Source organism: Scyliorhinus canicula, chromosome 14 (genome assembly GCF_902713615.1).
Source record: "Scyliorhinus canicula chromosome 14, sScyCan1.1, whole genome shotgun sequence".
Taxonomy (NCBI): Eukaryota; Metazoa; Chordata; class Chondrichthyes; order Carcharhiniformes; family Scyliorhinidae; genus Scyliorhinus; species Scyliorhinus canicula.
In genome coordinates, this window is record NC_052159.1 from 18,034,850 (window position 1) to 18,179,028 (window position 144,179).

At 49.4% G+C, this 144,179-nt stretch overlaps 2 protein-coding genes across 6 annotated transcripts; one reads left to right on the forward strand and one right to left on the reverse strand.

The window, feature by feature from the left end:
* Positions 1–25,253: 25,253 nt before the first annotated feature.
* On the forward strand, positions 25,254–66,303 carry LOC119977656 (interleukin-5 receptor subunit alpha-like). 2 transcript variants are annotated; one of them, XM_038818822.1, is made up of 11 exons: positions 25,254–25,428; positions 36,733–36,868; positions 38,181–38,331; positions 38,678–38,813; positions 43,591–43,708; positions 45,992–46,173; positions 47,513–47,652; positions 53,253–53,391; positions 54,475–54,571; positions 62,238–62,328; positions 65,632–66,303. In XM_038818822.1, the coding sequence occupies exons 3-11, from the start codon at positions 38,182–38,184 to the stop codon at positions 65,725–65,727; spliced, it is 1,149 nt and encodes a 382-aa protein (XP_038674750.1). In that variant the 5' UTR covers positions 25,254–25,428; positions 36,733–36,868; position 38,181; the 3' UTR covers positions 65,728–66,303. The 2 variants fall into 2 exon arrangements, with proteins under 2 accessions (XP_038674750.1, XP_038674749.1); XM_038818821.1 differs by having other exon boundaries at positions 25,256–25,428; positions 38,177–38,331.
* A 17,418-nt stretch (positions 66,304–83,721) lies between these two features.
* Positions 83,722–124,796, reverse strand: LOC119977801 (interleukin-5 receptor subunit alpha-like). 4 transcript variants are annotated; one of them, XM_038819026.1, is made up of 10 exons: positions 124,490–124,796; positions 123,217–123,298; positions 108,120–108,257; positions 95,604–95,724; positions 94,881–95,047; positions 94,518–94,651; positions 91,875–92,007; positions 88,829–88,922; positions 86,550–86,640; positions 83,722–84,053 (listed from the first exon to the last, which is right to left on the reverse strand). In XM_038819026.1, exons 3-10 carry the CDS (start codon positions 108,205–108,207, stop codon positions 83,967–83,969), a joined length of 915 nt encoding a protein of 304 aa, XP_038674954.1. In that variant the 5' UTR covers positions 108,208–108,257; positions 123,217–123,298; positions 124,490–124,796; the 3' UTR covers positions 83,722–83,966. The 4 variants fall into 4 exon arrangements, with proteins under 4 accessions (XP_038674954.1, XP_038674952.1, XP_038674953.1 ...); XM_038819024.1 differs by lacking the exon at positions 123,217–123,298; XM_038819025.1 differs by lacking the exon at positions 123,217–123,298 and having other exon boundaries at positions 108,120–108,267.
* Positions 124,797–144,179: the final 19,383 nt, after the last annotated feature.

Below are 144,179 nucleotides of genomic sequence, written 5' to 3' on the forward strand. Positions count from 1 at the left end.
AGGGGCAGCACGGCAGCATTGTGGATAGCACAATCGCTTCACAGCTCCAGGGTCCCAGGTTCGATTCCGGCTTGGGTCACTGTCTGTGCGGAGTCTGCACATCCTCCCCGTGTGTGCATGAGTTTCCTCCGGGTGCTCCGGTTTCCTCCCACAGTCCAAAGATGTGCAGGTTAGGTGGATTGGCCATGATAAATTGCCCTTAATGTCCAAAATTGTCCTTAGTGTTGGGTGGGGTTACTGGGTTATGGGGATAGGGTGGAGGTGTTAACCTTGGGTGGGGTGCTCTTTCCAGGAGCCGGTGCAGACTCGATGGGCCGAATGGCCTCCTTCTGCACTGTAAATTCTATGTGACAGAGGTGGAATCAGGCGGTCTTCGTGGTGGTGTGGCTATGTGGCCGGGATCTGATCTTGGGGTCAAAATAATACCAAGTTTGTAAATGGGCTGCTTCAATCACAGACTGTTATCCAGATGTTAGGATGGAGCGGTAGTAGTTCGGGAACACAATTTCTCACAACTGCATCCACCTATAACCTGAAACCATGGACCTGTGCACATGATTTAACTGCTGTGAAGATTCTAAGTCGGCTCAAACATGGCCTCAGATTATCTTCATTTCGTTAGCAGTGGTCCCTGGACAGGAATTAGTAACCTGAACCCCAGCCATTCATTTTCCTGAAATCTTGCAGTTCTCCAATGGCTTTTCTCTCATATCTTTCCCCTTTCTCATTCAGCCAAGGCATTTCCATTACATCCCATTATATTCTTCCCAGGGGGCTCGCTGAATCTCCGTGGTCTTCTATTGAAGCTTGTTTTGTTTCTAATACATGTGTGGTTGGCCGCCTTACTCACTATCTCTCTTCCTTTCTCTCCCCATTTCCTTTATCATTCCCAAACAGTATCGTTTCCTTCCTTTTCTGCGGTTTCAATTGACGAGTTGGTCTCAACTTTTTCTTTTTACAAATTGACGGGAACCATAGAATGACACACCAGAGAGGGAGGCCGTTTAGTCCATTCTGTCTGTACTAGCCTGAGAACGTGAAGCAAGGGCTAATAGCTAGAAAGAGCCAGCATGAATGAGATACATTAGTGGAAAATCACCAGTGGAGGAGTTTGTTATTGAAGGTATTAAGGGAGGATGAACTTGTTGAGATAAGGGAGTTGATAACTGAATTCGTGAGCCGATTCATGAATGACTGTAAGCCGAATAGCCTTGCGAAACAAGGCAGATGGCCGGATGACGGAATATGAAATGTGGAAGCCGCTTGTAATTATGGCTAACACCTGCTGATTAAGATATACTCATGTGCCAATAGATAACCTCAAAGTCTGTGAAATCATGTATTAGATCTATGGCAAAAACAAGCTTATGTTTGTAATGGGGGTGAGCTCATGTGAATGTAAGGGACACCCCCCCCCCTATTGATATCTATAAAAGAAGGATGTTTTGAGCAATATTTTGGCACTCTCAGAGGTGGTTCTTTGGAATACCTAGAGGGCTGCCCCGATCGCAATAAAGAATATTCTGAAGTACGAACGTGTTCGAGACTGTTTCCTCTGGACTGAGAGACAAGTGAATTAGAGGCACATGCACAAGCCCTTTGATAGAGCTATCTAATTAGCTCCATTCCCATGCTCCTTCACCACAAATTTCTCTTCCTTTTACGTATTAATCCAATTCTCATTTAAAAGCCACCATTGAATCTGCTTCCACCGATATTTCAGGTAGCATAGTCCACAGTATAACCATTTGATACATTTGAAAAAAAGGTTTCCTCATGTTCGCCTCTGGTTTTGCTGCCAATTACCTCAAAACCGTGCCCTCTGGCAACTGAAGTTAGGATTGTTTCCTTGGGAAAAAGAAGGCTGACAGGAGATTCGATAGAGGTGCTCAAAATCATGATGGGTCTGAACAGGGTAGATAGGGAGAAGCTACTCCCGCTCGGGAAAGGAGCAAGAATGAGGAGGCACAGATTTAAAGTAATTAGTAATCGTAGCAAAAGTGAGATGAGGAGAAACCTTTCTCGCAGAGCGAGTGATGATGGTCTGGAATGCACTGCCTGAGAATGGGGTGAATCATTCAAAAGGGAATTAGATTGTTATCTGCCACTTGGAAAATTTCTCTTTATTTACCTTGTCAAACTAGTTCATGGCTCTTTTCCTCGATGGGAAGTTTGCGACTTTGGAGGAGTTGGAAGGGAAGTGGGGCCTCCCCCCTGGGAATGCTTTCAGGTATATGCAGATTAGGGCATTTGTTAAGCGGCAGGTGGCGGAGTTGCCGGCTAGGGGGGTGCAGGATAGGGTGCTCTCGGGGGCATGGGTCGGTGAGGGGAGGATCTCGGCGATTTATCAGATGATGCAGGAAGAGGAGGAGGCTTCGGTGGAGGAGCTGAAAGCGAAGTGGGAGGAGGAGCTAGGGGAAGAGATTGACGATGGGACGTGGGCGGACGCCCTGGGGAGGGTGAACTCGTCCTCTTCTTGCGCACGGCTCAGCTTAATTCAGCTGAAGATGTTGCATAGGGCGCACATGACTGGGGCCAGGATTAGCCGGTTCTTTGGGGGGAGGACTGGTGCGGAGGTGTTCGGGAGGCCCGGCGAACCACACCCACATGTTCTGGGCATGTCCGGCGTTGGAGGGGTTTTGGAAGGGGGTGGCGGGAACTTTGTCCAAGGTGCTCGGTTCCAGGGTGGAGCTGGGCTGGGGGCTCGCGATCTTTGGGGTAGCATCGGAGCCGGGAGTGCAGGAGGCGAGAGAGGCCGGTACCCTGGCCTTTGCATCTCTAGTAGCCCGGCGTAGGATTCCCTTAGAGTGGAGGGACGCGAAGCCCCCGAGCCCGGAGGCCTGGATCAATGACATGGCCGGGTTCATCAGGCTGGAAAAGATTAAGTTTGCCCTGAGGGGATCGGTACAAGGGTTCTTCCGGCGGTGGCAGCCTTTTCTTGATTTCCTGGCGGAGAGGTAGAGGGTGGTCAGTTTCAGCAGCAACCCGGGGTGGGGAGGGTGGGGAGGGAGGGGTTCGGGATTTGTTAAGGGGCTTTGTTTTTGCGACGGTGCGTTTGCTATTTTTTTTTCTTTCTTGTGTTGTTATTAGTTATTAATTTATTACATTGTATTGGGGGGGATTTCTGTTTCTGTTTAGTTTTACACCTTGTTTGCTTTAACTGTTGGGAGAAAATTTGTTGTTGAAAAATTTGAATAAAAATTATTTTAAAAAAAAAATAGTTCATGGCTGCGTACGGCCCTATTAAATCCCATAGATGTCGTCTCTTCTCAAAGCAGAACAGCCCCGGTTGCTCCAGCCAATCCGCATCCCCCATCCCTGGAACAATTTCAATAAGTTGTTTCTGAACCCTCTCCAAAACGTTGACATTCTTCCGATCGCGCGAGTGTCCGGAAGCTGACACGATACTCCAACATGGGTGGGTCTATTGGTTCATTTAGATTTGGCATAACCTCCTAGTTTTTGTAACGCTACTCCTCTATGTACAAATGCTCAGGATCCTACAAACTTCAAAGATCAGTATCAAAGATTTGTTACCTTCCTGGTGTTAAGCTGCTGAACATTTTGAGGAGGGAAGAGGCACATCCAGAAATCATGGTCCATGGTGATCATTGGTGCCAGAGAGCTGGAAGATTGCTAACAAAGCACCTTTGTTCAAAAAAAAGGTTCAAAGCAACTAGAGGCTAGTAAGTTGAAGTTCGCTGGTGGGGAAACATTTAGAAACAATAATTCGGGTAACAATACACCATACGTCTTCTTAACAACCCGATCAACCTGGGTGGCAACTTTGAGGGATCTATGTACGTGGACCCCAAGATCCCTCTGTTCCTCCACATTCCAAGAATCTTGCCTTTAACCCTGTATTCAGCATTCAAATTCGACCTTCCAAAATGAATCACTTCACATTTATCTAGGCTGAACTCCATCCGAACTCCATCTGCCACTTCTCAGCCCAGCTCTGCATCCTGTCAATGTCCTGTTGTAACCTGCAACAACCCTCAACACTATCTAGAACTCCCCCAACCCTCATGTCATCGGCAAACTTACTAACCCACCCTTCCACTTCCACGTCCAAGTCATTTATAAAAACCACAAAGAGCCGAGGTCCCAGAACAGATCCTTGCGGGACACCACTGGTCACCGACCTCCAGGCGGAATACTTTAAATCCACTACCACTTGCTGTCTTCTTTTGGCCATCCAATTCTGTATCCAGACAGCCAAATATTCCTGTATCCCATGCACCCTAAATTTTTGAATGAGCCGACCGTGGGGAACCTTATCAAATGCCTTACTGAAATCCATATACACCACATCCACTGCCCGACCTTCATCAATGTGTCTCGTCACAGCCTCAAAGAATTCAATGAGGCTTGTGAGGCATGACCTGCCCCTCACAAAGCCATGCTGACTATCTTTAATCAAACTATGTTTATCTAAATAATCATAAATCCTATCTCTCAGAATCCTTTCCAATATTTTGCTCACCAGAGACGTAAGACTGACTGGTCTGTAATTCTCAGGGATTTCCCTATTCCCTTTCTTGAACAGGGGAACAACATTTGCCTCCCTCCAATCATCCGGTACTACTCCAGTGGAGAGTGAGGACGCAAAGATCATCACCAACTGCGCAGCAATTTCCTCCCTCGCTTCCCGTCATAACCTTGGGTATATCCCGTCAGGCCCAGGGGACTTATCTATCCTGATGCTTTTCTAAATTTCCAACACATCCTCCTTCTTAATATCAACCTGTTTAAGTCTATTAACCTGGTTCACGCTGTTCTCATGAGCAACAAGGTCCCTCTCTCTCTGAATACTGAAGCAAAATATTCATTTAGGGCCTCCCCCATCTCCTCAGACTCTAGGCAGACGTTCCCTCCACTATCCCTGAGTGGCCCTACTCTCACTCTGATCATCCTCTTATTTCTCACATAACTGTAGAATGCCTTGGGGTTTTCCCTAATCCATCCTGCCAGGGCTTTTTCATGCCCCTTTCTAGCTCTCCTCAGTCCATTTCTGAGTTCCTTCCTGGCTACCTTGTAACCCTCTAGAGCCGTGCCAGATCCTTGCTTCCTCAACCTTACATAAGCTTCCTTCTTCCTCTTGACTAGAAGCTCCACTTCTCTTGTCATCCAAGGCTCCTTCACCTAACCATTCCTTCCTCGTCTCAATGGGACAAAACTATCCAGCACTCGCAGCAAGTGCTCCTCATACAACCCCACATTACTGTTGTGCGTTTCCCCGAGAACAATTGTTCCCACTTTATGTTCCCCAGCTCCTGTCTAATAGCAGTATAATTTCCCCTCCCCCAATTAAATACCTTCCCATACTGTGTGTTTCTATCCCTCTCCATGACTATGGTAAAGGTCAAGGAGTTGTGGTCACTGTCACTAATTATGATTTAAGATGATCAGTATTCAATATTTATTTCTTGATTTTAAAAAATATTTTTTATTGAGACTTTTCACTATAACACTGTAAAACCATACTACATAACAAATACAACCACCCTCTCACTCCCTCCACTGCCACAGACCTAAAAAAACAAATCAGAGAAAACGCGAAACAAAACTAGAAACAGCCCCCCTTCCCTGACATCTGACGCGATCAGGTCACTGAAATAGGAAATGAAAGGCTGCCATCTCGAGTAGAGCCCTTCTGCCGACCTCCTCATGATATACCTGACCTTTTCTAAGTTCACAAATTCCAAAGGTCACTCAACCAAGACGTTGAGTGACCTTGGGTTGAGAACCGGGGCAGCACGGTAGCATTGTGGAAAGCACAATTGCTTCACAGCTCCAGGGTCCCAGGTTCGATTCCGGCTTGGGTCACTGTCTGTGCGGAGTCTGCACGTCCTCCCCGTGTGTGCATGGGTTTCCTCCCACAGTCCAAAGATGTGCGGGTTAGGTGGATTGGCCATGATAAATTGCCATTAGTGTCCAAAATTTCCCTTAGTGTTGGGTGGGGTTACTGAGTTATGGGGATAGGGTGGAGGTGTTGACCTTGGGTAGGGTGCTCTTTCCAAGAGCCGGTGCAGACTTGATGGGCCGAATGGCCTCCTTCTGCACTGTAAATTCTATCATAAAACCGGGGTCCTCCACCCAAACAGAATTCGCCCCAGGGCTATTAGCAAGGTGAAGGCAAGGACATCCACCTTCGCCCCCTGCAGCTCCGGCAAGTCTGAGACCCCAAAGATAACCGCCAATGGGCAGAGCACCAACTCAATCCCAAGAATCCCTGATATGACGATGAAGAACAAACCCAAAAGCTCACAAGTTTAGGATGTCCATGTTTGCGGGGGGGGGGGGGGGGGGGGGGGGGGGGTTGCGTGGGATGCCCATGATGGGCGAGGAATCCATAAAGTGCAGGGCCGCTATGACTTCGCTGGCCAAAATAGGCGTCAGCCACCTGGTCGGGAGGGGGAGGCGACTCAAAGCGTCCGCGTAATGCTTCGGTCAATTTCACACTCAACGTGATTCAGGGGTGTGGAACACACGCTTTTCTCAGCAAAGACGAATCCTGGTGGCCTGAAAACGCTGGAAAACCTCGGCTAGGTCCTGTAAATGTTCCTGATCCTAGGCCCCGGTAATCAAGGCATCATCGAGGTAGACCGCAATGCGAGGTAGGCCCTGCAGTAGGTCTTCCATGACCGGCTGGAAAATAGTGCAAGCCGACGAGATCCCAAAGGGTAAACGAGTGTAATTATACAGCCTGCGATGTGTGTTCACCGTAACAAACGTCCTGGATCCTGGATCCAAGACCAGTTGGAGGTAAGCATGGCTGATATCCAGCTTTGTGAAAGTACGTCTGCCGCTAAGCTTCACACAGAGGTCCTCTATATGCGGGGCAGGGTAATGGTCCAAATGATACCATCATTTTATAGTCCCCACAAAGGTGAATGGAGGCAATGAGCTTTAATACGGGTACGACCGGGGCTGCCCAATCCGCGAATTGCACAAGGCGGATGATGCCCAGTTGCTGCAATCAGCTAAGCCCTGCGTCCACCTTCGGTCAAAAAGCATAGGAACTGGCCGGGCACGGAAATTATGTGACTGTGCTGTCAGGTCAACGCAAATTTAGCCGTGGCTCCTTTGATAGTGCCCAAGCCATCCTGGAAAAAACTTTGGGAATTTTGCCAACATGCCTCTGGTCCATCTGGGCACTTGCCGCATACCCGCTGCCCGTTGAGGCGGAGGTATTTCGACCAATCACACCCAGCAAGCTCGGGCCAGCTCTGCGTACCACCAGGGGCAAACTGGCTGACTGCTGGCCGTATTCGATGGATACCACCGAGGTACCGGTGAAGGCCAACGGCTCCCCTGTGCACTGTGGTCTGTCGAGCATCAGTATCGGGTAATGCCAGCGTCTGGATCTCTGAGCCGACATGGTCAAAAGTATGGCACCTGATTACGGAAGCTGCAGCCCTGGGGGCCCGCATCCTTGGGTCTCAGAAATGGTGGGTGGCACATGGTCGGGTATTCCAAAATTGGCATCGCCATCCTGTGTAGTTCCTGTTCCTTGTTCCGCACTTTCGTGGAATATGGCAATTTTCACCGCTCTCTGAAGGTCCAAATTCATTTCAGCCAGGAGCCTCCATTAGGTTGCCACATCGTGGATCCCGCAAACCAATCTGTCTCGTAATGCTTCAGTCAATTTCGCACCCAACATGATTCAGTGACCGTTGAGGGGCTAGCACTGGCGCCACATGGAACATGATCGATTCCAATGGAAAACTGTGGCGGATTCGCCGGGGTCACGATTGACCCTTGAGAGGCTGACAAGCTGCAACCGCATATTGGTACTCCACTCCCCACACATCCCAACCAACAAGATGGCACTGGTTGAGCTGGTGTGCGCCCATCTCATTTATGGGCCAGCTAGGGTGACCCATACGACCCATGGCACTAGTCTCACAGTGGGCCATCAGCCGCATGGACAGCCGAATGGCTGCCTGGCAGGCTGCGGCAATGGTGTTCCATGCCCGTCCATCCCGATACCACAGCCCACTTCCTAGATGTCCCTCGCTACTTCCCAAGGCCCTGGCAGAGGCCCCCCCGGCCAGCAGTACAACTGTTAGTACACCATGGCGATGTTGGACTGTGTTCATACCCCGTCTCTCTCGCTCTACAGAAACAGCACCTGTTTCAAGATTTTTGAAAGCACAAGTGAACCTCGCCGTCGGGAACTCCCCCTGGTGGAGGCGGACGATCGTGGAGGCCCCGGAGAATACCGGGTTAGGCACGCTAATGAGATGCCAACAGTGTTTACTGTACATGCGGAGTGGAACGCATTGACACCGCTATCGAGGCACCAGAGATTTGCGATTTGGTGTGAACCCAGTGCCGGCCATGATTTCAGCGTCAAAACCGATTCTCCACCCAATCGGGTTTCGCGATTCCGGTGTCAGCTGACAGAGAGTCCTGCCCTATGTATCTGGCACGCCGGGGTAAGTGAGGCTTTTGATAATGCTGTATGTGGCGCATCCACAATCTGCGAGGATGGTGACCGTCTATCGTTCGTCTCCAATAACGCCATTTGTTCGAAGAAAATACTGCATCCACTCCACATGCAGGGGCTGGTTTAGCTCACTTGGCTAAATCGCTGGCTTTTAAAGCAGACCAAGCAGGCCAGCAGCACGGTTCGATTCCCATACCAGCCTCCCTGGACAGGCGCCGGAATGTGGCGACTAGGGGCTTTTCACAGTAACTTCATTGAAGCCTACTCGTGACAATAAGCGATTTTCATTTCATTTCATATTGGCACCATTTGTCCGTACCTGCATCAAAATGGTCCAGTCTCCCAATATGTGACATGTAGGCCGGCTGTAAAGAGGCCTCTTGGGGCCTTTGAAAAGTGGTTCGAGTTCATTGAAATCAGCGCCGCCGGCAGCTCAACTTTATCCTTGTCGCCAATGCTGGATCCGAACAGAGTGACAAAGGAAAGGGACGTTTGGAGGCAAGAAACGAGGTTTTTTTTAATATAAATTTAGATTACCCAATTATTTTTTCCAATTAAGGGGCAATTTAGCGTGGCCAATCCACCTACTCTGCACATTTTTGGGTTGTGGGGGTGAAACTCACGCAGACACGGGGAGAATGTGCAAACTCCACACGGACATAGAAACGAGGTTTGATGAAATTCATAACTACTCTTCTCCACTCCCCAAAGGGTTCACCCGCCCTGATCTACATTTAGGCCGGGTTTTGTAACCCCACCAGGCTTCCACTGTGAAGGGGAAACACCGCCCCTTTAACGGGGAGGTTCGGACTCTGCTGAGGTCACGTGGAACCTGATAGTCCGTAACCCCGTGACCTCCGTGAAGGCTGTAAAAAGTCGTTCAACTTATTTCTTCACCACGTCAGCTGACTGGTGTTTATTTTATACTCCCGGCCCGGAGCAATCTTGGGAACTTTGGCTGCTTGCAATATTAAACACCTTAAAAGTTGTCAAGTCATCTGTTTATTGGCTCGGTGCCCATTTGTGCCTGGCAATGGTTCGGAGAGTTTTTCTATGTTAAAGGTGTTAGGTCAGCGTAAGTCACTTGTTGCCTGTGCCAATCAGATACCACCATGCTAATCTTTTTTTTTATAAATTTGGATTACCCAATTATTTTTTCCAATTAAGGGGCAATTTAGCGTGGCCAATCCACCTACTCTGCACATTTTTGGGTTGTGGGGGTGAAACCCACGCAGACACGGGGAGAATGTGCAAACTCCACACGGACAGTGACCCAGAGCCGGGATCGAACCTGGGACCTCAGCGCCGTGAGGCGGTTGTGCTAACCACTAGGCCACCGTGCTGCCCTCACCATGCTAATCTTAAACAGACCTCCAATTGTCGTAAAGAAAAAGCTTAATTGAGCCAACATTCCAATGTGTTGATAGGCCATTAGCAAGAACTGTCTTGCAGAAAAATAACACCCACCTGGTTGTCGGTGTGTATTTTGTTCCCTGAAATTAAAAAAAAAGGTTGTGGGTAATTCTCTCCCAGAATCAAAAAAAAAAGGTGAAGAAATGGTTGCTTGATAATAGCCCTGAGTTCACACATGGCTTTGTTCACATCTCTGAAACTTTATTTGATCGGGGTGAGGAACTTTGGTTTACAAGGGTAGATTGGAGAGGCTGTTCCCCTGGGAGGACAGAAAGTTGAGAGGAAGTTTAACAGAGGTTGTTAGAAATCAGGAGAGGGGGGCCTGTGACAGATGGAGAGATAGCGCTGCCATTGTGGGAGGGGTCACAAACCAATTTAAAGCGAATGGCAAAAAGAAGCCACTGAGGAAAATCTCTTTCGCTTTTTTGCGATCTGGAATGAAATGGAGGCGTGGCTCAATCCTGGCTTTTTTTTTTCATTTTTTTTATAAATGTTTTTTATTGAGTTTTCATGTTTTATATATGACAAGTTACAAATTATTAGAGAGAAAAAAAGAAAACACAAAAATTTAACATGTATATTTACAGGTAAGCATCTTTATAACAACAATTGTGGCCACCCCCTTTAGCCAGCATACATATTTTACATTCCCCAATATGGCCGAGGCACATGTTTATAGGCATTTATTTATAGTTTGGTTTTGGGCCTTAGCTTGCCATCAGACCCCCATAACGAACCCGTAACCCCCCCCCCCCCCCCCCCCCCCCGGCTACCTTCCCCCGATTCCCGTCCATTTTCCCCCGATTCTTGGCCACCCGGCTATTCTTCCTTTTGTACGTTGGCCACAAACAGGTCCCGGAACAGTTGCATGAATGGCTCCCACGTTCTGTGGAAGCCGTCGTCCCACCCTCGGATGGCGAATTTGATTTTCTCTATTTGGAGAGATTCCGAGAGGTCGGACAGCCAGTCTGCAGCTCTGGGCGGTGCTGCTGACCGCCAGCCAAACAGGATTCTACGGCGGGCGATCAGGGAGGCAAAGGCAAGGGCGTCCGCCCTCCTTCCCAGGAACAGATCTGGCTGGTCTGAAACCCCGAAGACCGCCACTATCGGGCATGGCTCCACCCTCACCCCCACCACTTTGGACATAGCCTCGAAGAAGGCTGTCCAGTAATCCACAAGTCTGGGGCAAGACCAGAACATGTGGGCGTGGTTGGCCGGGCCTCTTTGGCACCGTTCACATTTGTCCTCCACCTCCGGGAAGAACCTACTCATACGGTTTCTTGTTAAGTGGGCTCTATGTACCACTTCTACTTGCATCAGGCTGAGCCTTGCGCACGTGGAGGTGGAGTTGACCCTATGCAGTGCTTCGCTCCAGAGTCCCCACCCTATCTCCATCCCCAGGTCGTCCTCCCATTTCCTTCTTGTTGCGTCCAGTACGGTGTCGTCCCTTTCTACCAGTCGGTCATACATGTTGCTACAGTTCCCTTTCTCTAGGGTACTTGCGTCCAGTAGGTCTTCCAGTAGTGTCTGTCGTGGGTACGTCCTTGTCTCCTTTCTTCGGAAGTTTTTGAGCTGCAGGTACCGTAGCTCGTTCCCCCGGCTAGCTGAAATTTCTCTGTCAGTTCGTCCAGTGTTGCGATCCTGTCGTCCGTGTACAGGTCCCTGACTGTCAGTGTCCCCCCTTCCTGCCTCCACCTTTTGAAGGTGGCGTCAGTCAGTGCTGGTGTGAACCTATGGTTGTTGCAGATGGGAGCCTTGTCCGACATTTTGGTCAGGTCAAATTGCTGCCGCAGTTGGTTCCAGGATTGGAGGGTGGCTGTCACCACTGGGCTGCTGGAGTGTTTTTTGGGTGGGGATGGGAGTGCTGCCGTGGCGAGGGCCCGGAGGGAGGTCCCCATGCAGGAGGCCTCCTCCGCACGCACCCACTCAGCTTCTGGCTCCTGGATCCATCCCCTTACTCGCTCGGCTGTTGAATGAAATGATTGTCACGAGTAGGCTTCAATGAAGTTACTGTGAAAAGCCCCTAGTCGCCACATTCCGGCGCCTGTCCGGGGAGGCTGGTACGGGAATTGAACCGTGCTGCTGGCCTGCTTGGTCTGCTTTAAAAGCCAGCGTTTAGCCTGGTGAGCTAAACCAGCCCCTGTGTTGCCGCCCAGTGGTAGAATTGTAGATTCGGGAGGGCTAGCCCCCCCCAGGATTTTGTTTTTTGTAGGACCTTCTTTGGGATCCTAGCATTCAATCCTGGCTTTTAAAAGGGAGGCGTATTATTATGGGACTACATCAGGGAAAATGTGGAGGAGTGGGCTAGGCCGAGTTGCTGTGGTAGAGAGACGGCCCAGACACGAAGGGCCGAACGCTCTCCTCCATCCTACGATTCTGAATGATATTCCGGGAAAAAATGGGTCGTGAAAATTTCCCTGCTGGGCCACGATATCTTTGAAGGAAGCCAGATGTCTGTGGGAAAATTTGATTTCTCTCAGGTCTCCGCTGAAGGACCTCCCACATTTTCTCAGCCCATTCTCCGAATTTGGGCACGGCGAGTGAATCCAAAACGCAACGTGTGGTATTTCAGCGGGCAGTCACACGGAGCGAGTCGGAGCCGGAGACAGGCGCCGAGGAAGGAGACGTGGGTGTGAAAGTGGGATTACATAGATATCTGTTCAAACACGAGAAGATTAACTGAGGAGCAACACTTTTCAAGGAGGTGGAGGAGACGAACGCACACACTGCTGGAGGGAAGAGCAAAACCTGTTCACGGTGGGTATTGTGAGTGCGAAGTGTCAGTGAATGAAATGATAATACACACGCAAAATACTGCAGGTGCTGGAAATCTGAAATAAAAGCAGAAAATGCTGGATCAGCTCAGCAGGTCTGGCAGCATCTGTGGAGAGAGAAACGGAGTTAAAGTTTCAGCTCAGTGACCTGTCACTAGAGCATCGATTCGGCGGACTCAGGTTAAAGTCCACTGTACAGCGTGTTTCCCAGAGCCTGCGGAGACATCGCACTATTCAACAGCACTTTGCCATTTTGTTCAGCCTTGGCAAGGAACTCTGTACCAAGGCCACAGCAGCCCCCTGCAGGATGGCACCGGATGGGAGCCACAGAGTATAGCGCTGGCATCGGTAGCACCTGCCACTGGTACCCTTGGCAGTGGGTATAGGAGCCAGCGCCAATGACCCCCCACTTGGTTTCTGGGGACCGATGGGGCCAGGGGTGCAGCGGGCAGGGCGCCGGGTGAACACCCAGTGGTGGGTGTGGGGATGAGGGAGGGGGAGGGTAGGAGGGCATGTGGAGACAGAGGCTGCAATGCAGACTGGGAACAGGACACAGCCAGTGAGGATGGAGGGCCGGCCACCCAACAGGCAGAGGAGGGGGAGGTGGGAAGGAGGCACCGCTTTAGCCCTCGTGTGTACCGGCAGCGCCTGTCATTCGAGGACTGCCAGACTGAGCATGCCGCCGGAGACTCCGGCTGAGCAGGGTGACTGTGCCACATCTCTGCCAGATCATGGCACACCTGGCACCACCGGGGTATGGGGGAGGACACCCGCTCCCATTGACCGTCAAGGCGACGGTCGTCCTGAACTTCTACGCGACGGAGTCCTTCCATAGCCGAGTGGGGACCTGTCCGGGATCTCCAGACCTCAGCGCACAGGTGCATCCGCGCCATCATGGAGGCCCTATATGTCCAGTCTCCACAGTGCATCATATTCAGTGTCGACCAAGCCCACCAAGATGCCCGGGCAGCGGGGTTCGCTGTCATCACTGAGATGCCCCAGGTCCAGGGAGTGATTGACAGGATGCAGGTCGCCCGATGAGCACCGGCCAATGACAAGCTGGTCTTCACAAACTGAAAAGGGTTCCACTCGATGACCGTGCAGCTGGTGTGATCATCAGCTGCGCATCATGTACGTCCGTGCCCGATACCTGGGCAGTGCCACGACACCTTCACCCTGGCACATTCGGCAGTTCCTGACTTCACCCTGGCACATTCGGCAGTTCCTGACTTCACCCTGGCACATTCGGCAGTTCCTGACTTCACCCTGGCACATTCGGCAGTTCCTGACTTCACCTTGGCACATTCGACAGTTCCTGACTTCACCCTGGCACATTCGACAGTTCCTGACTTCACCCTGGCACATTCGACAGTTCCTGACTTCACCCTGGCACATTCGGCAGTTCCTGACTTCACCCTGGCACATTCGACAGTTCCTGACTTCACCCTGGCACATTCGGCAGTTCCTGACTTCACCCTGGCACATTCGGCAGTTCCTGACTTCACCCTGGCACATTCGGCAGTTCCTGACTTCACCCTGGCACATTCGGCAGTTCCTGACTTCACCCTGGCTGACATGTTGGCTCCTGGGAGACAGGAGTTATCCGCTGCGGTCGTGGATGATGATGCAGAACCGGAGGCACTCACCTCGGTTGGGCATGTTAGTGAAGAGGCTCCTGGACATTATCTAGTGAGCACCACACAGCTGATCCGGTACAGCAGCTGGAGGTAGGAACATCCGAGGCCCATACAGACCAAGGGTGTTATCGAGCGGTGCTTCGGCATCCTGAAGATGCGGTTCAGATGTCTGGACCACTCTGGAGGGGTCCTCCAGTACAGCGCTCGGAGAGTGTCCCACATCATGGCAGCCTGCTGCTCCCTCCACAGCATCGCACAGCTGGAGGAGGGGGATGAATGACGAGAAGGATGCAGGGTAGTGCAAGGATGGGCAGGACATGGGGGGTGGGAGGCCGTTCAATGTGTGCGCCAGGGCCAACGCGCACTAGATGCTCTAATAACCTTCAGGTTCAACGACAAGGGGGATGGCCAACAGCACGGACATCCCATCCTGGAGCCAAGCCCCCCCGCCCCTAACATCTGTCCATCCCCGCCCCACCGCTCCCTGTGGCCAGCCTCGACCAGCCCACCTCTCACACCGAGGCAGGTTGTAACATTGTGCACAGGTGCTAAATGTGAATAAATATATACAGATCTGTGCCGTAGCCCCTATCACTGTACTTTGCCCTGCACCCCTGCCAAATTGACTGGTGTCTGTCTTTCTGACCTTACGGGGCCTAACACTACATCCAGGTGGCTTGCCAGGTGTTATACCAGGAGTGGAGGCAGCCTGCGACTGGGCCTCGATGGGCCTGGCTGCTGCTCCGGTATCCCAGAAGGTGTGGTACGGTTCTGATCTGTCCACTGCCCACCAGGACAGGATGGGGGGAGACCGAGGCTCTGTACCATTCAGACACGTGCCCTGCTGGAGTCACCGGCACGGGCCTCTCCTGCCTCGGGGTGCCCGAAGGCTCAGGGCTACTGTTTGGGACGGGTGTGTGAGCGGAGCTATCCCCTCATGCTCCCTTCTACCTGGCACTGCCAGTCCTGGAGGCCCACTCTGATCCCGACCAGGGTCCGCACGCTCGCGTCCATGGACCACAGGGAGTGGATCACCACTGTTTGGGACTGTGGCACATCACCCTGTGACTGTGCCACAACCTTCTGGGTTTGTGTCACATCACCCAGTGATTGCGCCATCTCCTTCTGGGACTGGGCCGCCTCGGGTATTTACTGTGAAAGCACGAATACAGATTCGTGCCCTGGCCCCAGTTGTTAACTACTGTATACCCTGCACCCGTGCCAACTTAACTGGTGTTGAATATTAAAGCATGCCACTGTGCAGAGAGACTTGGGCGTGCTAGTGCATGAGTCACAGAAGGTTGGTTTACAGGTGCAACAGGTGATGAAGAAGGCAAATGGAATTTTGTCCTTCATTGCTAGAGGGATGGAGTTTAAGACTAGGGAGGTTATGTTGCAATTGTATAAGGTGTTAGTGAGGCCACAGCTGGAGTATTGTGTTCAGTTTTGGTCTCCTTAATTGAGAAAGGACATACTAGCACTGGAGGGTGTGCAGAGGAGATTCACTAGGTTAATCCCAGAGCTGAAGGGGTTGGATTATGAGGAGAGGTTGAGTAGACTGGGACTGTACGCATTGGAATTTAGAAGAATGAGGAGGGATCTTATAGAAACATTTAAAATTATGAAGGGAATAGATAGGATAGATGCGGGCAGGTTGTTTCCACTGGCGGGTGAAAGCAGAACTAGAGGACATAGCCTCAAAATAAGGGGAAGTAGATTTAGGACTGAGTTTAGGAGGAACTTCTTCACCCAAAGGGTTGTGAATCTATGGAATTCCTTGCCCAGTGAAGCAGTTGAGGCTCCTTCATTACATGTTTTTAAGGTAAAGATAGATAGTTTTTTGAAGAATAAAGGGATTAAGGGTTATGGTGTTCGGGCCGGAAAGTGGAGCTGAGTCCACAAAAGATCAGCCATGATCTCATTGAATGGCGGAGCAGGCTCGAGGGGCCAGATGGTCTACTCCTGCTCCTAGTTCTTCTGTTCTTATGAACGCCAAGGTGGATCCCCAGACGGTACAGCAGGAGTGGAGGTGGCCTGCTGTGATTCCCGCCCTGCGACCTTTCTCCCCTCTGGCGGCCGTCTTCTGGGTAGCCGGACCTAGGTGGGCCCGGCTGCTGCTTGGGTGTACCAGGTGGCATGGTGCCATCCTGTTAGAACATAGAACATAGAACAGTACAGCACAGAACAGGCCCTTCGGCCCTCGATGTTGTGCCGAGCAATGATCACCCTACTCAAACCTACATATCCACCCATACCGTAACCCAACAACCCCCCCCTTAACCTTACTTTTTAGGACACTACGGGCAATTTAGCATGGCTAATCCACCTAACCCGCACATCTTTGGACTGTGGGAGGAAACCGGAGCACCCGGAGGAAACCCACGCACACACGGGGAGGACGTGCAGACTCCACACAGACAGTGACCCAGCCAGGAATCGAACCTGGGACCCTGGAGCTGTGAAGCATTTATGCTAACCACCATGCTACCGTTCTGCCCGCTGCCCACATAATACGCCAGGGACAGGAGTGGGGGGAGGGGGGAGTCCGAGGTACTGTGGTGTTCTGGTATCTCCCCTGCAGGAGTCACCGGCACGGCCCCCATCACCTTCTCCTTCCTCGGGGTGCCCGATGGCCCCCGGGCTACTCCATGGGATGTGGATGCGAGCCTAGCTAACCCCTGAGGCTCCACGGCCACCTGGCACTGCCAGTGCTGGAGGCCAGCTGCCGTGACTGTGCTATCTCCCTTTGGGACTGGGCCACCTCCCACTCGGTCTGTGCCACATCCGTCTGTGCCTGGGCAATGCCCCCAACGTTCCCAGCCATGGCCTGCTGTGACTGGGCCATGATGAGGAGCGCTGCTGCGATTCCCAGGTGACTCTGGCACATAGCTGCCTGTGAGGCGGCAATCCAGTCCCTGGGCCTCGGCTAGCGCTTGCACAGAATGCCCCAGGCCTTGGACATGCTGATCCATAGCCAAAACCATCGCCCCCAATGCCTCCACCGTTGATGCCACCCGTGTGGTGTTGGCCTGGGTGGCATGCATAACCGGCACCAACTCCTGCTCCTGCATGCGATTGGACTCCTCCAACAGCACTGCAGGGTGCTGGATGCTCGCCGACATCCTCTCATGTCGTCCCTGGCTCTCTGACTGCATCTCCACTAAAAATATCACTATCCGTCCAAGAGCACGAAACCTTTCTGGACGGCAGCTGGTCCCTGGGGCCGGACTGCCCTCCGACTGTCCGCCCCCTCGGAAGTTCCTACCTCCAGCTACTGTACCGGATCAGCTGTGTGGTGCTCACTAAATAATGTCCAGGAGCCTCTTCACTAACATGCCCAACCAAGGTGAGTGTCTCTGAGATGGTGCAGGGTGTTGGAGACAGCTGTGATGGGAAATCCGTGTCATCCTCCGACCCGAGCTCCGGGGGTCTCCTGAGTCTCGGGCGGAGGGCTGGTGTCCAAACTGCTCTGCTCGTCGCTGCTCAGCTCACAGGCGGGGGGGGAGGGGGGGGGGGCTACGGCTGTGGCACTGGCTGGGGACGTGGACACGGGATAGACCCACTCCATCACCAGCAGGACCTACAAGACACAAGAAAAGATGCATGATTAGACCGTGGGTGGGGGGGGGGGGGGGGGGAGGGGCTGGTGGGGGTGAGCGTGCGGTTAGAAGTGGGGGGTGGTGGGGTAGTGTAGGATGAGGGGCTTAGGGTGGTGTAGCGTGAGGTTGGTGGGGGGGGTGGTGTGGGGGTGAGGGGCAATAGTGATGTGGGTGTGAGGGTGGTTTAGGGGTGAGAGTGGTGTGAGGCCCAGGGTGGTGGGCGTGAGGGTGATGTGGGGGAGAGAGTGGTGTGGGGCGGTATTGGTGGGGTGTTGTTACACGTGTCACGGGGAACCGCAACTAAGCGGGGTCTCACTTTCTCGCCCGTGGCCGAACTCCACCCCGGCGACTTCAGTGCCCTCTGCTCTGCATGGTTAGGGGTCACAGGTCCGGTGGTCCTCCGCCTGTCTTCTCCCAATCCTGGCGGTTGTGTGGGGCCTTCACCCGGGTGGGAAAACAGAAGATGACAATGTTTGACAGTCTGACGCAGCCCAGGGGGTGGGCAACTGATGGCCTCAGTGGCCGGGGCAGATGGCCATTGCGACCGATATGGGTGCCAGCATCTGGGACAGGATGAGGGTTCTGACGCCCTCTGGGTTAGGGGGAGTGTCGGTTACGGGTGTGTGGGACGGGGGTTAGTGGCAGGGGCACAGTGCTGCCTACTCACCCTCGCTGCCCTGAGGAGGTTGTGCAGCTTTCTTCAGCACTGCTGGCCGGTCTGGATGGTGTTGCCCACGGCGCTGACGGACTCTGCCACCTGCGCCCAGGCATGGTGAATGGCGGTGGCTGGGAGAGTCATCTGCCTCACCTCCTCCATGTCCAGGAGGGTCTCCATTTCAGCACAGGTGAATCCTGGGGCTAGGCGTCTTGTTGGCTGGGATGGTGTGTGTGGGGAGTGAAGTGTGTATATGTGGCTGCAGCTTGCCCGCCTCCTGAGTTTCAATCGCGAAACCGGCGAATCTCTCACCATTTCTCTTTGGAATCGATTGAGTTCCACATGATGCCGGTGTTAGCCCCCTAATGGCGACAGAATCGGTCCCGGTGCAGCGCCAGTTTGCTGGTGGAACCACAAATTCTGCGTTGGCGTCGACACTTAGTCTCAGAAACTTGCGAATCCCGCCCTACATCTAATGGCCTCCTGAGGTCTAACCGGCTGCCCTATTTAAAAGCATGGAAGCCAGCACAATGGCTGCTAAGGGGGCAGAGGAGGTGAGTAGCCGTCTTCGAGATCAGGCATCCAGTCCAGGGGCTCTGGAGCTGCTGTCCCAGTGTTCAGGGGTGGGGGGGGGGGGGGGGGACTCGACTCCCGACCCCGGGAGGCGTCAGGCATGGTCAGGGGGATCGGGTGCCATCAGTGGAGTGAGGGGACCAGCACCCATGGGTCCTCTAGACGACTCCCTGATTGTATATACCCACTTACCACTTAGTAGCATCGACCCTGGGTCCCACATTGCTCGGTAAGTAAAGTAGGCTTTGTAATAACCACAGTTTCAGGTTAAAACTTTTAAGTTATTTTATTATTATAATTTTTCTTTTAAAAGATGCAATCACTGTCTTTACAGAAAAGTAAAAAGATTTTGCTTCTGGATCCTTCTGGTTGGTCGAACGGACCTTCAGGCCCACCTTGACAATCACTCTTCTTTTGCTTTTGGTCTTCTTCAGATGTATTAGCTGTTCTGCTCGGTTGCTATGCTCTATCTTTCCCATGTACCGAGCTGTGAGAGCTGGCTCTGCTGGCTGTCCCCTTTCTTAGGGTTTATATTTCTTTCTAACAGTTATTACGTTTTTATGACTTCATTGTAAAGTATCTTTTATTTCACATGAATTGTAAAAGGTACCTTTAATCTGAATTTTTCTGGCACAACTAAGTATTCATTTTGAGCATGACCTCATCTCATAGATCTCTGATTACATTGTATCCTTTGTGATGTTCAAAAATGCTTTGTTTTCAAAGTGGTGTGACTTTTGATTCCTGTCATTTCTATAGTTTTATTATTATCAAATTGTGTCCCCAGCTCATAATTTTGACTTTGATTTGGGTCTAATTTGTGTTCTCGTAGACACGTTGTCTCCAGCTTTCTTTGATTTACCTGATGTCAGCAGAACTTCACATCTATACATTTGTCACCTAATTCAACTCAACCTCATCCATTCTTTTCCATCTGCTTACTTAACTTCAATGAAGGTGTGAAATATTGCTTTTAGCTTTATACTAAAAATTCAATTGGTGGTGAGTTAAAGGACTTGCCTCACATTTAAACATTTGTCACCTAATTCAGCTGAAAACCTTTTCCATTCTTTTCCATCTGCTTACCTAACTTCAAAAGGAGGTGCGAAACATTGCTTTTAGCTGTATACTAAAATTCACTCGATTGTGACTTGAAAAACCTGCTTCTTTTGTTTGCCTGTTTGACAAAGGCTATCTGCATTTCACAGCTCTCTCCTGCAGCTGCTGTTAACCCTTCGGTGGGTTTTTCCCTACATTCTCTTAATTTCTTAGATCAGCTATTGCCAGACTTCCATGTTTCAAATTACATATCTTTGCATATTTTCAATTACAGTTGTCATGTGAAGGTACCTTTAAGAAATGGGTGTTTATTACTGCTGTGATGTCAGAGAGTGGGTGGAGCTGGGCTCTCTGTCAGCTTTTTACTTTTATTTTAGGCTTTTTGCTGCAGGGTGTGTTTTAGTTTCGTTTTCAGAGCTGTATAGCTGCAGTCACAGCCAGAAGGTGTATGAATCTCCCTCTGTAATTTGAAGACTGTAAATCGATCCTGGTGATTTAAAAGTAATAACAGTAAGGACATGAACCTGATGTGCTTCTGGTAAAAGGTGTTTTCAGTCTTATGGATGTTAAAAGGAAAGCTTAAAGGATTACTTGGTGTTGTATTCTTCGGGGGTTGTATTTGAATTAATGATTGCTAAGATGTTCACTGTATGTTTTAAACATTGTTTTGCTTTTAAAAAATACTTTTCCATTTCTGCTGTACCACACCTGTAGAGTGGGCCGTGTGCTCCCCATACCACAATCCATTAAAGGTTGTGGGTCAGGTGAATCCTATGATACACTTTGGGGTTCTCTAAACACTGGCCCATAACAATGTGGTCAATGAAAGGGAAAGATCATCTTTCCTGATATGAACGATACACTTGGAATAGGTAATCTGGGTGGGGTCTGGTGGATCCTCACCTCAGCGGCATAGGTCAACCTCGATGTCAGTGAGCTCTCTGTCCTCGGTCTCGATTCCGAACAATCTCCAGGGCTCGTTCCTCATGGGAGGTGAGGACTCTGATGTCCGGCACCCAGCTGCCAATCTGGGCCCCACCTATTTTGTGCCAATTTCTCCTGGGGGGACAAAGAGAGAGCATTGCGAGCCGCACGGAGCATGCCTTGGTGGTGGGGGGGGGGGGGGGGGGGGGGGGGAATATGGCAGAAAACAGGTGTGGTCAGAGCTGCTGGGCATGGGTGGGTTGTGCTGTTGGGTGCTAGGGTGTGCTGGGCACAGGCCGGTATTGTAATGGGTGGGAGGTGGGGGGTGGGGGGAGTGTGCGGTGCCAATTGCCAATACATTGAGGGGTTTTTGGGTGGCAGGCAGGACCGGTGCCAGGGGGTCAATGCCAATTCATCCTTGCGACCCGCTGGACGTCATTGAGCTTCTTACGACACTGGTCTGAGGTCCTACCTGAGCTGATGGCTGCTACCACTACCTCTCAGGTGGGCACCCGTGGCTGACCCTTCCACCCCCACGGGGGAACAGGGTGTCCCATCTCAACTCCACCGCGCCCAACAGCCTGGCCAGGTTGGCATCTCCGAAACGTGGAGCAGGTCTGCGCGGTGGCATGGCTGCGTACCCACTGGCGTATGTGCAGACGGAGCACTGTTAGCGGGGAGCAGGTGAATCAGCGAGCCGGGCAGCCATTCCCACCCTGGGGCATCATTGCCAGCCCTAATTGAGATTAGATGCCAGTGGCGGTCTGGCCAGGTCGGTTGTGGTGAAGCACCCGTCAAGTCTTGCTCGCTACCTCGCTTCGTGCTTCTCCCGTTAGATCGAACCCATTAACCCTTTGTCCCTCTCTATTGAGTCAGATGAGAATCTGCAGCATTCTCTTTTCTTATTTCCAACTTCCAGCCCTCAGGGCATTTTGGTTCAGTTTTCCAATGCAGTTCTCTGGAGCTGTACTATTAGAATATAGAACATAGAACATAGAACAGTACAGCACAGAACAGGCCCTTCGGCCCTCGATGTTGTGCCGAGCAATGATCACCCTACTCAAGTCAACGTATCCACCCTATACCAGTAACCCAACAACCCCCCCTATTAACCTTATTTTTTTAGGACACTAAGGGCAATTTAGCATAGCCAATCCACCTAACCCGCACATCTTTGGACTGTGGGAGGAAACCGGAGCACCCGGAGGAAACCCACGCACACACGGGGAGGACGTGCAGACTCCGCACAGACAGTATCTGTCAATTTGTATTGTATTGTATTGTATTGTATCTGCCAATTTCCAGTCTTCCCACCGGAAACATTCACTGTAAAAAACACGTGTGTCCCTTTAAAATCGCTGGCTGTGTAATATTAGACTGTAGGTGCATTAGTCCTGACACATTGATGGGTAATCCTGACTCATTGATGGAGTAGACATCATTGTTGGATCCTTTCCTTGCAACTTCAGCCAGACCAGCAAGTCAGTGGCTTACTGACACATTGTTGTTTGCTGGAGGGCTCCTACTCCTGGCTGGCTGCACCGTTTGCGTCAATCACAGAAGGACTGAGCCTTCCCCTCTGGGCTTTCCGCAGCTCTCGTCCAAAGGTGTTGAAATTCTGTGGAGTTTGGCTGTGCCTAGAAAAAGCCACGGATTTCTCTGGAACAGCTGCCAAAATTCTGCCAATCTTGACGCCTCTGCCCCCTGTCGAGATATTGGGAGGTAAGTGTCTTTCCAGCCACTCCTCCCATTTGCCAGCCTCGAAGTGTGGTGCCAGCAGGCTGTTCGACTCTGGAAGCCATTCCATGGTCCACCTGCACCCCCCCCCCCCACTCCATTCCCCCCCCCCCCCCCCCCCCCCCACTGCCCTTCACACACATCAGGAGGAATAATAATAATCTTTTATTGTCACAAGTACTGGGACTGGTTTAGCACACTGGGCTAAATAGCTGGCTTTTAATGTAGACCAAGGCAGGCCAGCAGCACAGCTCAATTCCTGTACCAGCCTCCCCGAACAGGCGCCGGAATGTTGGGACTAGGGGCTTTTCACAGTAACTTCATGTGACAATAAGCGATTTTCATTTCAAGTATGAAGTCACTGTGAAAGGCCCGTAGTTGCCAAATTCCGGTGCCTGTTCTGGTAACCCACGCTGCTGGCTTGTGCTCTGCATTACAAACCATCTGTCTAGCCCACTGAGCTAAACCAGCCCTCACTAACCCCGAATCAGGGTGGGGTAGGGGCAGTGGCGGACTGGCCAGGGTGTCAGCTTGCCCGATGGCAAGTGGGCCCCTGATGAAGTGGGCCCCCTATATCAAATAAAAATGCAATAAAGAGACAAACACAGACAACTGTTTTAGTAATAAAAAGGAATAAGAAAAAAAAGAGAACAGGACACAAATAAGCAGTGCATGAAAAGGAACAAAGCAGGGGAGGTAGTGGAAGGATGTGGAATAGGGGGGCCCGGGTCGGGCATAATTAAGGAAATTCCATGTTTTCAGCTAGAGTGTGTGAATTTAAAGATAAAGTTACAATTCGTGATTTCAGATGGTCGGCAACTTCAAAGGATATCAAGCAGTAGTCTTGGTTCAGCCGGCACATCGGTCCGGGGCCCGGAGAGCCAAGAAGGGGCCTGTGAAACAGACAAGAACATTTGATAATGTTCACAGCAAGGTTTTGGAATTTGTAAATACATGTAATGACAGAATTTCACAGATGAATATGGATGAAAATCAAACATTGGAAATTGATGCGTTGGAAACAGCATTGCCAGTTAAGAGGCAGAGGAAGAAGAAAAGAATGGCAGATGAGCTTATTGATGATGAAAGAAATTCCTCAGATTCTCTAGCTGATTTTTGAGTAAATGTGTTTAACCTAATAATGGATCGCATTGTCCAGTCACTAGAATCACGCCTTGTACAACACAAACAGTTGTATAAAGATTTGTCCTGCTTGGACCCAGCAAAGTTTAAAACTATTGCAGAGAAGGGCCTTGAAGATGAAGCATTGGAAGGTATTATTAAGCTGTTTGCACAAATCAGCAAAGATCAAGTAATATTGGAATTGTTTTCTTTTGCTTCAAACTTTGATGTATTAAAGCTATTGCTCAATGATGGTGAGAATATGGATTCCAGTTGCAACAATTGTAAAATTTGCAGCACTTGCCCATCGTGTGTACTAAAAATTCTGGCATCCAACAGACTTCATGACAAGGCATATGATAACCTTTATGAACTTTATAAAGTCATCTGCACACTATCAGTTACTCAAGTCCAATGTGAGAGGACATTTTCAAAGCTAAAGATCATAAAGACAAGGTTAAGAAATTCGCTGTCTGAGGAGAATTTGGAATCAACATGTTGCTATCCATTGAAAAGGAATTGTTAGATGAATTGGATGCAGAAGCAATTATTGGCAGATTCGCACAATCATCTAGCGAACACAAACGATTGCTCTTAATATAGTGGACTACATGCAATGCTCTATTGTGCTTTTGAACTATCTGTTAATGTGTAAATTGTGCAGTAAACTATTTAAAAATATCAACCAATTACTTAAAATTGAAAAAAATAAATAAAAAATTCAATTATAACATTCTGTATTTACATTTGGTATCTACTGCCAGTAATATGTACAGTACATGTACACTGTAATTACTAAGAAATACACATTTTTTCCACAAAAATTTTAATTGTACCCTTTTTTCCATATGTATTTTTTGAAAATGCTATTTATTCGTTATGAAAATTAAATTATAGCATTGTAGTTGTGGGTGCCCCGCCCCCCCCCCCTCTGTCTCCTGGCAACCGATATTTTTAGACCCAGTCCGCCACTGTGTAGGGGTGCCTTGTTCTTCCCCCTCCCCTTAACAACCCATCCCATTTGCCCCAGGTGAGGGGCAAGTAAGGTCAACACCAACCAGGAGAGCTGTGGGGGGTGGGGGCATTACTGGGCTGTATAGACACCCTGGGCTCCGTCCCCCAGCACCTTTGTTTGAAGGGGTTGTTTCCCTGTGTTTAGTTAGTGGGCTGGTGGAGCCGGACGCTGCAGAGTCAACCTGCCAGAGGCATGTTTATTGCGGCAACATGTGCAGCCTGGCGGACAAGCTTTACTGATTCAGCGTCAGATTGAGCTGATAAACGGAGGGCAGGGGAGGTCTCTGAGTGAGTCACTGAAAAAGGGGAAATGGGCTTTGAGAGCGGGGTGGAGTCGAGAGATCCGAAAATGCCTCTTAAATAGACGGAGTGCAGGGGAGGGAGCGGGGCAGTGGCTGTGAGCCGGGACCAACACTGAACACCCAGCAGAGCGAGTTCCACATGTGTGCCTGAGCTGCCCCCCTGGGTGAGTCCACTCTCTGTGATCTGCTCCTGTGTGTGTTTCAATGAGAAGCTCCTCACTGCCCTCTAATTAACAATAGAGGAGGAAAGGGGGGGTTAAATGAGCCCCCACCTCGGTACACAGCTGGATCTCTGTCTGATTCAGCCCCCCCATCCCAGTTGACAGTGTGGTCTCCGGGAGCCAGCAGACTGTGCAGCTCCGGGAGCCTCCAGCACTGGGAGACCCAGGCTGGCACTGGGAGACCCAGGCTGGCACTGGGAGACCCAGGTTGGCACTGCAGTACCTGGGAGGGAGGTGCCGCTTGTCTCCAGCGCGCCCAGCTGTGACTGCCCCTTGAAACTACTTGTGTTTGCCTCTCAACCACTTTCTGCATGTCCCCGGGGCGGTGAACTGTTCTCAATACGGGGTCCCTCTCTGGCTCTTTGCTGCTAGCAAGGTGGCCATTCATTAGCTACCCCCCCCCCCCCCCCTCCTTACTGTCAAAAAGGTGGTAAGAAGTCTTACAACACCAGGTTAAAGTCCAACAGGTTTATTTCAAACACAAGCTTTCGGAGCACTGCTCCTTCCTCACGCCGGCATCTCCACAAAAAGGTGGTGACAGCCCCTTCACATAGATTACATAGAACATACAGTGCAGAAGGAGGCCATTCGGCCCATCGAGTCTGCACCGACCCACCTAAGCCCTCACTTCCACCCTATCCCCGTAACCCAATTCACCTTGAAGTCCCTGCCGTGTAAGTGCCCCTCTTAAAAAAATAGTGTTCAGCATCAAGTTCCAGGATTATAACCCCAGCCGCCGTGAAAGAGCCAGGGTCAGGACAGTGTGTGATTTACAGGCAGCATTACTCTAGCCACAACCTCGGATTTTCCACCCAAACAAATTTTATCTCCGGTGTTCAGTCACTAGCTTGAAAAAATCATACAAGAGAACAGCAAGAAGGTTTTCCTCCCCATGCAGTCCCTTTCTGCACCCTTACCATGCTTGCCCTGACTCCAGCTGTTCATTCAGTTATTGAAATGAGCACACAGTGAAGTTTTAGTCAGGGCAGCAAGTGTCCAGGTGGGGACAGGGCTGGCTAGTCCCCAGCAGTTATACTGTCACTGATGCTGCACCAGCAGCAACACATGGCCGTGTAACTCCGGGAACCATCCAGCATACCATCTCCAACCATACAGTCATTGGGGATAAGCAAGTCCTACCAGTTTCAGTGTGCAGAAGGTGAAGTGTTTTCTCAGCTGTGGTGTAACGGTTGTAATATGTTAATATGTGGGCAGCACGGTAGCACAGTGGTTAGCACTGTTGCCTCACAGCTCCAGGGCCCCAGGTTCAATTCCCGGCTTGGGTCACTGCCTGTGCGGAATCTGCACGTTCTCCCCGTGTCTGTGTGGGTTTCCTCCAGGTGCTCCGGTTTCCTCCCACAAGTCCCGAAAGACGTGCTGTGAGGTAATTTTGGGCATTCTGAATTCCGTGTACCCGAACAGATCCCGGAATGTGGCGACTAGGGGCTTTTCACAGTAACGTCATTGCAGTGTTAATGTAAGCCTACCTGTGACAATAAAGATTATTATTATTCTAATAGGCCCGTATAAGTAACTCTGTCCCTGAGGTCGGCGATGCCCCCTTCTCATTGACACCTTCTCCCGCGGGATAACTTGGGCGGCAGGTCTCCTGGCCTGGAAGCGGGCAGGCAGACTGACAGCTCCTCCAAGGGTGGAGCTCACATCTCCCGGCTTTGCAAAGGGCTTGCTGCCTGAATCTGAAATGCGGGTCAATGTTGGGGCCGCTGAAATGTTTATTTTAATTTAGCCTCTGCGAATGCTCACAGTCTGGCATCTTTTGTTAAACAACAGCAGACATGAGAATGCAAATGCTGAGAAGCCATGTTTGCACACTCATGTGCCACAAAGTTTATTATGGCTCTGACAGATACTATTTGTGGCAATCTGCCAGTTATGAAGTGTTTTCTCAGAAATGCATCAGTTATAATGTTTTTCTGTACAATGACTGCTATTATTATATTACATTATATTACAATAATATTATTATATTACATCATGATACAGCATAGGTACTTTATGTATATGCAGGTACTTTGAAAGAGCTATCCAATTACTGTAGTCTCACCCTCATTCATTTTCCCCGTAGCCCTGTTGTACGGACCCAACTTTCTTTTAGAGGTTATTACTGCATCTGCTTCCGCCATTATTTTTGACAGTGCATTCCCCATGGCCCAACAGCATACTGCCAAAACAAAAACCCTCATAGAATCATAGAATCCATACAGTGCAGAAGGAGGCCATTTGGCCCATCGGATCCGCACCAACCCTCTGGAAGAGGACCCTGCCGAAGCCCACTCCCCCCACCCCATAATCCCACCTAACCTTTGGACATTAAGGGGAAATTTAGCACGGCCAAACCACCTAACCGGCAGATCTTTGGACAGTGGGAGGAAACTGGAGCACCCGGAGGAAACCCACGCAGACACGGGGGAGAACGTGCAAACTTCACACAGTCACCCAAGGTCAGAATCTCCCCTCTATCTTTTCTTTAACCAGTTACCTTAAACCTCTGACCCTCCTGCAAACAGAGATATTTTCTCCCTATCCACTCCAACAAACCCTCTCAGATATTGAACTCTTCCACTGAACCTTCCATTAACCTTCTATATTCGATACACTCTTTTTAGTGCACTCAAATTTTTTAACACACATTTAAACTTGTTTAAGCTAAATTGGGTTAACATTCATAAGCATCAGTAGTTACACAGCCCTGGTTAATACAGTATACTGAAGTGTTGCAGAATGAAAGCACAGAGGAATTCATTGTCCTAATGGGTGCCTGGGCTTCCTCAAGAGATCATTTCAGCAAACCCATTGCTCATCGAAGTGATTGCACCAGAAATGCCTGGACACTAGGCTCTTCATCAAACTGCGCCATCTGCCTGGTAGGGCAGACAAGGTCGAGGTTTTATGCCCCATCCAAAAGATGGCATTTCCCACAGTGCAGCCCTTCTATATCTCAGCATCATAGAATCATTGAATCCCTACAGTGCAGAAGGAGGCCATTCAGTCCATCGAGTCTGCACCAACCCTCTGAACGAGCACCTAATCGGAGCAAAGACCCCTGTCCTATCCCTGTAACCCCATAACCCCATCTGGCCTTTTAGACACTGATGGGCAATTTGTCATGGCCAACCCACCTAACCTGCACCTCTTTGGACTGTGGGAGGAAACCGGAGCACCCGGAGGAAACCCACGCAGACACTGGGAGGACGTGCAGACTCCACACAGACAGTAACCCAAGGTTGGAATTGGAGCCGGGTCCCTGGCGCTGTGAGTCCGCAGTGCTAACCAGTGTGCTATTGTGCCACCTGGCAGTCCTGGTTTATGCACTCAAGTCTCTGGAGCAGGTCATGAAGCCACTAGCGTTTGGCACAGAGGCGAAAGTGCTACCAGTTTGAGCCATGGCTGACATTTAGATTGCAGCTGTATATCCAGTATGCACATTTGTGTAGTTTTAAAATCTCCTGGGGTAATTGAGTTATCTGTCGCAGACGGGGGTTTGCCTTGCCCGATACTCAGAGCTCACTCCTGTTTGCTGAGCTTTGTCTTCCAGCTGCAGTTGATGCCCAATGGAGCAACTTTGCACTGGAACAAAGCTCTGCTGTGGGCAGCTGGTGGAGTTTTCTTTCTCCCTGAATGGTAGTCAAGGTACCGAGAGTATACTCCTGCTATACCCCTCCCTGAGGAATTCCCTCACCACACACCACTCACCACATCCACCCTCAAGGCAACTGCAAGGTCCAGGCTCAACACCTCTGTCTAAAAAAACCACTTCTGGCATTACGAAACCTCCTCCCGCTGTGTGCCCAAGTGTTATCGTGGACTTATTTCCCAAGTGTCTGGACTGTGGCCTGTGCCCACAACCATTATGAAGTGAAAATGCCACCAATGAACCACCACCAAGCACACGAGTGGACCCTTTGCCATTGCGATAGCTCAGGGAAACCCCCACCCTTTGCATCTTACTTGTGAAGTAACACAGTAACCTCAGGTTATGGCTTCATCTAGGATTGGTGAGAAGCCAAGTGGGTGCTGCCAAGTTTGGGTTTAAAAAGCCTGTTGATTTTTATTTATTCGAGAAATGGGAGTTTCGCAGGCAAGGTCAGAAATTATTGCTCATTCCAAATTCCCCCATCCCTAATTGCCCTTGAGATGGTGGTGGTGAGCCGCCTTCTTGAACCACTGCGGTCCATGTGGTGTACGTACACCCACAGTGCTGTTAGGGAGGGAATTCCGGCATTTTGACCCAGCGACAGTGAAGGGGCGGCCGGTATATTTCCAAGTCAGGGTGGTGAGTGGTTTAGAGGGAAACCTCCAGGTGGTGGTGTTCCCAAGTGTATACTGCCCTTGCTCTAGGTACTAGAGACCACAGGTTTGGAAGGCGCTGTCGAAGGAGGTTTGGTGAGTTGTTGCAATGCAGCACGGTAGCATTGTGGATAGCACAATTGCTTCACAGCTCCAGGGTCCCAGGTTCGATTCCGGCTTGGCTCACTGTCTGTGCGAAGTCTGCATATCCTCCCTGTGTGTGCGTGGTTGTCCTCCGGGTGCTCCGTTTCCTCCCACAGTCCAAAGTAGTGCAGGTTAGGTGGATTGGCCATGCTAAATTGCCCTTAGTGTCCAAAATTGCCCTTAGTGTTGGGTGGGTTATGGGGATAGGGTGGAGGTGTTGACCTTGGGTAGGGTGCTCTTTCCAAGCGCCGGTGCAGACTCGATGGGCCGAATGGCCTCCTTCTGCACTGTAAATTCTATGATAATCTTGTCGATGGTACACACGGCTGCCACTGTGCATCGATGGTGGTGGGAGTGAATATATAAGTGGATAGATGGGGTGCCAATCAAGCAGGCTGCTTTCTCCTGGGTGCCATGGAGCTTCATGAGTGTTGTCGAAGCTGCACTTAATGCAGGAAATTGGAGAGTATTCCATTACTACCCTAATTTGTACCTTTTAGATGGTGGACAGGCTGAACAAAGACGGGTAGCAGGTGCATAGGAATACTACCACTTGTGGACATAGACTGCTCACACCTGTTGTCACAAATGGTCCCTACTTCTGATTTTATGTTGGAGGAAACATCATTGATGGAGATGGTTTGGCCTCCGACATCGACTTTAGGAATGCCTGCGATGATGTCTTGAGGCGAGATGATTGGCCTCTAACAACCACAACCATCTTCCTTTGTGCCGGTATGACTCAAACCAGCAGAGAGTTTTCCTCCTCAATTGACTTCAGTCTTGCTAGGGATCCTTGATGCCACACTCGGTCGAATGCTGTCTTGATGTCATTGGCAGTCACTCTCATCTTACCTCTGGATTTCAGTTCTTTGGTCCATTTTTGGACCAAGGCTGTCATGAGGTCAGGAGCTGAGTGACCCTGGCGGAACCCAAACTGAGCGTCACTGAACAGGTTATTTGCGGTGTAAGTGCCACTTGATATCACTGTCAATTACATCTTCCACAACTTTGTTAAACATTGAGAGTAGGCTGATGCAGCAGTAATTGGCCATATCATAGACAGGGCATATCTAAGCAATTTTCCACATTGCAGGGGAGATGCCAGTGTTGTTGCTGCACTGGATCAGCTTGGCGAGGACTCAAATAGTTCTGAAACACAGGTCTTCAGTATCACGGTCTTGTCAGGGTTCATAGCCTTTGCAGTCCCCACCATCTTCAGCTGTTTCCTGTTGGAGTCAATCCAGTTGACTGAGGCAGCCTCTGTGACAGTGGAGTCTTTAGAAGGAGGCTGAGATGGATTATTCACGGCACTTCTGGCTCAGGATACAACTTGACAGTGGGGCAAGGACAGGGCAACCATTGGTGGGGTGAAGGAAGTGGGGGAGTGCACAAGAGGTCAGAGTTGATGAAACACAGAATTCTCAGAAAGTGGTAAGGCTGAATGACTTTACAGGGATAGAGCGGGGCGAAGCCATGGAGAGATTTGAACACAAGTACAATATGGATTATGGAAACTGGTGGAAACCACACAAATAGAAAGAGCAGAAATTGTCTATCACAGTGAAAAGAAAGAGTTAACAGTGTAGTCCTGATGTCGTTGTGCTTCTGGTGCAGAGCAACATAGAACAATGGCTGATATTAAAGTTGCATCTTTGACCTGGAACCCCGAATGAATGTAAAGCTCAGGAGGAGCGCAGGGCAGCAAACAAAATTAACAGCCTTCCTGACAGGAGCTCTCAGTGACTGTCACTTAATGTCAATCAATCTTCAAAGGAAGACTTGCATTTATATGGCGCCTTTTGTGATCTTGCAACGTCCCAAAGTGCTCTGCAGCTAATTAGGTATCGTGCAGTGTTGGAAAGAGGAGTGTTTCAGCAAACAACAGTCATGCTATGATGGCCAGATAATCAATGTTTGGTGATGTTGTTAGCCAGAGGGCTGTCAGCCAGCTCACCAGGAGAAAGCCCATGCACTGGGATAATTCCATGGATATTTTACATCCAACCAGAAGAGAAGAGGAGAACCCCAATTTAATGTTTTACGTGAAAGACAGCACCTCTAACAGTGCAGCACTCACACTCCTGCCCCTGAGTGTCAGCATGGAGTAACACCGAAACCCATGGGTGTTTGATTCAGGGTGCCACCGACAGCCACAGCTGACAGGTTATACTGTTGAATGAAAACAGACACACAACACTGGCAATTTGAATTGCAAATAAGAGGAATTGAAATCCGTGTGAAATGCAGTGCAGTTTGTTGACTGTGGTGGGTTGAAACACATATGTAAGTTGTTTATATTTCCATGTGGAAAACCATCTTTTTTTTGGGATGTAGTGGATGAATTTTGATTTTAACTCAATTTCCAGTTCCCAGTCAGATGCAGTGTGTACTTTGCAGCACAAAAGATCTAGAAGGTAATTGAGGAAAAGACTGCAGAAGGAGCAAACAGAAGTTGCCAGCTCGTACAATGCAGAATGAGGAACAAGTCAATATTGGACATAGAACAAACGTCTGTAATGTCCTCGCCATGTCGGTGCCGCGCTGGGACTCAGTTGGTAGTGCTCTTGCCCTGACCTTTGAGCGAAGGGTCCATGGGTTCAAGTCCCACTCCAAGGGGCGGGGCTGTCACCTCAGGGGCAGCGATTTTGGATGAGATGTTGAATTGAGACCTGTCGGCTCTCTCAGGTGTGGCTCCATTTCAGAGAACGTGGTGGGGACCCGATGTGCCAAATGGCCTTCTTCTGTACCATTTTTGACCGGGACACTTACTCCGGTCAACTGAAAGACACAACTTAATCTTTAAATTAAATCACGTCTTTATTAGAAGAAACATAAAACAAACTGAAATACTTATGGCTGCTCCAAGACTGATTTTCTTACACTGTATCACACATGTGAATGCTTCTAATCCCCGCTGCGTCTACCACTATAAGTTTCCAAGCATACATTTCAACTGCTAATACTTATCTAGTGGACCTGTAGGGACGTCACTATCCACTCGCACTGGTGAGACGCAGAGAGGGCTCGAACTTCGTCAAGCTCCGAGCATGAGGTCTTCTGCGATGTTGTTCCTTGACGTTCTGCTGTTGAAATCTCTTTGTCTCTCCTTATACAGATCTTGCTGGCACTGATCTCAAGCTTCTAGTCACATTTTCACAGGGCAACATCAACCAGTCACTGCCCTTAAGCAACAAATGTTTAAAAAGTCATGGCTCACTCAAGGGCCGTATTTCTTCTCACGTCTCTGTGTTCAAATTAGTTTATTGCAGGATGCCTGACCTTCAGGTCAGTTGTCTTGATCATGTAAATATTTTCGTCTCCCCCTTCTGTCCATTTGATCGATCAGGATAAGTTTATTATCAGGGATATAGTATGCTCTCCATCCTGCTAATTCGTCATAGTTAGTCTATCCCTTGAAGACATTTATTGTCCTGAATCCTGCTGACTGTTTATGGCCGGTCGTAAAACCAAGATCATTTGTGGTAAATGACATAGGCCACTTCATCCTGTTTCAGGTTGTGTAAATCACATGCTCATAGCCGTTCATTCATTCTGCTGTTCATATTCCTAAAGTTAAAGACTCTCAGATAGCCATGTTTCCCATCAGGCCATAGTTGTGTCTTTTCTTTGCTTGGCCATTTTGTGTCATAGAAGCCTTAAAGATGCCTCAGAATGGTAGCACTCTTGGACAAATACTTGAAGGATAAAGTTTAGGGGTCAGAATGGTCTAGTGGACAGAGGGATCATTGCGGCAATTGGGGCTGCCTTTCCTACCTGTGGCCCTCTGTTTTAGCAATGAAATCTCTTGCTCCGTTAGACCCCCTGGAGGACATGGGACACTGCACGCTGTTATAACCTGCCTGGATCATATTGGCTAGGGACAATTGGTTACCCCATGTGCTTCTTGGGGAAGATGAGCTCCTCCAATGAGGGAGGCAAGGCAATCACTCGTAGTTGCTGCTGTATAAGTAGAGCTGGCCAGTGTGGTACCGGCTAGAGAAGGAAGCAGTGGTGAACTACTGCTGCAATGTACATATTGTTGTCAATAAATTTACTTTCTCCTTGGCTCTGCAAACCCGTGATGGATTCTTCGAGGCCCTCACAAAAACTGCCTTCGGTAAAATGCTAACGGCCCCGTTATATGGCTAATAGTTGGGCCCTAAATTATGTAAATTGGCCATTCCGCCTTGCAGTCCTACTCCTGCCCACCGCTGGGATACCTGCGTGGCTGGGGAGGGGAAGAGATGGAGAGCTGTCCAAGTTCGGCTCCCTGCTATTTTACCAGCACACCACCACACCCTTCTTGCTTCCTGCCATCCAGCAGGGGCTAAAATACAGCCCAATCACCCTGTAAAAGTGGAAGGTTCCTGGCAAATGTTGACAATTAAAAGAAGTCATCTGGTCATTGTCAAACTGTTTGCACGGCTGCTGCGTTTCCTAAATTTAAGACGAGGGTTGCCAACTGTGAGTAAGTGTCTTCCTGGAGGTTGACCCCACCCTCCAGCCCTCAGTCTGGTGACACATCCATCCTTCTGACGCACTGCCTTCCTACACCAGTTGGAAGGCAAAAGGACTGTCAGTCAAAGATCCTTTTCCTTTCGCCAATCCCAATGTTCAAAGAAAATGACCGAATAAAAAGTAGTGTTTTTTACCGTGCGGAAGATTTTTCTCCACGGTTGCACAAGATCGATCCTGGAGATCGATCTTCCATTCCTAGAGGGTCCAGATCAATCCTGGGGGTTTGGCAACCCTAATGAAGACAAATGCTTCAGAAAGTACTGCAAAGCCGTTTGGACATCCTCAGGTAGTGAAAGATGCCCAACATCCTCTCACTATTGGTGTCAAAACTAGCTCTTCCTGGAAGTGACAGCCTTTCCGTTTTGCCTTTCATCCTTTCAAGGCCAAGCTGTTGGTGGTGCTGCTTAATTTCTAATTTCTCTCTCACTTCATCTTTCCTCCGTTTCTTTCTCGGCATCGGTGGCCTTCTGCATCAAGGCAAGTGGCACATTTTACCTCACTTTCTACAACACAAAAGAAAGTACATCACACTTGCAGCTCACCGTCTTAAAGGATTCCTTCATGCAACATCGACAAGGAGTATCTAAACTTGGATTTTAATCCCCGGTGGAAGTTGGCAGGTGGGCATGGGGTTGAGGTGGGTGGGAAAGCTTCCAGCTACCTCCAACTTGACGCCTGGGTTTCATTTATTTTCTTTATTTATAAAATTTGTGAAAGTACATCACATAACAGTTAAAATGTGAGATTGCAGACAGACCAATACAGTTCATTTTCTTTCAATACAGAATGCAGGGCAATGATGTGCCTAACTACACTGAAACAGGTTTATTTACAGTATTCATTTCATGTCAAACTCCGCTGGTGTATGCAACCCCATGGGGTTCTTACACAATTTACAGCCCTCCATGGCAAATGGCCTGACTGGACTGTGGCCTTTCCGCACTGAGCCTTTGTGGTAGCTACTATCCACCCACCCCCGCCCGCAAACTTTAGTATACCCCTCAGCACGTGTCCATGGACCTTTGAATGTGTTGGTCTTCGTCCCTCAATCGTGAATGAGTGTATCCGTCTGGCCAGCCTACCCTGAATCCCAGGTGATTTTAGTTTTTGACCAGTCTGTCATGTGGGACCTTGTCAAACGCCTTACTAAAGTCAATATAAACTACATCCCCAGCTCTTCCCTCATCAATTTTCTTTGTCACCTCCTCAAAAAACTCAGTCAAGTTTGTGCGATATCCTTTCCTGTACAAGACCGGTGAACCTGACATCAGTGATGGGGAAGCTTTTGAAAAAGATACTGAGGGACAGGATATATGGACATTTGAAGGAAAATGGACTAGTTAGTGACAGATAGTTAGTGCGGAATCATGGCGGCCATTCCGCGCATGCGCGAGATCACGCTGGCCCTTTGGTGCTGGCTGGAGCGGCATCAACTCCTCCGACGTCCACCTAGCCCCCGAAAATGCGGAGAATTCTGCATTTTTGGGGGCTGTTGACGCCGGAGTGGTTGGTGCCGGTTTTCCCGCCAGTGTAGGGACTTAGTCCCCAGAAGGGAGAATCCCGGCCAATAAAGGCTATGAAACCAAGATGGGTGGATGTAGTTAGGATATAGATCAACCAAGATCTAATTGCATAGCGCAACAGGCTTGAGTGGCAGAATGGTGTACTCCCATTCCAGCAATTGTAGTGGCATGACTGCCTTGCTCATTTAATTCAGGTGACAGAACTTCATCCATATCCATGTCATAGGCTCAGAATTAGCAACATAGCTTCCCAGTGAGCCTACTCCAGCACTTAGCACCCAAATCAAAGGACTGTCGTTTGTTGGAGTTTGGTAGTAAGCTAAGGTGTATTGCTTATAAGTTGAAGCTATACATGCCTCTTAACTTGACCCCCTGTTGGGACTCCCAAAAAGTGGTAAAAGCATGCTGGTTTCAACACTGGAAGCCAGACAGCATTTAAAATGGGAAGCCCATTGCAATTCTCCTTAATGGTCCTCCGTCATGCCCCATCCATCCTCATGCCTGGAACTCGCCATTAAAATAGCAGATGAGGAACTTTATAAAAGTCTGTCAAGCGGTCATGGGTCAACTTTAATTTCATAACCGTCCTTTTAGAATTGTTTTTGTGTGAGAATTATTTCATTATCAGCAAAGTTATTTTGCACATGGACAAAATGGAAATAAAGTATTAAATGGCTGTAAAACTAACTATAAATTATTGAGTATGAAATGCACATTAAGTACCCTAATCCGTATTTGCTCTATTCCTCAGCTAGTACATTGAATACGAGTGATTATACTTGTCCTGTGACCCACCATCATGCCTCTTGCCCCATCTTCCCTGACAATGACCATTGTTTGGGCAATTATGGCAAATGGAGTCGCTCTCATGTCCTTGGAAGAAATGAGTGAGTAATTTCAACATCTCAGTGTTTAACTATCTGGAAGCAAATAATTGTAATCTAGAACTCTACTGGAACCAGCACTTCATTTTTTAATCTCTACGGGCGTTGTACATGTGCCGGCCATGATAGCTGAAGTACTTCTCTCCCAGTACAATAAATGCCAGGCATGTGGGGAACTCTGAATGAAAAAGTACAAAATAGCCTTAGGGATCATTCAAATAACCAAAAAAAATAGTAATGTTACTCTTGTTCTCCCAATTTGACATAAGATCGATTTCTTCCATTTAACTGAGAGTTCAGGTTTTGTAATTAAATCTTCGGGGAAGTTAAGATGGGAAATTCTTCTGTTCTCACGTTTTCTTGTTGCTTGCTGTGTGCGTTCCAATTTAAGTGGAAGAAGCTTTTTTAATTCAGGCATTTCCAGCATTCTGCTGGCTGTGAATCAACTCTAGTCGTGTTTTTTTTTTATCATCAGCGGACATGCACTTTGACAATAGCCTTGCGAACACATTTTCCACATTATGGCAAACAGATGTTCAAGGCTTTCTGATTCATCAGTGACAAAGGATTTGGATTTCTGCATTTGTTAAGGCGAAGATTCAAGGGAGTCATTCCAATTTTCAGTTGCTCGGTGTATTGTCAGTTCAACATTGCTAAAAAGATGCTGTCAAAGTTTTTCATCTTGCACTCAGCACAACAAATGCACGAATGCCAAATTTCAAAAAAATCACAGCAATTTATTTATTTATTTAAAAAAAATAAAAAATTTAGAGTGCCCAATTCATTTATTCCAATTAAGGGGCAATTTAGTGTGGCCAATCCACCTAACCTGCGCATCTTTGGGTTGTGGGGGCGAAACCCATGCAAACACGGGGAGAATGTGCAAACTCCACACGAACAGTGACCCAGAGCCGGGATCGAACGTGAGACCTCGGTGCCGTGAGACAGCAGTGCTAACCACTGCACCGCCGTGCTGCCCTACTCACAGCAATTTATGCTGCAGGAGACCAAAGGCACTGATTGGTTGACAGGTCAATTCTGATTGGCCAAGGCATTGCTACGGAGAAAGCCATAGGGAGACTATAGGTTCCACCTGCTCTGTGGTAATGTTAACTTTCATAATAAATAAATGGGCTACAGCAAATGGGATTCCCATTTTAAATGGTGCCTGACTTTCAGTGTTAAAATCAGCTTGCTTTTACTGTTTTTTGGGAGTTCCAATAGTAGGTCAAGTTAAAGGCATGTATATATTCAGTTTATGAGCAATACACCTCAACTTATTAACTCTGCTTACATTATTATTTCTCAAAGTTAGGATGAATCCACCCACCGATATTAAGATCGCCCCTGGGCGCTTAGGTGAATACATTGTCTCCTGGAGTGGAAACTGCACATGCACAAATGGTATCTCCTACCACTTCAACCACAGATACCTGGGTTCAAAGGATGCTGAAAAGCATGATGAGGTGAATTTATCCAATCTCTGAGTCTTTAAAATAAGGTTATTCGACTTTAGAATTTTGCCACAGTCAAATGGTTGGACTTTTGGATATTTGCATCTTTCTCATGATTTGTTTTATACTCCATTTTCGTAATTCGAAAAGTAGCCAGTTTTGCATTGAGTCTACGCACAGAATCAGGCCATTTGACCCAACTGATAAATGCTGGCATTTATGTCACACGCAAGCCTCCTCTCTCACCTGTCTTTATCTGACCCCCATCAGCATCTTTCTCACTTGTCTTTATTGTCACAAATTAAATATTCACATTGTTGTGTCGAAGTTTCAAGACGTTTTGTTTTTGTCAATTTAGAACGCAAGGCTTAGTAAAGCTCATGAAGTGAAGCTAGACGTGGAACTCGATAGAGGGATATTTGTTCAAGTTCAACTTTATGAAGCGAATGAGGAGATATCGAGCAATTGGACCGAAAAGATTTTTCATCCACCACGTATGTTGCTCCTTTAATGGCTCATTGAATTAAGATACTTTGCACACTGGCAGCGAAAATGGTCAAAAACGGGTATCTCATCTCAACTGTGCAAACGATTATCTATTGCCCTGGACATCCGATCATAGCCCATAACTGCAGAAGGACAGGGCATGGACCCCTCTAAGTGTTGGCTCAGGCAGCGCACAAGATCCATCCTGCTTAATCAACACAAGTGTCAGCCTGCATCCCTTAAACTAACACTGTGCCTACTTGACACAAGTTCCAGCTCAGAAACCGGCAATAACCAATAGATCTTCCCTCAGGTCCAGTGCCCAAATGTGGAAGAAAGAAAGACTTCCATTCATACAGCACTTTTCACAACTACCGCCATCTCAAAGTGCTTTTCAGCCAATGAAGCGCTTTTTGATGTGCAGGTCACTGTAGGAAACACGGCAATCGATTTGTACACAGGCAACTCTCACAAACTAAATGTGACGGTGACCAGATAAATCTTCTTTATGACATTGATTGAGGGTTGAAAATTGGCCAGGACACCAGGGATATCTTCTTTGGAATAGTGCTACTGAGGGGGCATACGGGGTCTTGGTTTAATGCTCCCTGAAAGACTACGGCTCAGATTTCACCTCGACGGAGAGCCTCTCCGTCATGGCAGAAAGTGGCAGAAAGAAACAAAAACCGTAAGTCCCGCCCGAACATGACATTTCCCATTTTTGTGGGAATGGAGGCAAGTTTGTGTTTTGTGCATGCGGGGTTTACGGAGTCAGCTGGCCAGTCAAATCATCTGCTGCCTCCATTGAAGTCAGATTTTGGTCGCCCAGCAATGATACCCAGTGTGTGGAATGGACCTGGTAGGACCAGGTCTGAACTTTGTGCATTTGTTTACAGAGAAACTGGTAACCTTTTGGTCTGGGACACCTTTGGGGGAGGTCAGGTGCCCTTTGGAGGCGGGGGGGGGGGGGGGGGTCAGGTGTCCTTTGGAAGTGTTAAAAGTGGACATGATTATGTATAAAAAGTGAAAACACTCATTAACTCTCAAGCTCATTAAAACTCAACAGACCTGTAAAAATCAACTGTCAAAACTGTCAAGGACCTGTCAAAAGCCAGTTGTCGGGGAATTTAAAATCCCTACTCTTTAAATCTTTGAAAAAAATGCCTGCAGTGTTTAGAACAAATCTGTGCTTGCTGTTTCACATAGTCAGTTCACATGAGCCTGAGGCTGGATTACTGGACTAGTGCTACATGACTGAATTCACGACCATTGGTTGAGGACCTGCCAGTTTGATTGACAGCTACAAGTGATTATAGACACTTTAAAGAGGCATATGAATTCCAATGCATGTTGCTATAAGAAAGATATTGTCCACTTGAATGAAATGCTTATTGCTATAAGGCTTTATGTAGTTGAAGGAATATAAATGTAGTAAGTGGGTTTTCAGGAATGAGAACATTTAAACAAAAATAAAGTCTGCATAAACTTGGAACTTTGTTGTACCTCATCTGTGCATGGGTCCTGAGGTCTGCCCAGACAGGTACTGAGTGAGTTTGCATGGTAAGTGTAAGGGTAAAGGATGGTAGACAGAGGGCATGTGTTGGCACAAAGTTGGCATTTGGCGACTGAGGGACATGAAGGATGGGTACAGAAGCATAGCTTAACACGGAGGGAATGCGGGTCCATGGGGTTGTTTAGTGGGCATAATGTGGCATGGGTTGGCATTTATAGGAGTATTTGGGACTTGACAGGGTGTGAGGGGTGAGAGGGCTGAAGGGATGCTTTATATTTTATTGGTTTTTTTAAACAATATTTGGTCACAGCTCCGTGTACCGAGGAAAGCATTCACCCCAGCCTTCTCCACACTCGGAAGCTTCCTCATTTCTTCTGGGGTCGCCCTCTCTAGTCTGCCATATCTTTTTTTTTAAATTTAGATTACCCAATTATTTTTTCCAATTAAGGGGCAATTAAGTGTGTGGCCAATCCACCTACTCTGCACATCTTTGGGTTGTGGGGGCGAAACCCACGCAGACACGGGGAGAATGTGCAAACTCCACACGGACAGTGACGCAGAGCCGGGATCGAACCTGGGACCTCAGGGCCGTGAGGCAGTTGTGCTAACCACTAGGCCACCGTGCTGCCCTCAGTCTGCCATATCTGAGTAGCAAAAAACAAGAAGGCAGATTATTATCTGAATGGCTATAGATTGAGCGAGGGCAGCTCAGATTGTCCTTGGAGCCTCTGGGGAAGGGGAATCTGCTGGAGAATGACCTGACATTTGGTAATATGTGGCAGGACTTTCAGGTCTGAGTCAGACGCTTGAAGGATTTAAATCCTATTTCAAAACTTGAGCATAATAATCAAGGTTGACTCTCTTAACTGCAATGCAGGAATGTTTGCTGCCACGTTAGGTGTGCACAGACAGGAAAGTTCCTGGCTCCGCGAACATGGCCATTAAAAATGGCTCCCCGGACGTGTCTGTCAGATCCCCCCTCAGTCTTTGAAACTCCAGCAAATATAATCCGAAACAATTCAATCGGTCCTCATACATCAATCCCGCCATCCCAGGAATCAGTCTGGCAAGACTTCCCACTCTAGCAAGAACATCTTTTCTCAGATAAGGAGACCAAAACTGCACACAGTATTCCAGGTGTGGCCTCACCAAGACCTGCATACTTGCCGCAAGCCACCTCTGCTCCTGTACTCGAATCCTCGCGTTAGGAAGGCCAACATACGACTTGCCTTCTTTACCGCCTGTTGCACCTGCATGCTTGCCTTCAGTGAGTGGTGTATGAGGACACGCAGGTCTCCTCGCATATTCCACTCTCTCAATCGATAGCCATCCTTCTATAATCTGCCTTCCTGTTTTTGCTACTCAGGTATGGCAAACTGGAGAGGGCGACCCAATTAATTATAGAATACTTATTAGGGCACCAGTGGCGTTTAATTTCACGTTAAACAAAAACGAGACAGGATTGTCCATGTGGAAGACCATGCGCATGGTTCTCCAGGTCTCCGACGTCGAAATCGCGATCGCTGATTGGCTGGAGAATCCTCTTGGTGCCGAAATTGGGGGTGGCAGCGCTTTTGCAATGCTCTGCCCCCTCCAAAATGGCGTACCTTCAGGACGGCCTCAGGACTGTCACCTGAGGCCCTCCACCGATGCTTCACCCCCGTTGGGCCATGTCCCCGATGGCGTGGGTCACTCATGCTATTTTCCAGTGCCACCACAGTTGGGGGAAAGCCGATCCGCGGGCAGGGGGGGGCTTGGCTAGGGCTGGGGGCACAGGTGGAGGGGTGATCTGAAGATGGCGAGCCTGGCCAAAGGGTGGGCACTATTTGGCGGGCCGGGTCCACACGCGGCTGGCGCCATGTTGCACGGTGCGGCTGCTGCAGGCCGCCGCTATGCGTATGCGCGTCCATGGACCTGGCAATTCTTCGGTCATATCCTCAGCTGGAGCCGGGGGCTTTACGCTCCGTGACTGCTGGCCCCCTACCAGACGGAGAATCGGTGGAGGTTTTGCGCCATTTTTTTCAGGCGTAAAACGCCACTGTTCCCACGCCGGCATCAGCACTTAGTCTCCCAAACAGAGAATCCAGCCCTATGGTCTCCGCCGGAGATGAATTGCACCTCATTTGCGCTCACACTGGGAACGCAAATCAAGAAGCCATCCCCAATCCATAGACATGCAGATTTCTGCACGCTGAGGATTACAAGGGATGCCCTGGGGATTCTATTTTGACTGGGCGGCCGGATAGCAAGGTCCGGCGGCTTGGCCCCCCCTCCATCCTGCAAAGCAATTCAGCACCCACCCCAATCGCAGCGCAATTTAGCTCCCCCGTGGGATTTTCTGGGTCGCACCCCCTTCTCCCAACACCCTCCCCAGAGGGCGTTGAAATGGCAGGTGCCAACCATTCCTGGCTGCACTCCGAAGTACATTGTCTACAGGGGGTAATGGGCAATATGTTAGCATGGTGCATATACCCGTACCTACCCAGGCCCAACAGGCTGCATGTTGGCCCTGGCTTGTACTGCAGCCCCTGCCCAATCATGTCTCCCTCCTCCCTCCAAATCTGACCCCCAGCCGTACCTTCGTTGTCTTCTGCAACACACCCCTGATCCCACCAATGCCTGGCACTGGGGGCTCCTCTAACCCTGCCACCCATCCCTGCTGGCAGGGGTACCAGTGGTCGTTGGCACTACCCATGCCAGCAATATGCGCTACGGCCACTGTCGTGCGCTCTCCTGTGGGGTCTACTGTGGGTATCCTCCTTGGAAGGGCCGTGTGATACCCCACCAGCAGGGTGACACATTGTTTAGGGGTGGGGGTGGCCACTGTTTGCCACTGACCAGTGCCCTGCTTGATGGCAAGCGTACAGGCAGGGACCATGGATGGGGCTGCATGAGAAGGGTGGACAGCTGTTGGGTCTGTAGCTGTAATGTGCCATGGGTCCCATATGTGAGGCATGATTCATGCCTACCTATCCAGGTGGATGGGGCAGGGACGCAGTGGGCAGGCAGGGCTTGGGGTTGCGTTACGCCACGCTGCACCGCACTGCTTTTCAGGTGCAATGCCACCAGTAGATCCAGCCCAAAATCTGAAATCTAGGTCAATGTACAATATTGTATTTCCTTAACTCAGCGAGAATGACACGTGTGTGACCGCTGGTAATTTGCCAACCCCAAATTATTGTGGTGGCCAATAAATATGATTTTGCATAAAAATTTGCATTTATTCACAGAATTATTTTCATATTAAGTTTCTATTCATTTTATGCACACAGGTGATTCATTTGCCCCAGTAGACAATCTCACGTGTATTTTTGATGACAATTACATGAACTGCACTTGGAATATTACTGAAAATGCTCCACAGGATGCGGAATACTTTTTGTCTTACAGGTGAGTGTATACTTCCATCCGGCTTCAGCTGTTGTTTCTTTGTCCGTAAATCCGCAGGATTGCGTGGGCTCTCCGGCACAGAAACACGCTGTTCTTCCCAAACAGTGCTTTTTGCTCCACTCAAATCTCCTCCCAATTTTCCTCATCTCTATCTCCGTTGTAACCCTCTATTCTCTTCTCCCATATTTACTTGTCCAGCTTCCCCTTAAATCCATCCATAAAATTCACTTCACCCGCGGGGGGGTGAGCTCTACATTCTCACCACTCTCTGGGTGAAGACGTTTCTTCTCAATCCCCTATTGGATTTCTTGGTGACCAAGTTACATTGCTGCCCTCTAGTCCTGCCTATCGCGGGAGCTGTCGCAAGGGGGAGACAAAAGCTTTGACAGACCAGCAAGATGTCCGTTGACTGCAGGTGGGAACTTTCAGTCCCGCTGTGTGCAGGAGCGGCAAATATCCCGCCCATTCTCGCTGCATCCTGTCAACATTTCATCAAATTCTTAACTTTTAGTTCTGACCTTCAATTCGATATAAGTGTTCCAATCTCAGGACAAGGGCTTGCGGAACAATGATGTGGGTCCTTTGTTTGAACATAGGACGACATACAAATGTTGTTAGCGAGGAGACTGCGACCATCTGCTGCTGTAAATTGAACACAGGTCATGGGGGTCATGCATCACATCCTGTCGAGGTGGTAGTGATTGACAGTGGATGCTCCCTTAAAGGGACAGATACATCGGGCGGGACTCTTCGTTAGCAAACGGTGAAGCTGGGAAATGTGATTGGGTGGAGAATAGCTTCCGACACCAAAATTGTGGCAGGTGCCAATTTGACGCCAAATCGCGATTCTCCGTCACCTCGAAAACGGCGTCAGTGTATTTCACTCCGTACGTACAGTAGACACCGTTTGCATATCACTAGCGGACCCAACCCAGTGTTCTCCGGGGTTTGCGCGATTCTCCGCCTCTGATGGGCCACGTTCCTGATGGTGTGGTTCACTTGTGCTTTTAAGAATCGTGAAACCGGTGTAGCGGTTGCTGGGGGAGAGAGAGGGAGTACGGAAGGTGTCCAGCATCGCCGTAGTTTGCTGACAGTTGTTCCACTGGCTGGGTGGGGGGGGGGCTTCTTCCAGGGCGGTGAGGGGGGTGGGGAGGCGGTAATAGTTGGGGATGGCCAGGAAGTGGGCTGTGGGGTCAGGGTGGATGGGCATGGATCCCCATTACCGCAGCCGGTAAGGCAGCCATGCAGCTGCGCACACCGCTAACAGCCCACCTTTAACCTAGTGCCGCGGGTGCCTTCTGGCCCTAGATGACCGATCAGCTGTCTGGGCACGCTCCAGCACAATCAGTGTCATCTTTTTGGCTGGGATAAGTGTAATGTGTAGGTGCGGCCGCAGCTTGTCAGCCTCCTGAGTGTCAATCACGGACCCAGCGAATCCCGCACCTTTTTTCATTGGAATCAATTGTGTTCCACACGACACCGTTTGCAAGCCCCTCACCAGTAGCAGTATCGGCCCAGGCGCGGTGCCGGGTTTTCTGTCGTAAACGTTGGTGTCAACACGTACTCAGAAACGGAGAATCCCGCCCATCACATCACAATGACGCCCAGGTGGATCTTCAAATCTTCACCCTATTAAAGGCCAGGGAAAGGGGTTGCCATCCAATCAGGGATGACCACCGGTCGGCCCTCCAGCACTTTGTGCCGGCCAAGGCGGAAGAATATGAGGGACAAGCGGAGGAAGTTCTCTTTTAATTTTGAGAAGGTCACAAATGCCTGGTTCCAATCCTGGAGCAGCAACTCACCATAATGTGGCCTGATGACCATTATGGATCTGGGAGGGGGGTGGGCGGTTTGTCACTCATGGAATCCATCATGAAACCCTCTCCACCCAGTTCCTATTCTGAACTGACCGTGTTGAACGAAATACGTGAGCTGCCCGCAGCGCAAGCTCCAGTCAGTGTGGCAACGGGACCACAACATAATTAGACTCTATAATTAACAATAATGGGTCTTAATTGGCTCTCCATCATTTCCCAGCTGGCAGCTGATCCGACTATGAGCCCCCCTCATTGAAAATGGCCCAGGGTCGTTGGCGGAGAACTGGCACACGGGCCAATGGCACCAAAAGTCATCCTCGCCTCCAATTTGGGCCCTGAAACTGGTTTTAAGATCAAGCCCCAATTCTTGTTCATCCATTTAACTTCTTGTTCATTTGTCTGTCCGCATCTCCATCAATCAGTTATTGTTCGTAAGAATTTACTACTCAAATGCTTTTTTTTCAAGGATGGAAAATTCAAATGATGTAAACAACTGTACAAATTATCAGCGGGATGAGCAGAGGAACGTTGCCTGTCGTGGCCACAAATATGAAAAGAACTTAGTTTCAAAGCTCAACATTTGTGTCAGTGAATCAAGCAACAGGTCAAAGTTACCGTACTGCAGAAATATTATTCCAGCTTTATATTGTAAGTCACAAAGTCAGTCTTCCTTCCTTCCTTCCTTCCTTCCTCCCTCCCTCCCTCCCTCCCTCCCTCCCTCCCTCCCTCTCTCCCTCCCTCCCTCTTTCATTCTTTTTCTCCCTTTCTTTTTATTTTTTTCTTTCTTTCTCTTATTTTGTCTTTCATTCTTTTTCTCTCTTTCTCTTTAAATTTTCTTTATTTTTCTCTCTTTCTCTTTAAATTTTCTTTATTTTTCTCTCTTTCTCTTTAAATTTTCTTTATTTTTCTCTCTTTCTCTTTAAATTTTCTTTATTTTTCTCTCTTTCTCTTTAAATTTTCTTTATTTTTCTCTCTCTCATTTTCTCTCTTTCTTTCTCTCTCTCTTTCTTTACATTCAGCACTTTTGAAACGTGGTTGAATCCTGTTAATCAAGGTGTAAACAATATCATCCGACTTATTATCCCCATTTTCCCATTAAGCAAAGCCTATAAATATTGATTAATATCCGTAATTGGTTCCCTGGTTACCTTACACAGGAGAAGGGTGCAAGAGGTCTCAATATGCATGTGGTCTCTGAGGTTAAACCCCAAAGTCGATCAGATGCTGGAATTTCCGTGGTGTAGGTAAACACACAAAATATGCCTGCAGTGATGTGGGCACCACAATGTAAATTGTGGTGATGAAAAGTTGCTCAAGCGGATCGATGATATTGCTGTCATCGGTGGTTCAGCTGGCAGCACTTTTATCTCTAAACACAAACCCGTGTGTTCAAATCTGACACTCAGTATTGAGCGCAAGCGTCACTGAGGGAGTGTCGCACTGCTGCCTCGCAGAAGCGATGTTAAACCAGGGCTCTGGAAGCCTCCGCAGGTGGATGTATAAAAAACCCCAGCAGGATTTCAAAGACGAGCAGGAAATATACCCCTGGTGTCTTGCTTACTGTTTATCCATCAAGCAACATCACAAATAGTGCCATATCCAAAAGGGTGCGCTACCTCTCTGGAAGGGCGTCCTATCTTTTCAATGAATTCTGCTAACTTTAGACTTCCTCCTCCCAGGTTTAAATTGCACAAGTGGCGCTTTGGACATCCCATTAGCCAACAAGATGAGGCTCGCGCAGTTGCCCCCATGAACCGCAATTGTGCACAGTGTATCCCTCCCCCTCTGGGGGGCAGCGTTCTGGGGCAGGACTTCTAGATCCTGCCTTCCACAGCCATTTCCAGAAAGACAGACAGCTGCTTTGTCTGGACAGAACTTCAGGCCGCAAACACGAATGAATCTCCTAAGCACTTACAACTTCAGAACTGAATTCACTCTCTTTCAGCCATCTCAATCTCAACACGTGTGCTGAATTCTCTTGTTCCAGATAAACTTGACACACCGATAAATATTACAATAAATAAAGACACCAACGAAGTGGAATGGAAACTTCCAAAAATGCATTATTCGGACAGTTGTTACAACTATCAAATAAACATCACAGACTGGAGTGACCCCACCCCAAAGGTAAGAGTACAATATGCATCTTTGGGGCGGCACTGTGGCACAGTTAGCACTGCTGCCTCAGAGCGCCAGGGACCCGGTTCGATTCCGGCCTCAGGTAACGGTCCGTGTGGAGGTTGCACGTTCTCCCCGTGTCCACGTGGGTTTCCTCCGGGTGCTCCGGTTTCCTCCCACATTCCAAAGATGTGCAGCTTAGGTGGATTCACCATGTCCAAAAGGTTAGGTGGGGTTTCAGGGTTTGGGTGTGGGCCTAGTTAGGGTGCTCCTTCGGACGTTGGTGCAGACCCGATGGTCCAAATGGCCTCCTTCTACGCTGGAGGGATTCTACGATTCTTTTCAGCAGACCCAATGTTAGACCAAATAGGTCTGAATGACTAATTTTCATCTGCGTAGCGGCAGGGCAATATATCCCTCAGGCCCACATGATTCTCTAGTCCGCTGTCCGGACAGCGACCTCCTAAATAAAGAGACCCCCCATAGAGACCCCCTAAATAAAGAGATCCCCCACAATCCTCCAGAAAAGAGACCCATGTCTGGAAGCTAGAGAACAGTCCAGACAGAGGCAGTGCAAATAATTATTTGATTTGATTTGATTTATTGTCACATGTACTGAAGCGCAGTGAAAAGTATTTTTCTGCGGCCAAGGGAACGTACACAGTACGCATATAATAGACAAAAAGAATAATCAACAGAGCAGGAAATCAAAGGTCAGCACTCTGTGAAAGCAAAACGTAAGAACAAGTGATAGTTGGCCCTGTGGAGTAGGGGGTTGTGTGGGTTACGTTGGGGCAAAATAATTTCAAAGAACGTTGCGTTTAACGGCAATAGTTGTGGCTTAGATGAGGGTAATGAATTTTCATGAAGAATCAGCCCTGTCACTTCAGTGACACACAAGTACGTTTTCATCTGCTAGAACATTTTAACAGGTGCCTTCCATCTTCTGTAATAGACCCATGGGTCGAGATGTTTGCTTGCTACTGCCCTGTTTTCCAGCACGAATGGGGCGGCAGCAACAGGGGAAAAAGTTAAATCACGAGTGAGAACGGTCTAGAACTTGCTTCCTCTGCATTTGATAGAAGCAGAGATGAAGAATGATTTAAAAAGAAATTGGATGAGTCTTTGAGGGAAATAAGCTAACAGGGCTCTGGGAATACAGCCAGAACTGCTCAAACTCTTCCCAAAAGAAAGGGATCAACCGAGAACATATATAAAGTAGGAGTAAAATTAGGCCATTCGGCCCTTGGAGCCAAATGAGTCATTCAGACCTATTTGGTCTAACATTGGAGCCTGCTCCTAGCTAATCTGTTTGTGTTTCAAATTCCACATTACCATTTTCCCCGATAACCTTAGATCCCTTTGCCTAACAAGAATCTATCCACCTTGATCTTAAAAACATTCAATGACCCCGCCTCCTCCCCCCTTCTGAGGCCGGGAGTTCCAATGTTGCCCAACCCTCTGAGAGAAAAACATTCTCCTCATTTCTATCCCACAAGGGCAACCCCTAATTTTAAAACAGTTCCCCCTAGCTCGGGGCTCATCCACAGCAGGAAGCATCTTTTACATGCCCACATTGGCAATACCATTCAGCATCTTATTTACTTCAATCATGTCGCCCCTCACTCTTTTAAACCTCAGTGGAAACAAGCCCAGACTGTCTAACATTTACTCAACCCACCCATTCCAGATATCAACCTAGTGAACCTCCTCTGAACCACCTCCAACTCATTGACACCCTTCCTTAATTAAGGAGACCAAAACTACACACAGTATTCAAGATGTGGGCCTGGATTCATCCTTATGGGGACTAAGCCCCCCATGCCGGCAGGAGAACCGGGGCCAACAACTCCGGCATCAACAGCCCCCGAAAGTGCAGAATTCGCCACATTTTTGGGGGCTAGGTGGATGGCGGAGGGATTGGCGCCGTTCCAGCTGCCTCGCGAAGGGACGGCGCGAGTTTGCGCATGGGCCGAAGGGCCGACGTGAACTCGCGCATGCACGGAACGGACGGCGTGATTCCGCGCATGTGCAGGCCGGCCAGTATATTTTGGCGCATGTGCGGGGGGTTATCTTCTCCGCGCCGGCTATGGCGGAGCCTTACGGGGGCCCGGCGCAGAAGGAAGAAGTACCCCCACGGAGCAAGCTGTGGGACTGCAGGTGAAGGGGACGCTCAAACTTTACTGACCACGTAAATGGATGAGAATGCACTCCCTCAAGCCAACCCGCTGATCGCTGGGCCCCGGTTGTGGGCCAGGCCACCGTTGGGGCTCCCCCGGGGTCGGATCTCCCCGCGCCCCCCCTGAGGACCGCCCACGCATACTCACCTGCCAGGTCCTGCCGTGTGGGACCTGAGTAACCTACGCCGACGGGACTGGCCAAAAATGGACGACTGCTCGGCCTATCGGGGCCCGGAGAATTGGCAGGGGGCTGCTGTCAACGGCCCCCGACCGATGTGGCGGGGATCCTGCTGCCGCCCGAAAAACAACGGCAGAGAATATGGCAGTCGGGGTGGCGGGATGGGATTCGCGCCGCCCCCCCGGGGATTCTCCTACCCGGCGGGGGGGGTCGGAGAATCCCGCCCATTGTCTCACCAATGCCCTGTATAACTGAAGCATAACACACTTACTTTTATATTCAATTCCTCTCATAATAAAGGATAGCATTCCATTAGCCTTCCTAATTACACGCTGTACCTGCATAGAAATTCATGCACTGAAACACCCAGATCCTTCTACACCTCAGAATCTTGTAGTCGTTCTCCATTTAAGCAATGCTCTGCTTTTTCATTCTTCCTGCCAGTGTCAACTGCTTCACATTTTCCACATTATACTCTCATGTGCCAGATATTTGCCCACTCAATGAACCTATATATATCCATCGGCAACCTCATTATGTCCACTTCACAACATATTTTCCTACTTACCTTTGTGTCATCTGCAAATGTAGCTGTCATGCCTTTGCTCTCCTCATCTCAGTCATTGATATAAGTTGTAAAAAGTTGAGTCCTCAGTACAGACCCCTGCAGGACTCCACTTGTCCCATGCCGCCAATCAAAAGAATACCCATTTATGCATACTCTCTGATTTCTGCCAGCCAGTCAACCTTCTATCCAGGGTAATATGTACCCCTTGCACCATGAACTTTTATTTTCTGCAATGACCTTTGATGCGGCACCTTTTCAAATGTCTTTTGGAAATCCAAGTACAGCATGTCGACAGACTACCCTTTACCCACAGTGGTTGTTACTCCTTCCAAGAACTCCAATAAATTGGCTAAACATGATTTCTCTTTCATGACTCTTCCCATTACTGGGAGCTTTTGCCCAGCTATGCCTCCTTTTAAAAAAAATAAATTTAGAGTACCCAATTCATTTTTTCCAATTAAGGGACAATTTATTGTGGCCAATCCACCTACTCTGCACATCTTTGGGTTGTGGGGGCGAAACCCACGCAAACACGGGGAGAATGTGCAAACTCCACACGGACAGTGCCCCAGAGCACCTGGGACCTCGGCGCCGTGAGGCTGCAGGGCTAACCCACTGCGCCACCGTGCTGCCTAGCTATGCCTCCGTAATGATTAATTCTAGCGACAGACGTCAAGCTCACTGGCCTATAGTTCCGTTTTCTACCTTCTTAAATAGAGGGGTTGTATTTGCTGCCTTGAAATCTGCTGAAACTTGCCCAGAATCTAGTGAGTTTTGGAAAAATAACATCAACATATTTACGACCTCATTTGCTACCTCTTTTAAGACCCTCGGATGAAGTCCATCAGAACCCGAAGACTTATCGGCCCACAGCTCCATCAGTTTACTCAATGCCGCTTGCCTTGTGATTATAATTTCATCAAGTTCCACTCTCCCTTCCACCACCCAATTGACAGCCTCCCGCCCTGCAGGATATGGAATTCAGAATAAGAATGCCATAGCCTAGCCTTCAGTGGTCTCATCACTGTGCATGATCTTTCTTCAGCAGTCTTCCGCAGAAAGGATTGGGAAATAGAATTACTCTTTGAAGTTAAATTTATAATTCTCACAATAAAGGTGGAAACTTTAATCACATGCAACCTCCTTCAGGCTTCTCTGGCGCCAGCAGCCTGTATCTTGTCCAGGAGGCTGGGCTGGGTTGGGTTGAGGTGTCACCAGGTCTGAGCACATCCCCACCCGTTGCACATTGCCCGCTCGAAACCTTCCATCTGTCAGCCGGATTACACTGCGTATTCCCTGGGATGCATGTAACCCCCCCCCCCCACCCCCCCCACCCCCCCACCCCCTGCAAGTGGCACTCAACCCTGTTGGCATGCTGACCTGTTGGACATCATAGGGAGTTAAGAGTTAATAACCCAACTACGTGTGTCTTGGAGCAATAAACTTTCCAAGATGATCAAAATGGCTTTTAACTTTAATGAGAAGTAAGCTTGGCTTGTCCTTGGCTTTACTTATCTAACGTTGGATTATTATCTACGAGAAGAGCTACTAGAAAAGAGAGTGACAGGAATAGTTTGATTAATTAAAATATGACTTTGGTCCCTCACGTAATAGCCAAAGACAGCAGCTTCTTTGTAGGCTAGAAATGGTAACAGTCGTCTTTGAAGCATTCAAAATCAGGAAGGTCTGCATGCAAAACGTATCTTTGAAGCAAGCAACCACAACTATTTACGTATATAGACTGTTTTCAATGGATTTAGGAACAGATATATCATGAGGTCTTACGTGTGACTTGTAGCTCGATAAAAGGTTGTGGTTTTTCAATAAAAGTTCTTCATTTTTAATATTCTTCCATTGGATGTTGATGTCACTGGCTAGGCCAGCATTTGTTGTCCATCCCTAATTGTCCTTGAGAGCAGTCAGGAGTGAGCTACATTACTGTGGGTCTGGGGGGTCACATGTAGGCCAGACCAGGTAAGGACAGCAGATTTCCTTCCTGAAGGGGCATTAGCAAACCAGATGGGTTTCTACAACAATCAATGATAGTTTTGTCGTCACCATTACTGAGACTAACTTTCAATTCCAGTTTTTTTATTAACTTGAATTCTACCAGCTGCCACATTTGCAGAGCAATAAGCCTTAGCCTCTGGATTACTCGTACATTGAAAATACCACAATACAACTTTCTCCCCGGAACCATTCTTGGGAAACTTTCCTGCTCTCTCTAATGCCTTCACATCCATTCTGAAGTGTGGTGCCCGGAACTGGACACAATGCTCCATTTGAGGCTGAACTTGTGCTTTACCTTTATGGTTTTGCCATGGGGTTGCCTTGGCCTGACCATTCAGCACCAAATGAGGTGGCTGCACCCAATGAAGGCTTTCCCTGCTCCCAAGCCACTGGGATGTACGGTGGCCTAAGCCTCCCCACACGCTGCCCTCCCCTACTGCCCTTGGAAACAGAAAGATACAAAAGTCCCCCGTCGAGATCCGAAACTGTAACCAGTGCTTCATTGCATTGCAGTTTTTCAATGTGTTGCAGCAAACACGAGAGTGGAGGCTGGAACTCCCCTAGTTAAAGTGTCCAAGTCTGTCTTGTTTCTTTGAAATATTTTAAGGTGATCAATGCCCGTGTTTGGAATCCCATCTGTTAATCTAATGCATTTGTAACCAATCTGTTTTAGGTTAAAAATGTGAGCAGTACAAAATATGTTATTAGCAGAGATCACGAGAAAAGATATTCAGTGAAAGTCAGAGGAACAGTGAATCGTGACTGCCATGAAAGCTTGTTCTGGAGTGAGTGGAGCAAGCCTTTCCATATTGGTAAGAACATTACTTTAGATGAACCCTATTAGACAACATTAATATATTGGGCCGGATTATCCGGTCCACCAGCCGTGTGTTTCTCAGCTGTGTGCCATTGGCTGGCAGCGGGATTCTATCTTCCCGCCGCTTGTCAAATGGGATTTTCCATTGAAACCGCACTACGCCGCTGGGAAACGCACTGGCCGGGGGGGGGATGCCGGCGGGAAAAGTGAATCGCAACAGCTGGAGAATTCTAGCCATTGTGTTTATCTAGCACTTTCAACGGAGTCTGAATGTACCAATGGTACAGTTGAGGACCCCAGCAGCAGGTGGGCCGAGACAGCAGAGGATAGGCGGTGGCATAGTGGTATTGTCACAAGACTAGTAATCCAGAGACCCAGGCTACTGGGTTCGAATCCCACCACGGTAGGTGATGGAATTTAAACTCAATAAAAATATCTGGAATTAAAAGTCTTAATGATGACCATGAAACCATTGTCGATTGTCGTGAAAACCCATTGCGTTCGCTAATGTCCTTCAGGGAAGGAAATCTGCCATCCTTACCCAGTCTGGCCTACATGTGGCTCCAGATCCAGACCTCCAGGGGGCAGTTGAGTCTTAACTTCCCCTTCAATTAGGGATGGGCAATAAATGCTGGCCAGCCTTCAATGCCCATGTTCCATGAACAAATTTTAAAAAAACCAAGTGGTTCTCACTACAAACAAAAGTGCACACTTGGTTGTAATATGATTCCAACATGATTGGAGCATCGATCAAACCTACAAAGTGAAACTTGCCAACTCATAAGTGAGAGTGCGACCCACTGACATCCAATTGTCGGTGTGTGAGGAAGTGTTAATGAGGTCATCCGACCCTCAGGCCGTGCTCATCAGCACACTTCTCTTATGCCGAAGCTCAACTTTAATCGTTTGGTAGATATTTCAGCCATTGTTTGTATTCATTTTGTGCTTCTCTCATTGTGCCCGTGTTCTTCTGAACCCACGGGGGCCAAGTAAAGAAAGAGGAAGACAAATGCAGAAGGATATCTGTTCTTGATACATGGAATACAACAGGGGGAAACCAAATATTGTTTCTTTTTAGAGCCTGATGCAGAGGATTTCGCCCTTTTGACAATTTTAGCAGCCGTTGGGGTTATTTTTGTTGGAACAGTGTTGGTGCCGATTTTCCTCTGTACAAGGTAAGCTGCTCGTCCACTTCTATTTATTAATCGCAGGTCAGCACAGAGTAGATGGAGGGCCGTTCAGCCCATTGAGTCTGTACTGGCACTTTCAAGGAGCGAGCCACTCTGTCCCATTCCCTAACCTTTCTCCTTCATCCGTCCAAGTCTTTCGCTATCAGGTATTTATCCAATTCCCGTTGGAAGGTTACTATTGAATTTTCTTCCACCGCAATTTCAGGGAATACCTCCCAAATCTTTAACAACAAGAGACTTCACAGGCATGTTATCAAACATAATTTAACTTCAAAACAGAGGGGCAGATATTAGGGCAGTTGACCCAAAGTTTGGTCAGATAATTAGGCCTTAAGGAGCATCTTAAAGAAGGTTCAAGTGATCGGGAAACTGAATGGTTAAGGGAGGGCATTCCAGAACTAAGAATCTCAGCAACTAAGGCACGGTCAGCAATAGCGGAGTGATTAAAATCAGGGCTGCTCAATAAGCCAGATTTAGAGGACAGAGAATATTTTGGGGGATTGTAGTATTGTGGGAGGTTACAGAGATAAGGAGGGACGAGGCCATGGAGGGATTAGAAAACAAAAGTGGGAACTATTAAAGTTAGAACCAGGAACCCAGTTTATGGTGACCTAAGCAGGCGCCAATGTAAGTAAGGGAACACATAGAAATTTGAGAGAACAGGATTTGGTATGGGTTATCACATGGGCAGGAGAGCTTTGTAGGATGGCGAGATTACAGAGGGTAGAAGATAGACAATAGAGTTGATTTTAAGGCATGTTTAAGGCAGGTGCAAATCCCGTGATGGACAGAAACTCTCACAAAAGGACCAGAATGGGACTTAAGCCGGGGAGATCTCAGAATGAGATCTTCACCGCCCACTGCTGGTGATGAAATCAGGTTCAAAGGGCGTGAATCTTATTACCATTCGTTTAAATGCATTTAAATATTTAAAACCGGCTTAACGCCGTATCTTTCGGGAACAAGTAGCACCGGTGGGAATCATTGCTGGTCTCCAAAAACGGAGACCAGACGTGAGGACCATGCTGGGGGATCGGAGGTCAGTATAGCCCCTGGGTAGTCAGCGACATGGCGTGCACACTGGCAGCACCAACCTGGCAGTGCCAACGACGGGCCCATAGCGGGGGCTCACTTCATTTGGCAGTGGTGGGGGAGTGTGGGTGGAATGATGGAGGGGGCCTAATACCAGTGAATGGTCCTTAATGTTGATTTCAGATCGGTCTCCTTTTAAAGGTGACACACTTTTAGATCCCGTCCTTCACACTGATGGCACAAAACATGGCTCCCCCTGCTTCAACATGGCCAAGTGTGGGAAGATCTGGATGGGACACCTGCCTGCTTCTCTGGGGATTTTCAATCAGAACCTTTAACTTTGCAATTTCTTTGGAAATTTCTGGCCAATATCATGGAAGTGGAACTAGAAGCCTTAGCGATATGCAGGGATATGTGGTCAGAAGCTCATCCTGGGGTCAAAGACATAACAGCAGGGGCGGGATTCTCCCCTACCCGGCGTGACGGGGGGTCCCGGCGTAGGGGAGTGGTGCCAACCACTCCGCGGTCGGGCCTCCCCAAAGGTGGGGAATTCTCCACACCTTTGAGGGCTAGCCCCGCGCCAGAGCGGTTGGCACCAGACGACTGGCGCAAAAAACCGGCGCCAGCGGCCTTTCAGGCCCGCCGCCCGGCAGCGGGGCTGGCCGAAAGGCTTTCGCCAGTCGGCGCGTGCGCCGGCGGTGACGTCAACGGCCAGCTGCCGCTGACGTCACCACCGGCGCTTGCGCGATGTGGGTTTCTCTTCCGCTTCCGCCATGGCGGAGGCCGTGGCGGCGGCGGAAGAGAAAGAGTGCCCCCAGGGCACTGGCCCGGAGTCTGAGCGGGGGACCCGGATCGCGGGCCTGGCCACCGTGCCCCCCCCCCCCCCCAGGACTCCGGGGGCCCGGTCGCGGCGCGGATCCCGCCGCCACCAGAGGTGGTTCAAACCTCGGCGGCGGGAGAGGCCTCCATGGGACTTTGGCCCATCGCGGTCCGGAGAATCGCCACAGGGGCCTCGCTGATCGGAGTGGAGTGATTCCCACCCCCGCCAATTCCTGGGTGGTAGAGAATCTCTGCCACGGTGGGGGCGGGATTTTCGGCGGCCCCAGACAATTCTCCAACCCTGCTGGGGGTTGGAGAATTTCGCCCCAGGTTTGTGAGGCATCTGGGTCACCCTCCAACAGTTGCCAAGGAGAAGGATGGAGTTGGTGGACAGGAAACGGAATTTGTGACTGAGCCCAAAAGCAGCGGCTTCAGTCTTGCCGATGTGAATTAAGCCGGAGGAAATGTCTGCTCATGCAGGCAGACAACTTAGAGACAGTGAAGGAGCAGTGAGTGGTTGTGGTGACGGGATTTTGAATGAGGTAGCAGAGGAACAACATGCAAATGAGAAATAGTAAAGGCTCAAATGTGGCACATTGGGGAACTTCAAAGGTAATTGTACGAGTGTGGGAAGAGAGATCATTTCAGTCTGAGAATGTGGAAATAAAAATGAAACCAGACTAATGCAGTCCCACCAAAATGGACACCGGTGGGTAGGTGTTGGAGAAGGTTAACTGTGTCAAAGGTTACTGACAGGATGAATGAAACAAGTAGCGATGATATACCGCTGCCCCATACACTGCCATTTATGACTTTGCAAAAGCCATTTTGATACTGTAGCTGGGAAAATTAACGATTCAAGCATGGAACGCTGAGAAAAGTGGGCAGGGATTTGTGAGGAGATTTGGGAGCCATGTTTGAAGAGGAAAGGGAAGTGGTAGTTTGTAAGAATGCAGGGTCAAAGCTGCAACGCCAAGGGTTGAACCTTTGAGGAGGGAGGTGATGACCACAGGACCAGGGAGCAGGATCATGGGCCCTCGCACTTCTCCTGTTTCCAAGATGTTTATTCCCGAATCCTCCTAAGCACCTGCCCCCTTCAATCATGAATGATCATGTTTCCCTTTCAAGATTCACCTATCAATTCACCAAACGATCACAGGAAGGTTCGAGTAAAATGATAACATGGTTGTCACCTGATTACAAATCATGTCTGCCAACCTTGGGTTATTAATATTAAGAGCAGCAACAATATAATGCAATGTTAGTTTACGGTGCCCCCACCACAACAATTAAACCAACAAATACTTGGGAAAAACTGTCAGTCAAGTGAACCTGCCCATACCAAAAGAACAACAAAGATAAACCATTGAATCAGTCAAATGTCACTTGTTAGTTCACGTTGAGTGTCCCTTATTCGAAAGTCCGAAATTCGAAAAGCTCTGAAATCTGCACACTTTCAGTCTCAGCTGTTCCTAGCACCGTGTCCCATTCCTGTGGCTGACCACACGTGTGGGTGTGTTCGAACTGTCAGCAGCACAAGTTAATTGCATCGAAAGAGTTGGACCTGGTACCTGATTCCCTGTCGGGAGGGAAGCCACGTGACCCCCCCCCCCCCCCCCCCCCCCCCCCCCGCCAGACACGGCACGACGACTGGCGACTCCGAGCAGGTCCGAGGGTCTTTCAGCTTGGTATTCCAAAGTTCAAAAGATTCAGAGCATTTTGAAAAAGGGATACTCGACCTGTAACTGAAGTTCCTAAGATCCAGAATAAGGGGGAAGATTTTCCTCTTGGAAAATTTCAACTTGGGTCACTGTCTGTGTGGAGTCTGCACATCCTCCCCGTGTGTCCGTGGGTTTCCTCCGGGTGCTCCGGTTTCCTCCCACAGTCCAAAGATGTGCAGGTTGGGTGGATTGGCCATGATAAATTGCTTTAGTGTCCAAAATTCTATGATTAACCTAGGACAAAAGTTCGGCCAACATCGTGGGCCGAAGGGCCTGTTCTGTGCTGTATTTCTCTATCTATCTCTATCTATTTATCTATCCCGCCTAAGGTTCTGAACAGATAAAAATATTTGAAATGACATATTTAGAGCACAATTAGGGCATTTGGCCAATCACGTTTGCTCCACCATTTGATCATAGCTCATATTCTTCTCATCCCCATTCAATAATAATCTTTATTGCCTTCTCCCCATAACACCTGATCCCCTTATTAATCAAGAACCGATCTATTTCAGTCTGAAAGACCCTCAGAGATTTAGCCTTCACAGCCTTCTGTGGCAAAGATTTCCATAGATTCCCCACACTCTGGCTGAAGAAATCCCTCGTCATCTCAGTTTCAAAGAATCATCCCTACAATCTGAGGCTGTGCCCTCGGGTTCCAGTTTTTCCAACAAGTGGAAACATCGGGCTGGATTCTCCCGTACCCGGCGGGGCGGGGTGTCCCGCCGGGACGCAGTGGCATGAGCAACTCCGGCGTCGGCCCGCCCCAAAGGTGCGGAATCCTCTGCACCTTCAGGGGCTAGGCTGGCGCCAGAGTGGTTTGCGCCCCGCCGGCCAGCGTGAAAGACCTTTGCCGAAGGGACTCCGCCGGCGGCACAAGTCTGCGCATGCGCAGGAGCGTCAGCGGCTGCTGATGACATCTCCGTGCATGTGCGGGCGGGGGGGGGGGGGGTCACCAACGCGTCGGCCATCGCAGAGACTGACACGGTCGACGCGTAGGAAAAGAGTGCTCCCACGGCACAGGCCCGCCCACGGATCGGTGGGCCCTGATCGCGGGCCAGGCCACCGTGGGGGCACCCCCCGGGGCCAGATCGCCCCGCGCACCCCCCCCCCCCCAGGACCCCGGAGCTCGCCCGCGCCGCCAGGTCGCGCCGGACCAGCGGGACTTTGCCCATCACGGGCCTGAGAATTCAGGCAGCCTCGGGGCCCATTCTCCGGCCCTCCAAAAGTCAGTGAGGCGTAAGTCACGCCGCCCGCCTCGATGAATGGTGGGGATCTGGCGCGACTCACGCCTCGCCGACTTTTGGAGGGCCGGAGACTTGGTGGGGGTTCGGAGAATCCCGCCAATCTTCTCCACATTCACTCTATCCAGGCCTCAGTATTCTGTAATTTTCAATAAGATCTCCCCTCATCCTTCATCGAGTACAGACCCAGAGTCCTCAACCACTCCCCATATGACGAGCCCTTCATCCCCGTGATCATTCTTGTAAACCTCCTCTGTATTCTTTCCAAGACCAGCGCATCCTTCCTTAGAAAATAGTCTATGCCTCTATCCTTCCACCAAGGCAAGTAATTCAAACTTTTCCACATTGTATTCCATCTGCCACTTTTTTACCCACTCTCTTAGCCTGTTCAAGTCCTTCTGCAGCCTCCCCTCTTCCTCAATACAACCTGTCCCTCTACATATTGTTGTATAATCTGCAAACCTAGCAACAATGCCCTCAGTTCCTTCTTACAGATCGTTAATGTATATCACGAATAGTTGTTGTCCCAACCCTGATCCCTGGCAAATACCACTAGGCTGCCATCTTGAAAAAGACCCTTTTATCCCCACTCTCTGCCTTCTGCCAGTCAGCCAATCCTCTATCCATGCCAGTACCTTAGCTCTAACTCATGGGCTCTTATCTTATTTAGCAGCCTCCTGTCGGCCTTCTGAAAATCCAAATAAATCACATCTGCCGGCTCTCCTGTGTCTACCTTCCTTGTTATCTCCTCAAAGAATTCTTACAGATTTGTCAGACATGACCTCCCCTTGAAAAAGCCGTGCTGATTCAGTCCTATTTTATCATGCATTTCCAAGTACTTCACAATCTCATCCTTAATAATAGACTCTAAAATCTTACCAACGAGTGAAGTCAGGCTAACCGGCCTATAATTTCCTGCCTTCTGCCTCCCTCCCTTCTTAAACAGGGGTGTTCTATTAGCCATTTTCCAATCCTCTGGGACCTTCCATGACTCCAGTGATTCCTGAAAGATCACCACCAATGCGTCCACAATCTCCTCAGCTATCTCCTTCAGAACCTTGGGGTGTAGTCCATCCAGTCTGGGTGATTTATCCACCTTCAGATCTTTTCAGCATCCCCAGCACTTTCCCCTTAGTGATGGCCACTGCACTCACCTCTCCCCCTGACTCTCTTGAAGTTCTGTTATGCCACTGGTGTCCCCCACCGTGAAGACTGATCATTTCTTTGTTCCCCATTACTACTTCTCCAGCCTCATTTTCCAGTGGTCCAATGTCCATTCTTGCCTCTTTCTTACCTTTTATATATTGGGAAAAAAAACTCTTGCAATCTTCTTTTATATTATGATGTGGAGATGCCGGCGTTGGACTGGGGTGAGCAAAGTAAGACGTCTTACAACACGAGGTTAAAGTCCAACACGTTTGTTTCAAACACTAGCTTTCGGAGCACTGCTCCTTCCTCAGGTGAGGAATTCACCTGAGGAAGGAGCAGTGCTCCGAAAGCTAGTGTTTCAAACAAACCTGTTGGACTTTAACCTGGTGTTGTAAGACTTCTTACTCTGCTCACCCCAGTCCAACGCCGGCAGCTCCACATCATCTTCTTTTATATTACTAGCTAGCTTACACTCATGTTTTCCCTTCTCCCCCCTTGTTGCTTTTTTAGTTGACCTCTGCTTGCTTTTAAAGGCATCTCAACTCTCTGGCTTTCCACTAATCCTCACCACACTGTATGCTTTTTCTTTAGCTTTTATGCTGTCCCAGACTTCCCTTGTCAGCCATGTTGTCTCGACCTCCCCTTAGCATGTTTCCTCCTGCTTGGGATGAATTTCTGTAGTGCCTCCCGAATATCCCCCAAAAACTCCTGCCATTGCTGTTTAACTGTCTTTCCTGCTCGGATCCCCTTCCAATCAACTCCTCCCTCATGTCTTTGTAGTTACCTTTACTCCATTGTAATATTGTTACGTCTAATTCCAGCTTCTCCCTCTCAAACTGCAGTGTGAATTCTATCACATTGTGGTCACTGCTCCCTCAGATTTCCTTCACCTTAAGTTCCCTAATCAAGTCTGCCTTGTTACACATCACCAAATCCAGAATTGCCTGTTCCCTCGTGGACTCTACCACAAGCTGCTCCAAAAAACCATCACACAAACATTCCACAAATTGTTTTTCTTTGGATCCACTACCAACCTGATTTTCCCAGTCCACCCGCATATTGAAGTTCCCCGTGATTATTGTAATATTGCCTTCCTTATATGCATTTTCTATCTCTTGATTTATTTTCTGCCCCACATCCTGACTACTGCTAGGGGGCCTGTACATAACTCCCATCGGGTCTTTTTAACTTTGATTCCTTAACTCTACCCACACAGATTCTTCACCATCTGACTCTATTGTGCTTCTTGCTATCGATTTAACTTCATTCCTTACTAACAATGCAACACGCCCCCTTTGCCCATCTGCCTGTCCTTTCTATAGGACACATATTCTTGGATATTTAGATCCCAGCCCTGATCCCCTTGCAGCAACGTCTCTGTGATGCCCACAACATTGTACCCACTAATTTCAATGTGCACAACAAGCTCATTTACCTTGTTTCATATACTGCGCACATTTAGGTACAACACCCTCAGTACAGTGTTGACCACTCCATTTTTATTATTGTCCCCTAATCTGATGTGCCTTAAGTTAGATTCCTGCCACTTTCCATACTCTCTGTTGTATTACTTGTTCTGAAAACGTTATTAACCTCTCCTGAGCCCTCCCCCCTCCCCCCTTTAACTAGTTTAAAGTTCACATCATTGACCTGCACTCATACCTTCTCCTTTTGTACTCTTACCAGGTTTAAGTTATGGACAAAAGTATGTCAACCGATCCCAGACCCTAAGGAGAAGTTTAATGGCCTCTTTGAAGATTACGATGGTGATTTCCAGGTAACAGGCCACAATAATGATTGAAAGCAAAATATACCACAGGACATGCATTACTGTCTGCTGTTAAAAATGTTTTAAAGTAAGGTTTAAGTTAATAGAGAATAAATATGAAAGGGGGGGGGGGTGGACATGGGAGAGAGTCATTTATGACTCCCTTGACTTTGAGCCAGAAATTATGAGTGGGAGTTTCTGCTCGAGGTCAACACACCTTTCTCTGGTCCGTCAAATGATCTGTCACATGGCAGGCGGGACTCGATGATTTAGGCCTAAATTTAGGATGAATTCAAGTCTTATGCCAGAGTACAACATTGTGTAGAGAGGGAATGCTGCACTGCTGGAGGTACTCTGTTAGGTGGGTGCAAAAGACCCCAGGGTGTTAATTTAAGAAAGGACAGAGGCGTTCCATTTGGTGCCATGGACAAATAGCCAAAACATTCATTATCGTTCTGTGGTGTGTCAACTGGCTGCCGTGTTTCCTACATCGTAATAAAGACAAACTTTAAATGTATTTCATTAGCTGTAAACCGTGTTGGAGGCAATGCTGATGGTGCTCTATCAATGCAAGCTCTTCCTTCTTTTTGTTCACCCACCTCAGGCCAAGGAGATGTTTTTCTCATTTTCCCCTCTGACAACAGGAACAAAATATTGAGGTGGAAATAAATTTGAGGAAAGCACATAAGAGAACTGAAAAAAGATTGAAGTGTTGTTCACTTCTTTTGCCTCACCCGCATTTTCCCATCCACCCCTTGATTCATTGAGATCAAACATCTGTCTGCCTAGACCTTGAGTTTACACTGAAATGGAGCATCTCAATTTCTGAGGTACAGAATTCCAAAGATTCACAATCTCCTGAGTGAAAAATGGCCAACCTCTTATCTTCAAAGTGTGCCTCCATGTTCTCGATTCCCTAACCAGGGTTAAACAACCTCTCAGTATATGAGACCCTGGCAAACCCTTTGGAATGCTGTACTTCCCAATGAGATCGCTTCTCATTCTTCAGGGCTCTGGTGAGGCCACATCTGGAGGACTGTGCACAGGTTTGGTCTGGAAGGAGGTATTTTCCTTTGAGATGATACAGCAAAGGTAACCCAGATTGATACCAGGAATGTGACGGTTGCCCCACAATGAGAAACTGAATAATTGGGCCTACAATTGAGGGAAAACAGATATTCTCTGGCTTGGATGGAAGGATGCTTCACCTTTCCTCTTCACAGCTCTTTTCCCAGTACAGCCTGGCACCCCAGGAGGTCTCGTGCAGTCAGCCCCAGCACAACTCTCAACATCTCTCCTTAAGGATACGTTTGCCTCTTTCATCTTTGATTCGTCCTTGGCCTCTCTTTGAAACTTTACTTTCCCAGACAATCAAAAATAATTCATGTGCCTCCTATTGTTCCCACTTTAGGGTCAAATAAAATTTAATAACCTTGTCATGCTTATTTATGAATCATAGGGGGCAGCACGGTGGCACAGTGGTTAGCATTGCTGCCTACGGCGCTGAGGACCCGGGTTTGAATCCCGGCCCTGGGTCACTGTCCGTGTGGAGTTTGCACATTCTCCCCGTGTCTGCGTGGGTTTCACCCCCACAACCCAAAAGATGTGCAGGATAGGTAGATTGGCCACTCTAAATTGCCCCTTAATTGGAAAAAATAATTGGGTACTCTAAATTTATTTAAAAAAAGAAAAAAAATTATGAATCATATGCAAACTATAACAGCCTTTTTATTGATCTTTGAAATATAACAACTGAAAACAACATACCCTTACTTATCTCCGAATGCAAATTTCCATCCACTGCTTGCTTACTTACAGAGCATTCACTTTTTATAGAATTTACAGTGCAGAAGGAGGCCATTCGGCCCATTGAGTCTGCACCGGCTCTTGGAAAGAGCACCCTACCCAAGGTCAACACCTCCACCCTATCCCCATAACCCAGTAACCCCACCCATCACTAAGGGCAATTTACCATGGCCAATCCACCTAACCTGCACATCTTTGGACTGTGGGAGGAAACCGGAGCACCCGGAGGAAAGCCACGCACACACGGGGAGGATGTGCAGACTCCGAACAGACAGTGACCCAAGCCGGAATCGAACCTAGGACCCTGGAGCTGTGAAGCAATTATGCTATCCACAATGCTACCATGCCTACTTTGCATACTTTGCATACAATGCATACTTTTAATACCTTTGATGTTCTAAACCTTGTAATTTGCCTTCAAATTAAATTATTTTTACACACAGTCCCATAAACCTGCTTCACAGTTTACCTCCAAAAATATTAGACATAATGCCGCCTTTCGGAACAATAGTTTGCTGGGTCATTTCGAAAGGGAGCTACAAATCAACAACATTGCTGTGGGTCTGGAGACTTACGTCGGCTAGACCAGGTAATCAATGGTAGTTTCATGGTCACCGAGTCTGGTTTTCAATTCCAGATCTATCAATGAATTCATTTTAAATTGGACCAGTTGCCATGGTAAGACATGAGCCTCTGTCTGCAAGGCATTAATGTAGGCTTCTGGATGACAAGTCCAGTGACACACCTTCTCCTCTTGCGAAGGCAGGGCAAAAGGAGGCTCGGCTATTGATGCCCGCCATAGTAGACTAGCACTAACTGTGACACTCAGTTGTGAAGGCCACTTTGTGCCGGGAAGAATGAGAGAAGAATGAACTTGCATTTATGTAGTGCCTTTCACAACCTCAGGATGCCCCACAATGCTTTACGACCAATACCTTAGCTATATTGGCACAGCTCCAATGTAGGAAATGCAGCAGGCAATTTGCACATGGAATACCCCAAGGAACAACAACAGTATAATCAGCAGATAAGCTGTTTTAGTGATTGAGGGATAAATATTGCTGCCCTACTCTTCTTCAAGAAAGTAATACAGGAACTATTGCATCTGCCCGAGGGTGGACCAGGCCTTGTTTAATGTCTCCTCTGAAAGACCGTGATTTCCGACGGTGCGGCGCTCCCTCATGGCTGCATTGGAGCAGCATCCCAGACAGTGCGTTCTTGTCACTGAACCGGGATTTGAACCCACCATCTTCTGAGTCAGATGTGTGGGTGCTCAAGAATGCCTCAGCACTGTGAGGCTGCCAGCAGTGAATGCCAATCGCTTGTGTTACTCCGGGGCAATAATGGGTGACGAGGTGGGGTGGTTGCAAAGCCTGTTATTTCTGGCGGTATCTCGCTGGAAGCATGGGGCTGCAGAGTCAACATGTCCGAATCACGGAGAATCGGAAATCTGGAGCAGGAAGTGTGCCTTTCAGCGTAATAATGCCACTTTTCTTTCTCCAACAGAAATGGATTCATAAGAACCCGATACTGATGACCAAAACAGAGGAATGCATTCCAGTAATTGTGAAAGAAGTCTCAAAGCCTACCTCTGAAGACTGATATGGAGTGCAGCTTTATTCCAGAATACCACAAGTGACTGAGGGGTTTTATTATCAACTGTATGCTTGTCTCACTTTAGGGAGACGATACATTAGAAACAAAAACAGAAAATGTAATGTCTACTGTTATTTACACACATTTTTACCCGCTCACTGCAGCGTGTGATTTCTTTTTGTTGGATGCGTATATACCTTGACCCCTACCAGATTTTACAGCAACGGTGGGAACAGTCCAGAGTTCAGTAAAAGCTTCAAGAGACCAGGGGAGAGGGAAGGACAGATAGGGAGCAGAGTGAAGACCGAGGGATTGAAAAGATGAGGAAGAGAAGAGATGGAGAGAACTGAGAGAGAGAAGAGACGAGAATGACGAGGAGACAGAGGGAAGTGAAAGCCTGAAGGGAGAAGGTGGAGAGGAGGGACAGGAGCAATTGAGAGAGGCTAGCTGGAGAATGGCCTTTGTAAGGGTCACTGGAAATTGCATCTTCAAACTTATTTAAAACAAAAGCAATGCTTTGAATTTGTTCAGAAGACCCACCTTTGTCCATTGTTTGAATAAAAAAATATTTAATTATCTGTGTAATCTATGCATTCCAGCAGTGAAAGCGTTCCTCATGTGTCAAGGTAGGCAGCAGAGCTGTGCAAATGTAATAGGCCTCAAACCGAAACCTGAAGCCTTTCTCATCCAGCATTCCCCTCACGTCATTTTCCAAGAGGTTTTTGAGAATATCTGTACACACACAGGACCGTGTGAATTATGGACAGAGGCCATTTGGTCCCGCGAACCAATCGCCACTTGATCAGGTGATGGCTGATCCAATTGTGGCCTTAACTCTACTTTCTTGCCGAGCAACACGGTGATGCGGTGGTTAGCATTGCTGCCTCACGGCGCCGAGGACCCGGGTTCGATCCCAGCTCTGGGTCACTATCTGTGTCGAGTTTGTACATCCTCCCCGTGGTTGCATGGGTTTCGCCCCACAACTCAAAGATGTAGGTGGATTGGCCACACTAAATTGCCCCTTAATTGTGGATGGGGTTCCAATCCAGCGGGTTGCTTTGTCCTGGATGGTGTCAAACCTCTCGAGTGGTTGCTACAGCTTCACTCATCTGAGCAGGTGGAGAGTATTCCATCAGACTCCTGACTTGTGCCTTGCACATTGTGGACAGGCTTTGAGGAGTCAGGAGGTGAATTACTCTGTGCAGTATTCCCAGCTTGACCTGCTCTCGTTGCTGCAGAGCAGGGTTCTCCATTCTGCCAGAGTCGGCGCGCTGTGCACCCACTGGCAACGGGATCCTCCATCCTGGCAGTTGGCCAATGGGATTTCCCGTTGGGAAACCCATGAGCGTGGGTGAGCTACCGGCAGAGCAGAGGATCATGCGGGTGGAAAATGCCACCCACAGTATTTGTTTGGGCTGTGCAGTTTATTTTCTGGCCAATGGTAACCCACAAGATGTAGATAATGACGAATTCAGTAATGGTAATGCCATTGAATGTCAAAGGAGATAGTTGGATTCTCTCTTGTTGCATATGGTCATTGCCCGACACTTGTGTCGCGCGGATGTTACCACTTACTAGCCTAAGCCCGGATATTGTCCAGATATTTTTGCATTTGGACATGGGCTGCTTCAGTATATGAAAATCATAAATGGTGTTGAACATTGTCCAATCATCAGCGAACATCTCTACTTCTGATCTTATGATGGAGGGAAGGTCATTGATGAAGCTGCTGAAGATGGTTGGGCCTAGGACACGAAACAAAAGAGCTCCTGTAATTAATTCTTGGACTGAAGTGATTGACCTCCAACAATCACAACCATCTTCCTTTGTGCCAGGTATGACTCCAACCAGCAGAGAGTTTTTCCCCTGATTTCTATTGGCTCTTGTTTCACGAGGGCACCAAACTCGGTCAAATGGTGCCTTGATGTCAAGGACGGTTAATCTCACCTCACCTCATGCTGTCAGCTTTTTCTGCCCATGCTTGGAATAATGCTGCCAATCAACAGCCTGACATAGTAATGCTGACAGAATTATACCTTCCAGACAATGTCCCAGACACCACCATCACCACCCGGGGTATGTCCTGTCCCACCGACAAATCAGACCCACCAGAGGTGGTGGCACAACATAAGAACATTAGAATTAGGAGCAGGAGTAGACCATCTGGCCCCTCGAGCCTGCTCCGCCAATCAATGAGATCATGGCTGATCTTTTGTGGACTCAGCTCCACTTTCCGGCCCGAACACCATAACCAAAAATCCCTTTTGTTCTTCAAAAAACTATCTATTTTTACCTTAAAAACATTCAATGAAGGAACCTCAACTGCTTCACTGGGCAAGGAATTCCATAGATTCACAACCCTTTGGGTGAAGAAGTTCCTCCTAAACTCAGTCCTAAATCTACTTCCCCTTATTTTGAGGCTATGTCCCCTAGTTCTGCTGTCACCCGCCAGTGGGAACAACCTGTCCGCATCTATCCTATCTATTCCCTTCATACTTTTATATGTTTCTATAAGATCCCCCCTCTCCTTCTAAATTCCAACGAGTAAGTCCCAGTCTACTCAACCTTTCCTCATAATCCAACCCCTTCAGCTCTGGGATTAACCTAGTGAATCTCCTCTGCACACCCTCCAGCGCCAGTACGTCCTTTCTCAGGTAAGGAGACCAAAACTGAACACAATACTCCAGGTGTGGCCTCACTAACACCTTATACAATTGCAGCATAACCTCCCTAGTCTTAAACTCCATCCCTCTAGCAATGAAGGACAAAACTCCATTTGCCTTCGGGATGCATTCGGGAGTTGTTTCTGGAAGGTTCTGATTTAGTCCTGGACAATGCAAGAAAGGGCAGCAATGGAAAGTGCACCAGAGATCATAGGGACACTTCTCCAAGCGCGTTGCATCCGGTCTCCACTACTGGAGACCAGGCAGGATGACCACACTGGGGGGGGCTCTTGGTGACCGGCGGCATGGCAAGGCAGTGCCATGGGGCGGGGTCTGAAAGGGTTGGGACCTTAAAGGGCGCAGTTAATTTGGCGACCCCATAGGAACATAAGAACATAGGAATTAGGAGCAGAAGTAGACAACTCAGCCCTTCGAGCCTGCTCCGCCGTTCAATCAGATCATGGCATATCTCGTCCTGGTCTCAAATCCACCTCTCCACCTGTTGCCCACATCCCTTTAACCAGTTTTTTGTCAGAAATATTTTTATTTTTTTATTTTTTTTATTTTAGATTACCCAATTATTTTTTTCCAATTAAGGGGCAATTTAGCGTGACCAATCCACCTACTCTGCACATTTTTGGGTTGTCGGGGTGAAACCCACGCAGACACGGGGAGAATGTGCAAACTCCACATGGACAGTGACCCAGAGCCGGGATCGAACCTGGGACCTCAGTGCCGTGAGGCGGTTGTGCTAATCACTAGGCCACTGTGCTGCCCTGTCAGAAATATATTGATCTCCTTCTTGAAACCATTTGATGACGGATTCCACCACACTATAGGGCAGCGAGTTCCAGAAATTCACCACCCTCTGGAAGAAGTAGTGCCTCCTCATCTCAAGTTTTAAACCTACCACCTCTCAACCTACATCCGCGACCTCTCATTCTAGATTGCCCTACAAGAGGGAACATTGGTCTACATTTACTTTAGCAATCCCTCTTAGTATTTTATATACCTCAATCAGATCCCCTCTTATCCTTCTAAACTCCAGCGAGTATAAGCACAAACTGTTTTGATCTCTCCTCACACGTCAACCCTTTCATCCCCAGAATCAATCTGGTGAATCTCCTCTGAACTGCCTCCAATGCCACCACATCCTTCCTCAAATAAGGAGATCAAAACTCACCTGGGGGTGGGGAGGTGGGTGCAGGGTGCTGGTGCCAGTGATGAGGGAGAGCTCCAATGCTAATGATGCTTGGGTTGGGGGACGGGAGATGGTTTATGCCAGCGAGGAAGGTGGGTTCACCTGATGCCGGTGATGTTGGGGGGGGAGGGGAGGGGGGGAGAGAACCTTTATCTCACTTTGAGATCGCATGCCATTTAAAAATGGCGCCCCGATCGCAGTGACGCCGGGCTTGCCGAAACATTAGGGTCCACACCTCTCAGTGCCAGTGCAAAGCTCACCCCTCCCCTCCAGAAAAATTGCAAGTTTGGGTGGATTGCGATCTGAAGACCACACTTCGAAATATTTTGGGAGAATTCTGCGCCATGTGATTTCCTGGGGATGGTGCGAAAATAGCCAAGAGGCTAGGCCAATTTGAGCATGAAAAGAAATCCAGCAAATTCCTTTCTGACCAGTCCAGGTGACCGAAACTTGCCCAGGACAGAATTCTGGCCTAATGATTCATCGCAGCAGCAGACCTTTGTATGAGGAGATCCCCTTTGCAGAGAGAATCAGGTCTCGATTTCCCATGAAGGAACTCGAATTGGAGTCCACCACAAACATGGACAACAATTTTCACAGTTCTACTTTCCACCTGGAGTCATGGAAAATTCAATTGCTTTACAAACACCTTCAATCAGCATTCAAACAATGGCTGAAGGAACTTTATGCCAACAAGCATTCATTAATTAGACCACAGGATTTCCAGGTCATTGACATTTAACCCTATAGTCATTGGGCGCGATTCTCCGCACCCGCGGAAAATCGCAAAGTCGGCCGTGAAAACGGCCGACTTTTGCGACGGCCCGACACGGCCCCGTTCCCGACGTATTCACGTCCGGGAAATGGGCTAGGAACGGGGCCGCGTAAATCACGTGCGCGATGACGCCGGAACGCGACGACGACACGAACACGCCCACGTGAGGCCGCCCGACGCCGTAAAAAGGCGCGGGCGAGCACAGAAACTGTAGGCCAGGATGTCGGAGCTGAGGAGAGCAGCCCCGCGATTCTTGGAGGCTGACGTTGAGACGCTGCTCGAATCAATCGAGCAGAGGAGGGGCATCATCTGCCCGCGTAGAGGGCATCGCCACCCTGCCAGCGAGGTGCGCCAGGCCTGGTGTGAGGTGGCTGCTGCCATCAGTGCTGTGGGGCAGACCCCTCGCTCTGCAGAGCAATGTCGGAAGAAGATGCACGACCTCACCAGGGCTGCCAGGGTAAGTGCCAAGAGGGTGCCCCTGGGTCACAACCATCCCTCCCCCCTTTACTTAATCACCCACCTCCCACCCCCGAGCCCGGGGGGTGGAGGGGGATTGGGGCAGAGTGAGTTGAGGGTGGTTCACAAAGATGTCACAGACCCAGCGCTCTGGCCCCCGTGGAGAGATGCAATGGTCTTATTACAACTTGACCCCCAAACTGTGCCAGTATCTGAACGGACTGCTGATACCTGCCATATTGTAATGATCTACCTATGCCCCCTCCCCCAACAGGACAAGACCGCTCACAACACCCGTGAGCGGAACAAGACGGGAGGGGGTTCGCCCATCCTGCACCCCCTCACCACGTTTGAGCAGAGGGCAATGGACCTTGTTGGGGGATCTGCCACCTGGGAGATCGTGCAATGCGAGGTTGGTGGAGCTGCAACAAGTGAGACAACCCTGCATGACAAACACCCCCCCTCCCCCATCCTCTGTCCCTTCCACACTCTGCCCACTGGAACACCTCCCCCATCCTTTGTTCCTTCACACCCCTGCCCACTTGGACACCTCCCCCATCCTCTGTCCCTTCACACCCTGCCCACTGGGACACCTCCCCCATCCTCTGTCCCTTCACACCCTGCCCACTTGGACACCTCCCCCATCCTCTGTCCCTTCACACACCCTGCCCATTGGGACACCTCCCCCATCCTCTGTCCCTTCACACACCCTGCCCATTGGGACACCTCCCCCACCCTCTGTCCCTTCACACCCTGCCCACTGGAACACCTCCCCCATCCTCTGTCCCTTCACACCCTGTACACTTGGACACCTCCCCCATCCTCTGTCCCTTCACACCCTGCCCACTGGAACACCTCCCCCATCCTCTGTCCCTTCACACCCTGCCCATTCGGACACCTCCCCCACCCTCTGTCCCTTCACACCCTGCCCACTGGAACACCTCCCCCATCCTCTGTCCCTTCACACCCTGCCCACTTGGACACCTCCCCCATCCTCTGTCCCTTCACACCCTGCCCACTGGAACACCTCCCCCATCCTCTGTCCCTTCACACCCTGCCCACTGGGACCGTCCAGCGCCCGGCCGAGCGTCTCTAAATAACCCGTTCCATTCTCTTCCCTAGGACGTGATGCCGAACGATCAGGGCCGTCTGCCTCCAGGCGGACACAGGCATCTGCCCCCACCTCACCCAGGGCCGCACGACAGAGGGTGCCCGATCAGCGGGGAGTCCCATCCTCCCCAACCCAATCTGTGGAGCAGGACGCCCAGAGGGCGGCGAGAGAGCAAGAGAGAGAAATGGCCCGCGAACGCCCTGCGGCCTCTCAGCGGGCCGATGACATAGAGGAGGCGTCAACCCAAGACGACCTCGAGCTTGCGGCACTGCTATCTCCCACACCATCCACCATCCCAGAGACACTCACCCCGGTTGGGCTATTTAGTGATGAGGCTCCTGGGTCACAGTCTGGGTCGCACATCACAGCTGAGCAGGTACAGCAGGTGGAGGTCGGAGCAGCCGAGGGCCCGGACTGGCGGAGGGCAGGCCAGGCCCAGCATCCAGCTGGCTCCCAGACGTTTTCCCGAGTTCCTGGAGTTTCTCAACCCACCCGCACAGCCGATGCCTCAGGAAACGCAGGGAAACAATGACGGGATGAGGGCTGTCTTCCAGACTCTGCAGACGCTGTTAGAGGAGTCGAACCGTGTCCAGGAGCAGGGAGTGGTGCCGCTCATGGCAGCAACCCAGGCCGACACCGCACGGGTGGCATCCGCAGTGGAGGCAATAGATCAGGTTATGCAAGGCGTTGGGCTTAATGTGCACACGTCATCCTCGGCCCTGGACAGGCTTGCCCTCTCACAGGCAGCAATGCGTAAGAGCCAACACGACATTGCCGGCGCGCTGCGGGCCTTGGCCGAGTCTCAGCAGGTCATGGCCCAGTCGCAGCACGCCATGGCCCAGTCGCAGCACGCCATGGCACAGTCACAGCAGTCAATGGCACAGTCCCAGCAGTCAGTCGCGGAGAGCATCAACCGCCTGACACATGTGCTGGATGGCGTCGTGCACTCACAGGTTGAGATCGCACAGTCCCTGGCGGGAATGTCTAACTCCCTGGACTCCATCTCTGCAAACCTTCGGATCCTGGTGGATACCGTTGCAGGCCTCCAGGACTGGCAGCGCCAGGTGTCGGTGGCGCGACGGGGCACCTCCCCGCTCGCACCTCTGTCCCAAAGTGAGGCCCAGGGGTCACCGGGCTCCCCGAGGGAGGAGGAGGTTTCGGGGCCCGTCCCATTAACTCCATTACGGGACGTCCCGGAATTCTCGGCCTCCCCCCGTCCCATCCCTGGTGCATCGGGTGGGCAGCAGGCAGAGCAGGGTGGCACAACGTCACCCGAGATGCCCGCAGAGCAGCCTGGCCCATCAGGGCCGGGTCGCCCCAGGAATCACTTGCCGAAGGAGAAACAAGTCGAAGGGGGCGTTTTGCAGCAGTCCTCCTCCACTCCTGCTGTATCATCTGGGGAATCACTTAGACGTAGTGGTAGGGCCCGTAAGGCAACTAAGAGAGACACACAGTAAGTTGGCACGGGTGAAGGACACAGTTTAGTTGTAGGGGCTAGGGCACCTGTAAATTATTGTTAACATTAAACGCACTGTTCCACCTTACTTGTAATACCATGTGATTGTTCCACAGCCACAGGAATCGTGATGGTGACCGAGTGTCGCTGGGGTTGACGAGCGGTGAAACTTCGGTGCCGGGTGTGCAGTACCTGCCCCTCCCCCCACCCCCTCCCACAGCTAGCCCACGCGGGCACGTGATGGAGTGTCTGTGACGAACTCAGCGGCCACCAAGGTGGATGGTTCAGCTATTGCCATGGGTCAGACTCTCTCTAATGATTCTGAGCTCACAGCTCATCGCAGAGCGAGCTGTCATCATTCCACATGGCACTGATCACACCCGCTGACACAGCCATCAATGTTGTGTCATACCGTCTGGACCCAGTGGTAAGGGTGATGTCGAAGTGGAGCAGTGTACACTGAGAGGGGGTGTGGGAGGGGGAGGGCTGTTGTGGTGGCAGTTGTGTGTTGACCCTCTGCACGACTAGCGATGCAGGCGGTGGTTTGGTGTTCAGCGGGGACGTCGCATGCGACGCGTGAACCGTGCTGCCACCAAGGCGTTGCGTGCCCACCGTCCTCGCCGGGTCCGTCGTGCCGCCTCCTGGACATCACCAGCACCTGGGTCGTGTCTGCGTGCTGCGCCCGCCACTCTGCCAGCCTCCTCCTCCCTCTCCTCCTCCTCCTCCTCTCTCTCCTCCTCCTCCTCCTCCTCCTCCTCCCTCTCCTCCTCCTCCTCCTCCTCCTCCTCTTCCTCCTCTGTGCTGGCACCACTGCCACTGGCTTCTCCCTCCACCTCCTGCAGCAGGTCATCTCCCCTCTGCATCGCGATGTTGTGCAGCGCACAGCAGACCACAACAATGCGAGCGACCTTGTCGGGCTGGTACTGCAGGGCCCCTCCGGAGCGGTCCAGGCACCTGAATCTCATCTTCAGGAGGCCAAGGCAGCGCTCCACCACACCCCTGGTTGCTGCATGGGCCCCGTTGTATCGGGTTTCCGCATTGGTCTGAGGCCTCCGTATAGGCGTCATCAGCCAAGACCTCAGCGGATAACCCCTGTCGCCTAGCAACCAGCCCCTCAGCTGGGCGGGACGTCCCTCAAACATCGCAGGGATGTACGACTGCGCCAGTATGTAGGAGACATGCATACTCCCTGGGAACCTTGCACAGACGTTCATTAACATCATGTGGGGGTCGCATACCACCTGGATATTCATGGAGTAGGTCCCCCTCCTGTTTGTGAACACGTCCCTGTCCCCTGCAGGCGGGCGCATGGGGACATGAACACAATCGATTGCCCCCTGCACCATCGGTATCCCGGCCACGCTGGCAAATCCACGAGCTCGTGAGTCTTGACTTGCTCGGTCCTCGGGAAAGGTGATGTAGATGTCCGCGATGGCATAGAGGGCGTCGGTCACATCCCGGATGCACCTGTGGACCGATGACTGGGAGATCCCGGAGAGGTCCCCGCTCGGAGACTGGAAGGAGCCGGTCGCATAGAAGTTAAGAGCGACCGTCACCTTGATGGCAACCGGGATCGCGTGTCCTCCCCCCGTTCCACGTGGGGCGAGGTGCGCCACGAGTTGACAGATGTGTATCACTGTCCCCCTACTCAGCCGGAGTCTCCTCCTGCAGGTGATGTCCATCATTGTCTGGAAAGAGACCCGGACACGGTACACCCTCGGCCTTGGTCGTCGCCTCTGGCGCCGTGGCTGTCCCCTCACTCTCTCCTCTTCCTCTTCCTCCTCCTCCTCCCCCCCCCATGCTGCTCGACGACTGGCAACTCCTCGGCCCTTCCCTCTGCTGCTGCAGCTGGCCCTGCATCCACTGCGGGTTGTGGCTGTGGATGCTGCTGCATCGCCAAATGCAGTGCTGCGGCCCCAACCACTGCGCAGAACATAGCCGTTCTGTTCACAGACATTGTGCTAACCTACAGAAGGGTGGTGGGGGGCAGAGAAACAGGACATGTTAGACAGAGGTTAGTTGACACCTCGGCAGCCGCCTGCCACGGGATACCTGTGTGTCCCGGTGGCCTGGTCGTGCTGCTGACACGCGGGCAGCCTAACCCCTGGTCACTTTCTGCATCCAACGGGCAGTTAACTACGTCCTCTTCACCGGTGCATCAGTGGCCTGTGGCCGTAAGCCACAGGACAACCAGCGGCCGTGTCCTCGTGACTGGCACGCCATGGCATGGTGGCAGACACTTTGTAACCGGGGTTGGATGACTCACTCGCTCACTCTCTCCCTACCCCCCCCCACTCCCACTCCCCCCTCCGTCTCCCACATTCCCCCCTTCAGTCTCCCCCACTCCCCCCCTCAGTCACCCCCACTCCCCCCCCTCTGTCTCCCACACTCCCCATCCGTCTCCCACACTCCCCACTCCGTCTCCCCCACTCCCCCCGTCTCCCACACTCCCCCCTCAGTCTCCCCCACTCCCCCCTCAGTCTCCCACACTCCCCCCCTCCGTCTCCACCACTCTGCCCTCCGTCTCCCACACTCCCCCTTCCGTCTCCCCCTCCGTCTCCCACACTTCCCCCCCTCCGTCTCCCACACTCCCCCTTCCGTCTCCCACTCTCCCCCCTCCGTCTCCCACACTCCCCTCCTCAATCTCCCCCACTCCCCCTCCGTCTCCCACACTCCCCCCTCAGTCTCCCCCACTCCCCCCTCCGTCTCCCCCACTCCCCCCTCAGTCTCCCCCACTGCCCCCTCCGTCTCCCCCACTCCCCCTTCCATATCCCCCACTCCCCCCTCCATCTCCCACACTCCCCCCCTCAGTCTCCCCCACTCCCCCCTCTGTCTCCCACACTCCCCCCCCCTGTCTCCCACACTCCCCATCCGTCTCCCACACTCCCCACTCCGTCTCCCCCACTCCCCCCCCGTCTCCCACACTACCCCCCTCAGTCTCCCCCACTCCCCCCTCAGTCTCCCACACTCCCCCCCTCCGTCTCCACAACTCTGCCCTCCGTCTCCCACACTCCCCCTTCCGTCTCCCCCTCCGTCTCCCACACTCCCCCCCTCCGTCTCCCACACTCCCCCCTCCGTCTCCCACACTGCCCCCCTCAGTCTCCCCCACTCCCCCCTCCGTCTCCCCCACTCCCCCCTCAGTCTCCCCACTCCCCCCTCCATCTCCCCCACTCCCCCTTCCGTATCCCCCACTCCCCCCTCCATCTCCCACACTCCCCCCTCAGTCTCCCCCACTCCCCCCTCCGTCTCCCCCACTCCCCCTTCCGTCTCCCCCACTCCCCCCTCCGTCTCCCCCACTCCCCCCCTCCGTCTCCCCCACTCCCCCCCTCCGTCTCCCACACTCCCCCCCCCCTCAGTCTCCCCCACTCCCCCCTCCGTCTCCCCCACTCCCCCCCTCAGTCTCTCACACTCCCCCCCTCCGTCTCCCACATCCCCCCCTCAATCTCTCCCACTCCCCCCCACCCCGCTCTGGACCCCCCTCCCGTTCTCGGGGATGCCTTCCCCCCATTGTGGCCAGACTCCAGCAGTGCGCTGAGTTGTGCGCTGAGCGGTGCGCTCACCTCCTCGAAGCTCTCGTCATCCAGCACGACTGGTTGACGAACTTCAAAAGCAGGTGTGTTGGCCAGCGTGAAAACATGGCGTGATGACGTCGGGACTTCGGCCCATCCGGGCCGGAGAATAGCGGGGGGCCAATAAGTCGGGCTTCTGGTCGTGTCAGGGGGTCTTTCAAGGCCTTTGCCGGGAATGCTGACGTGTAGTTTGTGCGGGGTTCGGAGAATAGCGGGATGGCGTCGGACCGGTGTCGCCGTGAAAATCTGCGCAGCCCGCTATTCTCCGAACCGGTGTGAGAGCGGAGAATCGCCCCCATTATATTTTTTGACTGAGCCTGTTCTTTGTCTGGTTTCATTTTCTTTTTCACAGCAGAAACCACTTAGCTCCTTTTGATGTGGTGAGGAGGTGTCAATCATCACAAGAGTGTTTATAAACATTGTGGCTCGCGTCAAAACAGGGTAATGGAGATGAAGGGAAAGATCAATGAACAATCCACCAAGCAGCTGTCCGTGATCACTAAAACTTGATCACAGTCGAGTGAAAGTTTTCTCTCATCGAAATTGAAAGGGAGTTTTGCATTTCAAAGTTGTTAAGGGATTTGAAGCCCTTTCAAGTGTTCCGGGCTTCTGGGGAAGCCTTTGACACTTGTAACAGCTGCTGCTGCTGCTATTGACTTTTGTCTGGGGCAGAAGATGTTCGGAACGGGTAAGTGAAAATGCAACTGTACTGCCTGGATTGTTCTTTAGTTTTTAGGCCGGGGTAACTAATGGGGAAGTTCTGATGCAGGGGAGTCTGATAGGAATGACTGATGGGAATGACGAATGGGAATGACTGATGGGGATCTCTTATGGGGGTCTCTGATGTGGGGGGGGGGGGTGGTGACGTCGGGTCACCCTCATGCATGGGTACAGTAGGGTGAGTGACCCGTTATTCCCATAGTGGGGTGTGGGGGTGATGGATTAATGTTGCCTTCTGCTGGACCTCAGATTGGACCGCCCACTCGGTACCAGGATTCTCCTGGACTAATTCTGTCGGCAACAGCCTGACATAGTCACACTCACGGAATCACACCATACAGACAATGTCCCAGACACCGCCATCACCCTGGGTATGTCCAGTCCCACCGACAAGTCACACCTGGGCCACGCTCCCAGTGCCAGCAGAGACCAGTCCTAATTCTCCGCAGGGGGGAGCACGTAGGCTCCAGAACAGAGAATCCAGGCTGTTATATTTCTTTGCTGCCGCAAGGTGATAAGGTAAGGAGGTGTCCACACTCTGGATTCATGATGAGAGGTTTATCGGGAGATGTTGCTCCAATCAAAGATGGTGATCTGTCCAAAGCCCGCGCAAACGTTCGGCTGACTCATGTGGTGCATAACCAGCAGGAACGTATCCCCAGATCCTTAACAAAACACGCACATAGAATTCTCAATCAGATTGCAATTTATTATTTTATATCTTGTAATACAGCAGCAAATTTCCGTCTGGGTTCAGGAAAAGGGAAAAGATGATTATTACCGCGACGCTCCATTCAAGTGCTACTTGAATATTTCAACACTTTTCATCTCGGCTACAATGAAAATTAATGAACATCCCTCAGGTATCAACATGTGGACCTCAGCCATTGAAACATCCCCAATCTCAGTGACACAATTGAGTTGCGTCTTTTCCTGCTTCACAGTGTAAGAAGCTTTCCACACTCGCAAGCAGTGCCTGTCGAGGCTGCTGGTAATCCAGGCAAAGGTTTCTAACTTCAGCAAGGTGAGGAAAACACAGGTTCAAGCAAGCACTAAGCCTTTCAAAATGTGCTCCCAGAAACATGTACTGACAAAACACAATTTCTGAAAGAAAGACTGACACTTTTCTCAACCTCAGGGTTCCTCAAAGTTCCAGTCAGCCAAATTCAGTTATTCCAGTCAGGCAGGAAACATGTCCAGGTATCTGAATACAGCAAGATTCCCCTATGCTGTAACGGCACCATTAACATAATTCTCTGGTGCCCTAGTCGCGTAGGGCCGCTGTAGGCTTTCTGAGGGGTCATCCCAGATCACGGCCAGGGAGCAATTTTGCAAGATCTCCATAACGGACACCTGAGGGTCACTAAAATGAAGATGTTGACCCAAATCTACGTGTGGCGGCCCGGCATAGACGCGGATATCGAGACGTTGGCAAGATGCCAAGAGCAACAAGTGCTCCCCCTGGCAGCTCCACTTCACCCGTGGGAATGGGCCGGCCGGCCATGGGCCCACCTACATGTAGATTTTGTGGGGCCTTTGACAGGGGTCAATGTCCTTAATTATAGAGATGCGCTTTCCAAATGGATGGATGGGCAGCGGGTGGCAATGACTCCATTGTGTACTACCATGGAGCTGCTCAGGCAAACATTCAGTGTTCACGGACTCCTGGAGGTACTTGTATCAGACAATGGCACCGCGTTTACAAGTTCTGTGTTTGCAGATTTTCTGAAACAAAATGGGGTCCATCATGTCGGCAGGGCAGTACGGTGGTTGGCACTGTAGCTTCACAGCACCAGGGTCCCCGGTTCGATTCCCGACTTGGGCCACTGTCTGTGCAGAGTCTGCACATTCTCCCCGTGTTTGCGTGGGTTTCCTCCGGGTGCTCCGGTTTCCTCCCACAGTCCAAAGATGGGCAGGTTAGGTGGATTGGCGATGATAAATTGTCCTAATAGTCCAAAATGGTTAGGTGGGGTTGCTGGGTTACAGGGATAGGATGTGTGGGTTTAAGTAGAGTGCTCTTTCTAAGGGCCGGTGCAGACACGATGGGCCGATTGGCCACCTTCTGCACTGTAAATTCTATGACATCCATACCGCACCTTATCACCCGTCCTCAGATGGGTAGGTGGAACGTGCCGTAAAGACTTTCAAACTTGGGAAACTGGCCTTGGGTTCCCCAGAAATCCACCTCGCCCAGTTCCTGTTGTACTATAGAACCACGCCGCACTCTCCACCGCGTTGACGTCCGCGGATACTTTGATGGGACGTCGCTTGCGCACACGATTGAGCCTCATTTCGCTGGACGTCGGGGATATGATCTGTGACCAGCAGGAACAAGCCAGCCCCATTGGGAAATTTGTTGCAGGCGACGCTGTTTACATCCAGAATTTTGCAGGCGGGGCGTTATGGATTCTGGGAATGATAATAAAACGGTCCGGGCCGGTCTCCTACGCGGTGCGATACGCAGTGAAGACACCAACCGCCATGTGGACCATCTCCAAAGCCGTGTGGAACAGGTGCCCGAGGACCAACCAAGGCTACCAAGACCCGTGGTGCCCTTATCTCCGTAACAGCTGCCGGTAATGCCCTGTGGGGAGGCTGAACATTGTGACTCTGAAATGCAGGAAGTTGACCAGTCCAACCAGGAATCGGACATGGAGATTTTGCCCGTGGAAGTCGACGCAGGTCCAGGGATGACTGCCGAGTAAGGGGCGGCGGAACCGGCCAGACATTCGACCAGGAAGCAACACTCCACGGTCCATTACGCAGCTCCGGGCCTGGAATGGTGGGCGTTGGCTAGGCAATCCCAGGTGAAGAGGACAAAGGATTTCCCCCCTCCCATCAAAACGTATCGGACTAGGGGAGTAGCAGAGGGGTGTTATAACCCTACGGGAGGCCCCGCGATCTGCAACCTCAGAGTCCCTGTGGTATCACCTAAGTACGATCTACCCAGATGAGGGTGGGGTGCCAGGGCAACCCCCTGTTTTCCGAGGACTGCTGGGGCATAAATATCCCGGCCCAGGTGTGGGCTGGTCGTGGGAGACCCTTCAGGGAGCAGGAGGTGCAAATGGTAAATCAAAGAAATCAAAACGTTTCTGCAGTCATCGCTTCCGAGTGGTTGCTTGCCTGAGACTTTACACTTTTATTAGCAAATTTGACGAAAATATACATCCAAGTCTCCAATATAGATTGTAACAATTTGAGGAGCCAGCATTAATCACTGTGACAACTCACCAGTTATAGTTTGCCAACATAAAAATGATACATTTATCCTGACTCTCTGTTGTCTATTAGTTAGCTAATCCTCTATCTTTGCTGCTATTTCATCCCCAATATCATGAGTATTAATTTTGTGCAGAAACTTTTCTGGTTTTTTTTCTCTATTCATGCATGGGATGTGGGCATCTCTGGCTGCGACAGCATTTATTGCTCATCCCCGAGGGTATTTAAGAACCGTACACATTGCTGTGGGTCTGGAGTCATACGTACGGGGAGGTGGTGGCTTGGTGGTATTGCCACTGGACTAGTAATCCAGAGACCCGGAGTAATGTTCGAGGGGTCCCAGGTTAATCACGCCACTTCAGATGGTGAAATTTGAATTCAATAAAAAACTGGAATTAAAAAAGTCAAATGATGACCATGAAACCATTGTTGATTGTCTTAAAAACCCAACTGGTTCACTAATGTCCTTTGGGGAAGGAAATTTGCCATACTTACCCAGTCTGGCCTCTGTCTGACTCCAGATCCACAGCAATTTGGTTGAATTTAAATTGCCCCCTCAAGGGCAATTAGGGATGGGCAATAAATGCTGTCCAACCTGCGATGCCCATGTCCTATGAACGGCAATACCACTTCGCCCAATGTGGCACCTTATCAGATGCCTTTTGAAAATCCAAATACATTATATCTACTGGTTCCTCTTTATCCATCATGCTTAGTGCATGCTCACAGAATCCTGATAAATTTCTCAAACACACCCTCCTATCTGGCTCACTCAGCTAAATCGCTGGCTTTTAATGCAGACCAAGCAGGCTAGCAACACGGTTCGATTTCCGTACTAGCCTCCCCGGACAGGCGCCGGAATGTGGCGACTAGGGGCTTTTCACAGTAACTTCATTGAAGCCTACTCGTGACAATAAGTGATTTTCATTTCATCTCTGATCACAGGCCAGATCCTGCCTCCTGGGATTCATTGACGGAAGCTCATTATTGCAGCATTAATTTAACCCTAATTGTTTTCTACCTCTTTTGTATCAAGCAGTACCGGTTGCCGCCAGCTCTGTGAACTCCTGCACTCACCAAAATCTCTTGTGCTCAGATGAAGTCATTCATTCATTCTTTGTTTTGCTTACCCTGATTGGAAATTTTAATTTCTCAACTCTTAATTTAAACCAATGACCTCACTTGGAAAAGAAAATGCTCACCGACCGATTACTTCCTTACTTTCCTTTGACATCATGGGCTGGATTCACCCCCTGCAGCGCCGGCCCTAGGGTTGCTGGCGCCCCGGGCAAGCTGAACTTCGGCGCCCTTCGGGGGGGGGCCCGGAGTGACCACCGGCGAGCCTGGATCCATCTGCCATGTTTGTGCGGGGCGGCCTGAGGGAGGGCGACCACCGCGCATGCGCTGGTTGGCACCGGCCCAACTGCGCATGCGCGGGACCCGCACCCCTTGATGGCGCCCCCTAGCACATGGCGCCCCGGGCGACTGCCCGAGTTGCCGGTACCTTGAGCCGGCCCTGCCCCCTGCCGTGTGTTTCGCAGCTGCGTGCCATTGGCTGGCAGTGGGATTCTACACTCCTCCCGCTTGCCAATGGGATTTCCCATTGAAGCCACCAAATGCCGCTGGGAAAACCGTGGGGTGGGGGTGCGCTGCCGGCGGGAAAGGCCGGAGAATTCTGGCCCAGATTTGAATTTAAACTCTTTCTTCCAAGTGTCTCCTCTTGAAGGAACTGCCTTGCCGTTCTTCAAATGGCACAATGGAATCCTTAACATCTGGCTAACAGTTTGAAAGATGGCGCCTGCAACAGCGCTGCGCTCACTCAGCGCAGCGCTGTTGCAGGCGCTAAGGCGCTAAGATTACTAAGGTATCTCACGCTCGTCGGACACGGAATGTTGCCACTGGGCCAGGCAAACAGCGATGCATTCCACCCTGGTGTCTCAAAGTACAATGTTTGCTCCAGATACAAGCCTGCTGAACCACACACATTTGGGTGATCACCCAAAAGGGGCAAATTGTGCCTTTTAGCCTCTGGGTTATGCAGCACAGAAAGCAAAAGGCAACTCACTATCTGTGCATTGATAGCAGAGAGGAATTTCTAATCAGGGAAATCAAATTTTAAAAGCATTCAATACAGCCTAATTAATTCACACTTACAAATAAAGTAAACACACCTCTATTATAATTATACTTAAAAGTTCTGATAGATATTCTGTTATAGAAAAAGCCTTCTTATGATGAACTTAGGAATTTCAGGTGTATTGTATTACAGATATTTGGTGCAGTAAGGGTTAAAAGCCTGGGTTAAAGTGTGTGTGACTGCTGCAGTCACGTTTTAAAACAAATCCTTGTCCGGAAGGTTGGGAACCAGGGGTGCGATTAAAGCATTGTAAAAAGCTTGGGCTAACGGAATGCTAGTTTGATTAAGGGGATTCCCCGTGGAGTTAATTAGATTTCAGCGCGGTAATTGCTGGGTGGAACTAAGGTATCAGGCGTTCAGTTCTGATCTGAATGAAGCTGTGTCCAGAAGTGAAGCAGTTGTGCTCTCATTGCAGTTCAGTTAAAAGAGATTAACAGCCTTCAAAGCAGTGAAGACTTGTCTGAGAATAAGGGAAGCTGAAACCAGCTGAGAAGCATCTTCTGAAGAAATGCAACCAAAATTTCTGCATGGGTCTGACAGGATTCAGGTCTTTTCTTTAAAGCAGTGGCACAAGATCTTTCTTTCTCAAAGAACGCCTCTGTAAAGCAAGTATTCCTCTATGCCAGTGGTAGTTAAAGTGGATGGAGAGCTGAAATGGGTTTCTTTCTTCTTATTCAAGTGGGAACAAAGAGAGCATGTTAAAGATTTTAATTCTGTGCGAGTAAATAAAGTTTGCTTTAAAATAGCATATCCCTGTCTCTTCATGCAATCACTTCCTGGAGCGATGTATCCTTCCCGCACAGTCTTACAAAATTACAATAATATATTGAGGTTTTGCTCCAGTGTCCTAGTCATTGTTGGGGGTCTGGTCTGAGAGCGCAATATTCTGGATTCTGGCTGGGGTTAACGATTCAATGATCTGAAATTTCTTGTCTGCTTTAAGATGTAAAAATCTCGTCGTCAACAGCAACTGCAATGCATTCCTCAGGCACTTTGGTCTTGAATTGCTTGGCATTGATCCATTCCTATTCAAAGCAAAAACAACATTGTTACTTATTTGTGCTGAGGCACATGCTCGATCCAAATAGTTAGCAGTTATCCGTTACAGTGGATCAACCCATATAGTTGCAACTTGACAGTTTTGATGCAACTGGTAATTTTGTCACGCCTGAAATCAGGGGACCCTTCACCCACTCCCCAATTTCCTAACTAGTAAAACGTTACGGAGAGGCTGATGGGCGAGGGGGAAGTTGTCTTGGGTCCCATGTAAACCTCATTGCTGCTTTATCCACTACTCAAAACTTCTCTTTGAGTGGGGGCCTGGGGGTGGGAGGGGGGGGGGGGGGGGGGGGCAGTGTGCCAGAGAATTAATATGCGTGCCATGATGGGCGTACAGCAGCACCTTCAGAAATCGAGCTGGCATGTAACTAATTTACCATCAGGGACGGCACGGTAGCACAGTGCAATTTTTAATTCATGGTTTTTAAAGCAACACAACAGCTTGCAGTGTAGCTGGGTGTGCAGACCAGTGGACAGAAGGGTGGAAACACATTGCTGTGGAAATGATGGCACCCAAAATTCTCGTTAGTAAATGCAAAGGAAAATGGCCCAGTTTGAATGTTGCTTGTTTGCTGACTGAACCATTTGGTGTCGCAATGCATGGCCATGGGTGAACCAGCCATTGATGTTTAACCTCCCTCAAACTCCTACTATGGAACAGAGAAATAGGCGGCATGGTAGCACAGTGGTTAGCACTGTTTCTTCACAGTGCCAAGAACCCGGTTTGGGTCACTGTCTGTGCGGAGCCTGCACGTTCTCCCCGTGTCTGCGAGGGTTTCCTCTGGGTGCTCCGGTTTCCTCCCACAAGTCCCGAAAGACGTGCTGTTAGGTGAATTGGACTTTCTGAATTCTCCCTCTGTGGAGCCGGAATGTGGCGACTAGGGGCTTTTCGCAGTAACTTCATTGCAGTGTTAATGTAAGCCTACTTCTGACACTAATAAAAATTCATCTTCTTCTTATTATTATTATTATTATTATTTGTGGGAGGCATGAGGCACAGTGGTTAGCACTGCAGGCTACGGGGCTGAGGACCTGGGTTCAAATCCCGGCTCTGGGTCACAGTCCGTGTGGAGTTTGCACACTTTCCCAGTGTCTGCGTGGGTTTCACCCCCACAAACCGAAGATGTGTAGGTTAGGTGGATTGGCCACGCTAAATTGCCTGAGCAATGTTAGATTCAAGAGACGGGTTAAGCGCTGCTGTACAAGCATTGTTCCATAGTAGGAGTTTGAGTGAGGTTAAACGGGCAGCACGGTAGCATTGTGGATAGCACAATCGCTTCACAGCTCCAGGGTCCCAGGTTCGATTCCGGCTTGGGTCACTGTCTGTGTGGAGTCTGCACATCCTCCCCGTGTGTGCGTGGGTTTCCTCCGGGTGCTCCGGTTTCCTCCCACAGTCCAAAGATGTACAGGTTAGGTGGATTGGCCATGAGAAATTGCCCTTAGTGTCCAAAATTGCCCTTAGTGTTGGGTGGGGTTACTGAGTTATGGGGATAGGGTGGAGGTGTTGACCTTGGGTAGGGAGTAGGGTGCTCTTTCCCAGAGCCGGTGCAGACTCGATGGGCCAAATGGCCTCCTTCTGCACTGTAAATTCTATGTATCTATGTATCTATGTAAACACCAATGGCTGGTTCATCCATTTTCAAAATACTTGAATGAATAGAGTTTGAGTCAGAGGTGATAATAACTGGCAAAGGAGCCAACTAACAAGGATCCGCCCCATTACAAAGCAGAGGAAACACAGGGCCTGACTATAATAAGCATTGGTAGACTTTAACCTAACGTCATCACCCACAGTCAACAATGGGTCACTTTCTTAATAATTCATTTGCAATATAACGCTGAGAATAAGCCACGGCTCCAACAGAAACATTGCTAAGCCGAGTGGCCCAGCAGCTAAAAATGACAGGCCAGCAACTTCATCTGGGGGGAGTCCTTGGGTAACCATGGCCTGCGGGCATGGTGGTCAACTTTCCCAGCTGCTATTGCCAGGGCCTGCGTCGTCTCCATCGCTGCCCTGTGTTATCAGAATGCCCATCCAACATCTGCCAATGCATGGGCCACAGTTCCAAGCCATTGTCCTCACTGCAACTTCCAACTTCCACACCAAGGGGATCTATCCTCCTCAGAATCAAACCAAAAACAGAAAATGCTCAGCACGTCTCGCAGTGTCGATCTGAGATGTTAACTCAGTTCGTCTCGCCGCAGGTGCTGCCTTACCGGCATCGCTGTTTTTATTTCAGATTTCCAACCTCTGTGGAATTCTGCTTCTGCCTGAAGCCTGCAAGCCCAGCATCCGACCTGACCTTGAGCTGACCTGCTGTCCGCGCACAGGGGTCGGCTTATTTCCAACTCGGTAACATTGCCCGCGTGAAAGAACCTCTTTCTACATTTAAGACACTATGTAAATGCATGTCGCTCCGCATTCAATCTGCAATCTTCAATCCATTATTGCAAATAGTTACCTGAAAATCTCCATTGTGATTGTCAATTAGACCTTTGAACCTATTTTTGGGATCAGGGATTGGTTGACACAAGTTTTCCAATAAAATGTACCTAGGAAGAATAAATATATTCAATGAGAAGAATTTAGTCAAAAGATTGTTTGCATCAATTCTCCATCTCGAGAGATGTATAGCTGAGACACACCACTCTCAGAGATCATTACTAATTTGGTAAAGGTGTAAAAATTGGAGAACAACACAGCTGTCCTGAGGGAAAATTAAAGAATTTTAGTTTCTCGGCAGCTCTCGGAGTGTCACCAGGAGGGCTGGCCTCCAGTGCTGTAAGAAGGTCAACGTTGGCACAGACCCCTGGCACCGGCCCTACCCTCCCCCCACATCCACGAGCATGCACCTGGCACTGCCCCCACCTATCTGTGGGGGGTCACCCCCCCCCCCCCCCCTCCCTTGCCTCTCATGAGCACAACTCGAAGGGGAGGTCCAGGGAGACCATCATATTTGCAGCACAGCTGTCATCCCCACTCTCCACCAGTGCAGAGATGCACACCTCAGTGGTGGTCAGGCTTCCGGGGCACAATCTGGGTGAGCACCACACAGTTGCAGATGCACATCTGGTCGAGGCAGGAATGCCCAGGTGAGACAGCAGTCGCAGGGCTGTTGGATCCCAGGACCCAGCTGAGTCCCAGCCAGAGGCTGAGCCTCTGGACCAGGCTATCCCGGAGCTGATGCAGACCATTGAGATTCAGAGGGGGATGTCAGCAACACTCCAGCAGGCCCATAACAGATTGGAAGAGTCCCAGAAGCTACAGGCGCAAGAGATGGCGCTGGCAATGCGTGGTACCGAGGCCAACACAGCTAGGGTGGCGACCGCAGTGGAGTGCCTGGTGCACCACATCGGCAGCATGAATGGTGGTGTCCAAGGTGTGGTTCAGTCAGGGAAAGCCATGGTTGAGCGCCTTGACAGCATGTCCCAGTCACCGGGAGACGTGTCCCAGTCCCAGGTGGACCTTGACGCGGTGCTGCAGAGCATGTCCCAGTCTCAGGTTGGGCATACCCGAGGCCCTCCAGAGCATGTCACGGCTGCTGGGGTAGTTGTGCATAGCATGTCCTGGTCGCTGAGGGGCGTGGCCCAGTCGCAGATAGGCATTGCTGGGGAGCTCCAGTGCATGTTCCGGTCACTGAGGAGCGGACACACCTCACCACAACGGCACAGCATAGAATGCTAAGCAGGTAGAGGATCGCTGAGAGGGCATGGGGGAAAGGAGCTGGGGATAAAGGAGAGGGTGCAATGAGGGATGGGAGGATTTGGGAGAGGGGTTTGGAGAGTGGGGCGGAGTGGGGGGGAATGTCAGATGAGGTTACGTCCTATGTGAAGGAGGCAAGGATGAGGGCCTCCCTGGCCCTCTGGGCTTGCTGGAGCCTCACCTTTGCCACCTATCCTTCATCCTCCTGGTCCTGCAGGCTCTCCTCAGGCTCATCCTCCAGCCCCTCCTGGTCCGGCACCTCCTCGTCCTCCACCTCCAGTGATCTTCCGGGGGGTGTACAGCAGTTGCCACCAGGTCGGTCAAGGCACCGTAACCGAATTTTGAGGAGTCCGATGCTCCACTCAAGACCGGGTGGCCGCATGGGCCTCATTGTATCGGATCTCCGCATCGGACACCGGCCTCCATACTGGCATCATTAGCCAGGCCCTCAGCGGGTACCCCTTATCAACGAAGAACCAGCCGGCCATCCGAGGATGATTATTGGTTTCTCATCACGCTACGGCAGGGTCCTGATTTTGTGCTGGTTAGATTGCAAACCAATCAGCGCCCGGCCCGGTTGTCGTTTTTGACCTTTCCCGCGATCTAACGGCCTCGTCGTACTCTCGCTAAAGAGCAACACGGGCATTAAATCACGCCCAACATTTCAGGTCGATGGCCTGTCGTCAGAACATTTAGAAAGTCCTGTCCATTTAGCTCTCAACATCTGAGTTGTGGGCAGCACGGTGGCCTAGTGGTTAGCACAACCGCCTCACGGCGCTGAGGTCCCAGGTTCGATCCCGGCTCTGGGTCACTGTCCGTGTGGAGTTTGCACATTCTCCCCGTGTCTGCGTGGGTTTCGCCCCCACAACCCAAAAATGTGCAGAGTAGGTGGATTGGCCACGCTAAATTGCCCATTAATAGAAAAAATAATTGGCTAATCTAAATTTTTTAAAAAACATCTGAGTTGTTAGTCCTGTGCCATAAGCATCACAATGCAGTCCCCTCATGAGTGTAACAAACCAGTCAGGATACTCTTACCTTCTGCAGATGAATAGGAAGAGCACCACCAGCACACCAGAAATGATCAGTGTAATCACGATTGGCAAAGTCCAATCCTTAAATACAGCAGGCTCTGCAAGCAACAAGACAAAACCAGATTACAGATTGGCACAAGATACTGGCATGTTTACTCACAAAGTGCAGACAACTGGAGGCAGGGCGGACTCGAATACCTCGGACGGATTTATGACAGGATAACAAATCAAACCTTGCAAGTATTTCTTACTATTTCTCACAATAATTGTGAGAAATAATTGGTAATTATTTACCAATTATGTCGGGCAATAATTTTGTACAGTGGGATTTGGCTCTAAAACAGAAACCGCCGGATAAACTCAGGTTGGGCAGCATCTGTGGAGAGATAAACAGAGTTGCCGTTTCGGGTCCATGTGACCCTTTGACAGAACTGGTACAGGAAGCCGAGAGTAGGCATAAATGGGTCTTTTTGAGGTTGGCAGCATGAGTGTTGCAGGGAATGATGCAGGGACCTCGACTGTTTACAATTTATAAAATGTCTTGATAACTGATCACGGGACTGAAGAGGTGATTTTAAAAATACTTTTGTGGGGAAATGTGGCAGTCGCGAGCAAGGACACCATTTGTTGCCCATCCCTTATTTCCCAGACTAGAAATAATGGAATGGTTGGGATGTATTCTGAGGAAGAAGTGGACAGTCCAGGATTGTATCCACTGGAGTTTGGAAGAGTGAGAAGTGCTTCGATTGAAAGATGAAGGGTGGAATTTAACGGTTGGCATGCACGATCGACGGGCAGAATCGGAAGCGGCCGATAATCCTGTTCCTGCCGCGACATTAGGCTCACTCAGCGTGAGTCGCGGCCACATTTGGTGAGCGGGATGGGCTCATGTGTCCAATGGTGAACTTTAAAAGCGGAGTCCACAGGGCACGGAATATTCCCTGTCAGCATTGTCCCCGAACTCTGGTGGAAGCGGGAATGGAAATGGGGGACATTCCGATGCTGATGGATGGGACAAGGATGTCATCCCGCTTCGCCAAGAAGGCATGAAGTGAGGTGGCAGCCGAGGTCAGCGGCGATGACCTTGTCCAGGGGAGCCTGTATTCAGTGGCGGAAAAGGTTCAATGATATTCTGCACTGGCCCATGGGTAAGTACTGAGTGGGCATTCTGCTGAATGGGGCACCGAGAAGGGTGGCCATCAGTGGTTGCGTGGGTTTCAGGTGGTCTCAGAGCACACGTGTACCACTGCGTCCCAAGGCTGGAGAGATGAAACAACAGCCTTTAGTCCATCAAGGTTCGGGTGTCCAAAGGAGTGGTTACATTCTCAATCCTATCGGGAGTGTTTTACATTGGGTGAGCCTGGTGTAACGTTGGTGAAGGCTCCAATGGAGCGCTACGCTGACTTGCAAGAGAAAGGAAGCTGCGACAATCGGGAGTGATCTGCACCTGGTGATAGGTACCCAAGGTACGGCGTAAAGCTGTTAAATGATATTTAAGGGCAGCACGGTGGCACAGTGGTTAGCACTGCTGCCTCACGGTGCCGAGGACCCGGGTTTGATCCCGGCTCCGGTTCGCTCTCCGTGCGGAGTTTATACATTCTTCCCCTGTCTGCGTGGGTCTCACCCCCATAACCCAAAGATGTGCAGGGTAGGTGGCTTGGTCATGCTAAATTACCCCTTAATTGGAAAAAAATATTTACATAATTTAAATTAATGGATATCGGGGTTATGCCCAGAGTCACCAGTGGCGGGTGGAGGGGAACATCTCATTCTGACATTTTCCTGGCGCAAATCCTGTTATGGCCCTCTCGGGAGTGTTAATGGCCACAGAGAGAGCCCCAGAAAATCGTGTCTAATATGTAATGCTGTCAACCATGCGATAAAGAGACTGTCCTTTCGAGTTCCAAGAAAGGAAAACTACTGTCTTCTGTTCCAACTCTATTTCTGGTTCCATGAATACGGTGATGAATATCAATCAAGGATTTTGTGCGGTGCAAATTTGGGTCATTTGGGTTGACACAGATGCTGGGCAGGATTCTCCGTCCTGCTGCACTCGTTTTCTGGTGTGGCGCTCCCCCGCCGACAGCAGGATCATCCGTCCCGGCAGCCGGCCAATGGGGTTTCCCATTGTGGGCACCCCCATGCCGTTGGGAAATCCGTGGGCGTGAGTGAACTGCCGGCGAAGTGGAGAATCCAGCCCCTCAGCTCTCAAGACAGAGGATTTTTGGTGTCTGGGTGAAATACAAAATCTATTTCTTTTCACTTGTTGTTAAAATATTGAAAAGTAAAAAAGTAATATGCTGAGTGGGCATCATGCTGTGAACTGAGGCAGATGTCAGGCTATCTCCTGGCAGTGGGGAGGGGACTGTTGGTTCACGGCCTAATGGATTTGGGAGCTCTGCCACCATTTTGTTTCACTCAAACTACTGTGACCTGTTGTAAAATGGCTCACTCCCACGTGCCACCTTTTCAGTTTTAACTTCCCCCAAAAAACCTGTGCCTTTCTCTGAATTCTCTGTACTGCAGTAACCCCTACATTTGGCCAAAACAGAGAGCCTATTTAAAAACTGTTCATATTTCGTAGGCTGCCTTGGGAATTTTTGCTGCACGTAATGTTGGACACATCAGTCCCTGGGGAAAAAAACAGGCTGGGAGTGATGGCAATAAAATGTTGATTCTGAACAGATGTCAAATTAAGGTGAAGAGCAAAAGGAAGACGCAGACGAGAGAATCTTAACGTAGTTGCCCACCAATCTTGACAGGGAGAGGCCCGGTCGTGGGTGCGAAACCCATGTGGTTTCTCGAGCACAGAGGACAAGGGAAACTCGAGACGTCCTCCTCGGTGTTCTGCTTGGTGTTATGACCCCAGTCGAGGAGGAGGGTTGAAGATCAAAGACGCTTATTGACTGGAACTCGGATACATGTTGGTGGTGGGTAACCAGCTTGAGGGATGGGAGGTCAAATTGCTCATCATGGATGTCGCGCCGACCCATTTGAAAATTCAACCCCAGATGCAAAACCGTATTTTGACAGGTTATATATATTCTTACCAATATTGACAGCCTGGCTCCAGTCACTCCAGATAGCATCGGGCAAGTAATTGTTAATTTTTGCCCTCACTCTTACAGAGTATCTTTTATTCCAATTTTCAATGCTCCACTTGGTCGATTCTACATCTTTAATCTAAACCAATATCATAATAATTAGAACACCAAGACCACAACATGCATAAGTACAACGGAAAGTGGATAATTCCTTTGCAAAATAAACATTATTTAATGAAGAAATAATAAAAGTGAAGCGACTCGAGAAACAGAATACTGAGGGTCTGGGAATCTGTGGCAGACCTGAATTAAAGCCCATTGGATGGCACGTTTCATCAGATGCTTCTCAACGCCTGCAGCTCCGAGAAATATCCTCGCTATTCAACGGAATTTTGCCACTTTCTTTGGCCTTGGGGAGGTTTTCTCCGCCGAGGCTGCACTTAGAGTGATTACGTGCTGGAGAGCTAACCTTCGCCAGGAGAAAGGTTCCTCGCAGATTGGGCGCCATTTTGGAAAGCTTTCCCAATCCTCCCCCCCGCTCCCTGTTTTTACGACTGGTTGCATCATGTTAAGCTTCCTAACATGTGGTGACCGGTCATGGCCTAGTTTTAGAACATAGAACATTACAGCGCAATACAGGCCCTTCGGCCCTCGATGTTGTGCCGACCTGTGAAGCCAATCTAAAGCCCATCTACACTATTCCATTATCATCCATATGTTTATCCAATGGCAATTTAAATGCCCTTAATGTTGGCGAGTTCACTAGTGTTGCAGGCAGGGCATTCCACGCCCTTACTACTCTGAGTAAAGAACCTACCTCTGACATCTGTCCTATTTCTATCTCCCCTCAATTTAAAGTATGTCCCCCTCGTGCTAGCCATCACCATTCGAGGAAAAAGGCTCTCACTGTCCACCCTATCTAATCCTCTGATCATATTTTGTGCCTCAAGCTGTACAATCTTTTGCCCCTCCTTCGCTTCACTTGGGCTTTCCTTTACCGCTTTAACAAACCCCACTGTCTTATCCTGTTTTACCACATCAGCCTTCCCAGTGCTTTTCTTCAACCACCACTGTGACTTTACATGGCCGAGTTTATTACAGTGAAAACATTTCTTTTCATTTCTTTTCCACCCGCCTGGATTTCTTTTTTTAATCTGAGGGACACTCTCCTTATTATCTCCCATCAGACCACCTTTACCTTTACCACGTGAGTATTTCTCATGACCCAGTTTCTATCCCTCACAGGCTGAAACTGATGTCGGAAACCAAGCTTTGATTTATGAACTAATTCATAATCATCTGCCATTTCTGCTGCTCACCTCGCAGTTTTAACCCTTTGCTCTTCCACATGAGTTCTCACTAGCCCAATTAAATTGGATATTTAAAGAATTGGGCACTTTCAATCAAACTGCAGTTAAACCTCTGGCAGGCTGATGGGAATTCGGACTTGACCAAAAGTCAAATACGCAGCACCCAGACAAACTTCCAGAACATGTTTGGGCCTGTACTGTCACTCACCCATCAGGAGATCATCGTTTCGATTGATGTGCACCAACTTTGGTTTGGTTAGCCCATATTGAGCCAGACTCTCGGGCACCCAGAATTCCTGCCACTATCTTATATGGCAACAAGGTACGTGCAAACTACACCTCAAGGGATGAACACTAAGGGCAAGCCTCGGTGTCCTGTCAAGTGATCATCACCAAATTCATTGGGACCCCCTCCCGAGGCCTCACTGGCAGAAAGCCACAGAAGCTTCCAGAAAGGTGCGAGGGGAGGGGAATAAAGGTCGATGTCCAAGACACTTCGGGAGCGAAGACTCAGCATGTGAAGTGATCTTGACCATCCAGAAGACTGACCGGAGAAGGAAGGAAGGAAGGAAAGAAGCTGTCAGCAAGATTCTCCTTCGTGACGACGGACCAGACTCGGGAATTGGATGCACTGTTCAACCAAGCCATCTTAGGTGGTTTAATCGAATCTTGGGTGTCTCTTGTATCTGACTTGGGCAGATACAACAAACAGCACTGGAAGACAGCGTGATTCACAGCCCTCTTTTGTACATTTATTTCCATGTCAGCCATTGGAAAATGAAACCGACAACAATTTACATTTAAATAGCACCATCAACATTGGAAAACGTCCCAAAGTCGAACATTACTGAAAAGAATTTGACACTGAGACTATTAGGAGACAATGAGGACAGGTGACCAAAGGTGTGGTCAAAGTAATGGGTTTTTAGGAGCGCCTTGAAGCGGGGCGGGGTGGTCATGCGGTGGGTTGCGGGGGGGGGGGGGGGGGGGGGGGGGGGGGGTTAGAGAGATAGAGGGAAGGAATTCCAGAGGAATTACGGTTGAGGTAGCATGCTAATGGTGGAGCGATGAAAATCGGGGTGGGATTCTGGTTGAACGCAGAGATCGCGGAGAATAGTCTGGCTGGAGGCGGTCACAGAGAAAGGGAGGGGGAAGGTCATTGGGAACTCTGGAAACAAGAGTGACAATGTAAGAACTTGGGCATTGCCAGATCGGGAATCAGTGTGGATCAGTGAGCACAGCAATGATGAATAAATGTGTTTGGCATTGATTAGAATGCAAGCAGATTGTTTGACACAGTGTAGAATTCTGTACAGTACGAACATTCACATTTATTTACCTTTTTGACACCGTCACTTCGATCTGTGATTTCTATTTGATAAAAAAAATCTTCGAAAGGGTGGATACCTCCTGGTGGCTTCCATTCTACTTTGCTTTCATTTATTTTAACTTGAATTGGAGGACTGACTTTATCTGAGCCAAAAAAAACTTATCAAAACAAACACACCACAAGTTTGTTCATATTATCACCTATTGCCAATACTTATTTTTATTGCTTGTTGCATTACAGTTCATGGTGGCCTGGGAATATATAGGATAGGTTCATTCTGACTTGAGGCATTTCAGTTATCAGCACAACCACAGTTCAGTTGAACAATAGAGAAGTAAAGATAATGTAAGATTAAAAGTAAGTTGGTCTTACAATAAGTTATTGGTACGATGACGATGCAGTGAGGTTCCGCTGGGCTTTGGCTTAATTGAACACAAATTTTAATTTTGCCGAAAAGGAATAATTCAAACTTCTGAACATGGCAGGCAGTATTGCTACATCCATACTTATTGATCTTGCTCTGATGTTTTCCATTAACCCTTGGAAAGATAATATATTTAAGAAATAAAAAATGTACGTGGAATGCAATGACCAGGACTTTTCTGAAACAATAATAATTATTAGGTCAATTAAGGTTAATTAAAGATGGCGGACAGGCCCCTGTCACTGCTTACGCAATGGCAGGGCTGGCAGTGGGGTGCTGCTGAGGTAAGTCGCAGTGCACAGAGGTGCTTCAACAAGGAGGCTGGGATGATTTCTCAGATGAGGTGATTGCATTATGAGGCAATGTTGGACAGGTTACGCCTGTATCTATTGGCGTTTGGAAGAATGAGAGGCGCTCTTGTTAAAACATATAGGCCGGAATTCACCGGCCATAATCGCTGGTGGCAGGAGCCCGTGGAAATCCCACGGGTTTCCCAGCAGTGTGTGGTGGCGTCAATGGGAGTTCCCATTGACAGCGGCGGGAGCACAGAATCTGCAGTGCAGAAGGAGGCTATTCTGCCCATCGCGATCCCTCACCTCATCCCTCAATAAGTTACAATCAGCATTTCAGTCTCTGGATAGATAGGCAGATGAATGAACGTTCACACTTACATATAAGATAAGATATACTGTGCATCTGCTTGTGCTTTTCCATCAATATCCCAGGTACAGTTCATTTTAGTGTCGTCAAAAAATAAACATGACAGATTGGCAATCGAGGAAGTGCGATTATCTGAAGAAATGAAATGTTTGAAAAATGACAGACGCATTCAATATGAAGATAAGCGTATTTACCACGTAGTTAGAGTTGTCCAGGCCTATTTTTGCCTTAACCAGGCACTCCTATGACTTCAGATAAACAAAAATAGGCCATTGCTTCCTTTTACACATTACTGTGTCATTGTTCCACTCAAAGGAACAATGCTTTGAAATATTAACGCAATGCCAATGTAAGCTACCACACAGGAAGGGGTAAAGCTGGCATTGTAACCAACGGAAGGGAAATTGGGATAGCTTTTATAATGGGCAGCTAACTCTGATGCCAATGTAAAAGCTATCCCAGCAAGTTTCGATCTCCCCCATTCCCCCAGAGAAATGATGTGCTCTTTGTACCATTGTGGTGTGGAATGAATTCACCACCTTGCGTCACTGCCTGGCCCTTTGACCTTGTGTGGGGGCAACTTTGAACGTCGGGGAGAAAAACATTATGGGGAAAAAAGTCAGTTCGGGTGAAATGGGTCATCGCCGGTGACTTAACATGGGATCACGGCAAATTGGCTACCTGATTTACCCTTCGACCAGTCTCACCACCAGTAAATTTTTAACTTTCATGTGACCATCTCCGGAACAGGTATCGATCGCTGTGGGAGAAACCCAAGTAGACACGGGGAGAACGTGCAGACTCCGCACAGACAGTTGTAGCCACCTGGGTTGGCCACTTCCTCACACAAAATGGAAGAACGCAAAGGTTACAGGGAAAAATGGACAGTTGCAAAGAGACAACCAGTTTGCAGAATCCCCGTGTATTCCAGCTGTTAAAGAAACCAGATAGCATTGTAACTAACGAGCTGCGCATATTAAGTGAGCAATTCCCGGTGATTCCCAGGCACAATGGACACAACAATTAGAAGAGATTGAAACATTCTATAGAAGGTCAGACATCCCGGCGCCAGTGGAGTCTGAGACAAAGGACACCAATAAGGTGGAAAGAATCGCCCGATGATCAAGGAACAGCCCCGTTATTGGGGAAATTCAAATCAATCAATTGGGAAGAGACCCAATCGATTGCAAGTTTATAGAGGGTCCGCCCAGAGGGACGCAAAGCCTCTGGGACCTATAAAAGTCAGGTCCCAGGACTGATTCTTTCTTCTAGACCAGCCGGCCCTCCCAGCAGAACACCTTTGCAGCAGAAGACCTTGAGAAGGAAAGGCCTGGTCAGCAGCCGCCATCAAGTAAGTGTCATACAATGCACGCTACGAGAGTAGACACTCCTGACCCCTCTAGTCCACACCAACTGGAAGCCTGCGGTTCCAGGACAAAGCAAGAGGCCATTGTTCCCTGATCCGGCAGTTCCCTTATTCCAGATAAGTATTGGCCTGTTAGTGGTAGGAATAGCCTAGTCTTTTAGTGTTATATGCATGAGTAGTAAATAACTGTGTTATAATAAACGTGTCTTGTTTTGAACTTACTAACTGGTGTATTGAGTCATTGGTCTGAACTTGAACTTGAATCTTGTGGCGGTATCATAACGATACCTGGCAACTCTAGAGCTAAGGAATAAAACAGAGCCAATTGAGTGTAAAGCACACTCACCCAGAACGAGCAACACAGTGACCCAAGCCAGCAATCTAATCTGGGACCCTGGAGCTGTAAAGCAATTGTGCTAACCACAATGCTACCGTGCTGTCGCTACTAGCCCCACTAATCCCCTGTAATATTTGTTTAAACTCTCACAAACAGCACTAGCAAATCATTCCTCTCAGCCATTGGTCCAGCTTCTGTTCAGATGAAACCTCTCTGGCATCTAGAGGTCCCAGATTCCCCAGAACCAATTGTCATTCCTCAGGAATCTAAAGCTCCTCCTCCTGCACCATCTCTCCAGCCATACATTCACCTAACCTACCCTCTTATTTCTAAACTCACTTGTACCATTGAGATCCTGCTTGCTAGTTTCTTTCTTAGCCCCCTATGCTCCAGAACTTCATCCCTTTCTCTTCCTGTGTCATTGGAACTGATATGGAACACGACTGTTGGCTGTTCACCTTTCCTCCATCAGATTGCACTCCAGCCACATGGCGACATCCTTGACTCTGCCACCAGGGAGGCAATACACCAACCTAGATTCACCTTCACGACTGTGGAAGCATCTGTCCCTTCTTTGAACTATCAAAACCTTGATCGCCACAGATTTCCCAATCTTCCTCCTGCTTCGCTGTACAGGGGAACCAGCCATGGCACCATCGACTGAGCTCTGGATGCAAACCCATAGGAGCCATCACCCTCACCAGTATTCAGAACGGAAAACTGGTTGGAGAGTGAGATAAACTTGGGGAAGGCCTGCACCTCCTCTTTAGTCCTTGTGACTGCCTGGTGGCCATCCATTCCCTCAATGCTTCCATTTACTTAAGCTGTGATGTCATGTGAGAGTACTTTAAGAAGTAGGTATTTATAAAATAGCTGTAGTTTATGTACCTTTAAGAAATGGGTGTGTATCAGTGATGTCAGAGTGTGGGTGGAGCTGGGCTGTCTGTCTGCTTTTACTTTCACAGCTACAGGGTGTGTTTAGTTTTGTTTTAGATTTGGACAAACTGCAGTCACAGCAAGATGTGCATGAATCTCTACAAGCTTGTGAATGTTCATTTGGTGATTTCAAAGTGGTAACTGTTCTCAGTAGTGAAGTTAAACCTGATGTATTTCTGTAAAAAGGGTTCTTTTTGTCTTATGGATGTTGCAAGGAAAGATTAACAGTTAATTAGAGAGTACTGTATTCTTTGGGAGACTTATTGGTGTTGATAGTTGTTAAGATGTTTACTGTGGGTTTATAAAGTGTTAACTGATTTCATAAACAAACAGTGTTTTAATTTAAAAGTACTGTAGATTTTGTTTGCATCACACCTGCAGAGTGGGCCCGTGTGTTTCCCATTACCACAATCTAATAAAAGGGGTGGGTCAGGTGAACTCCATGATACACTTTGGGGCTCTCTAAACCCTGGCCCATAACAATGGGGTGACCACATCTATGAATGTGTGATACAACTGTCATGTGAGAGTACCTTTAAGAAATGTATGTTTAAGCAACATACCTTTAAGAAATTGAGCAGTTCATATTACTGAAGTGATGTCAGAGGGTGGGGGGAGCTGAGCTGAGCTCACTTCTGCTTTTGGTTTCAGGTTTGAGGAGAAAGCTGGGAGTGTTTGTTTGTTTTGCAAAATGTTGCAAGAAGAAAACACAGAACTGGTCTGTTGATGTCTGAAAATCCAAAGACTATGGGCGCGATTCTCTCAAAACGGGAGAAATCGTAAGGCTGGCGTCAAACCCGGGCGGGTTTGACGCCAGCGCGCCCCTTCCCGACCGGGAACCGATTCTGGTCCCCGGTCGGGGGTAGCAGCCCGACGCCGCAAGCTCCGGCATCACGGGCTTAACGAATTTCGGTAAGCCCGCTTGCCGGAGTTAGCGCCGGCTGACGCGTCATATGACGTCAGCCGCGCATGCGCGGATTGGAAGACTCCAACCCGCGCATGCGCGGATGACGTCATCGCGTATTTGCGCAAAACCCGCGCATGCGCGGGCCGGGATGCCCCTCAGCCGCCCCGCGAATGGATACTGCGGGGCGGCGGAAGGACAAATAGTGCGCCGGCATCGGGCCCGCTGCCCGCGATTGGTGCCCACCGATCGCGGGCCCATGGCACCCTTGGCACGGCCGTGGTACTGCCGTGCCAATCGGTGCCATGGTTATAAAAAGCGAGTTGTTCCCGCCGTTTTTACGAATGGCCAGACCAGGTGTGTTTGCCGTTCGTAAAAACAGCGTAAAGGGCTGGGACTTCGGCCCATCGAACAGCTGTGAATCGCTGCCGGCCGTAAAAAAACGGCGGCAGCGATTCGTGTCGGGAGTTGGGCGGGGGGGGGGGGGGAGAATAGCGGGAGGGCGGGAAAAATGTCGGGAAGGCCCTCCCGCTATTCTCCGACCCGTCGTGGGGGGCGGAGGATCGGGCCCTATAAGTATATTGAATGTAACCTCATGTCTGTTGTTAAAGGTGAGGTCTTTTGGAGGTTTGAAGGAACATTTTGAGGGATTATTTAGTGTTGTATTATTTTCAGGGTTATCTTTGAAGTAAGGGGTGTAAGGGAAGTTTGAAGTGATCCAATGTTTATTTAAATGGTTAAGTTGAATTCATGGAATAAATATTGTTTTGTGTTTAAAAACCCACGTGTCCATAATTGTAATACCACACCTGGAGAACAAGCCGTGTGCTTCAAAAGCCACCAAACATTAAAGGGGAAGGTTGGTTGAACTCCATGATACATTTTGGGGTTCTGAAAACGCCTCTCCCATAACAATTGGGTGCCCTTCTGGGATAAAAGTCTGTCCATTGGGTGGCTTTTGTGAACTTAAAGACAGTGAAGGATTGTTGCTTTTCCGGTGTGGTATTTTTTGTTTAAGCGTGTTGTCGACAATGGCTCTTTCAGAGGCGCCGAAGTTTTTGGGGGTGGAGAATATCACACGCAGTACCTTATGGACAGAGACGAAAAGCAGACTGTTAGGTTTGGCAAATACATTGCAGTTAATATTACCTGACAAAATGTGAAAGGATGAGGTAATTATGGCGGTGGTTAAGCATTTAAAGTTGCCTGAGATAGAGTCTGACTCATTGGAAATGGCAAAACTTCAGTTGCAAATTAAACAAATGGAACATGAGAAAGAATTAAAGCGGGTTGAATACGAAAGAGAGAGAGAGGAAAAAGAAAGAGAGAGAGAATTACCTTGGCATGGATCTATTTTTTAGATTAATGCGTTCAAATAAATACTCACCAGTTCCTCACCAGATACCTCTCTTGTGATGATGTCACATTAATTAAATGAAAATGAAAATTGCTTATTGTCACGAGTAGGCTTCAATGAAGTTACTGTGAAAAGCCCCTAGTTGCCACATTCCGGCGCCTGTCCGGGGAGGCTGGTACGGGAATCGAACCGCGCTGCTAGCTTGCTTGGTCTGCTTTAAAAGCCAGCGATTTAGCCCAGTGAGCTAAACCATATTACCATATGTCCATATTACTTTTGGACACACATTTCCCACACTAAGGGCCCGATTCTCCGCTCCCCAGGCCGGGTGGGAGAATCGAGGGAGTGCCGCTCTGGCATCCCCCACGATTCTCCCACAGGGCAGCGGAGGGGAACACTGCAATCTGCGCATGCGCGGCTGACGTCATTAGGTGCCGCCGGCTGCGTCATTCTCGGCGCGCCGGGCCTTGTCGCCAGCGTCAAGGCCCGGCGGCCGAGTTCCCCGCAACGCCGCTCCTAGCCCCCCGGGGGGGGGGGGGGGGGGGGGGGGGGAGAATAGAGGGCGAGGAGCGGCCTCTGACGCCGTCGTGAAACACTCCGGGTTTCACGGCGGCGTTGGCTGCTGCGGAGAATTCCGCCCCAAGGTCTTGAGTTAAATGCGGGAGATGGCACCCTGCGTTGGTTTTTATGCTGAGCGTAAGTTCCCTACCCTCCAGCATAAATTTTGGACGGCAGTTCATCTCCACTTAACCTGTCTGCCCTGCTTTAACTAGTGTGAGGCGGGGCCTCCCTGCATCTCCAGGAGGGCCGTCTGCCTCATAACGTTGACGGCCGATCACGGGAGTCAGCCATGCACTCCAGCAGTGCCAAGCAGGAGCGGTGGCCACTACTAGTATTGCAGCTGTGCCAAGGAGGTGGCATTCAGCAATGGAGTCAAACCTTCAGGTAAGTCCTAAGATCTCACTGGCCCCATGATGAGGCATTGTGGGGGAGCATATTGAACAGGGTAGGGTGGGGTGGATGTGGAGAAGCACAACTGTGGGGAGGGGGAGGGCCTCCGAATGACACAGGGCACCCAGGAATGAGTCACCCCCCTCTTTTACTGACCAGAAGTCAACAAGCTTAATGCTTTGTGCTACAAGTGGGGCGCAGGCCTCGCCCATCCCTGTTATATCACAGGGGTGGCTGGGTGAAGCCCGAAATTTGGAAATTAATTTCCCACTTATGGGACTCAATCGGGCCACAGATGGGCGACCCACATGATGCTGTAAGGGTGGGTGGACCTCAGTAGATACGCTACTGATGGTACAGTGCCCCACTAGTCTACACGCTGGTTTTTCCATGCGTGGGTAATGTATAAAGTCCAGTCCATAGAGAGAGATCCACTGAAGTGAGCAGTGAACACAGGGAATCGAGTTGGCACTGCTGCCTCACAGTGCCAGGGACTCGGGTTCAATTCCAGCCTTGGGTCACTGCCTGTGCGGAGTCTGCACGTTCTCCCCGTGCCTGCGTGGGTTTCCTCCGGGTGCTCCAGTTTCCTCTCACAGTCCAATGATGTGCAGGTTAGGTGGATTGGCCATGCTAAATTGCCCGTTAGTGTCCAAAGATGTGTAGGTTGTGTTAAGTGGTTAACTGGGATAGGACTGGGAGTGGGCTTGGGTGGAGTACTCTTTCGGCGGATTGGTGCAGACTTAATGGGCCGAATGGCCTCCTTCCACACTGGAGGGATTGTATGATCATGGAGGTTTGACTGGATAAGGGGCTGGTTTAGCACAGTGGGCTGAACAGCTGGCTTGTAATGCAGAACAAGGCCTGTAGCGCAGGTTCAATTCCCGTACCAGCCTCCCTGAACAGGCGCCGGAATTGGATTGAATTGGATTGGATTGGATTTGTTTATTGTCACGTGTACCGAGGTACAGTGAAAAGTATTTTTCTGCAAGCAGCTCAACAGATCATTCAGTACATGGAAGAAAAGGGAATTAAACAAAATTCATGAGAATACATAATAGGGCATCGACTAGGGGCTTTTCACAGTAACTTCATTGAAGCCTACTTGTGACAAAAAGCGATTATTATTATTATCTCATCGTTGTGACATTCAACGGAGTCCTGGTCGGAACCCTATCAGGTTATCTGTGTGGTGGGGGGGGGGGGGATATCATAAACTGAGAGGCCAACCCCAACGGTCATGAAAGATGGGCTGGGGCCAGAGGGGAAAGTCTACATGATTCTTTTCAGCTGAATCCCTCTCCCCCTTAGATCAGCTTCTACGGGAAGGGGAGTTTGGTGGTGAAGTTAAAACAGGGAGCAAAGGGTTAATTTCAGTGTGAGACACCAGCACAAGAGCAGTTGCTGAGCTTCAATCCTCCCTGGGAAAATGCATCATTTCCCTGAGGAACACAACTAAACCTCGCCCTGGGACATTCTTTCATTTTGTTCATAGATTATAATAAATTTATAAGTTTCTGCAAACAAATATGTTCCATAGGTGCCCTCTGAAGGATATGATATCGGCGTTCTGCTTTACGTGGGATCAATGTGGAACTGTAACGACTCCAATGTTTTTTGAAGTACATTTCCCTGCTGTAATGAAGCAATTTCCTTTTGCTCGCAATGTGGCTCAGGCACCATTACAATCCATCGAGCCTCTGGAGCTGACGTATGCTGCAAATGAACATACATGTCTTTGCAATTGGAGGTCCTTTGGGATTTAACTTTGGATTCACTTTTTCAATGTGGGCCATTTCTTGTCCTTATCTGAAAACTTGATCATGGGCAGCATTATAAAAAAATACCTCAGGACTGGTATATGTGTATGAAGGTAATATAAAAATGCACTTAAAGTTCCTTAAAACTGTTCAGCAGTGAACGGGTTACTTCATGATATGGAGGTTCTAAGGAGAGAAGGAGAAGGAGGGAGAGAGAGAGAGAGAGAGAAAGAGAGGGATACCAGTTTCAGTGTCAGCCTGGGTGATGATGCTGATTACAGCAGAAGTGGTTTGACAGAATTGTAAAGCACTTCAGAAAGTTGTCAATAGAGGAACTTACATTGTTGGGGCTTCCCAGGAAAGACTGACTAAGCTTATTATGAAGGTAAACACCTGGGCCGCAGTGGAGTGAGGAGATTGTGAGGAAGTGGCCTGGGACTTTCTCTTTGCTTCTGAAGGTGTGCATAAGCACAAACATAATGAAAAAATGAAATGAAAATGAAAATTGCTTATTGTCACGAGTAGGCTTCAATGAAGTTACTGTGAAAAGCTCCTAGTCGCCACATTCCGGCGCCTGTCCGGGGAGGCTGGTACGGGAATCGAGCCGTGCTGCTGGCCTGCTTGGTCTGCTTGAAAAAGCCCGCGATTTAGCTCAGTGAGCTAAACCAGCCCCACGTAATCACTTCCCTGGCCAGTTTCATCAGGCACCAAGATGGAACATGAGCATTGTTCTTTTCTTCCCATTAGGAGGTCGACCTTGCTGGACTTCTGAGTGACAGACTGGTGCAGTTAATCGGCACAAAATAGCCATTTTTAAAAAGGGTGTTCAGTCCTCCTTCTATGAGTAACCAGACCTCCTGTGGTGAATGTAACTTGGTAATTCACACTTTACCAAAAACTTTTTTAAGCGCAGTAGTGTTATCCGACCACTAGGGGGAGTAGCTCTGGGAATGCTCAGGAGTTTGTACAGGGCTCCACCATTGGCTCCGCCCACGACTCCTCCCCCCTGTGCTGCTGTATAAATACCCTTGTCCAGAGTCAGCCTGCAGTTCACCGAGAGTTCATCAACGGGTAACAGGCTGGCTCTGTAGTAAGTAGATTAAAATCACTGTTTATATCTGAAAGCACGTGTCTGGTGAATTGATGGTTCCATCACCTCCCACCCGGCCTTTCCCGCCGGCATGGTTTAAACCACCTCTGTTTACCGACGGGATTGGCGGTGCGGGTGGGCTCCAGGGTCCTGGGGGGGGGGGGGGGCAGGGCGATCTGACCCCGGGGGGTGCCCCAACGGTGGCCTGGCCCACGATCGGGCCCACCGATCGGCGGGACGGCCTGTGCCATGGGGGCATTCTTTTTCTTACGCCCCGCCATGGCCTTCACCATGGCGGGGTGGAAGAGACCCCCTCCCCTGCGCCGGTATGATGTCAGCAGCCGCTGACACTCCGGCGCATGTGCGGACTTCTGCTGGCGGGCGAAGGCCTTTCGGACCCGGCTGGCGGGGCACCAAAAGCCGTTCGCGCCGGCCGGCGAAGCGGGAACCACTCCGGCGCGGGCCTAACCCCTAAAGGTGCGGAGAATTCCCCCGCCCCACCTAGTAGGGGATAATCCTGGCCCTGATTTCACCCAGAGACTCTGCAATAGCTATGACTGTGCAGGTGCACTCTTTATAACAAGCCTAGTGTGCGTAGGGTATGAACAGCCTAATTAATCGGAGACCGATCCATAAATAACGTATTGACAATCCGGTCAATGTGTAATCACGGTAGCATAGTGGTTAGCACAGTTGCTTCACCGCACCAGGGTCCCATATTCGATTCCAGGCTTGTGTCACTGTGCGGAGTCTGCACATCCTCCCCGTGTGCGCGTGGGTTTCCTCCGGGTGCTCCGGTTTCCTCCCACAGTCCAAAGATGTGTGGGTTAGGTGAATTGGCCATGCTAAATTGCCCTCAGTGTCCAAAAAAAAAAGTTAAGTGGGGTTACGGGGATAGGGTGGAGGTGTGGGCTTGGGTAGGGTGCTCTTTCTAAGGGCCTGTGCAGACTCGATGGGCTGAATGGCCTCCTTCAGCACTGTAAATTCTATGATTCTAATCCTGGGGGAGGTGGTGACATCGTTGCTAATGATACTGTGTGAGTAACCCAGAGGCCCACATTAATGTTCTGGGGGAATGTGTTCAAATTCTATCTTAGCAGTTGGTGGAGTTTGAATTCAATTAATAATTCTGGAATATCAAGCCAGGCACAATCATGGTGACCAATAAACCATTGTTGATTGTCAGAAGAACCCATCTTGTTCACTGATGCCCTTCCGGAAGGGGAGTGTGCTGCCCTTACATGGTCTGGCTGCATTGTGAGTCCAGAGCACCCCCCCCCCCCCACGCCGCCCCCAACCCCCACCCCCACCTTCCCACCCCCACCTTCCCAACCCTACAGCAATGTGGTCGGCTCTTCATTGCCCTCTGAAATGGCTGAGCAGGTCGCTCAGTTGTATCAAGCTGCTATGATCTGTACAATAAGAAATGAAACCAGACGGACCCCTTGGCATTGGCTTGGGCACTGGAAGCGACAATGGGACATCTCGCCCTATTGACCCAGCAAAGCCCTCGGGCTGGATTCTCCGCCGGCGGGATCACAACGGTGTGGAGATGCCCACAATGGAAAACCCCATTAGCCGGCTGTCGGGTCCTGATAAAGGCGGCTCCGGGAAAGATTTGAGACAGTGCAGGAGCATGGTGAGATGATGAAGGGGGTGGAGGAGGCATTGTCGCGACACAGTGATCAGATGGCCTCGCTGGATGTGGAGGGTGGAGGATAGGAACAGAGGCCTGAGGGATAAGGTCGAGGACCTGGAAAATAGGTCGAGGCGGCAGAACTTCAGAGTCGTGGGGTTGCCTGAGGAGGAAGAGGGCCTGAGGCCGACTGAGTATTTTGCATTGATGTTTACAAAGTTGGTGGGGGGGGGGAGGGCCAGGTCCCTCCCATTGAGCTGGATAGGCCTCACCGGTCACTGCGGACGAATCCACGGGGGCGAATGAGCCACCACGAGCGGCGATAGTTTGTTTCCATAGCTATCAGACGAAGGAGAGGGTCCCGAAGTGGGCCAAGGAGAATCGGGAGGTGCGGTGAGAAGGCAGCTTGTATCGGGATGTCGCTGCAGAATTGGCCAGGTGTGAGGCCTTTAACAGGCCGAAGTCAGCGCTTTATAAGAGTGGCGTGGATTTTGGGGTGGTGTACGCAGTGAGGCTGAGAGTTACGCAAAGTTCCAAACACCATTTATTAGACACGGCGGAGGAAGCGGGGCTTTAATTAATGCTCAAGGACTTGGACTGAACCAAGGGGTTTAAATGGGACTTTGCTGGTGGTTGGGACGGGTTTGTATGGGTTAGGGTGATGAGCAAGGTTGTACAGTTGTGTGTTTGTTTTCTTATTTCTCTCATTTCCCCTTTCCATTTATGTACAGAGTTGTTGTTAATTGAAATATGTGTGTTTTGATTGGGGATTTCTTTGGTTGTTATGTTTGGGGGAAGGGGAGGGGTGTTTGGCGGTTTCATGATTGAAGGCCGGGCGGGGGAGTTTCAGCTCTTGGGTTGAAAGGTTTGGGTTGTGGTTTCTCTCTTTGATAGTTTATTTGTGTGATGTGGGCTCTGGCGGACGGTCTACCTTGCTAACAGGCTGAGATTGGTGAGTGAATGGGAGCGAGGTGGGGGGAGGGAAAGTGGCTTGCTGGACCTGTTTGGGCAGGCTTCAATGAGCCTAGAAGATGTGAATTGTGGGGGAAGGGGTTGGGAGAAGGGAGGTGTTGGTTCGAGAGAAAGTTGCTTGGGGATTTATGAAAAATGAAAAAAAATATGAAAATCGCTTATTGTCACGAGTAGGCTTCAATGAAGTTACTGTGAAAAGCCCCTAGTCGCCACATTCCGGCGCCTGTCCGGGGAGGCTGGTACGGGAATTATGGGATGGGGATGGGAGGGGTAGTGACTGGGGGTAATTCTATGTCCCATTGGTTGGATGGAACTGGGAGCCATCTTGGGTGGGCTCTGCTTTCAGGAATATAGGAGATGGAGGGGATAATCCCTCACGGTGGAAATATTTGATTTGAGGGGAGGGAGTGTGAGAGACCTCCGATTTGATTGGTTACGTGGAATGTGTGGAATTTGGGGGGCCCAATGAATTTATTTCCAACTGTACTCATCTTAGACATTTTAGTTATTCGTTAATGTAGTATTGGCAATAAATAGCTTTCTTTATAAAACAAAGTCTAATGTTCTTTGTTCACATCAGCCCAATCAAAAGACATTACAGATACGTGCCCTCGTGGCTGTGAAGACACAGTGGGAATTGTGTTTAGGCAGTTGTAACCCAGCAGCAGGAGTCGGCCCATTGTTTGCAATTCAATGTTCAATTAATAATTCAATCAGTGATTCAAAAGCATAAATGGAATGGATAATATTGTACTGGCAGGATATGGTCACTCCATTAAGGTAGTGGCCGTTTCGAAGGAGCTTTGTTCAATAACTGTCTGCGAACCCTGCCTGACATGGTACGAACAGGCGCCAGAATGTGGCAACTAGGGGCTTTTCACAGTAACTTTACACTTGTGACAATAAAAGGTTATTATTATTAGTTGTTGATTCCAATGCTATTCCTGCTCCATGGCTCTTGCTTAATTTCCCAAAGCCAGCGGCTCACGTCGTGGTGAGCGCGCAGCAGCTTTAAAGGTCAGCATCGAAAGCCAAAGCTAACATTTCCACAGCACAGCATGTACACTCCATAGCCAACAGCATTATCAGTGAGCCATCCCTCAGAGGGGGCTGGTCCGCAGGAACGAGGATGCTGAGGAGATTTTAATGTCTAAGATTAAACATTGAATTACTGTCATCTATCTCAGATTATTCCAATATCAAAATGATGACAAGACTTACTCATATCGTCCGACGAAGTGGGAGCAGCTCCATTTACAGCAATTGTCCAAAGTATGGCCAGTATGAGGAAAGGTGGCAAGGGCAGCATGGTGGTGGGTCACGGCTGGCAGACACAATCATTCACAGTCCCGGCTCAACCTGAGGAAGACTGTACGTTATGGATTAAAATGCTTTGTGATAAATTTCTTACTTCTACCTTCTTGCTTAACTTTTTGAAATGTTTCACATGTAAAATGCCTTAATCCCATTTACTTCTGTGCCTGACAATGGAAAAAGGAATAAAGTAATCTCTTCAACACGTGATCAATCCTCACACATCAAAGGATAGTGCCAGTCTGGCTGGCCATCACGCTCTCATCTGACACACACACACATGTGCACACACGAACATGTAAACATGCTCACAGACTCAAACACATACTTACACGGATATACATGAACACATGCACGCACAAATAGATACACATACATAGGCGCACACAGATATGTGCGCGCGCGCACACTCACAGACATGCAACAGACACATGCACGCTAACTCTCTCTCTCAATGTATTCTAGTGGTCTGTGTGATATCTCAGTTGTCAATCTCCAGGGAAGGTTTGTTACAATCTGGATCAGAAACACAACTTGACCAGCCACGGAAATGGCGCGGTGTTTAGTACAAGTCAGAGGTTGGACATTCTGTGGAGAGTGGCTCAACTACTGATTCCCCAAAGGCCCACCATTACTTTTAAGCCACAAGTCAGGTGTGTGATCCAATATCTGGATGGATGACTGCAGTTACAAGTTTGCTTGACAAGACAACGCAGGCCAGCAGTTGTTCCAAATGAAGGCCCACCATCACCTTTTCCAGAGTGGAACAGGGATGATTGATAAATACTGGCCTTGCCAATGTGCTCACATCTTCAGAATGAAAAAAAAAAACTTACCTCTGGTCTTTTCATGAATTAAACTGGATTGGTAAATGGGATGGGAGGTCCAGTTAGGGGAGGAAAAACTGATGTTGAGCACAAGAGAATGTCTCGTGCAAACTATGACAGGAATCTTCGGCTGCAAATGAGGGGCTGGTTTAGCACAGGGCTAAATCGCTGGCTTTGAAAGCAGACCAAGGCAGGCCAGCCGCACGATTCAATTCCCGTACCAGCCTCCCTGAACAGGCGCCGGAATGTGGCGACTAGGGGCTTTTCACAGTAACTTCATTTGAAACCTATTTGTGACATTAAGCGATTTTCATTTCATTTCATTTCAACTCTGAGAGGAATCTTAGGCTGCATTGAGAGACCAACCGAGCATAAACCTCAGCAAGTGATGTTCAGCACGTACAATCCCTAACTGGAATACAATTCTAGTCACAAGGGAATGTCTCGTGCAAACTCTGACAGGGATCTTAGGCTGCATTGAGAGATCAACAGAGCATAAACCTCAGCAAGTGATGTTCAGCACGTACAATCCCTATCTGGAATACAATTCTAGTCAAGATCTTAAAGGTTACAAAGAAGATAAATGACAATATTTTAAATATAAGTACAGATCTACAACAATCACCTCAAACATTAGCTTTAACAATGTCATGTGCAACCTAATTCCCTGCCACAATGGCACATTAACTGAGTTAGGTTGTGATGTGTTGGCTACTCTGGATCTGTGGAAACTGCATTTACCTTAGCAGTGACATAGACAGGCTACCAACACTTGTAATAGTACAACTCTATTTTATTTAACTAAGAGCTGTTGAACATACTTGTACTGTGGATCGACACTATGTTTTGATTAACTGAAGACCTATGCCTAACCTGACCAGCCTATACTGCTAGCACATGGTAGATGTTTGTGCTACTGACTGCGGGCTCTGTCTGCCTCAGAGGCTGCATCCCGAATGAGCGGGAAAACTAGTGCCCTCTGGCTTTATAGTGACCGTGCCCTAACTGGTGATTGGCTGCTGTGTTGTGTGTGTTGATTGGTCTTGCAGTGTGTCAGTCAGTGTGTGTCTCTGCACCATCATATACTGATGTGTATATTGTGACAGGTTGATTTAACCTAGCTTGGTTTGGGTCTCTTCCCTTGTGGGCGGCACAATAGCACAGGAGTTAGCACTGTTGTTTCACAGCACCAGAGACCCAGGTTTGATTCCTGGCTTATCATAGAATCACAGAATTTACGGTGCAGAAGGAGTGCCATTTGGCCCATCGAGTCTGCACCGGCCCTTGGAAAGAGCACCCTACCTAAGCCCACACCTCCACCCTATCCCTGTAACCCAGTAACCCCACCCAACCTTTTTGGACACTAAGGACAATTTAGCATGGCCAATCCACCTAACCTGCACATCTTTGAACTGTGGAAGGAAACCGGAGCACCCGGAGGAAACCCACGCAGACACGGGGAGAAAGTGCAGACTCTGCACAGACAGTGGCCCAAGTCGGGAATCGAACCGGGGACCCTGGTGCTGTGAAGCTACAGTGCCAACCACCGTACTGCCCTGCCGACATGATGGACCTCATTTTGTTTCAGAAAATCTGCAAACACAGAACTTTTAAACAATACAAGTACCTCCAGGAGTCCGTGAACACTGAATGTGACAGTGACCCAAAGCGGGAATTGAACCTGGGACCCTGGAGCTGTGAAGCAGCTGTGCTAACCACTGTGCTACTGTGATCCCAGTGGCTTGGGTCACTGTCTGTGCGGAGTCTGCACATTCTCCCCGTTTCTGCGTGGGTTTCCTCCGGGTGCTCTGGTTTTCTCTGGCAAGTCCTGAAAGACGTGCTTGTTAGGTGAATTGGATTTTCTGAATTCTCCCTCAGTGTACCCGAACAGGCGCCGGAGTGTGGCGACTGGGGGATTTTCACAGTAACTTCATTGCAATGTTAATGTAAGCCTACTTGCAACATTAATAAAGGTTGTTATTATGCTGATCATCAAGTTGAACAGATTGGTACTGTGAACATTAGAAAACTGAACTTCTGCAGGGATTGTCTTGATTTTCTGAAGTAAACAACCTGGGAAATCCCTGAAAAAAATGGCTCAAGTGGCATTTTCCCGAGATTTTCATGAATCTTCCATCTATGGTGCTGTAAAGTGACTGGGAGAAAACTGTGGATATTTACTCTTCTGGCTGACACATAGGAATAGGAGGAGACATTCAGCTCATTGGCTATGTTCTGTCATTCACTCAGGTCATGATGGACTAGTTTCCTAACTCCATTTACCCACCTTGCTTCCATATCCCTTCAAACAATTGAGGAACAGCATATAACTCTGACATTCAAAAAGGCTCAACCATATACAAGTTTCAGAATAACCTATTTGTGACACATCTGGTGTGTCATGTTTCTATTTTAAAACCATGATTTAATGGACGATAGATTTTTTGTTGATGATGCCATTGCGAATCTGTAACTAACTGGGACAACTTAAGAGAGAAGTCATTTCACTGTGTGCAAATGTGTCATGTGAGGGGATTGCCCTTTTATGAGGCTGTTTATAGCGTTTTTGTGGAGTTAAATATAGATTTCTACCAATTGGATCATTAAATATTTCTGTGAGGATTTTGTCAATGTAACCATCATCCTTTTATTTATAATCGAAAGATTGAAAAAAAAAGGAGTTTAAAAAGTCCCAAAGAAATCCAATGGATATCCTGGGAACTTTTTAAATTTGGCTTTAGAGTTGCTGTGACACCACAACTGTTCTGGAGATTGATCACGATTGAGATGCTAGTTTGGACCTTCTCACACCAGAGCATTGAAACCCATATGTTCACATTTTGAAAATGGGGAAGGGTACACCTGTTTTCTCAATTCATGAAAACAAACTTACATTCTTAAGAGCCCTGGAACGTTTTTTAAAAAAACTTAATCTGACATAAAGCTAGCAAGAGAAAGAGGTCGGGGAAGGTTTTCCTTGATGTGTGGTGTGCATCGTTGTATTCTTGGGTCAGACCAGGGCCTGTCATTGTAAATGTGCCTGGATCAGGTGCCATCTGCTCAAACCACGGCCTCCAGAGTGATAGGGATCAGAGTGACAACCAAATTATTCTGCTGCCTTCTCATCTAGAACATAGAACGATACAGCGCAGTACAGGCCCTTCGGCCCACGATGTTGCACCGACATGGGAAGTCAAAAACTAAAGGCCATCTAACCTACACTATGCCATTATCATCCATATGCTTATCCAATAAACTTTTAAACGCCCTCAATGTTGGCGAGTTCACTACTGTTGCAGGTAGGGCATTCCACGGCCTCACCACTCTTTGCGTAAAAAACCCACCTCTGACCTCTGTCCTATATCTATTACCCCTCAATTTAAGGCTATGTCCCCTCGTGCTAGCCACCTCCATCCGCGGGAGAAGGCTCTCACTGTCCACCCTATCTAACCCTCTGATCATTTTGTATGCCTCTATTAAGTCACCTCTTAACCTTCTTCTCTCTAGCGAAAACAACCTCAAGTCCATCAGCCTTTCCTCATAAGATTTTCCCTCCATACCAGGCAACATCCTGGTAAATCTCCTCTGAACACGTTCCAAAGCTTCCACGTCCTTCCTATAATGAGGTGACCAGAACTGTACGCAATACTCCAAATGCGGCCGTACCAGAGTTTTGTACAACTGCAACATGACCTCATGGCTCCGGAACTCAATCCCTCTACCAATAAAGGCCAACACACCATAGGCCTTCTTCACAACCCTATCAACCTGGGTGGCAACTTTCAGGGATCTATGTACATGGACACCGAGATCCCTCTGCTCATCCACACTACCAAGAATTTTACCATTAGCCAAATATTCCGCATTCCTGTTATTCTTTCCAAAGTGAATCACCTCACACTTCTCTAAATTAAACTCCATTTGCCACCTCTCAGCCCAGCTCTGCAGCTTATCTATGTCCCTCTGTAACCTGCAACATTCTTCCACACTGTCTACAACTCCACCAACTTTAGTGTCGTCTGCAAATTTACTCACCCAACCTTCTGTGCCCTCCTCTAGGTCATTTATAAAAATGACAAACAGCAACGGCCCCAGAACAGATCCTTGTGGTATGCCACTCGTAACTGAACTCCATTCTGAACATTTGCCATCAACCACCACCCTCTGTCTTCTTTCAACTAGCCAATTTCTGATCCACATCTCTAAATCACCCTCAATCCCCAGCCTCCGTATTTTCTGCAATAGCCGACTGTGGGGAACCTTATCAAACGCTTTACTGAAATCCATATACACCACATCAACTGCTCTACCCTCGTCCACCTGTTCAGTCACCTTCTCAAAGAACTCGATAAGGTTTGTGAGGCATGACCTACCCTTCACAAAACCATGCTGACTATCCCTAATCATATTATTCCTATCTAGATGATTATAAATCGTATCTCTTATAATCCTCTCCAAGACTTTACCCACAACAGACGTGAGGCTCACCGGCCTATAGTTACCGGGGTTATCTCTACTCCCCTTCTTGAACAAAGGGACCACATTTGCTATCCTCCAGTCCTCTGGCACTATTCCTGTAGCGAATGATGACATAAAAATCAAAGCCAAAGGCTCAGCAATCTCTTCCCTCCTTCCCAGAGAATCCTAGGATAAATCCCATCAGGCCCCGGGGACTTATCTATTTTCACCTTGTCGAGAATTGCCAACACTTCTTCCCTACGCACCTCAATGCCATCTATTCTAATAGCCTGGGTCTCAGCATTCTTCTCCACAACATTATCTTTTTCCTGAGTGAATACTGACGAAAAGTATTCATTTAGTATCTCGCTTATCTCCTCAGCCTCCACACACAACTTCCCACCACTGTCCTTGACTGGCCCTACTCTTACCCTAGTCATTCTTTTATTCCTGACATACCAATAGAAAGCTGACTGGTACGTACTTATCAAGAACACGCAATAGCTGTTCCTTGAACAAGCTCCACATATCCAGTGTGCCCAACCCTTGCAGCCTACTTCTCCAACCTACACATCCTAAGTCATGTCTAATGGCATCATAATTGCCCTTCCCCCAGCTATAACTCTTGCCCTGCGGGGTATACTTATCCCTTTCCATCACTAACGTAAAGGTCACCGAATTGTGGTCACTGTCTCCAAAGTGCTTACCTACCTCCAGATCTAACACCTGGCCTGGTTCATTACCCAAAACCAAATCCAACGTGGCCTCGCCTCTTGTTGGCCTGTCAACATATTGTGTCAGGAAACCCTCCTGCACACATTGTACAAAGAACGACCCATCTAATGTACTCAAACTATATCTTTTCCAGTCAATATTTGGAAAGTTAAAGTCTCCCATAACAACTACCCTGTTACTTTCGCTCTTTTCCAGAATCATCTTCGCCATCCTTTCCTCTACATCCCTAGAACTATTAGGTGGCCTATAGAAAACTCCCAACAGGGTGACCTCTCCTTTCCTGTTTCTAACCTCAGCCCATACTACCTCGGAAGAAGAGTCCCCATCTAGCATCCTTTCCGCCACCGTAATACTGTCCTTGACTAGCAGCGCCACACCTCCCCCTCTTTTTCCCCCTTCTCTGAGCTTACTAAAACACCTAAACCCCGGAACCTGCAACAACCATTCCTGTCCCTGCTCTATCCATGTCTCTGAAATGGCCACAACATCGAAGTCCCAGGTACCAACCCATGCTGCCAGTTCCCCTACCTTATTTCGTATACTCCTGGCATTGAAGTAGACACACTTCAAACCACTTACCTGAACACTGGCACCCTCCTGCGAAGTCAAATCTGTGCACCTGACCTCTATACTCTCAATCTCCCGTACCCCAAAACTACAATCCAGGTTCCCATGCCCCTGCTGAATTAGTTTAAACCCCCCCAAAGAGCACTAACAAATCTCCCCCAGGATATTGGTGCCCCTCAGGTTCAGATGTAGACCATCCTGTCTATAGAGGTCCCACCTTCCCCAGAAAGAGCCCCAGTTATCCAGAAATCTGAATCCCTCCCGCCTGCACCATCCCTGTAGCCACGTGTTTAATTGCTCTCTCTCCCTATTCCTCGTCTCACTATCACGTGGCACGGGCAACAACCCAGAGATAACAACTCTGTTTGTTCTCGCTCTGAGCTTCCATCCTAGCTCCCTAAAGGCCTGCCTGACATCCTTGTCCCCTTTCCTACCTATGTCGTTAGTGCTAATGTGGACTACGACTTGAGGCTGCTCCCCCTCCCCCTTAAGGACCCGGAAAACACGATCCGAGACATCACGTACCCTTGCACCTGGGAGGCAACATACCAAATGTGAGTCTCTCTCGCTCCTACAAAATCTCCTATCTGTGCCCCTGACTATTGAGTCCCCAATTACTAATGTTCTACTCCTTTCCCCCCTTCCCTTCTGGGCAACAGGGACAGACTCCGTGCCAGAGGCCCATACCCCATGGCTTACCCCTTGTAAGTCGTCCCCCCCCACAAGTATCCAAAACGGTATACTTGTTACTAAGGGAAACGACCACAGGGGATCCCTGTACTGACTGCTTACCCCCAGCCCCTCTCACCGTCACCCATCTATCTTTATTCTTTGGCGTAACTACCTCCCTGAAGCTTCTATCTATGACTCCCTCTGCCTCCCGAATGATCCGAAGTTCATCCAGCTCAAGCTCCAGGTCCCTAACACGGTTTTTGAGGAGCTGGAGTTGGGTGTACTTCCCACAGATGAAATCAGCAGGGACACTGAAGGCATCCCTCACCTCAAACATTCTGCAGGAGGAGCATTGTACTGCCTTCCCTGACATCACCTCTAGATTTAAAAAAAAACAAGAAAAAGAAAAAGAAAGGAAGAGCTTACCTGATATTCCCTCAAACCCTGCTCCCGCTGAAAGGTAAGCAAATTTAAAGGCACTCACTCACCTTCATGACAGGCCCCTGCTCCCGCTTCCTAACGACCGTGGGTTTTTTTTCGGTTAGAGGAGGAGGTAGGGTGGGAAACACTGACGAAGTGTTTCGGGTTTAACTGTCACTTGACAACAGCCCCTCCACAAACCACCTTCAAATTAGGCTGACCGCACTGCACGTATGCAAATTTCCCCAGAACAGCTGATCAGTAGCTCTGCTCTGCTGCCCTCTGCTGGATGCTTGCCTTCACTCAAACTCCTCGGGTCTCCTTCGCAGGTACACCTTCAAATTGCTCCCTTCAAATTTCACCTGAGGAAGGAGCTGTGCTCCGAAAGCTCGTGTTTGAATCAAACCTGTTGGACTTTAACCTGGTGTTGTAAGACTTCTTACTCTGCCCTACCTTCAAATTAGGCTGACCGCACTGCACGTATGCAAATTTCCCCAGAACAGCTGATCAGTAGCTCTGCTCTGCTGCCCTCTGCTGGATGCTTGCCTTCACTCAAACTCCTCGGGTCTCCTTCACAGGTACACCTTCAAATTAGGCTGATCGCACTGCACGTATGAAAATTTCCCCAGAACAGCTGATCAGTAGCTCTGCTCTGCTGCCCTCTGCTGGATGCTTGCCTTCACTCAAACTCCTCAGATCTCCCTTGCAGGTACACCTTCAAATTAGGCTGACTGCACTGCACGTATGCAAATTTCCCCAGAACAGCTGATCAGTAGTTCTGCTCTGCTGCCCTCTGCAGCATCTGTCATCATCTCAAACAATCTTCGATTATTTTACAATGGTGCTATAACTTGCCCAGGTGGCTCAGAATCACAAAATCGTTCAGCACATATGAGGGCCATTCAGCCCATCACATCTGTGCCATCTCTTTCAAAGTGACAATTGATTGGTCCCACTTCACAGCCCTGCAATTTTTTTCATTTTTAAGGGTTGGGTTTTACGCCCCCTCCCCCCTGCCAACAGGTTTGAAGGTGAAGGGGCTCATTAAATCTTAACGGCTGGTCTGCCTCTGCCCACCCGTCTGCCACTGTAATTATACCAGCAGTTGGGTTGGCGCCAGGAAGACTGCCCACGAGTAGACCAACTGAGACTCTTATGTCAATAATTGATGCCGATTAAAAGACCGCATCCCATCGCAGCCAGGATTTGACCAGCGGCCAAAGAGGTCAAGCCAAACAGTCAGTCCCTGCACAGGCTATGGAATTGAGGGGGTTCCCTCCTTAACAACATCCCCCCCCCCCCCCCACCCCACCCAGCTCATCGGAGTCCCCCTACAATAGAACCATAGAATTCCGACAGTGCTGAAGGAGGCCATTCGGCCCATCGATTTTACAACTTAAGCTTCCTAACTAGGCCCACTCGACCGCCCTATCCCAGGAATCGAATCTAGCCTGCACACCCCTGGACACTAAGGAGCAATTGTTCATCACCCAATCCACCTAATGTGCGCATCTTTGGATTGTGGGAGGAAGCTGGAGCACCCGGAGGAAACCCACGCACACACGGGGAGAACGTGCAAACTCTGCACAGACAGTCATCCAAGGCTCGAATTGAACGCGGGCGCCTGCTGCTGTGAGGGAGCAGTGCTAACCACTGTGCTACCGTGCTGCCCACTGTGCCGAGAAACACCCCGCTGTTTGACGAGGCCTCAGTTAGATCGGGGCCTCAGTGGGGAATGCGCAGCAGAGGCTGCACACAGCCCTGTTTCCTGCACCTAGGAGCTCTGCTCGCTGGAACTCCTCATTGTAGCGAGAGATTGGCACATCATTTTTTATATTCTGTCCCAATCTCTGGAGCCACCAACACAATCCCCCCCCCCCCCCCCCCCCAACACCTGTGCAGGGCCAAACACAATTCACACTTCTGGCCCAAACACAGCCACATGAAAAATGCCAGTCCCAGGTGGCACTGCCAGGATGTCAAGTCAGCACAGCTATGGTGTCAGGCTGGCACTGCCACGGTATGGGGGTGGCACTGGCAGTGCTAGCGTATCACCCTGCCCAGAGGGCAAGCACATGGAGACCTCTGACCACCTGGGAGACCCCCATGAGTATCGTATCATTCCATCTGGTCCCCGTTTGTGGAGACCAGTACTGAACAGTGCTGGCCCGAGGTTACCGAGGCAACGAAGATAGATCCCAATGCCTTGGGTGCCTCAGGAAACTGCAAATCAGAGTAAGGCTAGCAGTTTCGTTCTAATATGTAGATTTGCCAAAAGGTGATCCCACCCATAATGGGTAGGGTTCAAATCATAATGTCTCGCGAGATCGCGTTAGATCTCGCAAGGCACTGCGAGCCGGCTAGATCCTGGGAAAGGAGTCTCCCTGCTTCGATCAGCCATGGTGCGTTGCCTTTCAGGCGCAACGTGGCCGTTCAATACCGCCCCAAATTTGTATTCACAGCACAATATATACACAACCTGTCGATCCCTATCGGATTCCTGTTCTGGTCGGTGTCTTCCTGGCCGATCTTTCATACAGAGGGCAATAGTGATCCCCTGCACCTAGCAGGGGAGCTCGTACTCTGCAACAATCATGGGGTAGTTAATCATTCTCCCCCTGTGGGCCCTGTACCAGCTCTGCTTGGAGATACTGGTGACAGTTCCTGAGTATACTGTGAGTAGGTACTGTGTCTCTTAAAGGCCCAGAAAGGTGATATATTGTTCTGATGTAAACTACTAAATTACTTCTAAGATTAAAGGGACACGGTATCAAGCATAACTAATTAGCATTTGCACTTAGATACAAAGCTAATGGGTGGAATTCTCCGCTCCCGGGAAAAATCGGGAGGGCCGTCGTGAACTAAGCCGAGTTTCATGATGGCGTCGGAGGCCGTCCTTGACCCCTATTCTCCCCTCCCAGCGGGGCTAGGAGCGGCGCTCCGTAATTCTCGGCCGCCAGGCGGCGCCCCGAGAGTGACGCGACGGTGGAGCCTATGTGACGTCAGCCGCGCATGCGCAGGTTGGCCGGCTCCAACCCGCGCATGCGCAGCTGACGTCACGACGGCTGACAGCTCGAACCCGCGCATGCGCGGTGGCCGTCTTTCCCCTCAGCCGCCCCGCAAGATGTGGCAGCTTGATCTTGCGGGGCGGCGGAGGAGAAATAGTGCGTCCGATTGAGACGCCGGCCCGACGATCGGTGGGCACTGAACACGGGCCTGTCCCCTCCCGAGCACAGTCGTGGTGCTCATTCCCCACCAGGCCCCCTACAAGCCCCAAAACGGACATCTCACAGCGATTTCACGACGGCAGCGACCAGGTGTGGTTGCCGCCGCTGTGAAACGGTTGCGATCGGCAGGCCGCTCAGATCCATCCGGGTCGGAGAATCGCCGGTCGCCGTGAAAAACGGCGAGCGGCGATTCTTCCGAGCGGGGGGTGGGAGAATCGCGGGGGGCGCCAGGGGGTCGTGAAATTAATCGGGGGGCCCTCCTGCGATTCTCCCACCCGGCGTGGGGAGCGGAGAATCACGCCCAATGTTTTCCTGTTTCATGGGGAACCCTTGTTGGGAATCAGGCTACAAATCACAAACAGACAACATTTTTGTCTTGTGTGGCCTGCAGCCATCTGAGAACCATGGAGACTAAGCGATAGATGGGCAGCAGGATGACACAGTGGCTAGAACTGCTGCCTCACATCACCACAGTTCAAATCCAGCCTTGGGTACCTGTCTGTGTGTTGTTGCACCTTCTCCCTGTGTCCGCGTGGGGTTCCTCTGGGTGCTCTGGTTTCCTGAGTTCAAAGAAGTGCAGGGTAGATGGATTGGCCATGCTAAAATTGCCCCTTAATGTCCAGGAATGTGTAGCTTAGGTAGGGTTACAATAATGTTTAAAATGAGATTCGAACTTACAGTTAAAAGCTACAAGAATGACACATCAAGATTCTGTGTCTTAAGAAGTTTGTTGGCGGCACGGTAGCACAGTGGTTAGCATTGTTGCTTCACAGCGCCAGGATCCCGCGATTTCTGGTTTGGGTCACTGTCTGTGCAGAGTCTGGGTGTATTGGTCCAGTTAGGGTGCTCTTTCAGAGGGTCGGTGGAGACTCAATAGGTCAAATGGCCTCCTTCTGCACTGTCGGGATTCTATGGTTCTAAACAGCCAGTACTACACTTAAAGCAGAGAAAATGTTGACTTAATTGTTTACCACACAGAATGTGGTCAGATTGAAGACCAGGTTCATGAGGATTTACAGGAGGCTGGAAGATTTTGCCTAGCTTGCAGCTTGGGAAAGGGATCAGAGTCAATGTCAGGTCTGGGAATCAAGTTACTCTGCTGGGGATGTAAAATGGAAGCAAGCCATCGGGACCTGTGAATAATTATTGACTCATTTCCTGAGGATGAAGAGTTTACATCAGGGACAGTGAATAACTGTAGCAGGAGGCGTTCAGCTGCTGAAAGTTAAATAGGGGGATCTCTTGTTTGTAATTTAAAGTATAATTTCCTGACAAAAAGGAAAGTAGTGCACGGTCAATTTATTTTTAGTTTGATTTGTTACAATAATAATGATATTTATTATTGTCACAAGTAGGCTTACATTAACACTGCAATGAAGTTACTGTGAAAATCCCCTAGTCGCCATACTCCGGCGCCTGTTCAGGTACACCGAGGGAGAATTCAGAATGTCCAATTCACCTAACAGGCACGTCTTTCGGGACTTGTGGGAGGAAACCAGAACACCTGGAGGAAACCCACGCAGATCCACTAGGGAGAACGTGCAGACTCCGCACAGACAGTGACCCAAACCAGAAATCGCGGGATCCTGGCGCTGTGAAGCAACAATGCTAACCACTGTGCTACTGTGCCGCCAACAAACTTCTTAAGACACAGAATCTTGATGTGTCATTCTTGTAGCTTTTAACTGTAAGTTCGAATCTCATTTTAAACATTATTGCTCTCTTCAGGGGTGATTATAACAGCAGTCATTCCAGATTGTAAAATCCACCATCTTAAAATCCTCTGGGGATAATTTTGTAAATTTTCTCAAATCAGTGTCCTTTGGTCAACATCCCTTCAGCTATTGGAGACAATTTGTCCCAATCTAGTAGATCAAAATCTCTCATGAATTAAATAAAATTCAGTAACGATTGGTCCCATTCGCTCACACCCTCTGTTACATACAATTGGAAAATATAATTGCCTGAAGTGATCAAATATTCAAGAATGCACACAATAAGTTCAGATGGACTGAAGGATCCATTATATGGTAGTTTTAAACAATTGTTTTCAATAATCTCTGGTTTCAGCATGATCATCAGACAGATGCCATTGGTTATGCCGACACCGAGTTAAACTCTGATTTAATTGGTAATATTAATAGAGTTTTGGAAGATGCATTCTGATAAGGCATCTGTTTTTGAGAAAATTAGTAACATTCCCTATAACATATATTGTAGCTATTATGTAAGAGTCAACCACCTTGCTGTGGATCTGGAGTCACATGTAGGCCAGACCAGGTAAGGATGGCAGATTTCCTTCCCTAAAGGACATAGTGAATCAGATGGTTTTTACAACAATGGTTTCATTGTCACCATCAGAGTTTTTTTGCCTTGGTGGGTGTTTGTGTCCCTGTCTCCAGAGGTCTCTGGATTACTAGTTTCACAACAATACCATATTGCCGCCACTTCCCCACGCGGGAAGAGAACTGGAATAATGGACAGGCCATTTACAACTGAGGTGAAGAGAAAGCTCTTCACTCAGAGGAACCTGAATCTTTGCGATTCTCCTGGACTCAGAGGGCTTTGGATGCTCAATGAATGATGGTATTCAAGACTATGATCAGGGTGCTAAGGGATATCAGGATAGGGCAGGAAAGTGGAGTTGAGATAGACGTTCAGCCATGATCTTATTGAATGATGGAGTAGACTCGGCCCACATGGCCTGCGCCGGCGCCAACCCGCGCATGCACGGTGGCCTCCCTCAACGCACCGGCCCCGATGCAACATGGCGCGGGGGTTCAGGGGCCGGCGCGTAAGAAAATAGGCCCGGGGAGCGAGAGGTCGACCCGGCGTCGGTGGGCCCCGATCGCGCGCCTGGCCTCATTGGTGCCCCCCCTCCCCGGGTCGGAGCCCCCATCCCCTCCCCCCGAAAGGCCACGTAGAGTATCCACCAACTGTGACCAGGTGTGGACGGCGCTGGTGAGACTCTGCCTTTTTAGAGCGGCCGTTCGGCCCTGGCGGCCTGGCCATGTAGACCAGCTCGTGACCGGTGCCACGCCAAACGTGCTGGCACCAATGGTGCCGATTCTCCTCGCCGTGGAGAATCGCGTACCGGCATCGAGGCGGCATGGCACAGTTGCAGGGATTCTCCGGCCTGGCGCAGGGCTGGGAGAATCCCTCTCGACATTCCTTATTACTGTCAGATATCCTATGAAAAAGGTGGGAAACTGTTATATAATAAATTAAAAGCAAAAGGGGAAGAATCGTTTCGACCCGAAACGTGAACACGATGGGGTATATTGGCCACCTCCCCAGCCGTGTGTCCTCAGCCGTGCACCTTCACCTACCATGGGATTCTCCGTCCCCACCGCTGGCTATTGGAATTTCCCATTGTGGCCACTCCACAGTGCCGGGAAACCCGCAGACGGGGGTGTGCTGCCAGCGGTACGGAGAATCCCACGGCGGAGAATTCACCACATAGATTCTCTCCACAGCTGCTGCCAGACCTGCTGTGTTTATGCAGCGTTTTCATATGAGAAGCATTTATCTTTATTAGCAGAAAAAAAGTCAGTGGCCGGGATTCTCCGTTTCTGAGACTGACGCCAATGCAGAATCCATGGGCTTTTACGACAGAAAAGCCGGCGCCACACCTGGACCAATTTCGCTACCGTTGAGGGGCTAGCACTGGTGCCACGTGGAACACAATCGATTCCATTGAAAATCGGTGCTGGATTCGTTGGGTCTGTGATTGCCACTCGGGAGGCTGACAAGCTGCAGCCGCACATACACATTACACTCCCCACACACACTTACCCCAGCCAAAAAGATGGCAGTGGCTTGTGTTGGAGAGCGTCCATACAGCTGATGGGTCGGCTGGGGTCAGGAGGGTTCCTTGGGGGATACCTATATGACCTGTGGCACTAGGTTCAAAGTGGGCTGTTAGCAGCTGCATGGCTGCTTTGCCGCCTGCGGCATTGGTGTTCCCTGCCCATCCACCCTGATCCCACAGCTCACCTCCTGGTCACCCCCCACTACTCTACACAGCCCTTGCAGAAACCACCCCGGCCAACGGCACGACTGTCAGCAAACTATGGCGATGTTGGACACCTTCCTTACCCTGTCTCTCTCCCTCAGCAGCCGTCACGCCGGTTTAACGATTTTTAAAACCAAAAGTGATACACGCCGTCGGGAACTTGGCCTATCGGAGGTAATGATAATATAATAATCTTTATTAGTGTCACAAGTAGGCTTACATTAAACCTGCAATGAAGTTCCTGTGAAAAGCCCCTAGTCGCCACATTCCAGCGCCTGTTCGGATACACAGGGGGAGAATTCAGAATGTCCAATTCACTTAATAAGCACGTCTTTCGGGACTTGTGGGAGGAAACCGGAGCACCCGGAGGAAACCCACAAAGATGTAGGGAGAACGTGTAGACTCCGCACAGACAGTGACCCAGGTGGGAATCGAATCTGGGACCCTGGCGCTGTTAAGCAACAGTGCTACCCACTGTGCTACCGTGCTGCCCGGTGTGGGGAATCATCAAGGCCCCGGAGAATACGGGGTCAACCTGCTAATGATATGCAAATGGTGTCTACTGTACGTGTGTTCCAGAACGCATTGACCTGCTGTCGAGGTGCTGGAGCATTGCCAAATCGGTGTCAAATCGGCACCAGCCACGATTCTGGCATCGGAACCACTTCTCCACCTAATCGCCTTTCCCGATTTCAGTGTCGGCTAACGGAGAATCCCATCCAGTATAAATCAGCATTAACATAAAACACAAGAAAGCACGGCACGGTGGCGAAGCGGTTAGCACTGCTGCCTATGGCGGTGAGGACCGGGGTTCGATCCCGGCCCCCGGGTCACTGCCCGTGTGGAGTTTGCACATTCTCCCCGTGTCTGCGTGGGTCTCACCCCCACAAGCCACAAATGTGCAGAGTAGGTGGATTGGCCACGCTAAATTGCCCCTTAATGGAAAACATGAATTGAGCACTTTAAATTTCAAAAGAAAACATAAAACCCGAGAGATACCAATATCCACCCAAGTATCAGAAACACTAAATAAGAAATATTATTAGTCAGACTTAGCAAGGTCAATCTCAGAGTGCTAATAAAACAGCAAAGATATTTATATAAATAATAAAAACCAGAATGTCCCATTAACTGAAAACAGAAATTTGAGAGCACCAGGGTGTAAGGTATAACACCTTGCGCAGATGCTGTGGTAATAAATCCCGCTTGTTTTCGGTGTTAAAGGCAGAGCATGACGCCGCAAAAGTCCACATTTGAAAAACGCTGAGGGTTGGAGGGGGCAATGTTAAAAAAAAAGACATCGAGAGAGAAAAAGCACCCGCCAGAGGTGAAGGCGAGAGAGATGTGTGTACTTACTGGCGGCAGTTGCAGCCACTCTGCTGCCGGGGTGGCTTTGCTGGTGCTGTGTCCTCTGGACTCTGCAGGCACAATCTCTTATAGCGGAGTGGACCTCACCAACCATCAAAGAAAAGTTGCCCGGCAGCCACCCTCCGGAGTCACATAGAGGGGGGCAGCTAACGTGTCAACAGGGACACTTCAATCCAGATTTATTCAACCACAAACGGCTCTGTTTGACTACTCTCGCAGAAGAGGAAACTCAACGATTTTGCCAATCATGTTCGTGGCGTTACTGTAAGATCGGTTGCCACCCTCTGCAGTGTTACCATAGGTTAACCGCAGGACTTATAGGGATGCATATCAATTTGCATTTATACAGTGGCTGTCATGTGAGAAAGTATTACAAAGCACCACCCAAAAAAAAACCACACCCAGCCCCAAGGAATATGTTGGATCAGCCGAATGCAGGTTTTAGGAAGTGTCTTAAAGAAGAAAGGGGAGCCCAAGACATTTCATGAGGCAATCCCAGAATGTGAAGCCAGGCTGGTTTAGGACCCCAAGGGTGGGGCAAAAGAAATGCAGGAGCGCAGAAACCTTGCCGTTGGATTTGGAGGACATTGTGTGCCTTGTGTTGCTCTATTGTGTATTTGCTTTTGATGCACTAAATGATACTAAAATAAGGGGCTGGTTTAACACAGTGGGCTAAACAGCTGGCTTGTAATGCAGAACAAGACAACAGCGCGGGTTCAATTCCCGTACCAGCCTCCCCGAACAGGCGCCGGAGTGCAGCAACTAGGGGATTTTCACAGTAGCTTCACTGAAGCCTACTTGTGACAATAAGCGATTATTATTATCGCTGCATGCAGAAAAATACTTTTCACTGTACCTCGGTACACGTGACAATAAACAAATCCAATCCAATGACCTAACTCTCGGATTTGAGATCCTGGTCCTCAAATACTCTTTTCCTCAGCTGTCTGAAGGCTGAGCGTTACCTTGGAGATGGTGATGAATTTTGTTGTCTACAGAGGCTCCCAAGATCAGAAAAATGGTCCATATTTTCTAAGAACTCACTTTTAATCTTAATCGACTGTGGGGAGGTGTGTTGTGGGAGCTGGTTGGAAAAGGACCTTAGTTTTCCGAGTGTTTTTTTGTGAAAGGCCCATATTCTCATCACCTGTGGAGAAGGAGTCAACAATGACTCAGAGCTCAGTTCATGCCTGAGCGCACGCAAGCGTAATCTTTACACTGAAATTCAGTGACTGATATTGGAGCGGTTTTGGTTTTGGATTGAGGTCATGTGGGCTGGACAGTTCCTCATCTGTTCTGTAAATTGTCTCCGTACCGGTGGGTTGCTATTCTGGAGGTGAGGTGCAGTATTGCAGTGAGGAGAATGGAAAAGGGTGCAATAAGGTACAATAACACTGCCTTATTCAAGCCCAGTCATCACTGTTATAAGGCCAGGGACGGTTTCACTGTTGAGGCTCACACTATGAAGTAGGTGGAGAATGGCAACAAACTTCTGAGGGTATTCAAATTTGAGAAGGGTACTCCATAAGCCTCCACTGTTGACAGAAATGGTGTATATAAAGTTTAAAAGGCCATGTACATCAGTTGGTGGTGTTCCTTGCATTTCATATGGATTTTCCGGACAGTGAAAATTGTGTCTGTGAATCCCCTCCATGCTTGTCACTCTGTGGGATGGACCCTTGAGTGCTTGGGCCATAGAGGGTCCTAACAGTGCTGACAAAAACGCACATTTTGCCAGTACCATGTGTTGTTGGATCACCTGCACCCTCTCTATCCACGATTTGTTCTTCATGACATGGGGTTTATGCTGTACCGGTGCCTTCAGAGGACTGTTGCTTTTCACTTGAGAAAAGGTACAGTTTCCAGTCTGTAAAGGTTTTACGCTTGCGCTCCATTAGATCTGTATCTCTTGGTCGTTTTCACTGCCCAGTCATGGTTTTTCCTGATAGGGAGGCCAAGGCCTCCTCACAGATGCTTGTCATGATGGACTTTAGAGAGCTAGTCCGGCACTCTGGACTCACTTCAGCCCTGATGGGTGGAGGTTGAAAGGTTGGCAGTGATGCGCCTACTTAGAAAAGCGGCCATTGGTGGGATCTTTGAAGTCTTTGATATTTTATTTTTTGAAATTTAGAGTACCCAATTCAATTTTTTCCAATTAAGGAGCAATTTAGCGTGGCCAATCCACCTACCCTGCACATCTTTTGGGTTGTGGGGCGAAACCCCGCAAACACGGGGAGAATATGCAAACTCCACACAGACAGTGACCCAGAGCCAGGATCGAACCTGGGACCTCAGCGCCGTGAGGCAACTGGGCTAACCCACTGCGCCACCGTGTTGCCCTGATATTTAAAAGATTTTTGACCATCACATTGGCTTAAGCTGCAGTCTAATGGAATGGTGCCTCATTGCTCTTTCGACGGCTGCTGTAAAGCTAGCGTGATGGGCTTTCTTGACTTCAATGCAGTCCGCTTCATCAACACAAATAGCTATTGAACTTTCTGCTCAAAGGAAACTCTGTCCACCAAATCCATCAATTCTTTCTCCCTCCAAAGTTTCTGAGCAACAGGAAACTTTTTCCCAAATAGTAAACACCATGGATGAGTAACAGACACAATCTTTACACCACTGTGAATAATATTCTCACACAATGTATCACTAAAGTCAAACCCGCCCTTAAACTAAGAAAAGCAAGATACTGCAGATGCTGGGAATCTGAAATCTAAAGAGAAAATGCTGGAAATACCCAGCAGGTCAGGCACCATCTGTGGAGAGAGAAACAGAGATCAGAATAGAACAGCTATTGGAATCAGAACATCCAAAATCTCTGATGCAAATTCAACCCCTGTTGTCATAGAACATAGAACATACAGTGCAGAAGGAGGCCATTTGGCCCATCAAGTCTGCACCGACCCAATTAAGCCCTCACTTCCACCCTATCCCTGCAACCCAATAACCCGTCCTAACCTTTTTGGACACTAAGGCCAATTTACCTAACCTGCAGGTCTTTGGACTGTGGGAGGAAACCGGAGCACCCGGAGGAAACCCACGCAGACACGAGGAGAATGTGCAGACTCTGCACACACAGTGACCCAGCAGGGAATCGAACCTGGGACCCTGGCGCTGTGAAGCCACAATGCTATCCACTTGTGCTGCCATGCTGCCCATCAGAAGCCTAATTGGAGATTTCAAGTGTACTCCTGTTAAAGCAATATTCATGAGTTCCTTTGCTGCCATGACAGGGTGACATACTGGTTAGCACTGCTGCCTCACCACGCCAGGGACCTGGGTTCGATTCTGGTCTTGGGTGACTGTCAGTGTGGGGTTTGCACGTTCTCTCCATGTCTGTGTGGGTTTCCTCCAGGTGCTCTGGTTTCCTCCCACGGTCCAAAGATGTGCAGGTTAAGTAGATTAACAACCCCAAAACGTGCAAGCTAGGTGGATTGGCCATGCTAAATTGCCCCTTAATTGGGAAGAAAAGAATTGGATACTCTAAATTTATTTTAATAAAAGATTAGGTAGATTAGCCATGTTAAAATTGCCCCTTAGTGTCCAAAGTTGTGCCGGTTAGGTGGGGTTATGGGGATGCGGCGGGAGAGGGTGCTCTTTCAGAGGGCTGGTGTAGACTTGATGGGCTGAATGGCCTCCTTCTGCACTGTAGGGATTCTATGTCTATAACTTTGTTACCACTTGAAAACCAGCTGATTAGATTTTGCTACTTTTGTTAGAACAGATGAGCAAAATGTCTTTGTTTGATTCCCTCACGTCAAAACCACCTGGACCAAGTTTGGTCCAAGGGGAGTTTTGTTTTAAGAGACATTCTTGGGAACAGGCAACCACGGGCAAAGCAGTATTTGTTACACAAATTGTCCTACGGGCATTAAAAATCCTCCATGAGACCACATGTACACCTGACCAGCTAAAGGTGCTAGGTTCTGTGCCCTGAAGGAGATTAGAGGGCTTGCTAGATTTCTGTAAGGATTAGGCAGTTGTTTTGGCCACACTTTCACTGCCCTTTTCTGATACTAGGTTCCACATCATGACTACTCACTGTGTTGGAAAACGTGCACCATCTCCTCTCCAGCTCCCTTGTGTCTGTTGGTTACTGTCTCTCCAAAGCAGAAATAGTATCCCCTCATTTTCTCGTTCAGAATTTTGAACACCTTCTGAAAGAACATTCCCCATTTATCGAGTCTCACAGCCCCAGGGCCATTCGAAAAAAGATCCACCCGACCCATTCCTTACAAAATCCTAAATTCCTTACAAACACAGTGGGCAGCACGGCAGCACAGTGGTTAGCACCATTGCTTCACGGCGCCAGGGTCCCAGGTTCGATTTCCGGGTTGGGTCACTGTCTGTGCGGAGTCTGCACGTTCTCCCCGTGTCTGCGTTGGTTTCCTCCGGGCGCTCCGCTTTCCTCCCACAAGTCCTGAAAGCCGTGCTTGTTCGGTGAATTGGACATTCTGAATGCTCCCTCCGTGTACCCGAACAGGCACCAAAGTGTGGTGACTAGGGGCTTTTCACAGTCACTTCATTGCAGTGTTACCGTAAGCCAACTTGTGACGATAATAAATATTATTATTATTAAAAACTTCAATCAAATCTTCCCTTAACTTTCTGTTTTTAATGGAATACAAGCCCAGGACACATAACCTTGAAATCAGAACCCAGGCCATTCAAGTGAGAAGTTACAAAGTATTTCTCCATGCAAGGAGATGCTCATTCAGTGAATAATTTTAAATCAGAGATCAATAGATGCCTTGCTAGACAAGGGTACAAAAGGTTATGGAGCCAATGCAAGTGGATGGAGTTTAGGGACAGATCAGCCATGATCTCATTGCATGGTAGAACAGGTCTGAGGGACTGAGTGGCTTCTTCCTGTTTCCATGCTCCTCTGCTATTTGTGGGACCTTGCTGAGCACAAATGAGCTACAGGTGGGCTATATTTCCATACTTTACAATAGTAAACATACTTGAAAATTGGGTACAAAGACAATTTTGTGATGTCCTAAGGACATGGAAGGAGGTGTTCCAGTCTTCTTCTCAATAACATTCTTTCCTGATTAGCTTCCATCGTCTGCAAGCATTAACTCATCCACTGGGGCTGGTTTAGCTCACTCGGCTAAATCGCTGGCTGTTAAAGCAGACCAAGCAGGCCAGTGGTTCGATTCCCGTACCAGCCGTGCTGGAATGTGGCGACTGGGGGCTTTTCACAGTAACTTCATTGAAGCCTACTTGTGACAATAAGCGAATTTCATTTCATTTCATTCTGCTGCTGTACCATGTACTGTCAAATTCAATCTTCAGTCCAAAATCTCAGATTCATGCCAAAATAGAAATGAAGGCAAATGGGGGGGTCATCACCATTTGCAAGCTGCTCGCAATCCTGACTTGGAACTATATTGCCGTTCCTTCACTGTCATTGGGTCAAAACACTGGAAGCCCCTTCCTCACAGTGTTGTGGTGTTTAACCACACGGACAGAACGGGTCCAAGGTGATGATTCACCACCACCATCTTAAGGGCAATAAACAGATGCTGGCCCAGCCAACAACACCCACTTCCCATGAAAGAATTTTTAAAAAATTGTTATAAATGGAAATGCATATTGCAATCATTTATTGTGAAACAAACTGTTCAGTTTGAGACAAACTTGTTTGTTGGTGATACATCTCTTATCAGTATTTGATCTTCGACCGTTACTGCTGTAAAATATAGTGTAGATGTTGTGCTTAGATCTAAGCCATCCCTGAATTTATAGATGTTAATTTACTTGCGTCTTCTCTGCACCACATTTAAGGTGTAACTACCCAATCCCAATAGCTCCCCCTCGCTCCATTAAAATATGTCATGGACTAAGTAACGTGTTGGACTGAGAAGTAAGTTCCTGAAGTATGCATTCCATTCTCTTGCCGGCCAGATTATTTTGCAAAATGAGTGAGGACAAGTTAAAACTGAAGCATTTTGAATATGTACATATCGGCTTGTCATGCCGGACATGACAAGAAAAAACAGGAAGTTTGGTCAAAAGATGACAGTTAATTGAGGGCAATGATCGGTTTTGAGGATGAATTGATCGAGGGTAACTTTCGGAGTGACATGGGAAGCAGGGACGTATTGACAGAACTGAGTTTTGATGGGGATTTGCAGGGCTGCAGAGGGATTAACACAGATATGGGGTGGGATTCTTCATCAGCTGATGCCGGAATCCGGAAACGCGATTGGATGGAGAATCGGTTCCGACGCCGAAATCGCGGCGGGCACCGATTTCACGCCAAATCGCAATTCTCCGTTGCCCCGACAGCGGCCTCAATAGTTTCCAGAACACATGCACAGTAAATACCGTTGACATGTCATTAGCGGGCCCGACCCGGTATTCTCCGGGGCCTCCGCGATTCTCCGCCTCCAATCGCCAAATTCCTGACGGCGCGGTTCACTTGTGCTTTTAAAATTTGTGAAATGGGTGCCGTGGCTGCTGAGGGAGAGAGAGAGGCTACAGAAAGTGTCCAACATCGCCATAGTTTGCTGACAGTCGTGCTGCTGGCCGGGGGGGCTTCTGCCAGGGCCGGGGGGATTGGGAGGGGTTAGCGGGAGTTGGCCAGGAGGTGGGCTGTAGGGTAGGGGTGGACGAGAAAGGAGCACCATTGCCATGACCAGCAAGGCAGCCATGCAGCTGCACATGCCGCTGACTGCTCACTGTGTACTTAGGGCCACAGTCATATGGGTGTCCCCCAGGGCACCCCCCATGTGCCCTCTGGCCCCAGCCGACCCATCAGTGAGATGGCCGCACTCCAGTGCAACCGTTGCCATCTTGTTGGCTGGGATGAGTGCGTGCAGTGAGTGTAATGTGGATGTGCAGCTGCAGCTTGTCAACCTACCAAGTGTCAATTACGGACCCGGTGAATGCCCTTCATTTCTCAAGGCACGCAGGTATAGGGAAGAGAGGGTGGCCAGGCAATAGTTGATCGACTACATCTTGGAGGTAGACAGAAAATACTCCGAGGCCCGACCATAGAGCTGCTGGCGGAGAGGAAAAAGCTACAAATGGACTTTAACCTGCTATCCACTAGGAAAGCAGTATATGGGGGCCCTTTTACGAAAGCGGAGAAAAGGCTGGCCGCCTACTGGCTCACCAGCTGAGAAAGCAGGCAGCCACGAGGGAAATAGCACAGGTAAAGGATAGCAGAGGCAGAGTGGTAGCGGAACCAAAAGAGGTCAACCAAGCATTTGAGACCTTCTACCGAGGTACACCTCCGAACCCCATTTCGCTGCTGAATGTGGATGCGAAAATACTCATAAATGTCTTGGTCAAAAGGCAGGAGAACGCTGTACCGGAGGTGATTGCTGAAGACCTGACGTGCTTTTTCAAGGGTAGGCAACTATCCCAGGCGGCTGATGAACGTAATAATGACCCCCTCCGGGGAGAAAATACCAGATTTGATTGTCTCCCCGGACGCAGAAAAGGCCTTCGACAGAGTCAAATGGAAGTACCTCATTGAGGTACTGGAACGGTTTGGGCTAGGAGCGGGATTCAGCCTGGCTGAGACTCCTGTACAACGCTCCCAAGACAAGCGTTCGAACCAACACCACCAGCTCTCAATACTTCCAGCTACAAAGAGGCACATGGCAAGGATGCCCGTTGTCCCCGCTCCTGTTTGCGTTAGCAAACAAACCCCTGGCGATAGCTCGAAGGAGTGCGAGAAACAGGAAGGGCAACCAAAGAGGAGACAGAGAGTACAGTCTCACTCTATGCAGATGACCTGCTCCTGTACGTCTGAAAGCCACAGGAAGGACTGAAAGTAATCATACAGATCTTAAAAGAGTTCGGAATCTTCTCAGGTTACAAACTCAACCTGGGCAAATGCAAGGCATTCCCAGTGAACCCAAAGGGGGGAATGACAGAGCCGGAGGGACTACCCTTCAAAATAGCCCAAAACAGATTCCGCTACCTGGGGATCCAGATAGCCAGAGACTGGACACAGATCCACAAGTGGAACCTGATCAGCCTGGTGGAGGAAGTCAAAAAGGAGCTACAGAGGTGGGGCGCACCCCCACTCTTCCTGGCAGGGAGAATGCAGACAATCAAAATGAACGTGCTGCCGAGGTTCCTCTTCCTGTTTAGGACCATACCGATCTTCATCCCCAAGGCCTTCTTCCAGAACCTAGATAGCTTAATTATGGTGTTTGTTGGGGTGGGGGTGGGGGGGGGGGGGGGGGGGGGGGGGGGCGGCAGTGGGTGAGGCGATGGGTGCACAAACCCAACTCGGAGTGGGTACAGATGGAGGAGGCCTCCTGCAAGGCAACGACCCTCTGGGCCCTAGCCACGGCAGCACTCCCAGCCCCCTCAGCGAAATACACATCGAGCCCAGTGGTAATGGCCACACTGAAAACGTGGGGCCAACTAAGACAGCACTTCAGGCTGAACAAAATGTCCCCCATGACCTCCATCTGTGGTAACCACAGATTCCCGCCAGCCATGTTAGACGCAATGTTTAATAAATGGAAACAGGACGGGAGAACGCTGACAGTTAGGGACTTTCACATAGGGCACAGACGAGGGACGCTGAACCAATTTACAGAGGAATGGGAATTGCCGACAGGACAGGAAATGAGACACTTACAACTAACACATTTCCTCCGCAAAGAGACAATAGGATACTCCAGGGCCCTGGAGACCACACTACGAGAGGACCTGATGACCACGGACAGTAAGGAGGGGTGACTCTGTGGAAAAATATACGGACAGCTACTGGACAGAGCCCGAACACCACTGGACGGGACCAGACGGAAATGGGAGGACGAACTGGGGACAGAAATGAGGTGGGGACTCTGGAGCGAAGCACTGAGCAGGGCCAACTCCACCTCCTCCTGCGCAAGGCTCAGCCTCAGTTCAAAGTGCTGTACAGAGCGCACCTGACCAGTACCCGAATGAGCAAGTTCTTCCCGGAGGTGGAGGACAAATGTGAGTGGTGCCCGAGGGGCCTGGCCAACTACACCCACATGTCCTGGGCAGGCCCCAAACTTGCTGGGTTCTGGACAGCCTTCTCCGAGGCAATGCCCAGGGTTGTGGGGGTGAGGGTTGATGCACAATCAATGGACACGAAACGTAGATAAAGTCCGAACGATAGGCTTTAATACACAAGAAGTGGACCCGGCAGCAGACGTAGAGAAGAATGGCAGACTGCCGGGGAACATGGGTTCTTATACCCCGCCTCATAGGCGGAGCTACCTACCTCGTAGCCAATCGGCTCAGAGGCACATGACATACCTGGGCCAATGGGTAGCGAGTCCTCTGCACCAATGGCAGCTCACACTTCCAGGTACCGTAATACCCCTAGTCATACTACCACAAGGGTGAAGCCATGCCAAATCATGGCAATCTTCGGGTTATCGGAGCAGCCAAAGTTACACATGGCGAAGAGGGCCAACGCCCTCGTTTCCGTTTCCCTAATCGAACGCCGGAGAATCCTGCTCGGCTGGCGATCGGCAGCACCACTCACAGCTGCAGACTAGCTCGCTGACCTCTCGGAATTTCTCCCCCGGAGAAGATAAAACACACCATCCGTGGGTCAGAGGATGGCTTCCCTACTGCATGGGGGCAATTTGTCGGCTTGTTCCAAACTCTGTTCGAGGCCAAAAACAGTCAATAGAGAGGGAAACTGGAAGGAGTAGAGAGGGGGATAAAAGACAAGGAGCACCGCCAGGGACATACAACCAAGGGAGGGGGGTAAAGGCGGCAGAGAGTCTGAGATGGGGAAAGAGGTATAACACAGGGGGAAGGGGGGAACCCGGCCCCCCCAACCCATCCACCAAACCCCCCCGTATCGACCAAGGAGGATAGCAAGGGGGGGTGGGATGGGGAGACGGGGAGGGGTTAGGCTGGGGAGTGTGGTGGGGGGGTGGGTGGACACGTAGAACTAGATGGCAGCAATCTGTAAATAAAGCAAAGTGAGATAAAAGCCTTTTTGTGTTATACTGTACAATAAATAAACACGAACGTCAATGTATATAATATTGAAAAGGGCAATATACAGATTTGAAAAAAAATAAAATAAATTTTTTTGGGGCTCTCATGTGCCTGCGGACTGTGACCACCCCCACCACAGTCGGGGGTGGGGGGGGGGGCATTCCGCTGGCTGATGGTGCTTCGGCGGGGGCTGGGGGGACTGGTTGGGGTCGGTCTGGGGGTGGCGAGGGGGGTTACAGGGTGGCACGATCTGGCAGGCCGGGTCCGGGCGCAGCAGGCGCCATGTTGTACGGCGTGGCCGCCGTGCGCATGCACTGCCACGGACCAGGCCATTCTGCGTCTGTTTATGCAGGTACGTGACGCGGCTCTAGCCCCCCACTGGGCGGAGCATCGTTGCGGGGGCAGCGCGGACTTTTTGGTCGTAAGATCAGACATTTCCTCCAGACATAGCTGCAAAATCGGAGAATCCAGCCCTTAGTCTCAAGAATGGAGAATCCAGTTGATGAAGTCTTAGCTTGACAGTCCTGGTGATATCATTCTTTTTCCTGTACTGCAGCCAATGCTTGTGGCATTCACAAGCTCTGTCATCTCTCCCTATCCCTTCTGACTAACTTGGCAGAGCATTCATCACCCAGAAAGCCCTTTGTGCTGCTGATTTGGTCCCTGACCACTTCTATTTCTGCATCTGAGTGTCCAGGAGCCCTGGTTAATGTGATCCCTCCTTCTGCTTCACAGCACCACCAGCAAAACATTGCTTGCCTCCAATGTGCCTTTGTATAGCACCTACCCCGTCAGAAGGCCTCCAGTCTCCCAATCTGTGAGTTGCTTATAAGAAGTGCAATTAGCTTGACTGATGTTAAAGCTACCCATGGAAATTACCCGATTGCATTCGTTATCGTCTCAATTTAACAGACGATTAAATAGGGAGGATGAATAGGGAGGAAAAGAACGATATCGACTGAGTAAAAGCAGAAGGTTTTGTTTTTAGTTAGGGCATCATGATTAGCACAGGCTTGGAGGGCTGAAAGGCCTGTTCCTGTGCTGCGCTTTTCTTTGTTCATTATTCTCTTTCCTGATAGGTGGATTGGTCAATATGTGCACGTTGTCTTCCGAATTATCTTTGAACTGAATCATTCTAAAAATACAATGTTGCAGGGAGAAATTAGAATACTACCTGCCCATCGGAAACCGGGTGGGTGGGCGGTTAATATATCCTGGATTACTTACCCGTCAAAAAAAAAATAATCACAAATAGAAGCAGAAATCTGAAATCTTCTTCCTCAAAAGATTGTTGAGTCAAGGCCAAATTAAAATGTCAACATTCTGGCCAAAATAAAATTGTTCGTGAATTGTTGTCTGTCAGCAAATTGAGGAATTCTGATATTTTTCTCTTGGTAATAACACCGTCATGTTCTCATCCACTGGAAAACAGGGGGTGTGATTGGTGGAACTGGATTGGGAGACAGGGCGACAGCAAGGGTCTCAGCCTCAGTGAGAAGGTGTGAAAGAGGTGGCTTTGGGATGTGAATGAACAGAAGGAACCAAGAGGAACAGAAAGAAGAATTTACAAAAGGCAATGAAGGAAATAGGGCAAAATTCTCCTCTACCCAGCGAGGTGGGGGGTCCCGGCGTAACGGAGTGGCGCCAACCACTCCGGCATCAGGCCTCCCCAAAGGTGTGGAATTCTGCGCACCTTTAGGGGCTAGGCCCGCGCCGGAGTGGCTCCTGCTCCGCCGACTGCCACCAATGGCCTTTGGCGCTATGCCGGCCAGCGTCGGGGCTGGCCGAAAGGCCTTCACCGGTCGGCGTGAGTCCGCGCATGCGCCGGAGCATCAGAGGCCACTGACGCCACCACCGGCGCATGCGCGGTGGAGGGGGTTCTCTTCCACCTCCGCCATGGTGGAGGCCGTGGTGGCGGCGGAAGAAAAAGAGTGCCCCCACGGCACTGGCCCGCCTGATCAGTGGGCCCCGATCGCGGGCCAGGCCACCATTGGGGCACCCCCCAGGGTCCGATCGCCCCGCGCCCCCCCAGGACCCCGGGGGCCCACTTGTGCCGCCAATCCCGCCGGCACAGAGGTGGTTTAAACCACGTCGGCGGTAGAGGCCTGACAGCGGCGGGACTTCGGCCCATCGCGGGCCGGAGAATCGCTGCGGGGGGCCCGCCGATCGGTGCCGGGGGCACGCCGATCGCCTTGGAGGCGGAGTCTACTTGCCTCTCGACCAATTGGTGAGCAGTCACATGACTAGTCCCAGCCAATCAGGTGAGAGGCACATGACCAGCCAGAGCCAATGGGAAACCAATGCTCTGCACCAATGGCAGTGCTCCCATTCATACCACCACAAAAAGCATGGCCATATTGCCATGGAGATAGGCCCTGGTGGTTACATTTTTTTTGTTTAATTTATCTGGATCATGGTGTCAAGGGCCCGGGTCACTGTTCATGTGGAGTTTGTACATTCTCCCCCTGTCTGAGTGGGCCTAACCGCCAAAACCCAGGGTAGGGGAAGTGGCCAGGGTAAATTGCCCTGAATGGGAAAAAAGAATTGGGTACTCTAAATTTAATAAACAAAACAACCCGGTGTTATTCACTGATCTGGGTATTACCTACAAAACTATCAGGGTATGAGGAGCAAGTTGTCTGAGATGGACTGGTAAACTGGTGGGAGACAGGGAATCGCTATTATTTAAGGAATCATTACATATTTAGCAGGGGGTTCATTAGCTCAGTTGGCTGGATGGCTGCTTTGTGATACAGAGTGAAGCTAACAGAGAGGTTGAACACCAACACTGGTTGAGGTTATCCTTGAAGGCCTGGCCTTATCAACATTACCACCAGCCTGAGGTGTGGTGACCCTCAGATTAAATTTCCACCAGTCATCTCGCTCTCTCTCTTTCTCGCTGCCTCTCTCAAAGAGGAAAGCAACCTGTGCTGCCCTGGGACTTTGCAACTTTTATTTCCCACATACACACACAAATATAAGTTCTATTACGGAACAAAATTCCAACAGGGAACGTGATTCAACTGTGGCTATCGAGAAAAGTTAAATATGCCAGTAGATCAAAGGAAGGGGCTCATAAAGTGGTCAAAATGGGTGGGATGGCGGTTAGCCCTATTGTTTCACAGCTCCAGAGTCCCAGTTTCGATTCCCGGCTTGGGTCACTGTCTGTGCGGAGTCTGCACGTTCTCCTCGTGTGTGCGTGGGTTTCCTCCGGGTGTTCCGGTTTCCACCCACAAGTCCCGAAAGACGTGCTTGTTAGGCGAATTGGGCAGTCTGAATTCTCCCTCTGTGAATGTGGTGACTGGGGACTTTTCACAGTAACTTCATTGCGGTATTAATGTAAGCCTACCTGTGACAATAAAAATTATTATTAGACATGAAAAACATGGAACATGCAATAAATAAACAATGTAAATACATAGACAAAGACATCGGGTGAAACATACGGAGTGCAGTGCTACAGAGTGGTGAAAATGCATCGAGAGACCACTTCAGAAATGATGCATCAGTTGGTTTTCGTCTGTCAATTATTGTTGGCATCATGTCCTCAAACGTCATTTTGCTGGTTTGATCGGGTGCCTGTTTGTTATTCCAGATTTAACTTTTGCCCATTTGTTTCTGTTTCCCTGGCTTTGACTTTCCACTTGGGTCGACTCGTCCCAAAACAAAACCAATTTCCCATTTGAAGTATTCTCCGACTGAAATGTCGCTGGGGCCAGTTTGTATCCTCTATCTGTATCCAGCTTCTGTAACATAAGAACATAAGAACTAGGAGCAGGAGTAGGCCATCTGGCCCCTCGAGCCTGCTCCGCCATTCAATTAGATCATGGCTGATCTTTTGTGGACTCAGCTCCACTTTCTGGCCCGAACACCATAACCCTTAATCCCTTTATTCTTCAAAAAACTATCTATCTTTACCTTAAAAACATGTAATGAAGGAGCCTCAACTGCTTCACTGGGCAATGGAGAGGCAATGAAAGAAAAGGACATTGGGGGCTCCAGTGGCTTTTTCAACATTGAATTTAAATAACTGGACTCCGGGCAATGGAACTGGAAAGACCCAAAAAGGCTCCAGCGTTTGACGGAGCTGAGCGCTTTCATTGAGGCTGCATGTTTTCACTCTGGGCTGTGAGGGCGCGGTAGGGTGTTTGAGATCATTGCTCTAAATTGGTGAAGATAGCCTGCCTTTTCTGAGCGATCATAATGCTCTTGAATTTAAATCAACCACATATATTTAATCTGGATTGCACTTGACACATTGGGTGTCTTGACTGTGAAGATAAGTTTACACCAAACTGGTTTTATCTCTTTCTTCCCTTCCACACTCTACTCCTCACTCATGCAACCCACCCCCTCCCAATTGTTTACTTGAAGAGCAAATCTTCCCAATTACAGCCTCACAAGATGCCAATTGGACACAATTGCCCTGTTAAGATGGGGGTTGAGATGCCCTCAAGAGACCCCCACCCCCCTCTCCAGCCGCAACAATGCATGGCCCGGCCAGCTCCAAGTGCCAGTGGCTTCCAATTTTAACCCTTCTTCAATTGTGGGTCAAATCCTTTCTCTTTTACAAAAATCCCTTATGAGGGATTTTTAATTCTTTTAGTCGGATTTTGTACCATTCCTTCTGCACTTGTTTTAAAGTTCAGGTTGATCCATTCCCAGATGGATGCAGGTGTGTAGGGGGGCGTGGTGAGATCGTCCTGTTCCTTCTCCCCCTCCTCCCCCCCCGTGCCCGTTCCCTGCTACCCGAACACAGGCACTGCACTATAAAACTCTGGCTGGCACCCCACTCTGATGGGAATCAATCACCATGTTGTCTGGTTTGAGACGATTGTGCCCCTGTTTCTAGGGCCCGTTATAGCGAAGGGGCCTGTGACTGCCACAAGACTGAAACCCCCACCCACCACCTCCGCTTCCCCGCCCCTGTCTTCAAACCCAGGAGAGTTAAGAATCCCATGAAAGATGCTCTTTGTCTTCAACGAATGAATGTATCTTGTTTGACATCATTAACGGTTGGAAGGTTGCATTTCTGTTGAGCAATCAAGCCTGCCCCTCTGAAAAACAAAGAACAAAAATTGCACCCATCATTTCCTGACTTCAGAAAACCTTCTCATAATATACAAATCATAAAAACAATTGTGGCATAACAGCATGACGTGCATTGTAGTTTCTCAGAGCAGCACAACATATAGCTCTATAATAGGGAATACACATTGCTGCAACTTCCTGACACTAGATGATTGCTTCATATTCGAAAGTCTTATCAGGGAAACTTCAATTGCTCCGAGTGCATTAAGCTGCTGCACAAGCCAATTTACAGGTCAACTCCAAAGTCATTCACATCGCTGCTGGCTGGTGTTTAGGGTGCAGAAGCAAAGTGGTTAAATTAATACTGAGATAAGGACCTTGGGAGGAGTTCAAATCCCATTACAGTCAGCTGGGGAATTCAAATTTAGTTTCTTGAATAAATCTGAAAGAAAAAGCGAGTGTAAGTAATGTTAGTCATAAAACTACCAGATTGTTGCAAAAGCCCATCTGGTGCATTAACATCCTTCGGGATAGGGAATCTGCCCACCTTACCCAGACTGGCCTCCAGATCCACACAATGTGTTTGACTCTTTTTAAAAATATTTTTATTGGCCATTTTGCATTTAAAAACAGAACTTTGCAGACAAAATAGATAAAAGAACAACAATAGTCATAGTGAACACTATAGAAAGGACAGCACATAAGCCCCGAGCTGTAACCATGTCTGCGACAGAGGTCCCAGTTCTATCTTACATTATTTACATTAGTGTTTGTGTGTGTATTATACAGATTTGTTTGAAGGGATGCTTACCAGCAGGGGCTGGTTTAGCTCACTCGGCTAAATTGCTGGCTTTTAAAGCAGACCAAGCAGGCCAGCAGCACGGTTCGATTCCTGTACCAGCCTCCCCGGACAGGCGCCGGAATGTGGCGACTAGGGGCTTTTCACAGTAACTTCATTGAAGCCTACTCGTGACAATAAGCGATTTTCATTTCATTTCATTTCATTTAGCAGCAAGAGTTACACCCAGCTTTCCCCACATATTTACATTCATTTCCGGGACCCTTCCCCTCATTTGCAGATTATCTTTGTTTTGCTGTTTGGGTGGGGGAGAGGGGGGGGGGAGCCCTGTTCCCCCCTGGAGTTTTCGAGGGGGGGTTAGGTCGGTCCGTTTTCCTGGTTTAGCCCGTGTGGGACGGGTTTGTGTCCTTCCCAGGATAGCCCTCCTCCCCAATCCTGCTCTGCTGTTTACGATCTCCCTTTCATCCAGGTGTATTCCCTGCATGCCCCCCCCCCCTCCCCATTGCTACCCTCCCTTCCTATCGCCGCCCCTTCCCAAGCTGTTCTCCCCTCCCCCCCGGCCCTCCGAGTTAGCTGCTGGTTGTGAACAGGTCTGTGAAGAGGCTGGTGAACTTTTTCCAGGTGTCGGGGAATCTCTCCTCGGGGCCCCCTTATTGTGAATTTTATTTTTTTCCGGTCTCAGGAACTCGGCTGGATCAGAGAGCCATTCCGAGGGCCTGGGTGGTGTTGCTGACCTCCCACCCGGCAGAAGTTTCCGCCTGGCAATCAGTGAGGTGAAGGCCAGGGCGTCTGTCCTCCTCCCTGTCCAGAGTTTTGGATGCTCTGACACCACAAAGCCCAGCACAAATGGGCACAGCTCCATCTTGAGCCCCACCACCCTGGACATAGCCTCGAAGAAGGCCGTCCTGAACTCCCTGAGTCTGAGGAAACACCAGAACATGTGGGTGTAGTTGGCCGGGATCCCCTGACACAGCTTGCACTTACCTTCCACCTCAGAGAAGAACCCGCATATGCGGGTCTTGGTAAAGTGCGCTCTGTGTACCACCTTGAGCTGCATCAGGCTCAGCCCAGCACAGAAGGAGGTGGAGTCGATCCTGTGCAGCGCCTCGATGCAGAGTCCCTCCCCCCATCTCCTCCCACCATTTCCGTCTGGTCTCGTCCAGTGGGGTCCACGCCTTTTCTATGAGTTGTCTGTAGATGTTTCCACACTTGCCGTCCCCTAACCAACCAGCCCTATCATTGTGTCTAGAAATGTGTGTCCCGGTCTCGAGGGGAATGTTTTTGTCTCCTCGTTGAAGAAAAAAAATAGTCAGCACTTCGAGTTTTTGCGAAAGGTCCTTTATTTAACACAAAGTCGGCGGAGGAAATTAGAATGACCGCAGATTTTCCAAATGTCCCTGCTTTACAAAGGGAGGCAAATAATTTATATAATACAGTAATCAATATCTATAGCAAAGAGGCATTCTTGAGATTAGCCAAGAAGACAGAAAAGCGAGCAAAGTTTAATAACAGGCCTTGAGTTCCTCGCCTAAGAAAAATAATAATTGTCTGCTGTCAGCAAAACAATGTGCAGCTGTATGCTTGTTTACATTGTATGGCCTTCTGACTGTTTCATACAGAACTTCAAACGTTTTGACTAAACATAAGGCTATATATCCATCATGCTTTGCCAAGTGCCTATTTTCATGAAATATAGCCAAGCAGCTGATTAAAATAATACAGGGTATTTAAGGCAGCTAATCCGTCAACTAAAGTCCCTTCTACACTCCTTCAGCACAAAGTCAGGAAGCTACGGGTATCTGAGCTCGTCCCCTTTCAGGAGTTGGAACCTCTCTCTGAGTTCCCCCTGGGAAGCCATATTGTCCATGTACATGTCCTCTACTGTCAGTGTCCCTCTGTCCCCCCTCCATGTCACAAATGTGGGTCTATCCTTGCCGGTGTGAACCTGTGATTGTTGTTGCAGATGTGGGCCTCTATGGACATGTCGCCAAATTTGAAGTGACACCTGAACTGGTTCCATATCCCCAAACGAAGACCATGAATTGCTTGTTGACCTTGATGAAGAAGGATTTGTGGATGAAAATTGGGAATGATCTGAATACGAAGAGGAACCTCGGCAGCACATTCATTTTGACCGTCTGTGTCCTTCACGCAAGTGAAAGGGGAGCGAGTCCCATCTTTGCAACTCCACCTTCACCTCCTCCACCAGGCTGGAGAGGTTCCATTTGTGGAGTCTCTTCCAGTTGTGGGCCATTTGGATCCCCAGGTACCTGAACTTGCCTCAGGTCACTTTAAACAGTAGTTCCTCCAGCTCTATTCCTCCCTCTCAAGAGTTCACTGGGAAGACTTTGCTCTTTCCCAAGTTGAGTTTGTAACTTGAGAAGGTGCCAAACTCCGTCAGGAGTCCTGCTATCTCTCCCATGCTGGCTAGGGGGTTCAACATATAGAAGAGCAGGTCATCTGCATAGAGTGAGACTCTGTGCTCGTTGCCCCCTCTCCGAATGCCTGTCCACCAACCGGCCGATCGAAGGGCTCGATTGCCAGTGCGAATAGGAGCAGGGATAGCGGGCACCCTGACTTGTTCAGAACTGGTGGTGTTCATTCGTACGCTCGCCATAGGAGCTCAACGGGGAGACAATCACCTCTGGTGTCCTCGCCCCGGATGGGGTCATTATTACATTCAGCAGGCGTCAGATGTTCGCTGTTAGTTGTCTGCCTTTGACATACCAGATCTGATCTAATCTTCCATGATCATTTCTGCCAGGCAGCTCTCCAGGCGCCTTGCCAATGCTTTCACTGGGCCATTTGCATCAGTATTTAGGAGACAGATGGGTCTGTATGATCCACACTCTGTCAGCTCTTTGTCCTTTTTGGGGATCAATGAGATCAACTAACTGGAGGAGGAGGCCCCACAGGTCTCCTTATCCTTAATGATGGGTGAGCCTAGCGTGAGTCGGAAAGAGAATGTTTAATCGTTTGCTACCATATTAACTCAGAGGTACTGAGCTCGTGATTCTTTCTGCCTCCAGAATAACAGATGCCAAGCTTCAGCCAATTAGATTAATTCAAATGATCTCAAGAAATAGCTGAAGGCACTGGATACTGCCATGGCAACGGCCCCTGGCCACATCCCAGCTACAGATTTGTTTATGTGCCGCTAAACAAATAAAAGCAAAATTCTGTGGAAAATCTGAAATAAAAACAGAGGATTCTGGATAAACTCAGCTGATCTGGCAGCATCTATGGAGAGAGACAAACAGAGTTAACGTTTCGAGTCCATTGACCCTTCTACAGAATGAAGAGGGATAGAAACGTGATGGATTATACGGCTGGTGGCCGAGGGAGGGGGGGGGGGGGGAGCAGAATGGGAGGTCAGGGATAGGTCGGATCTAAGGAGACATGAGCAAAGGTATCACGGATATAAGACAAAGAATGTTGTTGGAACCTACACGAGACTCATGGGGCCTGGCCAATTCAATCCCCATGAGTCTCACGGGTGTGAGCTTCCCCGATGAGAGGAAGAGTTCCCTCATCTGGAGGGGAGCAATTCAGGACATAAAAACCTCTTCTCAAGGGCTGGGGGTGGGTAGTCTCTTCTGGGACCAGTGTGCCTGGAATCTTTGTTCTACGTCAACACACGTTTTGTTTACTGACGCTCCTGTTTGGCTGCTCCCTCCAACTCAACGGGGGTGTTAATGCTGTCATGAGGGAAAAAGTGCAAAAAGCAGCATCCAGGTGAGACAGCGGAATGGCTTCATAGGAGCACAAAGGCCTGCGATCAGCGGCAGCCAAACTGAAAAGCAAGGGACAGGTGGCTGTGCGAGACAGGGTGGGGGGGCGGAGGAGGGGTGGGGTGGGGGGGAGTTGTAGTATTGAGGCAAGCCA

Bases quoted from the DNA above. Each gene is read 5' to 3' on its own strand.
- LOC119977656 (XM_038818821.1), top strand. From the start codon at position 36,781: ATGCCTCTTGCCCCATCTTCCCTGACAATGACCATTGTTTGGGCAATT. The intron at 43,709-45,991 runs GTGAGTGTATAC...TTTTTTTTCAAG, and splicing joins GAATACTTTTTGTCTTACAG to GATGGAAAATTCAAATGATG. The intron at 46,174-47,512 runs GTAAGTCACAAA...CTCTTGTTCCAG, and splicing joins TATTATTCCAGCTTTATATT to ATAAACTTGACACACCGATA.
- LOC119977801 (XM_038819023.1), bottom strand. From the start codon at position 124,595: ATGGTTGGTGAGGTCCACTCCGCTATAAGAGATTGTGCCTGCAGAGTC. The intron at 95,048-95,603 runs GTAAGTGTGAAC...TATCTTTCCAAG, and splicing joins CAGTATATCTTATCTTATAT to GGTTAATGGAAAACATCAGA. The intron at 88,923-91,874 runs GTAAGAATATAT...TGTTGCTTGCAG, and splicing joins GAGCCAGGCTGTCAATATTG to AGCCTGCTGTATTTAAGGAT.